This window comes from Acomys russatus, chromosome 9, assembly GCF_903995435.1.
Source record: "Acomys russatus chromosome 9, mAcoRus1.1, whole genome shotgun sequence".
Taxonomy (NCBI): Eukaryota; Metazoa; Chordata; class Mammalia; order Rodentia; family Muridae; genus Acomys; species Acomys russatus.
The window spans coordinates 53,619,955-53,758,427 of NC_067145.1; the positions used below are offsets into that span (position 1 = coordinate 53,619,955).

Genomic DNA, 138,473 nt, shown 5'->3' on the forward strand with positions numbered 1-138,473 from the left:
TGCGCATGCGCATCTCCAATTCAGGCGCTTTCCCTTTCCTGACGACCAATCCACTTCCCACCTCCGGTCCTTAGCACACTCCACCCCTCTGCTGGGGCCCTGATTGGAGGTGCTGGTAGCAGTTGTCCTTTTCGCTGCCTGTGTAAAAAAAAAAATCACCGATAGGTAAATTTGAACGATTCACTGAAGTGTATAGCACATCTTTGAGATTCGATATATATATATATAATTTATCACCTCAGAACCAAAATTAGGCACTAAACACGTAGCGAGGGCTGGCGACGAGGGTCATTTTGGATGGGCAGTGCTGCGGGCATCCTTTTCCTTTTCCTCCCTCCCTTAGCCCCGCCCCCCGGGCAGGCCGGCCGCGTTGGTGAGTGGCGGGCGGGAGGGCCGACGGGCGGAGGGAGGAGGGGGAGCGGAGGGAAGGCGGGCCCTCGGCTGCGAGCGCGGTGGGGGGAGGGGAGGGGAGAGCCCGAGCGCTGGAGTTGGTGCTGGGAAACCCGGGGCTAATGTTGACAACAGGCTTTAGGTGAGTCCCGGGGAACCTCCTTCCCCCTCCGCTCCAACCATAGGGAAGATCTGGCGCTGAGGGATACCGGCCTGAACGCTTTCTCCCCGGGGGACCCGAGAGGCGACTCCGCACTCCAGCTCTCCGGGGGCGGCAGGCAGTGGAGGGACGAGCGGGTCGCGGACGTCGTGCTCCCCAGACCCCTTTCCCGGAGGGTCTGGACAATCTGGAGGAATGTCTCGGCCGGGCCGAGGCTGACATGAGGGGCGGCAGAAGAGGTGCCTGCCCCACATGCCTGGGCCCGGCCTCGGGGTGTTGGAGGCGGGGGAGCCTGCTGTGGACGGGAGGGGGGGGCGAGGGGAGGTTTTCGGGGGCGTGGAGAGGCTGGGGCGAGCCCCGGGCGTCTGGAGGGAAGCGTGGAGGAGGAAGTGGGGCGATGTAGAGTAAGCGGACGAGCCCGAGAGGCTTGGGTGCTCAGGGAGCGTAGGGCGAGAAGTTAGGGTTGAGGCTTAGATAATGTCCCCAAGGAATGGGAGTTGTGGCCGGGAAGTGTGTCAGTCAGCGGTAGGATCCCGAACCACCTCGGAGGTTTGTGGGAGATGGCGTGTGCAGGTGGACCTGCGGATGGTGGGAAGGGGGCAGCTTGAGTTGACTTCCTTTTAGTCAGCTAGGCTGGTTGATTCTTCGCTTCTCTCCCAAGGCTCTCATTACTCCCCTACTAGTATTGTTGAACTGAGGAGTGATCACACGGTATTTGGTCTGGGGAGCCAAACAGAGGCTGCTTACAGGTTTGAGGGTACGCATGGTAGCAAGTAGCCCTACTCTTAAAAGAACTTACATGTAGTGATTGACACAGTAGACGAAAGTAACATTGTTACTGACCCTTCTCATTTGTCATAGTTTTTAGGTGTTCATAAAAGTCGTACACATCATCAGGAAGGCCACTTTTGAGCTGTGGTGAAATTTCTGAAAAATTTTGAATGAGTCTCATATATATATATATATAAGGAATTTGTAAAAGAATAAACTCAGAGGCTGGAAGATATCTCTGTGCTGTTCTACCTTTAGGACATTTTGAGTTCAAAATACAGACTTGAAAGGTAAACCATCATTCTCTTACTCTAGTATTTCCAGAGCAGTCTAATTGTGATTTCATACATAGACCATATGGTACTTAGCAAAACTTGTAGCTGTATTAGGGAAACAGCTCTGTTCTCTGTCCTCTCTCCAGGACACAGCTTTGGGACTTTTACTAGTAAAATAGTTTTTACTTTCTTTTGGAAGTTTAGAATGTATTTAGAAAGCCAAATAAACTAATACAGACCAAGTACCCAGAGCACTATTTTGGGAACTAGAAAGATGGCTTTGAACCATACTTTCCTTTTAAAGGCTGTCTGAATATAATTGTATTCAGCAGAGTAATTTGTAGGAGTAAATCATATCTCAAGACTACTCACTTTATATTCATTATTTTCATATAATATGTGGAAAAATTGGAGACATTTTAGGTAAATTATTTAGCTATTATTAAAGTTTGAGTTTTTAAAGTAAGAATTTAGTTTTATTAAATAGGAGCTCAGTTTAATTTTTTAAAAATTGACAGTATACAAATTACTTATTGGATTCATGTTTGTTTTCTAGTTTATTTGGTTTTCAAAAATCCTTTGAGTCTATGAACATAGTGGAAAAGAGCAATCTTGGGCTTGGGATGGGTAAAATCCGACAGTCCTTTTAATTCTAAAGATCTCTCATCTTGGACTGGCCTGTTCAGTGTTAAGTGTGAAAGAGAACTGACATTTATTTAATGGCTTTCTTTATGGTAGCTACTGTAACTCTTTAAGATCGGTAGCCGTTGGCAAGAGCTGCATTTTATTGACAAATAACTAGAATAAACAGAGAAGTTAAGTTGCCTGACTTTAGTATCTAGTAAGGTACAGAGTTGGGATGCAAACCTAAAATCTGACTTGAAAGCCTGCTCTCTTTTCTCAAGTTCCATTGCTGCCTGCACTTTTGTTTGTTTGAATTTTAAAGACAGGGTTTCTCTTGTAGCCTTGGCTGTCCTGGAACTCTCTTTGTAGTTTAGGCTGGCCTCAAATTCACATAGATGTGCCTGCCTCTGCCTCCTGAGTGCTGGGACTAAAGGTGTGTACCACCATTGTGCCCAGCCTGCTGCCTGCCCATTTTGTTACAGATTTGTTAGTTGAAATTTAGTTCTGACAGCAAGACTTACCAATGTTTTGGGGAGACTGTTTATCATCCTCTGAAGCAGGAGTTGTCTTAATTTGTTATTGTTTATTAGTGTAGTAATTATTTACATTTACCGAATAGGTAAATATTGGAGAGCCATGAAACTTTGGGACTCTGAGCTTATAAATGATGATCTTTCATGGATCTGTCAGATAAAAACTGAGAGTTTGTTGATTCTTTAGAAGAATTTAAGATTTAATTTGTAAGCAACACTGTAGTTACAAGTTCTGATGTTATTTTTGTTGTTGGAGAATTTTATGTTCTTGTAATCCTGAAATATCTTGATACTTCAAATCACAAGTTCCATAAAGTTTTGTTGTATATAATGATTAATACCCTTAAGTAAGATTGTGTTATTACCTTAAACATTATGTTGTCTCCGTCCTTCTAGCCAGAGTGTGGCAGTAAGTTAAGAGAATTATGTAGCAAGTGCTTCCCCATCAGCAGAGAGTCCTACTGAGGTCCATAGTTCTATGACTTGTCATAGTGAGGCGTCTGTGATCAAGTCTTCCATCTCACAGTTTGGTCCTCTCAGGATTCTTAACTTTGGTTAAGACTGTGGGTTCACATTCCAGTTCTATCACCAGCTGTGGAGACCTTGGTCAAGTTACTTGGTTAAGTCTCAGTTTACTCATTTATAAATAGGGAAAACAATACCCACCTCATAAAGATTTTAGTATTCAATGAGATAATGTACATAAAATGTTTAGTGTGGTACCCGACACTAGGTATTGGTATTGTACTGTTTGAAAGTTTGTTTTAGAGTCGGGTATTTTCACTTTAAAAGTGGATATGTACTGAGAAATAAGGAAGGTAGACATTGACTACCAAGTGACTCTGTACTTCAGAATTCTTCTGGTCTAAGTTGTCTTTCTGATAATATTTTAGAGTTATGTACATTTCTTATTTGTTTTTATTGGTTATTATCGCAAATGTTTTAGCTATTAACCTGGGATTTCTTGCTATAATTGTTGTAGTTGAAAATATTTAAGAATATGTGTATATTTTTAACTTTTACTAAGATACCAAGAAGTTTAAGTAATTTTATACTTCATAAATAAAATTGTGACTTTCTTGTATATAACTTGTAGACATAAAAGTACTGCCCGAAGCCAGGCCTGGTGGCAGACGTCTTTAATCCCAGCATGGGGGGGGGGGGGGCGCGGGAGAGGCAGGCAGGGAGTTAACACCTATAACATGGTGGGCTGAACTACAGGAACTGAAGTACAGGTTTTATTTAAGTTGAATTTGTGTTTAAATGGCTTAGTTCATCAGGTTTTCATCCAGGGACACTTTGGTTCCATAGGACCATTTATTAACATCTAGAGTTATTTTGTCATATCTGAGGAGGGACTGTTGGCTCTACTACATGGAGGGGTACAGAGGTGCTTAGCTGCTTCAGGTATGTAGGATAATGTTTTAGTTCCACAAAGAATGAATTATCTTATAGTCTGGGGATATAGCTCAGTGGTAGAGTACCTGAGTTTCATTTCTAGTACTGCTAAACCAATAAAACCCAAAAAATCCACCATGCTTGCTCAAAATAATAATAGTGCTGAAGTTTAGAAACTCCTGGGCTTCTGACTACCCTACTGACAGTTACAGAACAGAGTATACAGATTTTATTAAGCATTATATTTATAAATATTGTCCTGTACTGATGAAATTGAAGGCCTGGTCTAATTAAGATATTAGGTTCTTTAATTTTAAAAGTTTGATAAGATTATTGTAATGGGGTAAAGTTTATGACTCTTTTGTCCATTGATTTGTAGGTAGCATGAGATTTTGCATTGTACGTGTTCTTTTGTGTAAATACATCCCATGAATATTGTATAAAATAGTAAACCATTATCTCTCCCCTCCCTTGTTCTTGTGGTTGCTGAGGGTTGAACCAGGGCTTAGCCCATGCTAGATAGAGTTCTCCCACTGAACTATGATCACAGCAAAAGAGACAAACTTGCTTGCTTGTTTCACAGTGCTGAGGATTGAATTCAGGGCCTAAAACATGCTAAGCACTCATCCACTGAGCTACATCCTCAATGCTCAGTTTCTTATTCCCTATTTCTTTAGTGCATGCAGAGGTTAGATGACAGCTTGGTTCTCTTTTTCCACCCTGCAAGTTCCTGGGGGGTCAGACTTGGTAGCAAGCATCTTTACCCACTGAGCCACCTTGTGAGCCTGTTATTTCTTTTTCTTCCCTCCCTCCCTCCCTCCTTCCCTTCCTTCCTCTCTCCCTCTCTTTCTTTCAGTTAGGGACTTAACTGTATAGCCAAAACTGGTATGCAATTCACTATATAACACAGGCTGACCTCTTAACTTATGGCAATCTACTACTTAGCATTGCTTTTTTTTTTTTTTTAAGATTTTTTTTTTATTAATTTATTCTTGTTACATCTCAATGGTTATCCCATCCCTTGTATCCTCCCAGTCTTCCCTCCCTCCCATTTTCCCATTATTCCCCTCCCCTATGACTGTTCCTGAGGGGGATTACCTCCCCCTGTATACCTAGCATTGCTCTTAACACATGTAAAAAGCTTAGGTAAAAACTTACTCTTGAGAGCTGGAGAGATGTTAAGAGTACTGTCTGTTCTTCCAGAGGTCCTGAGTTCAATTCCCAGCAACGACATGGTGGCTCATAATTATCTATAATGAGATCTGGTGCCCTTTTCTGGTTTACAGGCACACATTACTGTACAAATAATAAATAAATCTTTAAAAATAAAAAACTTAGCTTTGAAGCTGGGCGTGGTGGCCCACTACTCAGGGAGGCAGAGACAGGTGGGTCTCTGAGTTCAAGGTCAGTCTGGTCTACAAAGCGAGTCCAGGACAGCCAAGGCTACACAGAGTAACCCTATCTTGAAAAAAAAGCAAAAGCAAAACAAAACAACCCCCCCACCCAAAAAAAAAAACCCAAATAAACCAAACCAAAGCAAAAAGAAACAGCTTACCCATGATGTTTTCAGTTACGATGATGAGTTGTTTTAGAGTTGATCATGGTTGGGGCTTATATGTGTCTAGAAGTTCCAAATGCTATACTACCACTCTTTGCTTTATTTTTGAGACAGGGTCTCTTGCGCCTTGGTTGTCCTGGTACTTACTATGTAGACCAGGCTAGCCTGGAACTCATGGAGGTCTGCTTGCCTCTGCCTCCCAAGTGTTGAGATAAAGGTGTGCACTACCATGCCCAACCAACATTTATGCTTGAATGTTTCCTTAATTAAAGAGAAAATAATTTAGGTACAAAAATAATAATAATAAAACCTAGGATGCAATTTTATTTTTGTGTGGTGCTGGGGATGGAATATTGTGCATGCTAGGCAAGCACTTTACCACAGACATGTCCCTAGCCTGTAGGGCATTGTTTTTCATCACAGCTGTACTACTTTGCATGTATTTTAAATTTTTATGGTTGCCAAGCTTTGTTAATGTTTTATTTTAAAAATAAGGTCATACTATTAAATAAAAACATTCTGCCCATAGTACTGACATCCTTTTACTCTTACAGATTGTCCTGGGTCACATAATGCCAGCTGAGCGTAAAAAGTCAGCAAGTATGGAAGAAAAAGAACCTTTACTAAACAACAAGGAAAAAGACTGCAGTGAGAGGCGGCCAGTGAGCAGCAAGGAGAAACCAAAAGACGACCTAAAGATCACTGCCAAGAAGGAGGTCAATAAGGTCCCAGAAGACAAAAAGAAGAAACTGGAAGAAGATAAGAGAAAAAAGGAAGACAAAGAACGCAAGAAAAAAGAGGAAGAAAAGGTGAAGGCAGAGGAAGAATTGAAGAAGAAGGAGGACGAAGAGAAGAAGAAACATGAAGAGGAAGAGAGAAAAAAGCAGGAAGAGCAGGCCAAACGGCAGCAGGAAGAAGCGGCTGCTCAGCTGAAGTAAGACACCATAGTTGGGGTGTAAAGGCCTGATTGACAGTGCGTGGACATCTGAAGAAGCGTTTGGGAAATGCTTGTTTCAGATAAAGTGCTGCCTGCAGCTTGAGGTTTGAGAGGATGTTAGCTTGTTTTACTAGTTCCCCTGCCTAGGGCCATGTTTGAGGTGCTTTAAATAGTGTAGTCTATAATGTTTTCTGAGGTCTACAGTGATCTAGGGTTGTGTTTATAAAAACCTTTTTCAAGGAGTGTCCCCCTCACCCCTCAGTGGTAGGGATTGAACCTTGGACCTTCTGAATGATAGGCAGATGTTCGTCAACTAAGATTTACTGTGCAACTAAATTTACAAAGCCTCAATCTCTCCTTTAAAAAGAAAAGATTTATATTTTTTATTTATGTGTTTGTGTGGCATGTGTGCAAGTGACCCAAGAGGCCAGAAGAGGGCATCAGATCCTGGAGCTATTGTTACAAATGGCTGTGAGTTATCTGATGTGGGTCCTGGGAACCAAGCTTGGGTGCTCTGGAAGAGCAGCAAGTCCTCTTAACCACTGAGAGAGTTCTCCAATCCCTGTCTCTCCCTTTCTAACAAGGAAGAAAGGTCTGGAAGCCAGTAGTAGTGGGCAATTTTAGAATATTCACAGCTGTAACTATTCAGAATTTCTTACTTATTTACTTTTCTTCCAAAATAAAAATTTTTAAATTCTCTCCACCTCTCTCCCCTCTCTCCGTGTGTGTGTGTGTGTGTGTGTGTGTGTGTGTGTATGTATGTACACACACACACATAGAATGGCTCTTGTGAAAAGGCCAGAGGACAACGTTCAGGAATATTTTATTTTTCATTGGTGTTGCATTTGAACCCAGAGCCTTAGTGCTTGAAAGGCAAGCACTCTACCATAGAACTATATCCTCACACCCTGTCCTCGACAAAGCGTTGTGTTATTTGCCCAGATGGACTTTATATTTTAAAATGTTTTCAGTACAGGATGTAATTGATTTGCTTAATTCAAATGTACAATGAGCTATGCTTTGGTTCTTTTCATTACAAGTCCTGTACTTGGTGTGTAACTTAAAGATTTCTGTATTCTAACACAGCCTCTCTGTTAGTACATCATAGCTCGCTGCAGTGCGAGGCATGGGGCCTAGAGTACACAATAGAGTATCCTAGAAATGATTATGCAAGGAAGAGGAAAATTACTTTTTTGCCATTTTATATTTTAAAATGTATATTCTAATATCTTAAAAGCAAATTGCCTCTTCTCTTCACCCCTGCCCCAAGTCATTTTAAATTTTACCTTCTGAGTGAAAAAAAGTTATGTCAGTTTTTAGCTGTTCTTTAAGGTTAAATTGAGTTAACGTGTATTCATTAAAGGATTTTAACCTGGCAGTTCTCTTTGAGTTCCTTTTCAAACTTCCTAAGTTATGAGGTTTGTTTGTTTATTTGTTTTCCGAGACAGGGTTTCTCTGCATAGCCATGGCTGTCCTGGACTCACCTTGTAGACCAGGCTGGCCTCCAATTGACAGAGGTCCGCCTGCCTCTGCCTCCCAAGTGCTGGGATTAAAGGTGTGTGCCGTGCTTGGCTGAGGTGGTTTTTTGTTTTGTTTTCTTGCTTTGTTTTTGGTTTTTGGTTTTTTTGAGACAGAATTTCTCTGTGTAACAGCCCTAGCTGGCCTGGACTTACTTTGTAGACCAGGGTGGCCTTGAAGTCACAGAAATCCAGTCTGTCTCTGTCTCCTGAGTGTTGGGATTAAAGGCATGCGCCACCATGTCTGGTGAGTTTTTGTTTTTTATTGATGCTCATGGAAAAAATTTTTTGGATTTTATTTTTATTTTATGTATATGAGTGCCAGCATGTTTGTCTGTGCACCACATGCATGCAGTACCTTTGGAGGCCTGAAGAGGGCAGCAGATCCTCTGGACTGGAGTCCTAGGTTGTGAGCTGCCATGTGGGTGCTGGGAATTGAACCTGGGTCCTCTGGAAGAACAGCCTGTGCTCCTAAGTTTGAGCTGTTTCTTCAGCCCAGGATCTTCTTTTTGGAGGAGGCGTGCAGTTTCTCATGTCACCCAGGCTGGCCTTTACTAATAGTTTGATAAATACTGAGTATGGAGAAACAATTCAGAACAATTTAAGTTTATTTTATAATGATTGTTCTCTGGCTGAAATGTTTCTTGTGTAAATGTTTTTCTATTTACCCAATGCTTCTGTTTAACCTTTTATGTCATTCCCAGACATATCATTTTATTTTTTACATATTGAACATTATGCCTTTAATCAATTGAACTTGCAAAGTGACTGAATGATTGTTTGGATTATTCAAAAATCATTCTATCACAGTAGGTTACTGTCCTATCATTATATTAAGTCACTAACAAGATACCTTTGAAAATAATGGAAGAGATGGTGAATGCAGCTCAGCGGCACAAGACAAAAAAAAAGGAACTGAATTTTGGTTTTTTTCACTCTGTCCCTCTTGGATTCTTATACTTAGATCATACTTTTTCATTGACTTTTACTTCATTGTTTTGTTTTTTGGTTTTTTGAGACAGAGTCTCTCTATGTAGCCTTGGCTGTCCTGGACTCACTTTGTAGCTCAGGCTGGCCTAGAGCTCACAGGATCCACCTGCCTCTGCCTCCCGAGTGCTAGGATTAAAGGCGTGTGCCACCACGCCCGGCTAGTTTTCATTGACTTTTAATCTTGAGTGATTTACAGTGATGCTTCAAAATGTGTATTTTTATTTGCGTTTTGTCTTTTACATAGAGAGAAAGAAGAATCCCTTCAGCTGCATCTGGAAGCTTGGGAGCGGCATCAGCTACGGAAGGAGCTCCGCAGCAAAAACCACAGTGCTCCAGACAGCCGGCCGGAGGAAAACTTCTTCAGCCGCCTGGATTCAAGCTTAAAGAAAAATACTGCTTTTGTCAAGAAACTAAAAACGATTACAGAACAACAGAGAGACTCCTTGTCTCATGATTTTAATGGCCTGAATTTAAGCAAATATATTGCAGAAGCTGTGGCTTCCATTGTGGAAGCAAAGTTAAAAATCTCCGATGTGAACTGTGCTGTGCACCTCTGCTCTCTGTTTCACCAGCGGTATGCTGACTTCGCACCCTCTCTTCTTCAGGTGTGGAAAAAACATTTTGAAGCGAGGAAAGAGGAAAAAACGCCTAACATTACCAAGCTAAGAACCGACTTGCGTTTCATTGCAGAATTGACCATAGTGGGAATTTTCACGGACAAGGAAGGTCTTTCCTTAATCTATGAACAGCTGAAAAGTATCATCAATGCTGACCGAGAGTCCCACACTCACGTCTCTGTAGTGATTAGTTTCTGTCGCCATTGTGGAGATGACATAGCTGGACTCATACCGAGGAAAGTAAAGAGTGCCTCGGAGAAGTTCAACTTGAACTTTCCTCCTAGTGAGATAATTAGTCCAGAGAAGCAGCAGCCTTTCCAGAATCTTTTAAAAGAGTACTTTACGTCTTTGACCAAACACCTGAAAAGGGACCACAGGGAGCTTCAGAATACTGAGAGGCAAAACAGGTGATTTTCAAATGTTTCTCAGAATTGAGAATTTATTGTGGAGCTCATACTTAACATGTTTAAAGTCTTCATGCCACTGAGCGAACTATGGAAAAGGGCTCCTTGCAGGTGATTTCTTAGCATTCCGGGAAAATGTCAACAGTATAATAGTCTTAATACTCATGTGTAAATGTGATTACAATAGATTTTATGTCTGCTTTTAAAAGAAATCTGGCAAGAAGGTGGTAATTTTTGCTTTGTTCACTATGTTTTCTTCCTGTGGTATAAAAAAAACCCTCATTAATATTGAGGAGTAAAATTTCCATTTCTGTCATTTTAACTCACCTGCCACTATTTTTCTGTTTCAGTGTTCCTCCTAACAGGTTTGCTTTCATTGTTTTTAATGTCACCTTCTCTACTTGTAAAGAAAATATATTACCAGTGGAGTTTCAGATCAAAATTTTGAGAAATAGCACAGAGTTAGCTATGAAAAGTGTTGTGGATAACTTGTACAGTGTATCACAGAGTCTTCATTCTGAAAGCTCCTGTTGACAATTTTAAAGGACTGTTGCTATGGTCACTGGTGAAGAGACCATATTAGGAATCAAATTCAGTTGTCAGAAGATACTGTAGTCACTGCACTGAGGAGACAACAGTGTGCTGTACAGTTTTTGGGAACTAGGCCATCTTTATTTTGTTTGTTTATTTGTTTATTTAGGTTTTTTGAGACAGGGTCTCTCTGTGTAGCCTTGGCTGTCTTGGACTCACTTTGTGGATCAGACTGGCCTCAGACTCAGAGATCCTCCTGCCTCTGCCTCCTCGAGTGCTGGGATTACAGGTGTGCACCACCATGCCCAGTTCAATGGGCCATCTTATTTTTGTTTTTTTTGGAGACAAGGTTTCTCTGTGTAACTCTATATCCTGGATTCTCTATAGCCCAGGCTGGCCACAAACTCACAGAGATCCGCCTACCTCTGCCTCCCAAGTGCTAGGATTAAAGGCGTGCACCACCACTGCCCAGCCATTGGGCCATCTTTAATGGGGATGTTGATTTGGTGGAGGTCTGGAGTATGCGGAAGGGAGTAATAGCAGTTTACTGTTTAGCTGAGTACTTTACCACTATCAAACTATATGCATAGGAGTCTAGAATATCTATTGATCAGCAGTTAATGAGATACATCTTTTTTTGTCCTCCTGAGCCTGCAGTGGGGGAGGACTGCAGTAAGCAGTTACCCCTGGGCGGTGATTGATAGAACCATAAAGACACTGACTGTGTGACAGCAATATATTTTCAGGTTGATGCTCAGACTCTGTGACCAGTTTTGGTCACTTAGGTGAAAATTTGACTCTCTGGGCAACATAATGAAATATCTCAAAGAAAAAGGTAAAATAGAAACAGAATTGTAATTTTTGTTTATGGTTTTGAATGCTACTTAAGAATCTTAATTATGCTTTGTGTAATGCTCTGTCATTTTCATCCTCCTTTCCCTTTTACAGCCTACCTAATACATCACAACTGACTTTGTTGTAAATATGATAACAATTGATGAGTTTTATTGACTTCTTCATGGTTTCATTGGCTACTTTAGAGTTTATGTATTTACTTTTAGCCTTGTAGCATCCTAGTAGAGAGACACTACAGTGATTTAATATCACTTTGAGACATGTGTCTCTTTGATTCCTGTGACTTCTCTTGCATATTTGCTGACTGCCAGATGCTTTTTCCGCCCCAGGATAACTGACTTCAATTCTGTACAGTTCCAATCCTCTCTAGACACCACACTCACTATCCCTAGGACATTTGTTTTTTGATTCCTTCTTTTCTGTGACCAAAATTGCTTTAGCTGTCTTGTCACACACACACCCCTCACCGCCCCCCCCTGCCCCCCCCCCGGTCTCTGTCGCTCTTATTTTATTCTATTTTTTTGAGACAGGGTTTCTCTGTGTAATGGCGCTGGCTGTCTTGGAACTCTCTTTGTAGACCAGGCTGGCCTCAAACTCACAGTCAGTTGCATGCCACTGCCTCTGGAGTGCTGGTGTTAAAGGTGTGCACCACTACACCGGGCTATCATTTCTTTGTTTTTTGTTTTTTGTTTTTTTTTTAAAGGCCTTTTTACGCTGAAGCCTGTCTCAAATGGACTGGTCTCTCCCCCCCCCCCCCCCCCCTTTCTTTCTTTTTTTCGAGACTGAGTCTCACTAGGTAGCCTTGTCTGCTGTGTAGATCAGACTGACTTTGAAAACATAAAGATTCGCTTACTTCATTGAGTGCTGGGACTAAAGGCATGCACTACTCCACACCTGGTTCAAATGAACTACTTCTAAGATAGCTCTTTACTTTGAACTAGTGCAGGAATTTTTGCCCTGAATACATACTTGCTGGACACTTTATATTTTGAGGTGGCATCTCACTCTGTTTGCTTAACTCTGACTTACTTAGATGATCTGAATATGCTATTTTAACTTAATGATTTTGCAGATGGTTTCATTTGTGTTTTTAAGTGCATAGATAAGTAAAATTTTTTTGTTGTTTGCTTTTGCTTTTGAATTTTTGAGACAGGATTTTTCTGTGTAACCCTGGCTGTCCTAAAACTTGCTTTGTAAACCAGGCTGGCCTTAAACTCACCGAAATCTGCCTGCCTCTGCCTCCCAAGTGCTGGGATTAAAGGTGTGTGCCACCATCAGCCAGCAATCACAGAACTGTTAATCTACACTTTTAGAATTTACAGTGTAGAGTGACATTAACATCATGGAAGTCCTTTGTCTCAGCATAATTTGTCTCCTTAACAGATGCAGTAATTCAGGGAGGTGAAAAATCTTAATAGAAAACATTTGACATCTGGTTTAGTAAGTTACTTAGGGCTCAAGACACTTTCAGTTACTAATCAGCTTTGATAGTTGGAGATGCAGATAACCCAACTGAGGGAAAACAAAATAAACTTGGGAAATGGATTAGCATGGAATATCCTTTCTTCTGAAAGGGTTTGTTATAATTCGTGGAATCACTGTGTAGTGGTCTGGCCTCCAACTTACAGAGATCACCTGCCTCTGCCTCCCAAGTGCTGGGATCAAAGACAAGTGTATGCCTCCATGCCCAGCCAAGGAATCAGTTTCTAAAGTTTTTCCTTTGAGCACATGACCCAGTAGTTGTTTTCATAGGAAAAAGTCAATCATAGGCAGTGGTTTTCTCTAATAAGATTTCTCTTAGGTGTGATATCCTAGAAAGTTGAGGAATCACATGTAATTAAAATTCTTTAAGCCTTTGATTCAGTGTCTTAGGAAAATCAAGTATACTTCTTAGTCTAGGAATCAAATGCTATTGGTCATTCTGCTTTTTAACATGTTAGAAAGCACTATTCTCTAGAGCTTGTGGAATCTTACTCTACATGCATTAAAGGTCTATACTTTAAACTTGATTCAACCAATTTTTGTTGTTGTTGGCTTTTAGAATCTTGTAGTGTGGCCAACATTGGCTTTTAGCTCAAGATCCTCTATTTTATCACCCCAGTATTGAAATCAGGTGTGTACCACCAAGCTTAGCTCTGTCCAACTAAATTTTTTAAAGATTATTTATTTACTTATTTATTTATTATATATACAGTGTTATGCCTGCATGTACACCAGAAGAGGAGATCAGATCTCATAGATGGTTGTAAGCCACCATGTGGTTGCTGCGAATTGAACTCAGTGACCTTTGAAAGAGCAGCCAGTATGCTGAACCTCTGAGCCATCTCTCCAGTCCTGTCAACTAATTTTTAAACATAGACTGACTCAAAACTTCAGGTGCTTTCTTGACTGGGCTCGATGGCACACACCTTTAATCCCACTCGGTAGGCAGAGCATGGCAGTCTCTTGAGTTCAAAGTCAGGCTATCCACAGAGCAAGTTCCATGACAGCCAGGGCTACACAGAAACCCTGTCTCAAAAACAAAACAAAAGTAGTAATATAATAAGTTGTGGTATTTTCTTAAAAACACTGGAACGAATGAATGTTCTCTAACTATTCTTTTCTAATACTTGGCCTTCTATAACATATGCTTTAGCATTGCTTCTAAGCCCCCGAAGAATTAGCAATATAGTTGACTTTAGTGTTAGGTGAATTTTGACAAGTTTGAATTAAGATTTTTTGTTTTTGTTTTTGTTTTTTGAGACAGAGTTTCTCTCTACATCCACTAAAGGTGTGCACCACCACGCCTGGCTAAGAATTTTTTTTAACCTTAAAAATACCTTGTTTTATTATACATTTTATGTAAGTGAATTTAAATAGCTCTGGGATGTTACAGCATGTATAGATTTCAAAATTAATTTTTGCTAGTTGGAGTTGATAGCTTTATATGCTTTGTATGTTGCTTTCTGTTTTATTTAGTGATCATTATGTTAATAGAGATACTAGCTTTTTGACATTTAATAAAATTAATTAGTAAATATAATAATGTCATAGTTAACGAGAAAATTTTCATTCAGTCGAGTGAAATAATGTATTCAAATACCAAGTAGTCAGTTCTCAGTACTCAAATGATTTATCTATTTGTTTGTTTATTTGTTTAGTTTTTGGTGCTGTGACAAAAGTGAAGACTTGTGCTTGTTAGGCAAACATTTCTACCACCAGCCCCTAAAACAGTGGTTCTCACCCTGTGTGGATAAACACTCTCAGAAAACACAGACATATACATTACAATTCATAACAGTAGCAAAGTTACTTTTATGAAGTAGCAACCAAAATAAATTCATGGTTGGGGATCATCACAGCATGAGGAATTGTATTAAGGGGTCACAGCATCAGGAAGTTTGAGACCCACTGTGCTAAACTGTCTTAATCCGTGGTAATTGATGAAAAGAGTAGCAAGTTTTGTTTTAAGACCTTTAGTCCTTTTCTGATTGCTTATATCATTGGCAATAAGTGATTTGATTTAAAGTTTAGTAAAAAGTATAAATGGAATGCAAACATCTCCCTCTCCCAATTATTGATAAAATCAGAAAAGTACTATTAGTTTGACTAGTGTTGAAACTTAAATATACTGTTTTCAAATTAAGTAATGCTTTTACTTCAATTTCCTTCTAGTGGGCTTTACCTATTCTTACAAGTTGGTCACTTGATAATATTTACACACTATTAAGACATTGCTTTGTTCCAGGCATGGTGGCACAAGCCTGTAATCCTAGCACTCGTAGAGGCAGGTGGATCTCTGTGAGTTCGAGGCCAGCCTGGTCTACAAAGTGAGCCCAGGACAGCCAAGGCTAAACAGAGAAACCCTGTCTCAACCCCCCCCCCCCCACAAAACAAAACAAAACAAAACAAAAAAACCATTGCTTCACGCTGGGTTTTGGTGGCAGCAGTGCCTGTCTTTAAATCTAGCACTTGGGGAGGCAGAGGCAAGCAAATCTCTGTGAGTTCGAGGCCAGCCTGGTCTACAGAGCTGCTTGCAGGACAGCCAGGCATACACAGAGAAACCTTGTCTTAGAAAAAAACCTTAAAACAAACAAACAAACAAAAAGATACTGCCTCACTGAAATCTCTCATCCAGCAAGCTCTGACAGAAGAACCCTTATGTTGTCGCTTAGTTTACTAACTTTGTTTAAGTGAACGTGACATAGTAGTTGAATAAATACTTAACTAAGTACAGTTATATTGTACACTCTAGTGTCTTTTCATGAAGTAAAGTAATCATAACCAAATTAAAATGAGACTGTAAGAATATTATAATTCTATGGCTTATTTTTGTGATGATTTGACAACCTAGAAGCAAAAGAGATGAAACCTAGTATTGTTTTTCTTTGGTTTAGTCATGACCATATTTTCAGGGTTTTATGTGTCCTATCTTATTTTCTGTGATTGCACAAGATCAAAAATTAAAAAGATGTTTGTATTTATGCTTAGCTTAAAAACAATTAACTAGTATACTTTACATCCTGACTGCAGTTTTGTAGATCAAAATAATATTTGACATTTGAAGCTTTTTACTTTTCAACGGTGGCTTTAGTAGTTTTTTCCTCATGAAAACACCATTTTCTACCAATATAATGCATCATATGTATAATCTTTTTCTTTTTTTTTTTTTTTTTTAAGATTTATTTATTATTATGTATACAGTAGTCTGTCTGCATGTACACCTGCAGGCCAGAAGAGGACATCAGATCATATTACAGATGGTTGTGAGCCACCATGTGGTTGCTGGGAATTGAACTCAGGACCTCTGGAAGAGCAGCCAGTGCCCTTAACCTCTGAGCCATCTCTCCAGCCCCCATATGTATAATCTTATGATATCTTCACAATATCCCTAAAAGAAATGTTTGTATTTTAAAGGTGACTGATGGAGGAATTTAAGGACTTGTCCAAGGTAATATATGAAGAGCCAATGACCAAATCAGGTTCCTTTTTTCAGTGCTGAATCTCTCATAATTACACAGTACCTTTTGTTGTCACTATTAGTACTGTTACTTACTGTAAAACTTCTGACTGGTCGCTTTGGCCATACCAACCCAAATGCCAACCAGAGAGAATCCTGGTTATAGTTTCAGTTAAAAAGAGAATTTAAAATAAATAGCTTATTTTGGTGGCTTGCTTTTGTTATACACATCCAAGAGATTGTAATTCCAATATAATGTACAAAACATTAATTTTAATTTTAGAGACAGTTTAGTCTACATTTTAATAATGCAGACTCTAGCACCAGGGCGCTTGAGTTCAAATTCTAGACCTCACATGTCTTTCCTTTAACATACCCATCCTTCCAGTGTAGATAACAGCAGTGCCCTACTTCTGACGTAAATGTGGGCCACGTAGTGAATTCACATGTGTACAGGTACTTTACCAGCATCTGGCACGACTTTAGTGCTTTTAAAAATGTTGGCTACTTAATATAGTGCCTATTTGATCTTTCTGAAATCTGAGTGAGTCATTGTTTTGAAAATTGATTAGTTAAACTTTTAAACATTGACAGCCAGCCTTGAGTTGTGATATTCCTACCTCAGCTTTGCTGAACTATGCTTATAAAGCTTGCTTTAAAATTTATTTATTTATTTTTTAAAGATTTATTTAAGTGTCTTGCCTGCACATACGCCTGCACACCAGAAGAGGGCACCAGATCTCATTATAGATAGTTGTGAGCCACTGTGTGGTTGCTGGGAATTGAACTCAGGACCTTTGGAAGAACAGGCAGTGTTCTTAACCTCTGAGCCATCTCTCCAGCCCCTTAAAATTTATTTTTAAAGCTGGGTGTGGTGACACACACCTTTAATCAGCATTCAGGAGGCAGAGGCAGGTGGATCTCTGTGAGTTCGAGGCCAGTCTGGTCTACAAAAGTGAGTCAAGGACAGCCAGGAAGGAATGTTACACAAAGAAACCTTGTCTCGAAAAACCAAAACCAACCAACCAACCAAACAACCAAGCAAAATTTATTTTTAAGACAATATAAAGCAAGTAAATAATCTTCACAAAATAAAAAGGAGTAACAAAAGTCAAATCATAAAAGTGAAAAAATGGAAAACAAAAAGGCCTTTTAAATGAGGCATTAATGGTTAATTTTTGATTCGAGAATGAATGTCTTATAATAGTAACCTAAAAAACCTTCCTCCAGTTTTTAATCCCAGCACTCCAGAGTCATAACTCTGTGAGTTTAAGAACCCATAGGGTCTTTCTAGATGGTGAGGTCTCATATTGAATAGAAGAAGGTTTTGTCTTTGTTTTGCCCTCCACCCCACCTCCATGGCTTCTCTGTGTAACCCTGACTGTCGTAGAACTCAGGCTGTAGACAGGGCTGGCCTTGAACGCAGAGAACTTCTCAAATACTGGGAGTAACGGCTTGCACTACCACTGCCTGGCAAATAAAAGTTTTACAGCCGGGCGTGGTGGTGCACACCTTTAATCCCAGCACTCGGGAGGCAGAGGCAGGCGGATCGCTATGAGATTGAGACCAGCCTGTCTACAAAGAGGGTCCAGGACAGCCAGGGCTACACTGAGAAACCCTTCCTCAAAAAACAAACACGTTTTACTTTCTGGTTTTTTGTTTGTTTGTTTTGGAGATAGGTTTCATGTAATAGCCTTGGATGGCCCTGAATTCATGGTGATCTGCCCTCCTCTGCCTCTTGAGTGTTGCGATTAAAGGCATGAGCAGCAAGAAATCTTTTTTAGACATATTTTTATTATAATAAGACTTCGGATTGATTTTGTTTTCATCACTTTTCACTACCTCACTGTTGTACAGTCACAGAGAGGACATGAGGTAGTTAATAAATGTTTAACAGTGATAATTACTTGATGTGGTTAATTCCTGTCATGACAAAAGATTGACGCACTGGCCCACTTGCCAGAGCAGATCATTGACCAGCTTTTAGTGCCTAGTGTGAGAATGACTTTTATCTTTTTCAGATAGGTAACAAAATTTAAAAGGTGAATGCTTTGTGAAATGTGAAAGCTACATGAAATTGACATTTCACTGCTCTTAAAAGTTTCATCCTAGCATAGTAAACTCTTTGATTTCCCTATTGCCTGACAGTTACTGTTGCACTACTGTAGCAGGCAACAGCTTCAGTGAAGACCCTATGCTCTAGAAAACTTAGAATGTTGACTTCTTAGTTCTTTCCAGAAACGCTTTCCTGACCTCTGGTTAACAGTGGCTTCCAAAGAAAGATTCCAGTTCAGCTTTGCGTTTCTAAAAAGATTTGAAATACTATATAATTATCATTAGCATTGGCTTTGCTTATATTTTCAGTGTTAACATTCTCACGCACTTGATACAAGAGCTTTTGGTTAGGGGTGGAGTAAGCCTCAAGGTATAGTGCTTGCCTCTAATGCATGAAACCCTGGGTTCTGTCCCCAGCACTCCTGTGCTTAAAGTTGTAATAGTCTTACTGCGTGCTGTGGATCCAGTGAGCTGCTTGGTAAGCTTGTGTCAGATAAGTAGTCACATTAGATATCACTTTGGGTTCTGTTTGTAACAGAACTCGTAATTCCACTCTTTGGTCTCCTGTCCTGTTTACCAAGTTCTTTATGTATGATGTAGTTAGAAAACAACCCAAAATACCAGTTTTTATTTTCCTAAGAGGTCTTTCCTGAATACTTAACCTAAATATGTATTTGTTAAGCAACTACATAAATTAGTTGTTAAAGAATTTGATCATGGTCCGGCTTTGGTGGTGTGTGCCTATAATCCGTAGCATTCAAGATACAGCACAGTGGCAGGAGGATTGCTAATTCCAGACCTTCTGGGTAATACATTGAGTTGAAGGCCAGTCTGTAAATGCACAAGGCCCACTGGCCTCTTCTTCCCTCCCTCCCTCCCTCGCTCCCTCCCTCCCTGCCTCCTTCCCTCCTTTCCTTCCTTCTGGATTAGGGGTTGAACCTAGGACCTTATAGGTGTTAAATAAGTGATCTACCACTGAACTGTAGCCCCATCACACCAAGACCCTGTCTTTAAAACAAAACAACAACATAGGGCAATGGTGACACACAGCTATGATTCCAGCGCTCTGGAGGCAGAGGCAAGTGGATCTCTTGAGTTCGAGGCCACTCTGGTCTACAGAGAGAGTTCCAGGACAGCCAGGGCTACACAGAGAAACAAATGCCTCAAAAAAAACAAATGAACAAATAAACCCACCACCACCAACAAAAAGCAGAATTAAGATTTGAAGAAGGGTTAAGGATTATCTCTGAAAGTTTAAAGCCTTTTAAAAATATATATAAACATCTTTTTATTTTATTTTTCCTGTCTATTTATTTTGTATGTCTGTTCACCACATAAATTCATGGTGCCCACAGGGGCCAGAAGGTGTTAAGATCTTTTGCATTGTAGTTATAGATATTTGTGAACCATCATGTGGGTGCTTGGAATCCAACTTAGGTCCTCCTGAAAAGCAGCAATTGCTCTTAGGCCATCTCTTCCAGCCCCAGTGTTTGTTTTATTTTCTGTGTATGGACATTTTGCTTATGTGTGTATCTGAACCACATGTGTGCTTGGTCAGTTCCAGTTTTTAAGATTTTAATTTGGTCCCAGAGGAGCTGGAGACGGACTAGAACCTATATGTATAGAAGTAAATTTAATCGTTGATTTGAATCATACTTAACTGATGAGTGCAAAGTTCCAGGCCAGTCCGTGAACATGAAGTTGATACTGAGGTAGCTCTGGTTTTAGTTGTGGTAAAATGGTTATCACTTCACTGCTTGGGTGCCAGGGATCCTCAGTCTTGTATTAGTGGACTGAACGTATGCTCCTCAGATAACCAACAGGCCAGAACGTTGTCGAGCAATACATTTCTAAGTTGTGTTCTCGGCTTCCCCCACCCTGCTTTGGTTTTGTTGTTGTTGCCAAATACAGTAATAATGTTACATCTTTTCTTTCTTAAAGTTGTATATACATGCACAGGTGTTCTATGGTGTGTGTGTGTGTGTGTGTGTGGTGTCAGAGGACAACTTGTGGAAGTTGATTCTCTTTCTTTCACCATGTGATTCCCAGGAACTGAACTTAGTCCATCAGGCTTTGTGGCAAGTACTTTACCCTTTGAGCAGCTTGCTAGCTCCAAAGTTGGATGGTAATTTTCATTAGCAGTATTGAAATGTCTAAAAACCATTATTACCCTTCTAACAGAATTTCCTTCCTTCCTTCCCTCCCTCCCTTCCTCCCTCCCTCCTTCTCCTCCTTATTTTTTGTTTTTTCGAGACAGGCTACCTTTGTGTAGCACTGGTTGTCCTGGAACTCACTCTGTAGACCAGGCTGGCCGTAAATTAAGAGATCTGCCTGCCTATGCCTCCTGAGTGCTGGGATTAAAGGTGTATACCACCACTGCCCAGCCCAGAATTTTCTTTAGAATAAACTCTTCAATTCAAATCACCTTGGATAATTTGCACATTATTCTTATTATTTAGAATGTAAAACTTTCATTTTGTATGTATTGTGTTTAAAAAAAAAAAAAATATATATATATATATATATATCAATCACAGTGTGCATCCACTTCTCTCTCTGACATTATGGGCCCCAGAGAGAGAAGGTGGATTGTCAGGCTTGATGGCAAGTGTATTGGCTAATCCATTTTGACAGCCCACTGTGAATATTTTAAAGCTAGAATCATTTTTGGGTAGTATTTCTTTGAATCATATACTTGTTTTAATTGAAAAATTTTCTAAATTTGTCTTAGAACTGATTAAGTATCCTAATAAACTCATGGTAATGTTAATAGTTTCTTTCTTACTTTTTAGAATACATGAACTTGCTAAAAGAAACTTCTGTTTGTTTATATATTTCATATATTGGTGTTATATCTGCATGTACATTAAAGTAACTTATTGTTTATATTATTTTGAAGTAAAAAACAAGGGAAAACAAGACAATAATTTTGGTCTTTATAGAGAAATACTTTTAGCCTAGATAAATATGGTTATACTGATCTGTCAGAAGTTGATAACATTTTTAAGTTGTAAGAAAATTAGTGAAAAATTTAAATTTATTTACGCATATCTGATATTTTTCCTCCTTCCCCCCCTCCCTTTCCTTTTTTGGCGTTCCTGTGGTTCGAATCCAGGGCCTTGTACATACCAGGGTAACATTCTCCTACAGAGTCACACCTCTGTTCCCACAATTTCTCATTGTAAACCCTGATAAGATTTGGGAAAGTAAGCTGGGCGTGGTGGCACACGCCTTCAAACCCAGCGCTGGTGGATCGCTCTGAGTTTGAGACCAGCCTGGTCTACAAAGTGAGTCTAGGACAGCCAAGGCTACACAGAGAGACTCTGTCTTGAGAAACAAAAACAAAAACAAAGGGAAAGTAAAGAAGTAATGATTGATTTAATGAATCCATACATTGATGTGCTTATAACGCAGCTGATAAAGTAGAACCAGTGTTTGTTACACATAGGTTTCTGTAGGTGAGTAATCTAGCATGTTTTTGAAGGCGGTTCTGAATAGGCAGGGAAAAGTGAGGGTAGGCATGGTTTTCACTTTATTTTCTGTAACACCTCAAGAAACATGAACTTACTTGGTTTATAAGAATGCTCAAATGAGCCGGGCGATTGTGGCACAGGCCTTTAATCCCAGCTCTCAGGAGGCAGAGCCAGGTGGATTGCTGTGAATTTGAGGTTAGCCTGGTCTACAGAGTGAGTCCAGGACAGCCAAGGCTACATGGAGAAACCCTGTCTCGGGGTGCGGGCTGGGGGAGGTGGGGAAGAATGCTCAAATGCCAAGCAATAAACTTCTAAATGTTAGTTTTGGAAATGCTTTAACTTTATAATTAATAGTTGGCTTTAAAAAAACTTATGTTAAAAGTTGGATGTGACAGCACATCCCAGTACTTGGGGTGGAGACAAGAGGATCATGGAGTTGAAGGCCAGCCTTGGCAACACAATGAGCTTGAGAGCAGATTGGGCTACATGAGACCCAATTTCAAGCATTCTACAAAACCTATTATATGTACAGCATTGTTTATAAATAGCAGTTATACTACCATGTAAGTCCTCAGTGTAGAACCAATCGGATCCTTCTGTGTAAAGTCTTAACTGCTTATACTAATACAGTTAGGGATCTAGACTTGATACATTTTGGTTATTAGTAATCAAGAGTGACTTACTGGTACTTATTTTGTGAAGTGGTAGGAAGAATTATATCCTTGGGCATCCCCATGAAAGCCTGGCCTTCAGTAAGTGGGGTGATCAGTTATATTTATCCATTGAGTAAGTAACCAGTACTGTAAATTGAAAATTGGCTATATTAGAGAAATGGATTTTTACAAAAGGTTATCTTGGTTTAAATCATACAAGCTTATGGATGACTGATTCTAGCTTTGAACCTGTTTAAAGCCTGTTATATTTAGAAACTGACTTTTGTGGATATGAGTGTTTTTGGCTAACAATATATCTTAGGAAAGCATAATATAAAAAAATAACAATTTTATAGTAAATTGTTAAATATATTTTCTTATCAAATCATTGAGATTTAAGGATAACTGATTTTTTTTCATAACCTGTTGCTTTTGAAAGCTAGTTAGTGATTTGGAATAAATAGTTCTGATTAACTTATGTGGAAGAGTTTTCTTGTAATAGAATACTAAATCTTTTCTTATTTAGTAAAGTTAACTATTTGGTGATTCTGAATGCATATTTTATAATCTTTGAGTAAACATAATTGCTTGGGTGATTTTGTTGTTGTTTTTATATATTTTAGTTTTAAGATAAATCCTAGAACATGAGATTAAAGAAATAAGTTAGAGAATATTATGTTAAATTTCTGTGGCAAAATAAAATTTTATGGACTATTTCTCATGGTCATGTCTGCTCTGACAGGCTTATCAGATTATTTCATCATTTGTTTATAGGCGCATTCTGCATTCTAAAGGTGAGCTAAGCGAAGATAGGCACAAACAGTATGAAGAATTTGCAATGTCATACCAGAAGCTGCTGGCAAATTCTCAGTCTTTAGCAGACCTTTTGGATGAAAATATGCCAGATCTTCCGCAGGACAAACCAACACCAGAAGGTAAGATATAAGCCAGTGTTCGTGTGTGAGTATATCATGCACTGGTGAGATAACTATTGGGCAAAGATGCTGCCAAGCTTGATGACTTGAGTTCAAACTCAAGAACCCATATGGGGGCTGGAGACACGGCTCAGCTGTTAAGAGCACTGACTGCTCTTTCAGAGGTCCTGAGTTCAATTCCCAGTAATTACGTCATGGCTCATAACCATCTATACCCTCTAATGCCATCTTCTGTCATGCAAGTGTACATGCAGATAGAGCACTGTATACATAAAATAAGTAAATCTTAAGAGAACCCATATGGTTAAATAATAAAATGGCTCCACCAAGTTTTACACACACACACACACACACACACACACACACACACACACACACACACACACAAAACCAAACATACATACTTGCTGCACAAGCCTCAGGACCCGAGTTCAAATACCCAGCACCACATCAGAGTGGAAAATAAGTCACCTGACCGTTATGTACGTGTACACACATGCACCACAAAAACATTGACTCACTCATACAAAAAAAAATATTAAAAACAAAACAAGCTGGGCGTGGTGGCTCATGCCTTTAATCCCAGCACTTGGGAGGCAGAGGCAGGCGGATTGCTGTGAGTTCAAGGCCAGCCTGGTCTACAATGTGAGTCCAGGACAGCCAAGGCTACACAGAGAAAAACCTGTATCGAAAAACCAACCAACCAACCAACCAACAAAACACCAGCACCTGGTTCCTAGAACCCACATGGTATTCACAACTGTCCTGACTTCAGTTCTACAAGATCCCTCCTCAGACACCACAAATGCATACATGCAGGCAAAACTTACATATATAATAAATTAAATAAATAAAAAAAACATTTATAGCCCTAGGTGGGCTCAGTATCACAGAAATCCACTTCCTCTGCCTCTCGAGCATTTAGGTTAAAGATGTGCTGCCATGCCTGGCCACTTAATTTTTAAAGATGGTTTCCTGTTGAGCCTAGAGCTTACGGATTTGGTCTGACATTTAGCCAGCGGGTCCTGGGGACCCACCTGTATTTATCCCTTAGTTTAGGGGTTATAGATGGATGTGCTGAGGCTTGTGCAGCAAGTACTGTCTTCTCAGCCAGCTCATTAAAAAAATTAAAGGAGCCCAGTGGTGGTGGTGGCACACGCCTTTACTCTCAGCACTCGGGAGACAGAGGCAGGTGGATCACTGTGAGTTCGAGGCCAGCCTGGTCTACAGAGTCCAGGACAGCCAAGGGTACACAGAGAAACCCTGTCTCAAAAAAAAAAAAAAAAAAAAGAAAAAGAAAGAAAGAAAGAAAAGAAAAAACACTTACTTTAAGGCCTGTTAAATTCACATTAATACAAATTTAAGCTTTATAAATAGCTTCAGATTTTTTAAAGTTAGGTATTGCAAACTAATAACCTTCCACTGCTATATGGAATGCATGCTTGAATAGAAAAGGGTCTGCACTTAGAGAATATACTATTTTCTGTTCATACAACAAGTTCATGTCCTCAGATTATGTCCAGTAGGGACTTGCCTTAAACAGTATTTGGGGTTAGAGAAAGATTTGTCAGTTGTGGAATAAGAGAGTTAATCCAGTATTGCAATTCAATGTTTCTGTACTTTTAAACATTTATTTACTAAAAGTATGTGTGTGTGTGTGTGTGTGTGTGTGTGTGTGTGTGTGTGTGTGTAGGTTGAGGGATAGCGTCTGCAGGTCAGTCCTTCTTGCCATGTGGGTTCTAAGACCAAACTCATATCATCAGGCTTGATGGCAAATACCTCTACTTAATTCTTGCTAGTCTATGTATTCTTATTTGTTCTAAAATATTTTATTTTTAAGTTTGTCTATATGTATATATATAGTATAGGTTTGTACACATGCTTGCAATCCCCACAGAGGCTGGGGTGGGGGTGTCAGAGCTCCTGGAGCTGAAGTTGCAGGTAGTTGTGAACCACCCACGCGTGCTGGGACGCAAACTCTCATCCTCTACAACAGCTGTACATAACCATCAATTGCTTAATTATCTCTACAGCCCCAAAGATGTATTTTTTATTATGTTGCTATTTTTTGTTTGGTGCCTTCAAAGGCTAGAAGAGGATGTTGTTGTCCCTGGGACTGGAATTACAGTTGTGAGCTGCCATGTGGGTGCTGAGGATTGAACCAGAGTCCTCTGGAAGAACAACCAGTGCTTTTTAACTGTTGCGCTACCTCTCTAGGCAAGAAGTTAAATTTTTAAAAAGTGATTTCTTGCTAGTCTAAAATTTTCATATGTGTGAAATACTTGCTCATATTTTAGGATAAAATAAATAAATAAAACAACCCCAAAACATGAGGCCAGACAGTGGTGGTGCTTACCTTTGGTCCAGCGCTTGGAAGGCAGAGGCAAGTGCATCTCTGAGTTCAAGGCCAATGTAGTTTATCCAGCAAGTTCCAGGAGAGCCAGGGCTATACAGAGAAATCTTGTATCAAAACAAAACAAAAATAAAATAAATAAATAGAAAAATGAAGGTTTCTTTATAAATGTATTTTATTCCTCAAAGTGACCAGGGCTGAAAGCTTGATAGTAATCTGTAATATATATGTGATCTAATAGTTATAAATGTAATTTAAAAACTAGAATATTCCGTGGGAGACAGAGGCAGGTGGATCTCTGTGAGTTTGAGACCAGCCTGGTCTAGAAAGTGAGTTCAGAACAGACAAGGATAAATACAGAGAAACCCTGTCTCGAAAAACAGACAAAAGAAAAGGAAAAGAAAACCTAGAATATTATTTTGCATGAATTTTTTGAGCACTTATTTTTGAGAACTTCTTGACTGTATTGTTCCTCACTTATTCAAATAATACCCTATTAATATTGCCTAATTGGAGGCTGAAGAGATGACCTACCAGCTAAGAGTACTTGCTGCTCTTACAGAGGAGTAGGGTCAATTCCCAGTACCCACATGGTGGCTCACATGTCTGTAACTCCACTTCTAGGGGACCTGCCACCTGCTTTTGGTGTTTGGGTAGCAGGTATACAAGTAGTGCAAGCAGAGTACCCATACACATAAAATGAAAACAATTCTCTTTTGAGAGGCAGGGCTGCCAGCTATGGTTTGGAGGCCCAGACTCTTTTCTTTCTTTCTTTTTTCTAAAAGGTTTATTTATGTGTATTAGTGCTCTGTTTGCATGTATGCCCGCGTGATAAGAGGCCATCAGATTTCATTAGAGATGGTTGAGATCCACCATGTGGTTGCTGGGAATTGAACTCAGGACCCCTGGGAGAGCAGCCAGTACTCTTTAACTACTGAGCCATCTCTCCAGCCCCATTAAATATTATTTAATTGTCCTAGTCTATTCTAGCTATTGGAATGAAGTATTATGGTTGGGATAATTTATAAACAATAAGTTTATTGGTCTAAGTTCTGAAAATTGGTAAGCCTAAGATCTTGGTATCAATATATCTAAGAATTGCTTGCTTACTGTTACTTCTGAGGTCTACATTCTTTGAAAGAATTTTGAGGCAACAAAATATTTCATAACAATAAAGGATCAAAGTGATAAATGTTTGTTTCATTTAGCTTTATTCTGATTAGTACTAAGATTAAGAGTTGTTTTGGGGGGTGGAGTCAGGATCTGGGCAATAGTGTAATTCCAGGACTCAGGAGGAAGAGGTGGATCTCTGAGTTTGAGGCCAGTCTGGTCTACAGAGTGAGTTCCAGGCCAGCAGGGTTTTTATTTTTTGTTATTTTCTTATTTATCTGCTTGGACACTATCAGTTTTTGTCTTCTATTAGTATATAGAACTTTTCTAAAACACACACACACACATGCACACACACACTTTTCTACAATCTCCCACAGAACATTACTCTTGAAAGAAATACCATACTAGCCAGTTCTCTGATATGATTTGTATATCTTAAACTTCATTTCTGACACACTCTAGAATTAGTGTTAACTATCACAAATAAAGAACTAGATTCTAGGTGGCTGTGGTGGCCCTTGCCTTTAATCTGAGCACTCAGGAGGCAGGGGCAGGTGTATCTTTGTGGGTTTGAGGCCAGCCTGGACTATGTAGTGATTTCCAGAACAGCCAGGACTGTGTATAAAGACCCACTTATTCTGATGAGCCATAGAAAGCAGAGTTTCTGTGGGTACCTCATGTGATTTGATAATTTCCTAAAATGGCTCATAGAGCTCAGGGAAATATTGTACTTTATCAGATTATAATGAAAAGCTGTAAAGGATACAGATATGCAATGAAGAGGATGAGCTCTTAGAACACTGTCCCTGTGAAGTGAGGGTGAGTAACCAACCCTTTCTGTATATAGAAGTGTTCTTTCTCCTAGCACTCGGGAGGCGGAGGCGGGTGGATCACTGTAAGTTTGAGGCCAACCGGGTCTACAAAGTGAATCCAGGACAGCTATGGCTACACACACAGACCCTGTTTTGAAAAGAAAAGAAAAGAAAAAAAAAAAAAAAAAAAAAAAGAAAAGAAAAAGAAAGAAAGAAAAAATGTTCTTTCACCAGCCTGAAAACTCATCAAATCTCCCTGTTCCAGAGGGTTTTGTTTTCAAGATAAGTTTTCACTATATAGGATTTGCCTTCCTGCTGCAGATTTTTTTAAAAAAAAAAAACTGTTTATTTTTACTTTATGTGCATTGGTGTTTTGCCTGCATGTATGTCTGTGTGAGGATGTCATATCTTGGAGTTACAAACAGCTGTGAGCTGCCATGTGGGTGCTAGGAATTGAACCTGAGTCTTCTGGAAGAGCAGTCAGTGTTCTTAACTGCGGAGCCATCTCTCCAGCACCGCAGAGTTTTTTTGTTTGTTTTTTTCCCCAAGACAGGGTTTCTCCGCCTTGGCTGTCCTGGACTTGATTTACAGATTAGGCTGGCCTGGAACTCACAGAGATCTGCCTGCCTCTGCCTCCCCAAGTGCTGGGATTACAAGTGTGTGCTACCATGCCAAGCTGCAGAATGTCTTAAAAGCTGATCTCTGTCCTAACTGTTTTTTGTTAAATAGAACTAGTGAATCTGTCAGTGTTTGTCTTTTTGGTATATGGGTTTAATGCCCTAGTAAGGCTCTGTCAGAATACATTATTTACAAGGAGTGCAAAGAATTACAAAGAGCCAGTGTTTTGTTCTTTTGCTGCTCTTTTTCTTTTTTTTTTTTTTTTTTTTTTTTTTTTTTTTTTTTTGGTTTTTCGAGACAGGGTTTCTCTTAGTAGAGATCTGTCTGCCTCTGCCTCCCGAGTCCTGGGCCCGGCTACTCTTTTTCTTTTTTTAAGATTTATTTATTTATTACTGTGTATACACTACTCTATCTTCATGTACACCTGCATGACAGAAGAGGGCATTAGAGGGTATAGTTGGTGATTAGCCACATGTTTTTGCTGAGAATTGAACTCAGGACCTCTGGAAGAGCAGTCAGTGCTCTTAACCTCTGAGCCATCTCTTCAGTCCCACTGTTCTTTTTATTAAATGATACTTAGTGAATAATTAACTTTCTGCAGGGTTAATTTTAATACACATGATTATTTGTAGTATTTATTTTGTGTGAGAGAGAGAGTGTGTGTGTGTGTGTGTGTGTGTGTGTGTGTGTGTGTGTGTGTGTGTGTGTGTGTGTAGAGCTTGCGTGTGCCACAGCACACGTGGGGACCAGAGGACAACTCTATGGAATTATTTGTTTTCTCTTCCCACCCTTACATACATTCTGAAGATCAGGCCTGTGCTGCAAATCTTTCTTTTCCCCTCGGACATGCTAAGTCAGCACTCTGTCAATAAGCTATATCTCTAGCCTCCCCTCCCAATATAATCTCTTGAGAATGAAAAACTATGTCTGTATTCATTTCCATTTCCCCCTCCTTGCTCTCCCTTTACATAGAACAACCATAGAGTAACAAGCTAAGAACATAAAAATAAATAAAATTCCTACTTCATAATCATGATTCCATCTGCAGGCTTTATTCTTTTTGTACTTATCTCCAAACTAAAGTCACAGGTAACTGGGCATGTGAGGTGGCTCAGTGGGTAAGCCCGACAACCTGAATTTCATCCCCCAAATCCGCATAAAGTTGGGAAGAGAGAGCTGACTCTCGAAAATTGTCTTCTGACCTCCAGCTCAAACTTTGCAGCACACATGTACACACACACACACACACACACACACACACACACACACACACACGCATGTTTTAATTATAATAATTAGAATAGGTGATCATTGACTGGAAAGATGGTTTAGTGGTTGAGTACAACTGCTCTTCCAAAGGACCCAGGTTGGGTGCCTAGCACTCACATTAGGCATCTGTAACTCCAGTTCCAGGGAATCAAATAAATTCATGCAGGTGCACATACATATACATAAATAAGAATAAATGAAATAAATCTTTTAAAAAAGCCAAGCATAGTGGCACTAGTCTTTAACCCAGCACTAGGGAGGCAGAGGCAGGCAGATTTCTTGAGTTCAAGACAAAGCTGGTCTACAGAGTGAGATCAGGGAAAGCCAGGGCTACACAGAGAAACCTTGTCTCAACAAAACAAAACAATAAAAAAGATTCATTTGTAGTCTCAAGTGCTTGTTGATTAAAGACTATCTAGTCACTTGAAACAATAGAGATTTATTAGCTACAAAATGGAAAATAAAAAGCATACTGCTATGTTTATCATGCTCTTTCTGAAATGCTGTTTTCTGCTCATGGTTTATTTTATTGTAGAACATGGACCTGGAATTGATATATTTACACCTGGTAAACCTGGAGAGTATGACTTAGAAGGCGGCATATGGGAAGATGAAGATGCTCGGAATTTCTATGAAAACCTCATTGATTTGAAAGCATTTGTTCCAGCCATCTTGTTTAAAGACAATGAAAAAAGTCAGAACAAAGATTCTAACAAAGATGATTCCAAAGGTAAACTATTTTTAAATGTTATTTATTATTACTATGCATATGTATTGTGTGCCAGGGGTTTGGGGTGGTGCACAGAGGTCAGAGGACAACTTTACAGAGTCAGTTCTTTTTTTCTATCTTTATTTGGGTTCCAGGGATTGAATGTGGTTGTCAGGCTTACAGGGCAAGTGTTTTACCAGCTGAGCCATGTTACCCACCTTCCAAAGGTAGATTCTCAAGGAAACAGTTGATATTCCATGCTGTAGAAATGAGCTTCAGATTGGTATGTGTTTGAAAGCACACACTGGTGCTATGAGCGTTAGATTAAGTGAATGATAATGAGGAACAAAGCATTAAAGGGCTGTGTTACCATGTTTGGTTGGTGTGCACACATGTGGAAGACTTTGTGTGTCCTCCTCTGTTACTTTACATGATATTCTCTTCAGGGTCTCTTATGAATCTGGAGCTAAGTTGGCAGTCAGAAAGCCTTCCTGTGTCTGCTCCATCATCATCCTGTGTCTCCCTGACACACCCATACGTAGTGCCAAATCTGTGTTTTTACATGGATGCTAGGGTTTAGAACCCATTCTTGTACAAGTGCTCCTACCCACTGGGCTATCTTCCTAACCAGTGAGTTTATCTTTACGGGAGCCAGTATATTTACATTAGTCTGAATTGATTTGAAGGTGTTTATATTTATTATCTTACAATGAAGTCATGTGAGATCTTACAACACAGGAGTTTTCCTCAGCAAGCATAGGTTTTGTGTACTTATCTTTCTACATACTTTTTTTAAGGCTTGATCTATTCAGGTCTCTGTGAGAGAGTTAGTTGAGAGAAATCTAAAAGTCTGAAACTATTAATAGAGTAGGAGGTGTTGATGCTGGCTAACCTTTGTTTTTCAAATTCATCTTTATGTTTTTTGGCGGGGGGGGGGCGGTACATTTCGAGACAGGGTTTCTCTGTGCAGCCTTGCCTATCTTGAACTTCTGGACTTGCTCTGTAGATCAGGCTGTCCTGGAACTCACAGAGACCCGCCTGCCTCTGCCTCTGCCTCCAGAGTGCTGGATTATAGGTGTGCATCACTGTGCCCAGTTTGTGCTCCTGTTCTGATCTAAGCTACTGTCCTGTCTGCTCCTGCTTGCTTGCTTTTTAGCTGTTACTCTTTTCTATGTCTTCTTTAAAATTATTTTTACCCTCCTTACCAATATATTTTTTAAAGATTTATTTTATGTGCGTGAACGTTGCCTGCATGTATTTAAATGTACCGTGTGTGTTCAGGTCCTGAGGAGGCCAAAAGAAGGAACTGGATCCCTGAAACTGGAGTTATAAGCAACTCTGGGCTGCCATGTGGGTTCTGGGAATGAACCTGAGGCCTCCATAAGGACGGCGGTGCTCTTAATTGCCGAGTCATCTCTCCAGCCCTTCTTACTATTGGTATTCTTTTTTTTTTTTTTTTTTTTTCCTTGTTTGTTTTGTTATTGGATTCTTTCTGAGAGACAGGGTCTCACTTTATATTCTTGGCAGTCCTTGAACTCTCTGTGTAAATCAGGCTGGCCTCAAACTTGAAGAAAACTGCTTGTCTCTACCTCTGGAGTGCTGGGATTAGAGGAAGTGCCACCTGCCCAGTATAGTCTCTCCACCCCACCACCTCCCACCCCCAGTTTAAAATTTATTGTTGTCTCTAAAACACTGCATAGTTGTCTCAGACTTACCACTTTGTGCATCTTATACCTTTACTTTTCTATCCTAAACATTTAGTCTCTGAAGTAAGCCAGTTTTGCCTTGGGCCTTTCAAACATTACTTACAATATGTCCTCCACTATACCCCACTTGACTTCCTCATGAACATTAGTTTAACTTGCTGTAAAGTACACATTTCTTAGATGTATAGGAGTCATATTTTAAGATTTTTCTTTCTTTTCAGCATTCAGCATCTTAGCATAGGTTGTGAATGTGTAGTAGCTCATTGGTAAATGGTTTCTTGTTGTTTGTTTTCTTAACCAGCGGCTGAGGCATGCTAGGTAAGCACTTAGCATTGAGCAGTCACCCTGTGCAGTAAATGTTTTTTGATAAAGGATATTGTTTGTTATTTTTTCGTATATGTGTACACCTGTGCCATGGCACACATGTGGAAGGCAGAGGGCTGCTTTGGGGAGTCAGTTCTCATTTTTTCCACTGTGTTGGCTCTTGGGAGCAAAATCAGATTGGCTTGGTAGCAAGTGCCTTTTCCTGCTGAGCCATCTTGCCAACCTGTAAATATTCTTTTGATAATAAGATTTTAGTAAACATTGAGGAGTAAATAACATGCTTCATATGGGAAGTGCTTTTTGGCTTATTATAGTCAAGTTATATCTCTGGTGTTTAGAACAGTATGTAGTTGAATACTAGGGATTCAGTAAATAATTGGGGAATGAGAGAATGAGTTAGTATGGTCTGTCTGCTTTTAGAGGTAGCTAAAGTTTTCTGTAGAGCTTCCTTTTTTACACCTGTAGTATGGCATTGAGTAACATGATGTAAAACATTCCTTCCTTTATTGCAGAAATTAGGATAGAAAATATGAAACTGATAATATTTTAGGTGGTTGAAATATACATTTAAAAGCAATTTTTATTTTGTGTGTGTGTGCTTGCTTTTGACCTTGAGTCCTTAAATTTATTTATGTATTTATTTTGAGACAGGATCGATCTCTCTCTCTCTCTCTCTCTCTCTCTCTCTCTCTCTCTCTCTCTCTCTCTGTTAGTCCAGGATGGCCTAGAACTTCTTATGTATCCCAGATTGGCCTTGCACTTGTATTAGCCTTTCTTCATTCTGAGTGCTGATATGACAGGGATGAGCCACAGAAGCACACATTACCATTCATTCTCTCATATCCATCCCCTCTCTCTCTCTCTCTCTCTCTCTCTCTCTCACACACACACACACTCTCTCTCTCTCTCTCTCTCTCTCTATATATATATATATATATATATATATATATTTTTTTTTTTTTTTTTTTTTTAAATCTCAAGGAGAAAATAAAAGCTAGTTTGATGAACCTCATATTTACCTGTCACTCAACCTCTACAGATATCAACATTTTGCCAAATTTTTTGAAGTAAAGTTTGCTTCTGTTTTGTTTATTTCTGGTCATTTTTCTTTGTTTGTTTGGGTCTTTCCATTGTTGTTTTTTTTTGGGGGGGTGGCTGTTTTTTGGTTTTTGCTTTTTGGTTTTTCAAGACAGGGTTTCTCTGTGTAGCCCTGGCTGCCCTGGGCTCACTTTGTAGACCAGGCTGGCCTCGAACTCAGAGAGATACGCCTGCCTCTGCCTCCCAAGTGCTGGGATTAAAGGTGTGTGCCGCCACGCCTGGCTATTTCATACCTTCAGTATAGAGCTGATAAAATGTAAGCCAGCTAGCTAGCATGCCTTCATCCCTCTCTTCCTCCTTTTTTTCCTTTCTTCTCTTCAGTGGACAAATGACGTAAGAACTGAAGAAGTTGGCCTCTCAATAAGCTCAATCTATTTCATAAAAATCTTTATTTAGTTTTCATTCATAATTGCCAGATATATACCTATATTTTAGACAAGTTATCTAGACTTGCTAATCTTTCTCTAATTTTTTTGTGGCAGGATTTAAAACAATTTAGAAAAGCTACATAGATTTTTTTTTTTTTGTAATATTTTCATAGCAGGATCTAAAAAGTTTGTTGTCTGTTTATGTGTGGATGTTTTGCCTGCATGTATGTCTGTGCACCACATGCATTCCTAGTGCCCTTGGAGGCCAGAAGACGTGTTGGATCCCCTGGGATTGTTGTTATAGACAGTTGTGAACTATCATGTGATGCTGGAAATCAAACTGAGGGCCTCTGGAAGGGCAGCCAGTATTCTCAGCTGCCAAGTCTTCGCCCCAGCTCCGTAGCAGGATTTTGAACTGACCTTGAATTCAGAAATTTTCGTAGTTTTCATATGTTTTTATTATTTTTTTGCTATATTGAATCCAAGGTCCCCTGCCTGCTAGGCAAATATTCTACCAATATACTCCAGTTTCCCATTCTTTTTTTAAAGCAGAGACAAGAGAACCAAAGGATAATAAGGAGGCTTCAAGTCCTGATGATTTGGAACTTGAATTGGAAAATCTAGAAATTAATGATGATACATTGGAATTAGAAGGTGGAGATGAAGCTGAAGACCTTACAAAGAAACTCCTTGATGAACAAGGTAATGGGCTGTTGCATCAGTTTTTATTGGTTATTTTTCACACATTTTGCCTTAAAATATGAATTTTTTCTTTTTAATTCTCTGTTGTTTTCTTACTTTTTTTGGTTTATTTTACCTGTACGGGTGTTTGGCTTGTATGTTCATATGTGTACCATTTGTGTTCCTGGTGCCCATGCCCATTCAGAAGAGAGCATCAGATCCCCTGAAATTGGAGTTAGGGATGGTTATGAGCCCTGTGGATGATGGGAACTGAACCCTGAGCCTCTGTAAAAGTAACAAGTGTACTTAACTACTGCCCCAATTTGGTTTTCTAATTATCTATTTTTCTGTTGTCTTTACTCAGTCACTAGGTAGAATTTGATTTAGGGTAAGATATTAATATTATGTGACTTTTAGCTTTACTGGTCATATTTATTACAAATATTTTAATTATAAGTATGTCAAAATATTTTATCAACAACTTAATTACATTGTGCTCAGTATTTTGTGTGTGTGTGTGTGTGTGTGTGTGTGTTGTGTGTTGGGGGAGGTGGCATGTATATGGAAATCAGGTGTCAGTACTTGATTTTCACCTTCTTTTAGACAGGACCTGTTTTTAGTTTTCTGCTTCCTAGGCCAGGCTGCCTGGCCTGTGAATTTGTAGAGATTCTCCTGTCTTCACCTCCCATCTTCCCATAGGAACAGTGAGGTTACAGAGGTGTGCTCAGTGCCTGACCTCTGAGGTTTCTGAGGAGTCAAACTCAGGCCCTTGCACTTACATCAGAAGTACTTTACCTGCACTAAATTATCTCCCCATCCCTGAATATTTTAAGTCTCTTACTGTCATTATTAAGATACTTATCATAAATGTGTTCGAAAGTTACTCTAAATTGTAGAGTTAAAAGTGACTAGGATTTCATTGTGTCAGTGGTTGTCCAGTCTCATCTTCCCTCCCCCCCCCCCCCCCCCCACACACTAAGCAGGGTTTCTCTGGAACTCGCTTTGTAGACCAGGCTGGCCTTGAACTCAGAGATCTACCTGCCTCTGCCTCTCCCCTCTGCCTCTGCCTCCTGAGTGCTCAGATCAGTGTTATTTATTTACCTATCTTTTAAACTGAGTTGTTTTCTGTTTATTAATAAGTACATTTATTGTTTTTCTAAATATTTTCTTTTGATTTTATTTTTAATATCTTATTTTTAAAAATATTTATTTATTTATTACATATAGAATGTTTTGCCTGCATGTACAACTGCAGGCCAGAAGAGAGCACCAGATCTCATTATAGATGGTTGTGAGCTACCATGTGGTTGCTGGGAGTTGAAGTTAGAACCTTTGGAAGAACAGCTAGTGCTCCCAACCTCTGAGGCATCTGTCCAGCCTTATATCTTATTTTATTTTATTGTATTTTTTACAGTGTGAGGGAATCAAATTCAAGGCTAAGCAAGTGCTATACCAATGAGCTTACATCTCCAGCAACAATTGAGTTTGTTAGGATTCTTTTGTTTGTTTGTTCTTTCTTTTTTTTGTTTTTGTTTTTGTTTTGTTTTTTGAGACAGGGTTTCTCTGTGCAGCCTTGGCTGTCCTGGACTTGCTTTATAGACCAGGCTGGCCTCGAACTCACAGCGATCTGCTTGCCTCTGTCTCCTGAGTGCTGGGATTAAAGGCGTGCGCCACCACACCCTGGCTTATTTTTATTTCTTAAACAAGGTTTCTCTGTAGAGCTGGCTGTACTGGAACTCGGTCTCTAGACCAGGTTGGCCTCAAAGTCACAGTGATCCCACCTGCCTCTGCCTCCCAAGTGCTGGGATTAAAGGTGTGCACCGCCAAACCCGGCTTGATTTTTTTAAAAAAAAGAGTTATTTTTACTTGTACATCTACGTATCCATATGAATGTATGCCATGCATGTGTGCAGGTGCCCACAGGGGCCAGAAGAAGAGCTGGAGTTACAGGTAGCTGTGGGCTGTCTAAGAGCAGCAGTGCTAAGTGCTTTCCACCCCTTGTTAGGATTTTTAAATAGAAGGGTACAATGTTTGTCTTTACTTTTTCACTGTTTGCTTCGTTGTTTTATACAGGAGATTTCTTCTATATCACAAGGAGAGGGGTAGACATGGTTGGTGAATTCCCCAGGCCCAAATCATACCAGTTAATGATATTAAAAGAACAGAGTTTCTTTCACCATCTGTGTATAAATATCACAGAAGGACTTTAATTGTATGCTGGGCTTATACAGTTGGCCCAGTGGATAATAGTGTGCTGTGCTTCAGCAGGGGCCATCCTCAAACTTACATAGAACAGGGAAGCTTAGTTCTTTAAAGGTAAGACTTGGTAGTGCTTTTAATTGGAGAACATGAGGATATAAATGTCAGGTAGATAAAAGTACTGGATTTACTGTAATCTATATTTCTATTATGAATAGACTGTGTGTGTGTGTGTGTGTGTGTGTGTATGTGTGTGTGTGTAAGGGTAAAAGTTATTTATAGCTGGTATCTGAATGAAGTGTTATAATGACTTGGTATTATGAATTTAGGGATGTCACCAATATCCCCAGCCCTCTAGAAGTACCTTACAAAGTGTTTTTCTCTGGGCTGCAGAGATGGCTTAGTGGTAAAGAACATTTGTTGCATAACTTTAAGGACTAGAGTTGGATCCCAGTACCCATATAACAAGGTGAACATTGCCTTTGTCATGCTTATCACTCCAGAATCTGGAGAGCAGAGATCAGAGTATCATTGGCACTTGCCAAAGGTTCAGTAAGAGACTGGACACCTGATTCCCCTCTGCCCCTTCTGGCTCCTGCAAAGGCATAGACATCAGCACACATACATGTGCACATACCGTACACACATATCCTCTAGATGGTTCATTTCTTAGATCACTTAACAGTTGGATGCTTGCTTTTTTTCTTTGTTTGTTTAACCTATCAAAAAACTAATTTTATATTAGAACAAGAAGATGAAGAAGCCAGCACTGGATCTCATCTCAAACTCATAGTAGATGCTTTCCTCCAGCAGTTGCCCAACTGTGTCAACCGAGATCTAATTGACAAGGTATTCTTTTTTTTTTAATGAATTTTTTTGTTTAATTAAATTTATTTTATTTTATTTTATTTATTAAAATTACATTATTTCTTTCCATTCCCTTTTCTTTCTCCAACTCCTCTTATGTTGTCATCTCTCATGCTCTCAAGTTCCTGGCCCTTTTAAAATTTTGTTACTGTTGAATATATGTATATGCATAGATGCAGAAATTTGGGAGGTTGCTTCTTTCTGGGGGAGGACCGCTTTGCCTACTCTCAGCATCCCTTAGTTGCCTGCAGTCCTTTGACAAGGTATTCTTATCCTTACATAATTTTACAAAAGCACATAGACCTTGAAGAGTCTTACATGTCAAGTATCAGTGGTTTCAGCTGTTGCAAACTATACAGTGAACCATTTTTTCAGAAGGAGTCTTTGTGAGAACCCATAGTAAATGAAGATGAAATTGGAGCTAGCTGTACATTCTTTCTTTGGAAGTGGAACTAGCTCTAGATTCCTATTGTCCTGATGCCTTTCCCCTTCACACAGGGACCTTTAGTTTTAAAAATGTGGTTTTAGATGACAGTTTCTTGAAATGTGCTGTGTGATTTCCGTTGGCACCCAAGGCCACCACTCTCTTCATAATATTCAGAGTGCTCCACCTTTTACTGTTTTGGTGTTGGCAAACATGATGGTAAGGGTTGTTGCTAGGATTGTACATGAATGAAAAAGCATTAGCATCATTTTATTCTTTCCTTCTATGAAATGTAATTTTTAAAAAGTTAACTTTCATGTAATAACCTTACTCATTCTGTAAAAATAAGTAATTTTATTACATTTCAACTTTAGATTATGCATCCATATATTTTTTTTCTTTTTTTTAATCATCAGATTTTTGTTCTGTTTTGTAAGACGGTCTTGATATTTAGTCCAATCTACCATGGAACTTGCCGTGTAGACTCAGGATTGCCTGGACTTTGCAACTCATTGTATTTGGACACATATTATTCTAGTTTGCTTCTCTGTTGCTGTGATAAACACTGATCAAAAGCAGCTTGGGGAGGAAAAGAATTCTTTTTCATCCTGTAGGCTCCAGTCATCCTTGAGGGAATGGTACTGAAATAGTGCAGGAGCGTGAAGCAGAAGCTATAGAGGACTGCTGCTTATTGGCTTGCTGCTGGGCTAATGCCCACCTGCCTAAGGACAATGAGGTTATAGGGGAGGACACTTCCCTTTAACAGGCTGGGGCCTCCTGCCTCAGGTAGCAATCAAGAAAATGCCCTATAGTTATGCCCACAGACAGTCTGATGGAGGCAGTGCCTCATTTGAAGTTTCTTCCCAGGTCTGTCTAGTTTATAACCAAGATTAGCTGTCATATGTATATATCTTTTTAATCTGACAAATTGTAAAGCCCTTCTGTATCAGAATTGTCTAAAGGGAAATACTGGTTTGGAGACTGGAGAGATGGCTCAGCAATTAAGAGCATTGACTGCTCTTCCAAAGGACCTGGGTTCAAATCCCAGCACCCACATGGCTGCTCACACCTGTCTGTAACTCCATGATCTGACACCCTCACACAGACATACATGCAGGCAGAATACCAATGTATATAAAAATAAAAATAAATAAATGATAAAGAAAAGAACTGGCTTGATTGAGTTGCATGTTCAAGTTGTTGTCATCATAGAATGCCATTCTATTAGGAGATAATGGGCTTCTGTGGGTATACTTATTTAACAGAAAGGCTTCTGAAACCGACAAATTACGGTGTTACTTCAAGAAAAGCTAAAAATACTGATTTTCAGTGACTCAATTAGAGTTTTTAAAGCTTAACAGTTTCTTAGTTCTTTTCTGAAGAAATTTTATTCACAGTATTTTTCTCTGGAAGATTTCTGTGATGTTAAATAGTGTAGTTTAAGAATACCATGTGTATGTTTATAAGTTATACATGGCTATAAGCCATTACTTTGTTACCTGTGTACACTGCTAAAAATCATGTAAACGAACATGAAATGCTGATTGATATAATAGATTCCACACGTGATGAGGGAATCTTATCACTCACGAGAGAGAGGTAGGATTGAGAATTTGAAGATAGTCTGGGCTGTATATGTACTACTATATTGTAAAGCCCTGTCTCAAAAGAAAAAAAAAATTGTGATCACTGAGAAGAATTTTATTTTTTCCCGGTGTTGGGGATTAAACCCAAGGCCTTGTACATGCTAGGCAGTACTCTATCAGTGAGCTACCTCCATGGCATAAGTTGGTTCTTAGTCAGAAATACTTTATTTCCGTACTTTTATTTTTTAGTTTTAGGTTTTTTTTGTTTTTGTTTGTGTGTGTGTGTGTGTGTGTGAGAGAGAGAGAGAGAGAGAGAAGAGAGAAGAGAGAGAGAGAGAGAGAAGAGAGAGAGAATATATGTGAGGTGGGTTGGTGCCCTTGGAAGCCAGAATAGGGAGTCAGGAGTTACAGGCAGCCGTTAATGATGCAAAATGTGTCCTGGGAGTGCAACCTGGGTACCCTGAATTTTCTTTTTTTTTTTTCTTCCTTTCTTGTTTTGTTTTGAGACAAGGTTTCTCTGTGTAGCTGTGGCTATCTTGGAACTCACTTTGTAGACCAGGCTGTCTTCAAACTCAGAGATCTGCTTGCCTCTGACTCTTGAGTATTGGTGTGTACCACCACAGCCCCACTTTTTGTTTGTTTGTTTGTTTTTGTTGGTTTTTTTTTTTTTTTTTTCCCCAGAAAGTGTTTCTCTATGAAGCCCTGGCTGTCCTGGACTAACTCACTTTGTGACTAGGCTGGATTTGAACTCATTTATTTTGTTTTGTTTTAGACATTTTCTTTATTGTGTATGTGTGAACACCTTTGCTACATACTTGCTTGGGGTTAGGTGTTGGTTTCTCCTATAGTGTGGATTCTGAGGCATGAGCTTAAGTAAGGCTTGTGGTGAGTGCCTTTACCCTCAGATCTGTTAACCAGTATATGTAATAATGAGAAAAAAAAATTAAGTTTCCTTGACTTAACATTGTAATCTTTTTCTTTAATTTTCTTTTCCACTTTTTAAAAAAAAAATATTTATTTTATGAGTGTGGTGTTTTGTCTGTGTATAATGTGCGTATCTGGTGCCCACAGAGGCCAGAAGAGGTTGTCAAATACCCAGAACTCAGTTATAGATAGTTGTTAAGCCTCCTTATGGGTGCTGGGAATTGAACCCACGTCCTCTGGAAGAGCAGCCAATGCGCTTAATTGCTGTGCCATCTCTCATCATTCTTAAGTAAATCAAAGACATGTTTGGCTTCTCTAGTTACTGTTATTGTTCTGAAATCTGCCGAAATTTACAATCTGAAATATAAGCACAAACAATACACATGGGTTACTCACTGTCCGTTCAAATGCGTCATGAGCCTACTTGGTTCTTACCTTGTTCCCATCACAGAAAGTGTTTACTTTTGTGGGTAAAACTCAGACAATTCACTTTTGACTTTTTCTTTTATTTATATATGTGTGTGTATATATATATATATGTTTATATATATAAGTATATATATAATCATCTACACCAAAGTAAAGAATTTTCGTAAGTGACTTCTGTGAGGAATGCCATTCATTTTTCCCCATGAATGTGATGACTAGAAAAACTTATCTTTGTTTAAAGTAAAACATTGATTATAGAGTTGTAGTTTATTTACTTGTACATTTGAAACAAGTTTTTTAAAAATCTTCTTAATGGGTTTCCCAACAAACAAATACGATCAACCTTACTTGCTTCCCTTTGTCCTTATATGGCAGACACTGACTGGCCTGGAAGTCACTGCTCTGCCTCTGTGTCTTGAGTACACAGGTGTGTGCCACCATGTCCTTATATATTTTTTGTTGTTTTGTTTTTCGAGACACGGTCTCTCTGTGTTAGCCTTGGCTGTCCTAGACTCGCTTTGTAGACCAGGCTGGCCTAGAACTCACAGTGATCCGCCTGCCTCTGCCTCCCAAGTGCTGGGATTAAAGACGTGCACCACCACGCCCAGCCCCAGATATCTTAAGATATCTTCAAATATATTAATTCTGGATTTTTTTTTTTTAATTCGAGTGGTTTTTTTGTTTTGTTTTGTTTTAATGTCACATCAGTTCTGTGTGTACTAATTTTGGCATTCTGTGCTTAGCTTCTGATATGTGGAACATTAAATTTTTGTGTACACTTAATTATTGTGTATATGAGAGAGGTAGGGGAGGGGAGGGAGGGCATTAGAGCACTGTTCCTGGGAGCTCAGAGGATAACTTAAGGAAGTTGACTTTCTTCTTCTACTGGGTATTAGGTCCAGGGGATTAAACTCACACTGTCAAGTTTGGCAGAAAGTGCCTTATCCTTGAGTCCTCTTGCCAGTATCCTATGTAGAACACTTCAACACAGCTTTCTCTTTGTGTGTCCAACTGGCCTTTGATAATTACGTTTAAAAAAAAGAAAGTCTTGTCTGGACCTTTAATCCCATGCACTCAGGAGGCAGAAGCAGGTGACATTCGAGGCCAGCCTGGTCTATAGAGTGAGTTCCTGCACAGCCAGGGCTACAGAAAAAAAGTAACTGCTTCGTGTATTTTTCTGAAATTCATTTAGATAGATAAAACAAAGTAAGTATAGGCATCCCTCCATATTTGCTGGTTCCCCTCTGTGGATTCAGCCAACCACAGATAGTAAATAGTTTTGAGGGAAAAACTGCATCTGTCCTAAACACATACACCTTTTTTTTTAAAAGTCATCATCATCTATCCCTGTTTATAAAGCATTTACATTGTGTTACTGTCATTAATCTAGAGATGATTTAAAGTATATGAGAATATGTACCTAAAAGTTACAGGCAAAAAAACAATGCTGTTTAACATAAACAACTTAAGCATCTGAAAATTTGCATATCTGGGGAGATTTCTGGAACCAGTCTCCACCCCTGGCCACTAGTAGCTTTCTTTATTTAAGCTAAATATTCTTAATGCAACCCAAGTTTTCTGTTACTGGATTGTAGCCCAAACTCCTTATCTTAGTGCTGATTTCCCTGTTTGTAGACCCAGATTGAACTTTAAAATTAACTTGCCACACAAAATAGGTTTTGAAGCTACCTTTAAGTTGTGTTCTCAACACGAAATTGCTATTTTTTTTTTTTTAAATAAGAAATGTATGTTTTAAACTTGTAGAGAGAGAGGGCTTATAGACTTAATGTTGTAGCTTGGCATGTGCTTATTGTTTATAATATTAGTGCCCTAAAACTGTTTTTTGGGGTGTTTAAGAATTAGAACATTGAGTTAGGGTTCTACTTTTAATGGCTGGGTTGAGGATTTCTTTTTTCTTTTCCTTTCTTTCTTTCTTCCTTTTTTTTTTTTTTTTTTTTAAGAAATGTTCTTTTTGCTTTAGGCAGCCATGGATTTTTGTATGAACATGAACACGAAGGCAAACAGGAAGAAGTTGGTACGAGCTCTCTTCATAGTTCCTAGACAAAGGTCAGTATTTGGAACAGTAATCTGTTGGTAGTGATGTAAGATCAACATTCTTATTGAGTTATTTCTTTAAAATGGTCACTTAAATTTTATAAGCTGAATAGGCATTATTATTAGCATATTGTCTGGGACTTTTATTTTTGTCTTGCTTTGCTCACATGGAAGTATTTTTTTCTAATATTTACATGCTATTTAGGTAAAATATTTAATAATATTTAAAGATAAAGTATTTAATAATAAAAGTAACTTGGTGCATGTGTGGTACTACATGCTGTAACCCCAGCACTCAGGAGGAGGCTGAAGCAGGTAGATTGAGCATGTAAGGACACCGTGGGCTGTCTATGCAGGTGAGACTCTTGCCTCAAAAAACCAAAACAGGTTGGGATCAGTGCCATATGCCTTCAATCTTAGCACACTAAGGCTCAGGCTGGTGAGTTTTTATGATTTCAAGACCAGCCTAGTCTATATAGCAAGCTCCAGGCCAGCCAAGGCTACATAGTGAGGCTGTTTCTGTAAAACAAACAAATAAACAAAACAAAAACAATAACAAAATGACCAGGTGTGGTGCTAAACACTGTTAATCTCAGCACTTGAGGCAGAGTCTGGCAGATGGAGACAGACGTGTAGTTCAGTCAAGGCTGGCCTGGTCTATGTAGTGAAATCCGGAGCAGCCAGAGCTAGAGAACCTGTCTCAAAAAGCAAACAAACAAAGCAAAACGGAACAAAATCTTTAGATAATAAACTTATTAATGACTAGAAGCAATTGGTTAATTGGTTTATATTTTTCTCCTTTGAGGGAAAAAACATAACTTATGTAGAATTTTTGGGAGTGTTTGTATTTTTGTATAGATATGATAATTTAGTATAATTCTTAAGCTTAAATTAAACATTTCATGTTGTTTGAGTTATAATGTTAGAGAGGAGATAACCACTTAGCGATTTCACTCAGTAAAATTGAAAGCTACATTAATGACGGTGTTGTTAGTAACTCAAGAAGACGCTTAGTTATATAATGCGAAGAGAATTGGATGCTCTGTTATGCTAACTGAAAATCTCCACGTGTATCTTTCAAAACTATTCAGACCATTTAATCACATCTGAAGGAGCACCATTTCTTTCTTTTTTCTTTTTCTTTTTTTTTTTTTTTTTTCTTTTGGTTTTTCGAGATAGGGTTTCTCTGTGTAGCCTTGGCCATCCTGGACTCACTTTGTAGACCAGGCTGGCCTTGAACTCATAGCAATCCGCCTGCCTCTGCCTCCCGAGTGCTGGGATTAAAGGCGTGCGCCACCACGCCCGGCTCTTTTTTTCTTAAAAAAAAAAAAAAAAATTTATTTGTTTGTTTAATGTGTGCTGGTATTTAGCCTGTATGTATACCATGTGAGGATGTCAGATCCCCTGGAACTGGAGGTACAGACAGTTGTAAGCTGCCACGTCAGTCCTGGGAATTGAACCCAGATAGATACTCTGGAAGAGCAGCCCATGCTCTTAACCACTGAGCTATCTCTCCAGCAGCCCCCTCCCTTTTTTTTTTAAATAGGACAAGATCTTAAATATTAAGACTGGCCTGGAACTCCTTATATGGCCCATTCTGCCTCAAATTTGAGTTTCTGCTGCTTCAAACTTCTGAAAAGTAGGGCCATGGGTGTGGCCACTGTGCCTGGCCATTTCTGTTCAATAAACAAATTATGTTTGTTGGGGTAGAGATGATTCAGTGGTTCGACAGACTTGTTCTCCAGAGGAGGACCCAGGTTTGAGTCCCAGTATCCACGTGGTGGCTTATAAACTTCTGTAACTCCAGTTTCATGGATCTCATGTAATGCCCTATTCCGCCATGATGTTCGCAGGCACTAGGTATACATGTGATACAAATACATGTAGGCAAAATACTCGTTCATGTTAAACAGAATAGATGAGTCTAAAAGGAAAAGAAGGGGCTGAAAAGATGACGCAGTAGTTGTGAACACTGGCTGTTCTTCTAGAGGACCTGGGTTCAATTCCCAGACTCCACGTGACAACTCACAGCTGTCTGTGTAACTCCAGTTCCAGGGGATCCAACATCCTCACACAGATACACATACAGGCAAAATACCATGGCGCATAAAACATAATTTTAAAAAAGGGGAGGGGGGAGCTGGAGAGATGGCTCAGAGGTTTAGAGCATTGACCGCTCTTCCAGAGGTCCTGAGTTCAATTCCCAGCAACCACGTGGTGGCTCATAACCATCTATAATGAAATCTGGTGCCCTCTTCTGGCCTGCTGGCTCACATGCAGGGAGAATATTGTGTAAATAATAAATAAATAAATATTAAAACAAACAAACAAAAACTTACTTGCTTTAATTATAGGTTATGGGTGTTTTGATTGTATCTATGTCTCTATCATATGTGCACCTGCTGCCCATACAGGCCAGAAGAGGGTATTGGACCTCTCTGAATTGGAGTTAGAGGTAGTGGTGAACTGCCGTGGATGGGTGCTAGGAGTCAAACCTAGGTCCTTAATGCTGCTCTTAACCTCTAAGCCATCTCTCTAGCCCCTCTTTATCTTTTAAAAATTTCTCAGCAGGGTTAATATAAGCATTATTTTTTCATTTTAATAGCTGGAGGGAGAAGGAATACTAATATAGTGAAATAGTAACTAATGATAAAATTTAGAAAGATGACTTTATGTTGTCTATGGCCATAAGATAGGAAATCATATACTTTATCAAATCGATAAGGTGCTATCGATTCATGCGTACCATTATCTTATGTACAAGTAAGAGAAAAATGTCAATATTAAGGCTTTACTGTGAGGCTCTGTTTTCATACAGATGAAAAATAGGGATAATATATATACCTTAATTTATGAAGACTCAACAGTTTTCCCCCAAAATTTTGGATTGCACACATATACACACGTACAACACACACACACTTTATTGATCTATTTTACATTTGGTTGTGTATGTGCACATTTGTGTTTTATATGTGTGTATATGTGCATACTTGGGAAGGCAGAGGTTGATATCCTCAGTCATTCTCTACCTTTTTTTTTTTTTTTTTTTTAAGTTAGGGCTTATCAGCTGGGCGTGGTGGCGCATGCCTTTAATCCCAGCACTCAGGAGGCAGAGGCAGGCGGATCGCTGTGAGTTCGAGGTTAGCCTGGTCTACAAAGTGAGTCCAGGATGGCCAAGGCTACACAGAGAGACCCTGTCTCGAAAAACAAAACAAAACAAACAAACAAAAAAAAAGTTAGGGTTTATCACTGAATCCTGATCTCTAGTTCTACTAGGCAGGCTGGCTAGTGAGTGCTAGAAATCCTTCTGTCTCCTTCCTGCCCAGTGCTGAGATTATAGGTGCATGCCAAAGCACTCACCTGTTTACATGAGTGCTGCGTAAAAGTTAGGCTCTCATGTTTGTGCAGTAGGCACTTTACCAAGTGAGCCAGCTCCCAGGTCCTGTTATTTGGTCTTCTAGAACTAAAGTTAAAGTTATCTGTGAAATTCCTGGGTGGACAGTTACAGTAGTTCTATTCTGCTAGAAACATAAACTTGAAAATAGTAGGAATTTATGAGTTTAGAGTAGCATTCTCAACCTGTGCGTCACAACTCCCTTGAGATTCTAATGACCTTTTCACAGGGGTCACCTAAGACTATTGGGAAGCAGATATTTACATTATGAATCATAACAGTAGCAAACTTACAGTTATGAAGTAGCAATGAAAATAATTTTATGGTTGAGGACCATTACAACATGACAAACTATATTAAAGGTTCACAGCATTAGGAAGGTTGAGAACCACTGGTTAGAGAAAAGGAAAAAAATGTGAAAGAAAGCAATGGGATGCATTTAAACTAGGTGTGGTGTACAAACCCTGGGGGAACAGAAGTTCAAAGCTATCCTCAAGTGTATAGAATGTTGCAAGCCAACCTGAAATAAATGAATTCCTTCCTGTCTTAAAATTTTTAAAAAAATTATGTAACATCTTAAAACCCTGAGAAATAGTCTTTGTAGTCTAGCATTACCTTAAATGCTTAACATAATAATTTAAACTGGTTGCTTAAATATAGAAAACCGAAAGTATGTTCTAAAATCTTATCATTAAACAATTAACATTCAGCTATATGCTGTGATTATTACAGAAGACACAATATAATAGTGAACAGACTGAGATTGTTTTGGAGGGCAGATGGATGAAAAATTAAGTTGCACTATCAAGGAGAAAAAAGCTTTTGAAATACAGAGCAAGTGGAATTTGAAGATTCGGTCTGAGTCAGCTAACTAGAGAAGGCTGTGTGAAACGAGCAGCTAAGAGGACTAGCAAGGAGTTAGGGAAACAAAGGAAGAGCAAGGAGAGCAGAGAGCAGTATGTGTAAGAGACGAAAAAGATCGGGGCCTCAAGCCATAGCAAAACCCCTTTCTTGGATTCCTGCCCATGCCTGCAGGACATTGTTTTGTATACTGTAAGTAAGCTACAGGAAGGAGGCCGTAGTCACTGCTTTATCTCTAGCACTAACACAGCGCCTGACATGCAGGGGCTGATAAAGCTCTGTGACGTGCTTAATATTAATACCCCTTAAATGTAGTTTGTGGTTGTTTTTAGATTCAGCCTTAACCCTTAATTCCTCTTGTAAAATCCTGATATGCATAGAGTGACGTCTATGGCGTTACCTCATGATTGCTCTTGTCTTCCCCATTCTCGGGAATGGAGTGCTTTCTACCGTGTGGGATTTCTTTGTTTTTTATTGGGAATGGTAACTCACCCTTTAAGCCTTAGCACAGTGGCTGTCTTGCTGAACATCTGTCTTTATTTCCCTTGTGTAAATATAGTACTCTTTAGGGTCCTTTTAGCATGTCTCCATGGAAGAAATCAGGTACGTTATATTCCAGTTGTTGGCTTGCTGCTTGTATTGTTACCAGCCTGTGAAAACAATCAGCTCTTCCTGCAGGAGACAGGATGGGAGCTTTGGATTTTGTACATCTCTAATGCCAAGAAGTGTTTTTGAGCTATACATACCTGGGCATTGTAATCTGTGCCTGTAAGCCTCGAACTTGAGAGGCTGAGACAGGTTTACTCCAAATTTGAGGCTAACCTGAGCTACACAGTAAGCTCAAGTCGATATTAGGCCATAGAGCAAGGTCCTGTCTCAAAATGAAAAAAAAAATACATGCTTTGTGTACAGATATTTGAATTAGTTTTAAATGGCATTTAAAAATATGTTATGGGCTAGGGAGATGGTTCAACAGTTAAAAGCAGAACTCTGAAGTCCTGAGTTCAATTCCCTGCAACCACATGGTGGTTCACCACCACCTGTAATGAAATCTGATGCCCTCTAATGTCTGATGTTCTCTTCTGTCATGCAGCCAGCCATACATGCAAATATACATAAATATACAAATGAAAAAATCTTAAAAAAATAAGGTTAAACATTCTCAAAATGCAGAAGTGTAAGACCTGTTTTAGTAAAAAAGTATCTCTTGTCACTCCATCTACTCAGTTTCCATGTCTGCTAGCGGAAAACCACTGTCTTGATTCTTACACATATCCTCAAGGTTCTTTTACATATATAAGAAAGTACACATTTAGGTTCTTCTTTTTTACACAGAATGCAACCTCTGCAGTGTTTCTCTTAGTGACTGTACCATATTTAACCATTTCGAGCTTTCCAGCTTTTTCCTGTTACCGACAAAGCTATATTTGTACTTCCTTTTCCTCTTCTTGATTATATTAGCAAGTGGTTTATTAGTCTTTTTCCTACCAAAACTTGCCCTAGATTTTAGACTTATCATTAATTCTATTGTCTTACTATTAATAATTTTGGCTTTTATTTTTATTCACGTAAGTCATTTGTTTTGTTTCTTTTCTGTTACTTCATTAATGTCTTGGCCTTTGAGTGAGCTGTTCTATATTTTTGGCATGTGGTGACTTAATGTTCTCTGATACTTGTACAATTTGGCTTCTCTCTGTAGGAGATAGTTTCGTCCTTAGTAATGCTAGAATTGTAAGTGCCCCATCTTTCTCCTGTAGTTGTATTTCTCAGTTTTCTCATTGTTATAAATTCAGAAACATTTTTTTTTTTTTTTTGAGACAGAGTTTCTCTGTGTAGCCGTGGCTGTCCTGCACTTACTTTGTAGACCAAGCTGGCCTCAAACTCACAGTGATCCATCTGCCTCTGCCTCCCAAGTGCTGGGATTAAAGGAGTGCGCTATCACATCCGGCCCAGAACCCTTTCTTTATCCCTTGAATAAGAGACATAACTGGTAGCCCTCAATGGTATGTGTATGTGTGTCTGTCTGTCTGTGTGACAGGAGGAACACAAGAGAGTAGGGTTTAGTGTAAACTGTATAAGCTGGTTAGTCTATTCTGGGCTAAGAAGTGTTAGGAGTAAAAAGTTACTCTTTGACCTATCGGACTATATAATGGCTTAAACTCATTTGAGAGAAAGAACAAGCAAATTCTTTTTATCATCTGTTTAGAATTCTGGCTTCCTTAGCCATCCATATCTTTTCTTTAAGCGTCCTGCCCTAAAATGTTCCTCCTTTTTGTGACACTTTGTTCATCATCCTCCCTTAAGAAGAAGCATCCTACAGAGTGTCTGTTTTTTTCTGTGCCTGAGATTCTTTTTATCTAACCTAACCTGGTCAAAAGTATGCTAGCAGAACCAGAATAGATAGATTAGTAGGTATGTTATTATGACTATAGGAGTCCATAGCTTATATGTAGATCTTAGTAGCGAGTTTAGCTGTTCTCTAGTCTGTACAGTTTGTTGAGGAAAATTATTTATTAAGAAAAACTCTTAAGGACGTTTATCCTCCCCCCCCCCCTTTGAGGAGACAGGGTTTCTCTGTATAGCCTTGGCTGTCCTAGACTCGCTTTGTAGACTAAGCTGGCCTCGAACTCAGAGAAGCACCTGCCTCTTCCTCCCAAGTGCTGAGATTAAAGGCATGTGCCACCACACCCAGCCAGGGGCTGGAAAGATGGCTCAGCAGTTAAGAGCATTGGCTGCTCTAGCATAGGACCCAGATTCAGTTCCCAGCACCCACATGGCAGTTCACAACTGTCTGTAACTCCAGTTCCAGGGCATTTGACACCCTCACAGAGATATATGCAGGCAAAACATCAACAAATACTCATAAAATAAAAATAAATCATTTAAAAATGTATTGGGGCTGGAGAGATGGCTCAGTGGTTAAGAGCACTGCCTGCTCTTCCAAAGGACCCGGGTTCAATTCCCAGCACCCACATGGCAGCTCACAACTGTCTGTAACTCCAAGGTCTGACACCCTCACACCAACACAGATAAATTAAAATTAAATAAAATATTTTTTAAAAATTAAAAAAAAATGTAAAGACATGGCTGACAACTATTAAAAAAACAGTCTTTGTAGAGATGTAATTCACTTAAGTATGCAGTTTGGGGCAGTAAGGATATGCAACCACTGAACTCTGTTTAAAACATTTTTGTATTCTAACTACTCTGACTATAGCAGTTTTCTCTCTGACCCCTTCTGCAGTTCTAAAGAACCACAAGTCTGTTCTTTTTGTATTGATCTGTCTACTGGACATTTCTCTTAAATAGACTCATGCAATACATGGCCCCCTATATACCTGATTTCTTACCTGTAGCATCATGTTTTCGAGATAACCCATTTCCTAGCTGGGACCTGCACTTCAGTCCTTTTTGGAAAGCAGTAGTGTCAACACTGTTTTTCAGCACCATATCTTGTCTGTTTATTAGTTGATGTATCTTTGGTTATTTGCACTGTTTTTTACTACTAGGAATAATGAGTTTTGGCTGTTCTATGGGATTGGTGTAGACATATGTTTAGATTCTTGGGTACATACATAGGAGTAGACTTGATGACTCATACAGCAACTCCATATTTATTAGTCATTTTGAATAACTGCCATGCATTTTCACAGTGGCTGTGCTATTTTACATCCCCACCTACGTGTGCAACAGACATAGAAATAGTTTTCCCTTCTTAAGTTTTTTAAAAATTACATTCATTTATTTATTTAACTTATTATTCGGGGGCGGAGGGATGTCTAGTCGCTGTGCTCATGTGGCTGTCAGAAGACAGTTTTTAAGAATTAGTTCTTTTCTACCATGTGGGCCTGGAAATGGAACTCAGGTTGTTAGGCTTGGTGGTGAGCTCCTTCACTCACTGAGCCGTCTCACTAGCTGCAACCTAGGTTCTCTACATTTTTGTCCACAGTCGTTATAGTCAGTTTTTAAATTGCAGCCAGCCTAGAGGCTGTAAAGTAGAACGTGTGTGTGTGTGTGTGTGTGTGTTTTAATATTTTGTTTCTTGAGATGAGGTCTTGCTATGTTGAACATGCTAGTCTTGAGCTCTTGGGGAGTCAAGAGATCTCCTCTACTTAACCTTCTAAATGCTAAGACCACAGATGCAGAAGAGCACCATACACTTATTGTAGGCTTGGTGATGTGTTGCCTAGTGGCTAGTAAGACTTTTTTTTTTTCCCCATAAGCTTATTAACCATTTGTTTACCTTTGGAACAATGTCAAGTCAAAGCACACACACACTTGGACTTTTGTCTTTTTGTTTTGTTTTTCCTTTGAGGCAAAGCCTTTTATAGCCCAGCCAAGCGTGACCTTGGTTTCTTACCTAGACATGTGCCACCATACCTGGTTTTAAGCAGAACTGTGCATTAAACCTTGGTCTTCATGCATGCTAGAATTATTTGTCTGTCTGTCTGTCTGTCTATCTACCTACCTATTCATTCTTCTCCCCTTTAGTTATATTCATTTTTTTTGTATTCATCTTTTTTTTTTTACAAGGATATTCATCTATAATAAGATCTGGTGCCCTCTTCTGGTGTGCAGTCACACATTCAGGCGGAATACTGTATAAATAATAAATAAATAAATCTTTTTAAAAAGATATTCAAAGTACCTGGTCACCAGATGCCTAATTTGCAAACTTGGAGTAGTTTTGTTGTTGTTATTGTTTTCTGAGTTGACTTTGTATTTTCTTGGTGTAATGTGCAGAACAAAAGATATTAAGTTTAACATAGTTCATTTTTTCACAGTTCTTAAAGGTGTGAGCTGAAACAGGATTTAACTTTCAGTTTTGTCTGTTAGATCATGGTGAAAGTGTCTCCAAAGCTGTTAGTATGTCTCTTAGCTTATGAATTTGAAGGACTCCTCAGAAACAAAGGGCTGTACATTTTCTTAGACTTTCACATATTTTATAATTTGTAATAGCCACACCATAGTCAGATAGAAATTTGAGATTTTTACATGAAATACTTAATCTTTACATATACATATGTGTCTACCACCCAGATCAAGTTATGCATCATTTTCATCATTCTGAAGGCCATGTACCAAAGCTAAATCTTGAGTTTAAAGTGAGAATCAGGGAAAGTACCTTAAAAATCCTTTTTCTTATTTTAATGTATATTATATGTTCTTTTAGTGACTTTGAATCCACATAGAGTTTGCTAGCCAAGTGTTTGAGAGGTAACTGTGCAGAATCTCCTTAGTGTGATGTAAACAACATTCTTCACACATAAAATTTACACTTGATTCTGGATTAGGTGTTTTGTTCGAGACAGGGTCTTTCTGTAACCTCAGCCATCCTGGCACTCACTAGGAAGACCAGGCTGGCTTCGAACTCACAGAGATCCATCTACCTCTTCCTACGAGTGTCTTGGGATTAAATGCTCTGTTGGTTTATTTATTTATTTATTTTATGTTTATTAGTGTGAGGATGTCAGGTCCCCTGGAACTGGAGTTACAGATGGTCGTGAGCTGCCATGTGGGTGCTGGGAATTGAACTCAGGTCCTCTGGAAGAACAGCCAATGCTCTTAACCACTGAGTTACCTCTCCTTTTATTTTATTTCATTTATTTTTTGTGAGACTTTCAAATTGGGTTTCCTCCCTAAATTGAGAGAATCAGAGATACTTGTTTTGTGCTCCCCTTTAACTCTATTAGTATGCTATACCACTTGGTGGCACTGTTTTATTTAGAATGTCAGGACTACAGAAAAAAATGAGCAGGTTACTTGGTTGTGGGTTTCAGAGAAAACGGCCCCAGTCTTTATTATATTTTGTCATTTTGTAATCATATTCCATTTTAGTATTATGTTCTAATTGTGTGCGGACACTGCATGTGTACGTGTTGTATGTGTGTGGCCCAGGCAGGCCATCACATCGGATGTGAAGGGTTAGCACAGCTATGAGAGTTGTCTTTCCTTCTGTGCTGGGGTCAGGCTTAAGTTATCAGACTCGTTGGCAAGTGCTTTTTCCCACTAAGCCATCTTGTTAGTCCCTATTGTAATATTTACTGTGATGAATTTTTAAGTTTTGTTTTATAGTATTGAGAATCAAATCAGGGATCTTACTCGTAAGGAAGCTGTAACTCAGAACGCCTCCAATTTTTAAATTGAGCTACAACGATGTTCTTCATATTCAGTTTTTTCCAAGACAATTTTGAGAAAAAATAAAACTAGTGTCTTTCCACAGTTTAAAAAAAAAAGGTGTTTTTTGGTTTTTTTTTTTTTTTTTCCCAATTTTTTTTTAAAGAAAAAAAGAGGTAGACTGAAGCAGGTTTGTGAGTTCAAGCCAACCAGTCCTATGGAGGTAGCAGGTTTAAAGCCACCTGTACAGAAGGGCTCTACTTGAAGGAAGGTAGAAGGGGCAGGAGTGTTTATTCAGTGCCTGGAAGGCTGTCTCTCTGGAACAAGCATAGGTGAGTTCTTGGTGGGGTTATTGTTGTTTTTCAAGACAGGGTTTCTCTGTGTGGCCTTTGCTGTCTTGGACTCTTTTGTAGACCAGGCTGACCTCGAACTCACAGTGATCACCTTGCCTCTGCCTCCCAAGTGCTGGGATTAAAAGTGTGCACCACCACCACCCAGCTTTGTCTTGTTTTTGAGACAGTCTCACTATGTGATCTTGCCTGGCCTGGAGCTTACTATGTAGACCAGCCTGGATTCAAATTCATGAGCAATCTTTCTGCCTCTGTCTCTCAATACTAGGATTATGGACATGTGCCACCACACTTGACTGTTAAATTTCATTTTAAAAATAGTTACAGGGTAAAGAGGTGAGGGAGGGGGCAGAGAGAAATGTGGATTTGCAAATTCAGTGTGATATTCAGAAAGGGTTTCATTGAAGTAATTTGGATGCAATGAAGGAATAGAGTGTGAGTGTTGGGGAAAGTATATTCTCAAAAGGAAGGAAAGATGCCAAGGTTTTGAGTGAGATAGATGAATGCCAGTGTGCAGAGAGAGAGCAGGAAAGTTGTCAGCTCGCCCCTGACGTCTTCACAGCAGTACTGTGTGCAGGGATTAGCCAGGCCCTTCTAATTTCCAGCTGATTGCTCTGCTGTTCTGTGGCTGCAGTTCTTGAATCTCTGATCTGTGCTTGTGACATCAGAAAAGTGGATGATCCACATTGCTTTAAATTCCTATATTTGAATTTATCATTTGATTTTATTTTTAGACTTTATGTGTATGAATAATTTTTGGCCATATGTGTTTTCGTACCATGTTTGTCTGGTGCCCTCAGAAGTGAGTGTTGGATTCCCTGGCACCAGAGTTACAGGTGATTGTAAGCTGAAACCCTGGTCCTCTAGAAGAGCAACCATCTCTCCAGCACCTATGACAATTATTTATTTAAAAAGACCATTTGCTATTACTGAGTGTAGAAAATTAAGGGTGGAAAACAAAGAACCTAATATTTTAAAGAAAATTTACAATTTGCAGGTTGGTATAAATCCATCCGTTAATACAAGAAAATTGAGTTTGTTTCAGGTTTTAAAAAATACAGTATTTTGAGCCGGGCGTGGTGGCGCACGCCTTTAATCCCAGCACTCGGGAGGCAGAGGCAGGCGGATCGCTGTGAGTTCGAGGCCAGCCTGGTCTACAAAGTGAGTCCAGGATGGCCAAGGCTACACAGAGAAACCCTGTCTCAAAAAACCAAAAAAAAACCAAAAAACCAAAAACAAAAACAGTATTTCATGTATATATGTCTGAGTGTGTGTGTGTGTGTGTGTGTATGTGTGTGTGTGTTTAAGTACTGCTTGTGTACATGAGCCATTGGAAGTCAGAAGAGGAAGTTATATCCTTTGGAACTGGAGTTACAGGTGATTGTGAGCCACTGTGTTGCTGCTGAGAATCAAACCTGGGTCCTTTGCAAGAGCAGTAAACACTGTTAACCACAGAGCTGCTTTTCCACTCCTCCAGGAGTTTTTGGGGTTTGTTTGTTTGTTTGTTTTGTTTTGTTTTAAACAGTAGCAACATCCAGGAAATCTTAAGAAATACCTTGGTTTTATAATATTAAGGAGTGATGTGGCCCACATCATGTCAATTTTGTTTGTTTGTTTTTTCATGTCCATTTAGTATATTAGATACTTAACTTTCAACAGATAAACCTTTTAAATACCTAAAGTTTGATGATAAATGTTTGGATTGAAAATACTTTAAAATCTTCTTAAAATATGATTTTCAATTTGTATTTAAGATATGAGTACATAGCTACTACAGTCTTGCATTTGTCTTGTTATTTCTGAAGTGTTAACTATAGTAGCCATCTCAGAGAGAGAATATTATTAACAAGTTGAGTAATATGTGCGTATGTATATTAGGATTAGGACTAGCCCTGCTACATTAAGGTTTTTTTTTAATTCTTAAGTTTTGTTTTTTAAATTTGCCACAGTATATGTGTGAATGTCAGAGAATAGTCTGAGGAACATGTTTCTTTCCTTCCACTCTGTGGGTCATGTGGGTTGAATTTTCTCTGATCTTCAAGTTTTGTTTGGTGTTTTTGTTCAAAAATTTTTTTTTGTCTAACTTAAGAATAGGCAATCCTCTTCCCTTTTTATAATAGTAGAAATTCTGATGTTAAGGGGCAGTCTTTCATCAGTCATGAAAAGATTTTGTTAAAAGACAAAATGTTAAAACACAAATGTTTTTATTTTGGTTTATTTGTTTATTTGTTTTTGTGTTAGTGTGTTAGCCACACACTGCTGTTGGCTAGAGTAAGCTCTTATATAAGACAGGGATTCTCTGTGTAGTCCTGGCTATCTTGGACTTGCTTTTGTAGACCAGGTTGGCCTCAAACTCACAGACATCCATTTGCCTCTGCCTCCCAAGTGCTGGGATTAGAGGCGTGTACCACAGCATTTTAAAGGAAGTTATAAGGGTCAAAGAAAAACTCCATGTTTTTTAATAGTTTAGCCATGAATTTACTTTTCCTTCCCTTAATACCGTATTTCCAGTGTTCCTTTACCCCATTTGTCTAAGGGTCAATCTGATTCTAATTCTAAATCTAATTTGTAGCTTGCTATGATGGGTAGGCCTTTAGTGATAATGACCTGTTTTCCTACATTAGTCAGTAATGCAGGGGTGCATTTGGGGATAGTTAAGAATTGTAGGATTACTTGTTTGTGTTCCAAGAACTTCCAGCTGTCATCGTTTCGACTGTTTGTATGGTGTTTACTTCCCCTTTCTCTGTACTGCTGTTCCTACTGCTGCCAGCACAGTTACTTTTGTTTCCGCTTAATGCTCTCATCTCCAGCCTGTGTGATGTGCTGGGTGTTGAGTAAATAAGTAATCAAGTTGTGTAAGGTACAAGCTGTGATATGAATGGAAAATAAATTGTAGTTTGTGTGTTGCTTCCAGTTAGCAGTGGCTGCCTGGAGTATTGGGTTAAGTAAGCAGGACCCTGGAGCTGCATCCATGTTTAATGGGAAAGAATGCTGTAAGTAGGATGAGGTGATAGCGTGACTGCCAGCCACACACTGCTGTTGGCTAGAGTAAGGCCTTATAGGAGGATCTGCACGGGTTTTGTGATGAACTCGCATCTTTTGATACGTTAATATCTTAAGTACTTCTTAGTTCTTCCTTACTTTCTTACTTCAGAAATTGAGATTTCCAAATGACTTACCCCTGGATAAATAAAGGAAGTAGTTTGAGAGGATTTTGATTTGCAGTATTTAAGTTGCCTTTAGGTTTGTAAATATTTTGCTATTGACTAATTATATAATTTGAAATTTAAGCCATGTCAGAATGCATTTTCTTCACATAGTATTTCATATATCAAAATTACGTACCTAGCCAGGCAGTGGTGGCACACACCTTTAATCCCAGTCCTTGGGAATCAAGCGGCTGGCAGATCTCTGTGAGTTCAAGGCCAGCCTGGTCTACAAAGTGAGTCCAGAACAGCCAAGGCTACACAGAGAAACGCTGTCTCAAAAACAAAGCAAAACAAAACCCTCAAACCAAAACCAGACCGAACCAAAAAAACCAAACCTAGTCAAAATACAGACTAGAAACTGCCAGGTTATTAATATACTTTTATAAGGCTTACTGAATTTTCAGAAACTTCATAGTGCAATAAGTTGGCATATCTGAATGATTATTAGCTTTTTAAAAAAATAATTTACTATATGAGTAAATATGAGTAAGTTTAAGTTTTTAAATGAATGATTTCTTGTGTGTTTTTCTTCTTACACAAATCACATATAACTTTTGCAGGTTGGACTTGCTACCATTTTATGCAAGATTGGTTGCTACATTGCATCCCTGCATGTCTGATGTAGCAGAGGATCTTTGTTCCATGCTGAGGGGGGATTTCAGATTTCATGTATGTATTTAAGCATTTATTTTGTAATATGTATATATTCTAATAAATTGAGTGAGGACTCTTTGTTTGGATATAGTTTTGTTGATAAAGCATACTTTGAAGTTGATAGTGGCACAACAGTTGAGAATTTATAGAATTCTAAATTTTTAAAATGTAGGTGTATTTAATAAAGCATAAAGTTGATAATGCTGCTCCACCTGGGAGGGAAGTTGTTACTCTCTTGTCTTCCCAGTATAGATACTGTACTTTTTGTTTTTATAAATTAAAAACCATTCTCTAAGGTTAAGACACATGCCTTGTTATTGATACCAGAAGAAAGAGAATTAGTCACAAAGAAAGTTGAGTATGCTTCCCCAGAAGTGCCTCTTTAGGTATTGAGTTCCAAAAATGGGAAGTATAGCAGCTTTCCATATATTCTAAGATGTCAGTGAATTCTGTTGTTACCTGTCTTTTATTGATTCTCGCATTAAGAAATTTTATCTTGGATAGTGTTTAGTTCTTTTTTTTTTTTTTTTTAAACACTCTGATAAATACCAGATCTTTTGCCAATTAGCTTCCCTTCTTTTCCAGTTTTACAAAGCGAACAGACTCTTAGTAGTTCGCCTGTCCTACTTATTCAGTCACCTTATGGAAGTAATACATTAGAACCTCAAATGCAGGGTAATGGGTGACAGTGACACTGATAGTGACTGAAAGTGGACATCGGTAGACTTTGAAACAACTTAAAGTTTAAATGTTACATTGCCTAATGAAAAGTTCTGTTTACCAACTGTACAGTAAGTTGTTTGGAATGCCAGTAGAACCATTTCCCCCAGCCCACTCCCCAGTGTTCAGTAAACACTATTGTACTCACTATTTACAAGTCAGTAGTATTTTTGAGCACTCAAAAGAGAGCAGCTATTTCCTGAGGTCAGGAAATATGATGTACATATAAAAGCCAGAGGGAAATAATAAATTATGATTGCACACTTGCAAAATGATGTGTTGGGGAGCGAGGACTTTAAGTTCAGAGCATGAAAATCTCATGAGGGACAGAATGATCTTATTATTTCTTGTACTATCTTTGTGATTAGGATTTTCCTGGGCCGTGTTTTGCTTAAGTGTGGTTTAGATTTTCATAGGCAGTAGTGAGCCAGGTAAGCTTTTAGAGAACTTGGGAAACACTGAGCTCATTAAAGCTTAACAGTTTTGTTTTTGTTTTATTATAAAACTTCTCAAAACTTTGTAGGGTGACTGTGCTCTGTGAGTGTCCTAGCGTATGAGTACATGTCTCATAAAGAACACACTTTGATAAATGCTGCTACTGCAGGGACAGATACAGCACAAGTCATATTCTCGGTGATGTCATCGGTCCCTTGTGCTAATGAGGAGCTATCAGACCAATGAACACTATGAAGGTGCTGTATTAATTATGTGCATCGATATTTCAACTAAGCTCCAAATTAAGTAAAACACAAATTGTTGGACTAAGTATGATTAGTGTATTTGGTGAAAAACTTAAAATTAAGAGCATTCTATACGTGCGTGCTTCTCTTACTCTTTTTTTGAAATGGAAGTTGAAGGAATTATCATAATTTATACTGCTGCAGTCTTTGGGGCTCACTGCTCTCAGAATAGGAAAGAAGCTAGTTGTGGTAACTGATTACTTTCCATCTCTCCAGGATCTCTCCTTCCTAATTTCCTAATCTGTAAACTTTCTTTCCTAATTTATATCTGTTTGGCTTTAAATGTATTTAATATACAAGTATTATCAAAGGAAAGCAAAGTAACAGCTACAAATCCCACATATGTCAGTCTGGTTAACACAGTACACCCTAGAACACCAATTTTTCATCTTCTCCTTATTTTGAGACAGAGAACCATGTATCCCAGGCTAGCCTCTAGTTCACTGTGTAGTGGAGGTGACCTTGAATTCATGGGGATGACCTTGAACTGGGATTATAGGCATGTGCCACCACATCCTGGGTTTTTTTTTTTAATTGGGATTTTATTTTTAGGTTATAATTTTTTTCCCTAAGACCCTCATAGCAATGCCATTGATAAAGACCACTAAGTTTTCCTGATTAACCATTAGTTGATGTCCCTACAGATTCTGAACCACTGGACTCAGCTGATTTTTTTAGAGGGAATCCTTCTGGCTTTACTATGCTAACATTGTGATGTAGGCTTAGTTACTGAGGTGCTGAACAGGTCTATTTAATGAGAATAATTTTGCTCCTTGAAGCAGTATTTGTTCTAAGAATTAAATGAGATAGTCTGTAAATAGCACAGTGACTAATAGAAATATTATTGATAGTTCTTCCTCTTATACTACCTATTTTCCTGACTTTTACTTATGTTTATTATCTTTAATCTTTTTTAAAGCTTAGCCTTTGTTTGCCCTACTTTTTTGTTTTTTAGAGGCAGGATGCCATATAGTTCAGGCCAGCTTTAAACTCAGAATTGTAGCAGAGGCTGACTTTGAATTTATCATCTTTATGCCACCTCCCAAGTGCTGGGGTTACAGGTGTGTACTACCACACCTCAGTCAATCGTGCTTCTTGACTGGGAACACAGTTATCTGCCTTCAATTGATGTCTGTTTTCCCAACAACTTCAAGTCACCAAATTAGTGTCTCTTGCTAGAGCCTCTCCAGTGCATAGTAGTTTCCTTGTCTTTTTAGAAAACAGTTGTGTCCACAGAACAGACGCATTACTCTCTACTAAACATCTTTATACTTTACTTCACTGATTGCACTTCTGTATTTCCCCATGAATTCAGTGTATTTTTATTTCACTGTTAAGATCCTCTCATATTTAGTATCTAATGTTCACCAAATTCTTGTTGTCACAACATTTGAAACACACCAATTCTAGCTACTTCTCATCTTACCCACTGCCACTGTCTTTCATAATTCACAGCTCGAGTTATGACAATGGCTCTTTAACCAGGTTTCCCTGTCTCTGTCTTCTATCTAGGTCCAATATATTGCCACAATATGATCATATTTGCCCCCTTAAGAATCTCAGCTGAGAAGTAAAGCTGATAAAAACTATATGTAGTCAAAGAAATTCTAGTTAAACAATGGATTTGCTAATTTGACAGATCAATAAAGCTAATAGAAGTGAGAAATCAACATTCTTACATACTTCAATCAGGTAAGAATTTAGATAAACACTTTGGCAATATGTTTCAAGATCGATAGAGACATTCATACATTGAACAGCTCTGAGGAAAAAAAAATTAAAGCTTTGTTTACATCATGAACTGTATTAGGAAAATCTGATTATCTCAAAGCACAACAGTAGGTTTTTTTTAAAGGGTCAGATAATCATGGTGCCAAAGTGACACAGAGTCACCAAAAATAGTTTTTCATAAAATTTTGTCTTTAGGTAGTGCAACTATGAGGAATACTTTTGTTTCTACTATTCTTTGTCTTCCAAACTTTATCAGAGTCTACTTCCTAAACGAAGGAGAGGGCAGCTTTGTTTACGTAAGTTATCCTCACTGACATTCTAAAAAATGGTCTTTCCACATTCTTTTAATTAAAATTCTTTATTGGTGTATTAGCTTTTCGTAACTGACCAAAATACTTGACATAAACAACCTAGGAGAGGAAGGATGTGCTTTGTTCATTGTTTTGAGAGTTGCATCAGTGATTGCCTGGCTCCATGTTTTTGGGCAGAGCATCACGATGGCGGGAATGTGTAGTAAGGGCCTTTCATGTTATAATGGATGGGAAGTAGAAAGTGAGGAGGAGGACAGGGAGTAGGTATAGTCTTCAGAGGCACCCCCCCTCCCCCCGTGGTCCACCTCTCCCTCCTAGGGCCTGCTTCCCAAAAGTTCACAGTGTTCATCAGATAAGCTTTTAGAAACGTTCATAGTCAAACTAAAACAAAGGGAATACAAATATATTTATATAGTATATTTATATTTTAATATATGTGATTTTTAAACTTACATTTGCAGTTGTAACACTTTATGTATAGTATAGAACATAAACTAAATGAAAACTGTGAGGAAAGTGTATGAATAAAAGTTTCAAATTTATCCTCAGCCCCCAGTTCCTGTCCCAGCAGATGACTGTACACTTTACTTTTGACCAGTGTTTTACCAAATTAAGAAATATATATGTAAATTAAGGCATATTACTTATGGCCTCAGAACAAATTACAACGTTAGCATAAAATAGATTTGTAGAAAAGTATGCTGAACTATTTAGTGGATAAAGTTCATGTAAAGTCAAAAGAACAAATTAAAGAGGGAAAGCGTGTCTTTTTGGACAAGTATCTTTTAGTCCTTCGAGAATGGCCAACAGTTTCTTTCTTATAGGGGAGTAGTAAATGATGGGCATAAAATAGTTTTAAAGATTTTTATGTGGGCATATCTGAAGAGATTATTTGGTATGCACACTAATTTAGTAATTAATTCAGTTTCATCTATCTTCAGTACTGACTTGGAAGCAGCATTTTCTTAAGGACAATTGATAATGCAAGTAGAATCCTACAATAGTAACCACTGAACATATAAACAAATATGTATTGCTGATTATACTTAGTTTTGCAGAAGTATTGCATCTCAGCCTTTTGGCAAAGATCAAGTGTAGTTTTGTGTAAAATCTTTGATATCTTTGATTATAAGTTTTAAAGAAATGATGGTGAAAAATTCTGAATGAGGAGTTAGAATAACTTCGTGGGGTCGTCTCCCCCAGGTACAGTCCTTTAAAGCAGTTACAGTCCTTTAAAGTCTTTTCAGCTTCTCTTTTGAACATCAGGAGTGGAGATAATTGGTTTCCATTTTAAAGTTTTCATAATTTTGAAGGGAAGGAAAAACAGGGAAAAAAAAAAAAAGATCTTATAGAATGGGGAGTAAAATAGTGATTACTAGGGCTGCGGAGATGGCTATGTGCTTAAGAGTACTTGCTCACAGCCAAGGCTACACAGAGAAATCCTGGCTGGAAGCCTCTCCCCTCACCCCGCAAAGAGTGCTTGCTCTTGCAGAGGACCTGAGTTTGGTTGCCAACACCTACATGTTGGCATATGTAACTCCACTTCCAAGGGATCCCACATGTTTCTCTGTCCTTCACAAGCACCAGGCACACACATGATGCAGTGATGCACTTGTCGGCATTTGCACACACACATAAATTAAAAATAAATCTTTTTAAAAAGTGATTACCAGTACCTGTGAAGGTGGGAACAATGCGAAGAGAGTAGCTAGTAGGTATATGGAACGCCACTGCGTGATAAGAGTAACTCTCAATGTCCCACAGTAGCGCAGCTTAACTGCAGTAGCTAACAAATTTCAAAGTAGCTAGTAGGGCTTGGTGGGAGCTCAGAGATAGAACACACTTGTTCTGCTCTGGCTGTAGTTTCTCTTTGTCTCTAATCACAGAGATCTTTTATCTGTCAATAATGTGACTAAAGTTTTCTGGAATGTTTGTGACTTTGCTTTTGCCTAATATACCTTTGTTGATACTTGAGCTTAGATTTAGTAATAGTAACCTCCAAGTTTGCTCTAGAGTTTTAATAAACGTGATTTTATTTTAAAGTCATCACTAAAGAGCCTGGATATACTGTCACACACCTGTAATCCTAGCACTCAAGGAGACAGAGACAGGATTGCTGCCAGTTTAAAACTACCCGGTCTATGTAGGAAGCTTCAAGTCAGCAGGGCTACATAAAGACCCATTCTCAACTATCAGTCAAACAAACAAACAAATAAAAAACCCCAAATTCTAAAAAGTCTAAATACCTATCTCTGTTTGCTATAGAAAGTAGACACCTAAAAGTCAACAAATTCCACAGAGTTCTTAGGTGTCTGGTTTATAAAAGCTCAATAAAATAATGATCATGAAGTATGGCTGCTCATGAGGTTATACGTTGGTTTTTGTTTTTGTTTTTGTTTTTAAACTGGGAAGTCCATCATATTATGGAAGAGTGAAGTAAATTTCAATTGACAGTTGGGAAATTTGAGTCCTGGTGTTGACCCTAGTCAAGTCTTTTGATGCTTACGGGATCTGTCTTCCCTTTCTCCTGTTCTCTCCCCCTTCTTCTCTCCCTGCTCCCCTTCCCCCGCTGCACGAGAACTTTTCTTTCCCTGAAGGCTAAAATATGGATAAAAATAAGTGGGCATTAATATTCTGGAAAGAGCACTGAATTAATTGGAGATGCTACAATCTCATGATCATTGTTTATATAATAGATTTCTAGACTGTAATCTGGATTTCTTATGAAAATATAATTTGTAGTTAAATCTAATTACATTTATCTCAGTATGTTCCTATTATGCTGGTTTAATGGAATTTTGCTACATTTGATTTTTTAAAAAATATATGTATCAGTGTAGACCTGAAACTTGACACATGGTCATTTCTGGTAATGAAAATAACAGTGAATATATTACATGTTTCATTGCAGTGAGTTATAATAAATATGTTCCTCATATAATAACATCTGAAAATAATTTTCACTTAGCTTTTAGCATTTATATTTTTTAAAGCAGCATTTCCTAAAGTGTGTTCTTAAAATACAAATCTGATGTGCTGTTAACTGGTAGTCATTAATATTATATTAAAAAAGGCATATACTACTAAATAACTTTGAGAAATACTGATTTAAATTAAACAGATTAGTTTGAGAGCTTCTTTAAGCCTGAAAAAAATAATGTATTGGCTCCCTAAATTTCTTGATCATGGAGTAGTTTTGCAGAGCACTTCTTAGAATTAGTGTGGACAACATGAACAAATTTTTCCTTAAAGTAACTTGAAAACAAGAAATCTTACTTAATTTATTTTAACCATTTGGAGTAAATTAAACCATATTAAGGTAGTTTTTAGTATAAGTATTCAATATGTTAGTTATCTAAGCAATGCCCGTTTAATTTATAGGTACGAAAAAAGGACCAGATCAACATTGAAACAAAGAATAAAACTGTTCGTTTTATTGGAGAACTAACCAAGTTTAAGATGTTCACCAAAAATGATACACTGCATTGTCTAAAGGTAAGTGCTGCAATGCTTTTAATAGAAAAAATGTAAGTTTAAATAAAAGTTGTAGGTGAAATGAATGATTAAATGTTTTAATTAAATAATTAAATATTGAATGATTAACTTAAATCAAAGTTAATTTGTGAAAGGAATATTATTAAATACATGACCAAAATAGAAAACAAATGGCAAGATGGTAGATACAAATGTGGGAATATCAGTAATGAAATAAAAGGGACAAAATCTATCAAGTAAAAGCCATATGAGTACAATACTGGGTCAAAAGAACTTTGTGCTCACCACAAGAGGGATGTTGTTAGAGATACAGACAAATGCATTATGTACAAAGCAGAGAAAATGTACTATGGATGCTAGTCAAGAAAACTGGTTTCATCAAACTGTTTTTAAAGTCTGAGACAGAAAGCAGATTGGGAGAGCTGCTCTCATTTATGGAGAGGCCATCTTAACAAGACAGCATTATGCATCTGACAGCATAGCTTAAAAGGAGAGAAAAACACTGGCCAGGGCTTCAGCTTTACAAACCTCATAGCCTGCTGCAGTGACTCACTTCCTCCAACCAGGCCACACTTACTCCAATAAGGCCTAATTCTTACACTGCCACTAGTGCCTGATGAGTTTTGGGGAGCCATTTTTACTCAGACTAACACTTTTAAAAGATTTGTATCCCTACCCATTTTAAAGTCTGTTTGACTAGCATACAAGAAATGGGTTTTTTTGCTGGCATTTTCATACACATATATTATGATACTGGGTCCTCTTCATCCCTCTCTACCCTTCCACTCCCCATTCTTGTTAGTCTCTGTCCTCCCTCCAGATACTTACCCCTCAGCGTTCATATGCTCAGTTACTTTACTGTTCCCTCCTTACTCCTCCTTAGACCTCTTCTTCCTCATGTTCCTCTTTCTGCATATATACACACATAAACACACAGTTCAACCTAGATTTCACATGATAGAACACATGCCTTCCTTATTTCACTTAACATAATTATCCATTTTCCTATAAAGACATAATCTCATTCTTTTTACAACTAAATAAAATTCTGCTGTATATCTTTACTACACTAGTTCTATATCTTGCCTTTGTGAATAGTTCAACAGTAACCATGGATGTGCAAGTATTTCTGTAGTATATCCAATTGCCATATGTTTAGGCGTGGTATACTTGGTCATTTGGCAGTTCTGTTTTTGGTATTTTGAAGAATTTACACACTGACCTCCATAGTGGCTACACAACGTTATATTTTCACCAGCTCTAAATAAGGGTTTCTCTCTGCACAGTTCCTCATCAGTATTTGTTGTCTTTTGTTTTCTTTGCATGTGTTTGTGCATGCATGGCCCCTACAGAGGTCAGAAAAGGTCATTGGTTCCTCTGGACCCACTTATAGATTGTTGTGAGCTACCATGTGAGTTGGGAACCAAACCCAGGTCCTCTGTTCTTAACTGCTGAGCCATCTCTCCAGCCCTTGATGTAGTTTTAATTTGTATTTTCCTAATGACTAAGGATTTTGAACACTTTTTCAAATATTTCTTAGTCACTTGTATTTCTTTAAGAATTGTCTTATCTATTTAGGTCATTAACATATTTGTTGATTGAATGGTTTTGGTATTTTAGTATTTAATTTTGGAGGGTTGTGTATATATTTATATTGTAGATATTGCTCCCTTGTCAGATTCTCACTTGTGTTGTATGCTGTCTGTTCATTCATGGTGTTTGCTTCCTTGGTTTAAGCTTTTAATGTCAGGTGATGCCATTTGTCAGTCGTGAAGGTTGGTCTCTGAACTATTGGAGTTCCTTTCAGTTATTTCCCATCCCCATATATTGAAGTGTTTTGCCCTCTAACACTAAGGTATTTATTTGATCTATTTTTGAATTGATTGATTTGTGTGTGTGTGTGTGTGTGTGTGTGTGTGTGTGTGTGTGTGTGTGTGTATGTGGTGTAGGCCAGAGATTGATGTTAGGTTTCTTCTGCTATCAGTCTCTACCTTATTTTTGTGACAATCTTTTCAGTAAACCTGAAGCTCATTCACTTGGTTAGACCGGCTAGATAGCAACCTCTAAGGATCTAAATTAAGACCCTTAAACATAGAGGTAAAGTATTTGACCCATTGAGCAATTTCGTAGGTCCCTTGTTTCATGATTTCACATATGTCTGTCCAGTTTTTCTAGCACCATTTGAAGAGGATTTGTTTTTCTAATTTATGTTGTTGACACGTCAAAGATCAGGTGATCTTATGTGAGGGTAGGAGGTGTTGCTTTGGGGTCTTCTGTTTTAACCCATTGGTCTAGTGTTTTTTTTTTATGGTTACTTGGTACCCTGGTGTTTCTTACTGTGTGTCTGTACCATAGTTTGAGGTCAGAGATTGTGATACCTATTGTTGTTCTTTCTGTTTATAATTGTTTTGACTATTTAAGGTGTTTTGTGCTTCCATATAATTTTAAGATTTTTTTTTTAATTTCATGAAGAACATCATTAGGATTTTGATGAGCATTGCATTGTCTCTGTAAATTGCTTTCAGTTATATAATCAATTTCTTTTTAGAAATTTATTCACTTTATATTATATATGAGTGTTGCCTGTGTGTATGTCTGTGCAGTGCTTGTGTGCCTTGTTCCTTGGAGGTCAGAAGAGGCTATCAGATCCCCTAGAACTGGAATTACTGATGGTTGTGAACTACCATGTGAGTGTTGGGAATTGAACCTGAGTCCTCTGGAAGAGGAACAAGTATTTCTTTTTTAAAATTAATTTTATTTATATGCTTTATATCCTGATCACAGCTTCCCCTCACTCCTTTCTTCCTAGTCCCTCTCTCCTACCCCCTCCCTTATCCACACCTCCTCCCTTTCTCAGAAAATGGGAGACCTCCCAAGGATATCAGTCTGCCTTGGCATATCAAGTTGCCTATGACAAGGCACATCTTCTATTGTGGCTAGACAAGGCAGCCAGTTAGGGGAAAGGGATCCAAGGGCAGGTAACAGAGTCAGAGACAGCCCCTGCTCCTGCTGCTAGGAGTCCCACATGAAGACCAAGTATTCTTAACAGCTGAGCCATCTTCTAGTTCCTTGATTATATCATCGTTTTCACAGTATTGATCTGCCAGTCCATGATTATGGGTGGTCTTCCCATCTTCCAGTGTCACCTTTAATTCTTTCTTTGATGTTTCAGATTTTAATTGTTAAAGTTTTTCACTGCATTGGAATTACCTCCTTCCCCCGGGTTGTTTTTTTATTAAGCAGTTGTGAAAAGAAATTTGTTTTAAACTCCACTGATTCCTTTCTTGGCAAGTGCCTTTACTAAACACACAGCCATCTTTTTATATCTATGTTCATCAAGAAAATTATATATATATATATATATATACACACACACACAAATATATACACACACACATATATATAATTTGTTATATATATGTATGTATGTGTGTGTATATATATATATATATACATATATATATATAAAATGAATATTTTGCCTGCATGATGTCTTCACCATGTGTGTCCCTGATCCCTGTGGAGATCAGAATAGGACATTAGATCCCCTGTGAGCCACTGTATGGGTGCTGGGAATCAAACCCAGGTCCTTTGCAAGAGCAGCCAGTGCTCTTAATCTCTAAGCCATCTCTTCACCTCAGTATTTGTTGTTGTTACATGTATGTATGTGTGTGTGTGTGTGTGTGTGTGTGTGTGTGTGTGTGTGTGTATTGTTCACTTTATTATTATGTAGTTGTCTAGTTGCCTGCTTTATCTCTTTTGACTTTTGGGTTGAAATGTTCTTTATCTTACAGTGAGTCTCCTTTCTTGCCATAACCTAGAGTCATCTGAGAAGAAAGTCTCAATTAAGGGATTTCCCAGATCAGATTGGCCTCTGGGCATGTCTATAGGGCGTTGTTTTGATTGGTAATTGATATAGCAGGTTCTAGCCCACCGTGGACAAACAGCATACCCTAGTCAAGTGGTCCTGGACTATATAGTATAAGAAAGCTAGTTAAGTATGAGCCTGTGAACAAGCTAGCAAGCAGTATCCTCCTTCCATGGCTTCCGCCTTGGGTTCCTTCTCTGCTTGAGTTCTTTCCTTTACCTCCCTTATTCGTGGTCTATAACTTGAAAACTGAAATAAACTCTTCGCTCCCCCAAATGTGGTCAGAGTGTTTTATTACAGCAACAGAAAGGAAACTACAGTGAGACATCAGAATAGCTATGGCAGCTTGTTTTCAGCTTTCATTTGCTTTATACATTGATTTCTATCCTTTAGCTTACTCTGTATCTTTGTTAGTGAGATGTGTTTCTTACAGACAACAGGTAGTTAGATCTTATTCTTGTTTGATTTAATAAACTAGACTATGTAAGCCATTCACATATGTTCACACACATATATAAACTACATACATAATAAATTAAAATACATATATAATATCTAATTATCTATATCTAATACATATAGAAAGGGCTTTAATACCAGTTTCATTTTCTGAAAGGAAAGATGTTAAATATATTTAATTTTTTTTAACAAAAATTTGATGGTGAACAAGATATTTGACAGTAAAACTTACTAAAGTCGACTTTAATTATCATCATTGACAATTTACGAGTTGTCAGACAGATGCATATATTGATTTCTTTCTCTCAGAATTGATGTGCTGTGTTTGTAGTTTTTCATCATTCTTATTATTTCAGATGCTTCTCTCAGACTTTTCTCATCATCATATTGAAATGGCATGTACTCTGCTGGAGACCTGCGGACGATTTCTTTTTAGATCTCCAGAATCACACCTGAGGACCAGTGTGCTTTTGGTAAGGGCTTGCAGATCCTGGTAAGCTGTTGAGGGTCTTGATTTACTTCAAGGATTAAAAGTATTTTTTTTTTAAAGTATTAATCATTATTGGCTGTCTTTCTCTGCCATCAGAGTACAAGCATTTCTGCCTAACCTAGAGAATCCTGCACAAATGAACTGTCATACTGGAGAGCCATAGGAATTTTTTTTTTACCTTCCCAGTTAGTTCAAAGAATTACTAATGAGCTGGCAACAAGCTCAGTGGGTGTGCAAGCCTGGCAACCTGAGCTTAATTCCAGAACCCACACAAAGGTGGACGAAGAGAACCAACTCCATAAAGTTGCCAGTGGCCAACACATGTACTGTGACACACATGCATACAAATACACATTTACATGTGTATATATATATGCATATACTAATAATACGTTTTTTTATTAAGGAAAAATGAAGTCGTCACTCTGAGACAGGTTTCTCTGTGTAGCCTTTGCTCTCCTAGACTTGGTTTGTAGACCAGGCTGGCCTTGAACTCACAGCGATCTGCCTGCCTCTGCCTCCCAAGTGCTGGGATTAAAGGCGTGCACCACCACTGCCTGGTCTTATGAGGTTATTCCTTAAAAACAGCCAACTTAGTCAAATGAGTAGGTACTTGGTACTCACAGGTGTGTATATCTTTGTTTTTGCTATGTCACTACCTATTTTTAATATGTACATAAAATATAATCTAAAAATTATAAAATCAAGTTTTATAATAAAAAGTTATAAAATGGGTTTAGGAAGATAGCATAGTGGTTAAGATCTTACACAGTGCTTGCTCGTGCGCTCTCTCTCTCTCTCTCTCTCTCTCTCTCTCTCTCTCTATTATGTATACAGTGTTCTGTCTGCATATAGACCTGCAGGCCAGAAGAGGGCACCAGATCTCATTATAGATGGTTGTGAGCCACCATGTAGTTGCTGGGAATTGAACTCATGACCTTTGGAAGAGTAGTCAGCGCTCTTAACCTCTGAACCACCTCTCCAGCCCTTGTACAGCTGTTAAAGAGAGCCTAAGTTTCGTTCCTGGTACATATTTTAGGTGACTCACAGCTCCTATAACTCCAGCTACAGGAGATTTGCCACCTTCTTCTGGCCTCCACAGGCACAGCACATATGCACATGTATATAAACCCATATACACATAATTTAAAAATAGATTTTTTAACTTAGAGAAAAATAATAAAATATAATCTTAAAATTTTAATTTGGAAGATAAATTATTTAGCTGATTAGGATATTGAAATGGCCATCATTGTTTCATTTATTGGTGATATCTAAGCATCTGCTTATAGACTTCTGTGTAAAGAGAAAGAGAACGTGTATAGAAGGAATTACTGAGTGAGAGACAGGTCTGTTTTATGAACCTCTGGGCACTATAATTGTGTCAGTGCCCCTTCTCCAGTTATTTAGAGAATACTAGTTAAATAGATTGTGCAATCAAACCCACTACCTATGTCTTGTTGTGAGGTTTTATCTATCTTATAGTCTAGTTTTGAGGCTGAATAGTTTGCTGGTGAGGTTTGAAATGAAGTCTGTGTTTGTTTGTTTGATTTCTGGGCAGAAACTTCTTGTGATGGTCATCAAATGAAACCAAAACACACTCATTCTAGGATTCTCTATCCCTAGCTTAACTTCTTTCCTCAGTGGTAAGATTCAAGGCTATCAATAAAATGGGGAAATCACTTAACTTCTGAGGATGTAAACTGCTGTGCTACTACAATTTTTTAGAACGTATTAGTTCGTGACTGCTTGACCTTAGGTTGTACCCCATAAAGTATTCAAAGAGTACTGCTACAAATGTGATTTGATTTATAACTATGCAAGCCTGTATTCACCCTAAGAAGCACAAGGCTCAAATGTGTAAGTGAAATTAAGGAATAAGAATCAAATAAAAGTGCAACTCTGAGCTGTTTTGTGCATAACGGATAATAATTCCTTCTCAGAGTTGATGCCATCCAGTATTACACCATTTAATCTGGAGTATCTTTACAGACAAGGAAACTGTTAGCCCTCAAGGCCTTAAAACTTACTGTTGCTCAGCTTCAGCTTAGAGTGTGACTGAAAAGGTCATCATCATCAGACTTTTTAGCCTCTACATTGTTGCTTTTCAGAGCAGGTAAGTGTTTTTACTGCATGAATTGTGGGATGTTTTGACTAATCTAGACATTTTCTTTTAGGAGCAAATGATGAGAAAGAAGCAGGCAATGCATCTTGATGCACGATATGTTACAATGGTAGAGAATGCGTATTATTACTGCAACCCACCTCCAGCTGAAAAGACAGTCAGAAAGAAGCGTCCTCCTCTTCAGGAGTATGTCCGCAAACTTTTGTACAAAGATCTCTCTAAGGTCACTACAGAGAAGGTAAAATCAGAATCAGGTCATCGAGTAATAGTTACCCTAGGTTTGTGATGGTGCTGCACCTCGTACATTGTAGGGCAGGTAGGGGTAGATCTGGGTTCTATTATGAATGATTTTGTTCAAGTCATCCTAAGAAGGAATTCATGGGATGGATGCTACAGAATATTTGAGACATGTATTTTGTATTTTTAAAAACTTTATCATTATAATGCTTCATTTTTAAATTTAATTGTTATGCTATACATTTATAAAACTTTAATATATAGTTCTTTTGTCTTTGGTGTTTGCAGGGGAATTGGAGATAGCCAGGGACTTGTGCATGCTAGGCAGGTAACAGGTTCATGATTGCTCTGAAATTTCATAATTTTAGATATCTTTCTATTTCTGGAGAGGATGACAACAGGATGACTTTTTTAGAAGGCTAGGAACCACTGACTTATCTTAATTATTGTGGTATCCTTGTTAAAACTTCATTTCACATATTGGACAGAATGTTTCCCTGTTAGCATTATAAGTTGCCCTTAGAGTACAGAGCTTCTTTGTGCTTATGAATAGTTCTGGATTGTTAAGGAGTGACATTGCACCTTTGAGAACTGGACCTGTTTTCAGAGATGTTTAAAGTAGTTTTAGAATGGGGTAGAAGTTTGGGAAGCACTGAAAGCTTCCATAGTGATGAAGTGATGACATTTCCAGTGAAAGTGATAAGGAGAGCATGCTTAGTACTTGAAAGATGGTTCTAGGGAGCAGGTAGACATAAAAGGACTGCTTCACAATCTACCAATGGTATATATTTTCTCCCATACCAAACGTGGAAAGAATCTGTCTTCAGGGAGAGCTTGTTTAACTTGTTTAACTGATTAACTTGTTTGCAAGAAATTTTGAATTAGTAAAACTTGCACAGAGCATTTTTTTTTCTGATCACTTCAATGTGGACTGCACATATTTTAACTGTTTGATCCTAAGTGTGAACTAGGAAATAAGTGTAAGTTTATTATTTCCATTTTATACACAAGGAAACTGAGGTTGTCCTTTCTCTTAAGTGACTTAAAACATTTGTGTACGTGTGTGTGTATACATGTTTGTGTGTGTGCATGTAGTACTATGCATGTAGAGGACAAAATGTTATTGTCAGTCAGGTGTTTTCTCTTGCTAAACCAAGAACTCACAAATTCAGCTTTTCTCGTTGGCCAGCAAACTTCAGAGAGCCTCCAGCATTGGAATTGCAGGAGTGGCTTTTTCATGTTGGCTTTAGGGTATCAAACTCAGGCCCTCGTTGCACATGAAGCACTCTGTAGCTAAGCCACATCCCCAACTTGATTTAAAAAATTTTTTTTAGTTACCATATAGTCTCATTATGGCTTTTTCATACATATTGTGTCATTATACGTATTCCTACTCCTACCCTTCCCCATACCCCCTCCTCTGGCTGCTCCTCTTCTGCCCTCCTCTGTTAGTCCTCTCTTCTGATTTCATAGCTCAAATATTCATTTGCCCTCTCTTTTTCTACCTTTCCCCTTCATCTATATCTCTTTGTTCCCCAAGTTTTCTCTATACTTTATATTCTATTAAGGTTTACACACATACATAAATTTACATTTAGAGACCACATGAGAGAAGAGAACATGTGATACATATCTGAGTATGATTTATCTTGCTTAACATAATGATCTGTAGCTCATACCTATTTTGATACAAATCTCATAATTTCATTTTTCTTTACAGCTGAATAAGATTCCATTGTTTACTACATTTTCTTTATCCATCCTCTGTTGGTGGATATCTTTATTGATTTCTATAAATTAACTACTTTAAAAAGTCTACCAGTAAACATGGATGTTCAGGTATCTTTGTGGTACAGTGATGAGAATACTTTAGATATATACCCAGAAGTGATATAGTTGGTCGTATGGTATGTTTTTTTTTTGTTTTTTTGTTTGTTTGTTTGTTTGTTTGAAGAATATCCACACTGACTTGCAAAGTAACTATACTACTTAATATTCTCACCAGTTGTGATAAGGTTTCTATCTTTCCATATCCTCCTCCTCCTCTATCACCTCCGCCTGTTCCTCCTCTTCTTTCCTCATCTTCTCTTTTTTCCTTTTCTTTTTGCCTCCTCCTCTTCTTCCTCATCCCGGCCCCCCTTCTCCTCCTTCTTCCTTCTTCTCTCTCCTTCTTTGCTTCTAGACAAGAGTCTCTCTCCATTGCCCTGGCTGTCCTGGAACTCATTACATAAGCCAGGCTTGCCTTGATTTCACAGATCCACCTGCTTCTGCCTTCTGAGTGGTATTAAAGGTATGTCACTACCTTTTCCTGCATTCTTTTTTTTAGTATTATCTATACAATGTTTTGCCTACATGTACACCTGCATACCAGAAGAGGGCATCGGATCTCATTATAGATTGTTGTGAGCCACTGTGTGGTTGCTGGGAATTGAACTCAGGACCTTTGGAAGGACAGGTGGTGCTCTTAACCTCTGAGCCATCTCTCCAGCCCCCTTCCTACAGTCTTACCGGAGTTTGGTGTTGTTTTCTTGATAATAGCTATTATGATTGTGGTGACATGAACTCTAGTTTTTCTTCAATGACTTAGGATTTTGGACAGTTCTTTTTTCTTTTCTTTTTTTAAATTATTATTATGTATACAGCACTCTGCCTGCATGTACACCTGCAGGCCAGAAGAGGGCATCAGATCGCATTATAGATGGTTGTGAGTCGCCATGTGGTTGCTGGGAATTGAACTCAGGACCTCTGGAGGAACAGTCATTGCTCTTAACCTCTGAGCCATCTCTCCAGCCCTTTGGATAGTTTTTCACATATTTATTACTATTTGCATTTCTCTGTTAATTCATTTACTCATTAGAAGATTGTTAGTATTTAACTGAACAATAATACTTTATTTCCATTCTCTATAGCTCTCTGGTGATTTTTTTTTTCTGTGAAGAAGCTTTTGGATTTCATATCAATGCCTTTATTAAGTTGGGAGATTATTTCTTAGGCAGATGTAGTTCTTTCAAGAGGCCTATCCTGTGACTATGTGTTGATGTGTTTCCTCTGTTGTCCTTTGGTATTTTCCGTATATTGGGTCTTTCATCAAGGCCTTTAATCCATTTTGAGTTGAATTTTTTTTTTTCTGAAGGGAGAGGGTAGGTCTAGTTTTATCCTTTCCCTTGTGAATATCCAGTTTTGTAGTACAACTTGCTTAAGAGGCTGTCTTGTTTGGTTTTGCTCTCTAATGTATGTTTTTGTCAAAGATTAGGTGGCTATGATTGTGCAGTTTATTTCTAGGACATCCATTTTGTTCCATTGGTCTGAATTTTGGTTTATTTGTTAGAAATTGATTTTTTTTTAAGTGTCAAATAATGTACACTAATTTTTTTCAGTCCTTGACTTTTCTTTCAGTGAGCTTAGTCTTTGACTATATACTGTTAGTTAATTTCTTATTACATTTTAAATATTTTTATGCGTATATGTGCCATGTAATTAATTGTCTACTGAACCATCTGATCATCTCTCTTCTTTAAGACTCAAATACTGTTAGGATTTTTTGAAAATTATAGAAAGGACTAGAGAATAATGATAATTAATTTTCATAATTAATAAATCTCATTTTACCTCTGTGAAACATGAAAACTGATAAATACCCACCAAAATATTTCAAATTTTAAAATTTCTATGCCTCTGTACAATAATAGGACTAAAGTACCTGAATTATTATATATGCGTCTCTTAATAATTTGAACAACATTTTCTTCATGTAGGTTTTGAGACAGATGCGGAAGTTGCCCTGGCAGGACCAAGAAGTAAAAGACTATGTTATTTGTTGTATGATAAATATCTGGAATGTGAAATACAACAGTATTCACTGTGTAGCCAATCTCCTAGCAGGACTCGTGCTCTACCAGGAGGATGTTGGGATCCACGTGGTGGATGGAGTACTCGAAGATATTCGATTGGGAATGGAGGTAACAGATTTCCTTTATCGTTATCCAGCTAGAGTTTATGGAGAACATAGTCTTTAAATCTTTCTATTGAATAAAAATAATTTTAGCTTGGCATGCCTTTAATCTTAGCACTCAGGAGGAAGAGGCAGGCAGATTTAAGTTTCAGACCAGCCTGATCTACAGAGCAAATTCCAGGATACCGAGAAACCCTGTCTCAAAACAACAACAACAACTACAATACTTCCTTTCTTGTATTATTAAATAATTTGCTGCTTCTTGGGAGTAAAGTAACTTGTGTATTTCCTGCTGCAACCTCAGACAACCACTAGTAATATTTTTTACTCTTTTTTTTTTAAGGTCTTTTAAGTTTATTTTATCAGATTATACTAAATTTTTATTATTTCTAGCTTATTATTCAGACTCAACTTAGAGGAATCTATAGCCTTATTAATTATAAAAGTTTGATAATTATAGAAATTTTTAAAGAACTTTTTTCCTAATGTAAGTCAACATAACTAGCTAGCTACTTTGTGTTTCTTGATTCTAGGTTACAATGAAAATAGGTTGAGTGGGCTGATACATTGTAACTTTTTAGGAAAAACTCATTTAAAGATAGTTTACTATTCAACTTAATAGCTAACATGTTCCTTTTATTAAGGCATTTTAAAGATAACGATTACCTAGAACATGACAGGACTCTTAGGTGTGGCCACATCATTAGAAAAGGAGTAAGGAAACTATCATTTCTCTGACAGATGTTCTTTGAATTGTTGGTCCTTTTTAGTTAGAATTAACACTTCCAGTTACATTGCTACTTTCACTGAAAACCTGCGGGGTGTTTTTTGTTTTGTTTTTCAGGTTAATCAACCTAAATTTAACCAGAGGCGTATCAGTAGTGCCAAGTTCTTAGGAGAACTTTATAATTACAGAATGGTGGAGTCCGCTGTTATTTTCAGAACTCTTTATTCTTTTACTTCATTTGGTGTCAACCCTGACGGCTCTCCAAGTTCCCTGGACCCTCCTGAGCATCTGTTCAGAATTAGACTAGTGTGCACTATTTTGGATACCTGTGGCCAGTACTTTGACAGAGGTTCCAGTAAACGAAAACTTGACTGCTTCCTTGTATATTTTCAGGTATGTAAGCACAATAAACAATTTGGTATCACTGAATTTATATACAACAGAATTTTAGCAAAGAAATGATGTATAGTTTATATATGTTTACACCTAGGTTGCATTTATTGTAGAGACCTTAAATTGTGTGGTAGATTCATACACAAACACACTCTAGTGTTTTGCAGCATTTGTCACTTAATAATTGGTTGCTAATTTTGAAAATTATATAGATTATGAGTTTGGCACAATAATTAATAGATTGTACTATTTGATACAGTAACTCTTTAATTAAAGTAACCTTTAAAAACCTTTGTTTTGGGTTTTTGTTTTTGTTTTTTGGGTGTGTCTCCAAGTAGCCCCAGCTGACCTTGAATTTATGACCCTCCTGCCCCAGCTTCCCAAGTGCTGGGATCATAGATACGCACACTGCCACACCAGCAACTCGCAACCTGATAACAAGTTGGTTTTGGATATGTCCAAATGCTTGTTTCTAAAAGATTCAATTTAATCTACGTAGTCTTCTGTTAACTTGCCTATTTAGAGAAATAACAGTACACATCAACATTTATAATGTAGAAAGCAAATGTATTTATTAGTAAACTCTTGGGTTGTGCTTTTCACATTTATTTTTATTTATTGCATAGTTTGTGATTTAGAATAGTTATGAGGTAAATTAAATTTAGTACACATATAGGGATAATCATAAAACTTCTATAAGATTTGTATCACAAAAGTTAACTTGCAGGTTGATTGCATGTACCTCAATCATTAATTATTCCCTGTAAAATACAACATAATAAATGCTAGTTAGAAAGACAGCGCATCACCAGGTACTTAAGATGTTGCTGATTAAAATAGCAATAGTATTTGATTCTACACACCCACAGTTGTTAGCAATTCACCTCTTGAGAAAAAAGTTTAGCGTCAGAAATGCATCCACTTGGTAGCCGGAATTGACCTGGGAGTAAATAATGTTGGGCATTTCATTTTAACTTTCTCATATTCCTATACCTACTGCCTTATTTTATAAATTTATGAGTAAGAAATGAGGAAAGGAGTTGGCAAGTTTGAGGGTCAAAGTCCCTGTTATATGTAAGGCCTGTCTTAAACTAGAGATATATGTTAAATACCTGAGTTTTGCTCCAAAGCGTATTAATATCCAAAATAGAATCTCTTTGAGAAGAAAATCCTATTTGATACCTGCTATTTCCAGCCTCAGAGAAAAGAGACACTCAGAAATACCCAAGACCAAAAATCGACAAAGGTGTTTCCCCAAGTTAGTTTGACAGAAAAGTGTGGCAGAAATATGTCTAGGGACTGGGGGTTTGAAATGAGTTAGGATTCAGCAGTGAGGTTACTGTGTTCTGCCGAGAATACAGAATGGCAGTCACTAGGATAGAGCACAGGCTAGGCTTTAGGAGGCAGTAAAAAGGATCAGCTGGAAAATGCTGAACTTCTGAGTGCATGTGTATTCCCTGGAGAACCTACACTTCTATAAAGTCTTTTGCTGAGGTCTATGTCACAAAGTGGAGAGGATAATTGAGGACCCTAGAAGAATGCATGTTTATGCTGGTAAATATATATTTAAATTTAAATATTTAAAATTATAATTAACATAGTACAATATATAAAAAAATATGTGCTTAGGTTGTGCTACTTGTTAGTATATACTGGGAATTAGAACAAGAGCAGAATAGAATGAGGGGACATACCAGTATAGAAGGAAAATATCTATATAGTACCATGTACATGGTAGCTGTTTAGTAAAAGTTCATAATTTTTGTATTTTTCAAAAAGTTTAATCCTTGCCAGGTGTGGTGGCACACTCCTTTAGTCCCAGCACCTGGGAGGCAGAGGTAGGCAGAGCTCTGTGAGTTTGAGGCTGGATAGCTAGGGCTGTTACACAGAGAAACCCTGTCTTGGAAAACACACACACACAGCTTCATCCTCAAATACTTTAATAGACAATTGTTTTTTTTTTTTTTTTTCATTGAAGCAACTAACATAGGAAAAATAATATCAATTTATCAAAACTGAGGCATCAAATCTGCTTTAGGTTAAATGTGCCTACTTTGTGTTAAGCTGAAAGTGTATTCAACATTTTGTTTATACTTTTTCCATTTTTTTAAACTTATGACAGCCAAAATAAAACATATTTAGACTAAAGTCAACAACTGGCTCAAAAATTATATAGATTAGAGGAAATAATTGGAATTAGGGTCATTGCTATTGGCAATTAATAAAGATTACATTTTTCTTGTTCAACCTTTTAACTTAGTTATTATATCTAGGTGACATCACAATATGACTTACTATTTTAAATTTTTGTTACTAATTTCTTAAAGCTAAATTTATTTTTCATTTGTTGTCAGCGTTATGTTTGGTGGAAGAAAAGTTTGGAGGTTTGGACAAAAGACCATCCATTTCCTATTGATATAGATTACATGATCAGTGATACACTAGAACTGCTAAGACCAAAGATCAAACTCTGTAATTCTCTGGAAGAATCCATCAGGCAGGTCCAAGACTTGGAACGAGAATTCTTAATAAAACTAGGTAAGCAATTCATTACAGAGAGAAAATGAAGGGGATTTGGTCAGATCGTCTCTAGAATCTGTTTTATAATGTTTGCAGTCAGAGTTTCACATTTGCATACTTTTGTGTCTTTGATGTTGAGACCTCTGTGCCCTGGGTGGTTTCACTAAGTGATCTCAAATGGAAATGCAGCAGTCAAGCATGATTTAAAGTGAGTGATAGTGAAGGAAAAGTACAGTCTTTTCAACTCCTTAATTTTAGATCTGGTTTCTGAGCAAACGTTTGGGTGAAAGTGTCTCATATAAATAGCATATTTTCAGTTGGTGTTATTCCTGAGAACACAGACTTTAGGCTGTAGAAATTTTTAGAAATTTGGAACAACTTTACTATTTTTCAGATCTTATTCATTAGTAGAGTTGGCTCTCCTGGGTCTAGAGAAAATATGGTGCTAGAAGATTATCTGTACATTTTCTTTATCCTTCTGAGATGCCTACAGAATACTTAACCTTTGAACGTCACTCCCTATGGAGCATAGCAGTTTACTTGTTTTGTCAACAGGTAACAAGTACAAGGTCTAGTCATACCAACCTAGTCTGTTTTACTATAGTGTTTTTTTTTTTTTCTTTTCTTTCTTTTTTGTTTTTATTTTTTGAGACAGAGTTTTCTTTGTGTAGCCTTGGCTGTCCTGGATTCGCTTTGTAGACCAGGCTGCCCAAGAACTCACACACATCCACCTGCCTCTGCCTCCCAAGTGCTGGGATTAAATGCATGCACCACCACACCTAGCCTTACTGTAGTATTTTCAGAGTTATCTTTTCAGAGTCAGTAAAGTTACTTAATCTCTCATGAACACCGTATTCATGCAAATCTTTACCTTCAGTTACACTCAGGCTATCACTCTATCGTGTTGCATGTCTGAAGAACTAGTTTAAAGTGAAAGCATAAGTGATAGTCCCCTCTCCACCTGGGCCTCCAGATACTGGTATGCTTTCTATCTCCAAGGTAAATCCTCATTTAGAAAATATGCTTGTGCTTGTCTGATTTTTCAAATCCCTACATTGATTGTGCAAGTACTGACTTGTCCTGCTACTTACCTCACAAAGACTTAGGGTGAGTCTTAGCTTTTCAACCTTGACCCAGGTTACCCAATGTCTTTTGCTTTTAAGATTTCTAATTAAATAATCGTTTCAAGAAAAGTATTATTATCTTAAGTATTCACTGTCTTTGTAAGTTTTGAAATTGTTAAAATGTAGGCTAGGGCCCAGAAATTTTCATAAATGGTACAACTTATATAGGGACATAAGGAAGGAGAAAGACTGCTTTGTCTTTTTGGAAATTAAAGGGGTAAAAGATGTTAACTTCTTAGGACGAACATGAAGAGGGAAAAAATAAGTCTGCATTATGGTTTGAAACTCTAAAGATGCTGACACTTAAGACCAGTCTCCGTTTTTCTCCTGCTTTTAGATGCAGTTGTGTGGGCAGAAGGTGTACTTTAAGTAAGCACTCTGTTGGTAAGCCATAGCATGATGAGGCATTTGCCTTCCTTTGTCTTCAGGCGCCTGGGAACATCTCATCTTAGTTTTATAGCATCCAGTGCAAGGAATGAAGCTACTGGGAAATACTAAAAATAGTTTTTAGTGTCTTAAACCGTTTACAGTATTAGCATAGATAATGTTTATGGCAGTAATTCTGAAGGAAGACAAAAATCACTTGTATTGCGGTCAGAAAGAGTGATGTGCTAAGATGATTTGTGTTCTTTTTTTAAAAAACTTTTTATGTTTTTGCAGTTTTAACTGAACTTTTAAATCTTTGAGATTTTTTTTTGTTTGGTTGGTTTGGTTAGCAGATTATATTCCTTTGTTTGGATGTCCCATACTTACTTAATTCTATTGTTTTACTCTAGGTTTTTTCAATTTTACACCATTAGGTTATTTTTTAAAGTGCCTTTCATTTTGTTTAGGTAGACAATATATAATATATGGGCTAAGATATTTTTCTTTACTATAAACAAAGCCAAAATGATATTATTTAATTTTTTTAAATTTCCAGCTAGTACTACAAAGAACAGAAATGAAAATAAGATATTCATATCAATATATATTTTAAAGCAAGAGTATATTCCTTAAATTCTAAACAAGGCCAAAAATGGTCCAAAAGTAGTTCTAACTAAATACAAGGCAATTTAACCTGTAATGAATAAGAGCTCTTTAAAAATAAAGAAAACCAGTGAACCAACTGGGTTGAATATTTTTAAAAGGCTTACAAATGATCTAGGCTGGGTGCAGTAGCACATGCCTGTAATCCCAGCACTTGGGAGGCAGAGGCAGGTGGATTGCTGTGAGTTTGAAGCCAGCCTGGTCTACAAAGTGAGTCCAAGACAGCCAAGGCTATACACAGAAGCCCTGTCAAAAAGGGGAAAAAAAAATCTAGTACTGCTATTTCCAAATTTTAGAGTTGCATAAGAATGTACCCCCAAAATGCAAATTTTGGGTATTTGAAATCCTCACATGTGGTTAAGTGGCACACACCTGTAATCTCAGCACTTGAAAAACGGAGGCAGAGTCAAAGGCCAGTATGAATATTAAGGGAGACTCTGTCTCAGAAAAACAAAACAACAAACTCACAGAAAATATGCACTTTATGTAATTTAAACTTAAAAGGAAAATTATTTCTTTGCCAGGTTATTACCACTTTTATATGAAGTGCATAGGCAAACTGATAGAAAAGTATCTGCACGGATAGGTAAATAAGCATGCTATATGTAAACTGAGAAAGTGTATTTTTATTGAGTATAGTGGAGGTGTTATTTATGTGTGACAAACAAAAGCTCAAATTAAACCAGCAGCTAATGTGTAAGACAGGGCAAGCAAATGCACGGCCTTAAGACTTCCAAGTATCTGGAAAACATGTTGAATTGTGCTGGAATGCCCGAAAAGAGGCAGCTAGTGCCACTTCTGATGAGCAGAGTAACTGAGTCACTAAGTAAGTCAAGTTGAAGGAGAAATGTGTTTGTTTTGTTCCCATTTACACTTCTAATATTTCACTATTCTGTATTTTGTCACCCATATGTCCTTTATATACATTGTTTACACTAACAGTGTCCTAGGTATTGGTAGTTTGATCTTTCTTACATAGTAGAGGAAATTGCAAAAGACAGTGCTTACAAATTGATTTTGAAGCTTTGTTGCAGTCCAAGTGAAATATGTTAGAAGTCATTATCTTAAAAAAAAAAAAAGTCATTATCTTCCTGATACTTTGGAAGCAATGCTATGCAAACAGTTACTTATGTAACTTGTAGAGAAGACAGTGGTGTGGTAATGTTTCATATCACATAAGTTGTCACTGTGTTTTGTTTACTGGATAACATTTAGGTTATAAACTCCTGGATGTTCTTGTTTGTTTGTTTGGTTGGTTGGGTTTTTGTTTGTTTGTTTTTGTTTTTTGTTTTGTTTTGTTTTGTTTTTGAAGACAAGGTTTCTCTGTGTAGCCTTGGCTGTCCTGGACTCGCTTTATAGACCAGTTCGAGGCTGGCCTCGAACTCACAGCGATCCACCTGCCTTTGCCTCCTGAGTGCTGGGATTAAAGGTGTGCGCCACCATGCCCAACAAACTCCTGGGTTTTTATTGTTTGCCTTTGATAACTATTAGTCAAATATTTTGTTTTTAAAATCCAGTTAGGGGTCTGTAAGATGCCTCAGCAGGTAAGGATGCTTGCTACCAAACCAGACTTTGATTCCTGGAACCACATGGTGGAAGAGAGCTGACTCCTGCATGTTGTTTTCTGACCTGCACACTCATGCCATACACACACACACAAGTCAATAAATAAATATTTAAAAATCTAATTAAACATATACATGCATAAAATCTTCTACTGTTATGTACGAAAGCTAGTAAGTAGTAAGTAATACTTACATTAATGAAACATAACCTGAGACAGAAATCTATTTTTCTTTGGTATCAATTTTGTTTTAAAAACAGATACTTCTGAGCCTCACTCATCTGTTTCCTTTTTCCCTCAAACTGAAAATAGGTACTTTAATCGCTCTGTGCTTCTATAATTTCACCAGTTGCTTAGAGCACTAGAATAAATTTTTGTTCTTATAGATTTGTTTGGTTATTCACGCTCTGACATTCAGTATTCATAAAATGAAAGGATTAATACAAAGTATCAGTAGTTCTTCCTTTATTTCACTATGGTTCTTGAATAACTAGCATTTACTAAGTAACTACTGTATGTTTATCAGTTTATACCCTCTGCTGAGTTTGAAGTAATGTTTGTCCCTAATGGTCTTATGCAACATTTATTAAATTATTTAAAAAATAAAGGAGATAGCATAGCATCAACTGTAAAGAGACCCATATGCTTCAGGAACAGGCAGTATGTAAACGCAGACCAGATTGGAAGGACAGGTGAGATTTCAATCAGCATATTCAAAGATGCTCCATGAGAAGGATATTGGATGAACAACATCTAAAGACAACATGTTATGTGCAAAGTGTAACAGAGTTAGGGAAGTAGGGCGAATTGGTTGAAATTCAAAGCAGTATGAAGAAGAGCTGCACAGTGAGATGTAGGACCACATGGGAAGTGAAAGTTCCCCAAGGAAGAAGATGCTGCTACTGCAGGAAGATTAAACTGTACAACAAATTTGTCATGTCCTCTTGCCTCTGTCCTCTTACTGTGCATCCAAATTGATAGCCAAATATAATTTCTCCATTAAAGTGACATGATTTTTATTTACTTCTTTTTGTGGTGTTAGAGATTGTTGAGATATTTTTTATAGAATATGGAACAGATCTGTTTTATATATGTCTGAGACTGAACTTTTTACATGTCTGTCTTGTCTGTACTCATCTGAAAACAAGTTTAAATAGGATAATCTTTTAAGTATTTGAAGCTGTAAGAAAAGGGAAAGACGTATGTACATGCATATATGTTTTTCTTTTTTCTAGTCTAATGGATAAGAAATGTGTACTTTTTTACAGTGTTTCTCACAATTTTCAATTATGATCATTTATTGTTCTTAGAAAATGGTTATTAAATTACTTTTAAAAGATACTTCTTAAGGGGCTGGAGAGATGACTCAGAGGTTAAGAACCCTGGCTGCTCTTCCAAAGATTCTGAGTTGACTTCCCAGCAACCACATGGTGGCTCACAACCATCTATAATGAGATCTGGTGCCCTCTTTTGGTGTGAAGACGTACATGCAGACAAAATACTGTGTATACTTAACAAATAAATCTTTTTAAAAATACTTTTAAAATGACATAGTATAAAAACCATAGTCTAATATTTATCTTTCTAAATGTATTTTTCCACTTTTGTCCTCTTTTTAAGGCCTAGTAAATGACAAAGACTCCAAAGACTCTATAACAGAAGGGGAAAATCTTGAAGAGGATGAAGAAGAAGAAGAAGGAGGAGTTGAAACAGAAGAACAATCCGGAAATGAAAGTGAAGTGAATGATCCAGAAGAAGAAGTAATTAATTTTATTTCTAACATAAATTTGTGATATTTGTGTAGAAAAATACTTTGATAGAGTAAATATTTTTAAAATTATTACATTTATTTATTTGTGTGTATGGGTACAGATACACACGCACACACACACACACACACACACACACACACACACACACACACACACACACACACACCCTTGTGCCATAGCACACGTAGTTCTTGGGGATTGTACTTAGGTCATTAGACTTGGAAGTAAGTGCTTTTTCATGTTGAGCCATCTCTCTAGCCTGAGTGAAGATTTTTTTAATTAATAAAGATCTTCTCCATAGTTTTATTACATAAAATGTGACTAAAAATATATTTCTATTATAACATCCCTTGATTAAGGGGTTTTATAGAGACACCAGAACTAGATCGATCATAACATTTTTATTTATTAGCAATTTGAGAAAACTACTTTTTTGATCTCCTATGTATTAATCTTATTGTTGAATATGGGCAATCTTTGGACTTTACAATCTTATAAACAGTTTTACTGTCAAAATATTCCTATACTTTGCTTTATTTTTACCAACTCTAGTAGTTCTGAAATCTGAAATTTATTGTGTACATGATAGTTTGCCCGTTTATTGTTTATGACTCTTAGGCCAAACTATGTTAAATTGCTTCTCTGCCATTTATAATCCACTGAAATGTTTTCTTAGGACCCGTGAAAATAGCTTACTTTGTGATATGCTTGCAGGCAAGCAGGAGGACCTGCATTCAATCCACAAAATTAAAATTAAAAAAAAAAAAAAATCAAACCAAACATGCCAGGTGTGGTGGCACATGCCTTTTATCTCAGCACTTGGGAGACAGAGGCAGATAGATTATTGTGATTTCAAGGCCAGCCTGGTATAGATAGTAAGCTCCAGGGCAGCTAGGCCTATATAAAGAGACCCTATCTTGAAATAACCAAAAAAGGCCAGGCCAGGTGATAACTTCTTAAAGTTACAAATCTGGAGAATGGAGACAAATGGCTCTTTGGGGCTCATTGCCCAGCCAGCCTTACCTGCTGGGTGAGCCCCCGGCTCAAATACACAGTGAAAGGTAGAGGAGTCTAGTAGTCAGAACACATCCTGCTTTGGCAGAGGACCTGAATTCGATTCTCAGCACCCACTTCAGGTGACTCAGAATTGCCTATAACTCCAGCTCCGTGTCCTACTCCTGGTCTCTGGTCACATGCACATACCTGTACACACAGCTAAATGCATGCATATAATTTAATATAAAGTAGGAGCTGAGAAATGGCTCAGTGATAAGAAAGTAGGATAAATGTCGGGTAGAATAACAATGTGGGTAACATTTAAACCAGAAATTGAACAATACTGGCCCTTTAATATATCCTGTTTATAAAATCATTATGATTGAGTGTATCTGACTTCTTGTGTTGAGTGCTTAAGGCAACTAAGACAGTGTGATAGCTTAGAAGTGTGATTGTCATTAAACACTGAAAAAAAAAAAACACTTATAATTAATACTTAAGTATTTGAGGAATTTAAGGTTTAAAGTTTTGGTTTGCATATATGGAGCGTAGATATTTAGAGACTGTGTAGTTTACTGTTTAAAAGAATATTAATTGTTCATATAGTCATAAAGTAGATGTTTTTAAAGCTCTATTTAAAATTAAAATGAAAAGACCCAGCAATTTAAGGTAATTAAGATTTTCTGCAGGTAGAAAGAAAAATTTGCAAGACCATGTTTTCCTTAATCCCATAAGTTCTCTAGCTGCTAACAAATATCTGATGTGATTTAGCTACACAAGTAGCTTTACTGTCAGTTAGAAATGAATGATTGGTTCAAAGCCAGCCTGGTCTACAAAGCTACTCCAGGACAGCCAAGGCTAACACAGAGAGACCTCATCTCAAAAAGCCAAAAGAAAAAGAAAGGAATGATTGTGAAAAGCAGAAGAGTCAATAATAAGCTTTCTATAACTGGCTAGTTTTTGGTTTGGTTTGGTTTGGTTTGGTTTGGTTTTTCAAGAAAGAGTTTCTCTGTGTAGCCTTGGCTGTCCTGTACTCACTTTGTAGACCAGGCTGGCCTCAAACTCATAGCAATCCACCTGGCTCTGCTTCCCGAGTGCTGGGATTAAAGGCGTGTGCCACCATGCCTTGCATAACTAGCTAGTATTTATAGACAGCAGGAAAGTACTTTAAATATTTATGTGCTACTGCTTTTGTTTTTATTTTTATTTTTTAATACCTTACAGCCCCCTTAAAAGTAGATAAAAATAAATTAACAATTGTGAGCTGCAATATGTGTCTATAATTGGTTTCAGCATAATAGATGGGCTTTATATTGATTTATTTTAAAAATGAAATTGCTGTGGAAAAAAATCTGTAATAAATTTTAATTGGCTTGTTAAGTACTTTATATAACAAAAGGAAATGAGATAGCATTTCCTTTTATATTTTGATACTAAGAATTGTCTTTGGGTTTCTCTGTGCTACTAAATAGACATACAAAGTCGAATGAATATAACATCCTCAGTAAATGTGAAATAACATTCTTTTTCATGTGAAGAAATGCATTTCTTTTTAAAAGCATTTTTTGTTGTTTTTGTTGAACTTTGTATTTTGGAAGGCTTTATCATTTTAAACTGGTACTTTGATATTATTTATATCAAAGAAGGAAGTATCGCACATAATATACCCCTACTAAGGAGAAACGCAAACAGAGTGTTAAGTTGGAGGAGTTGTGTGGTTGTCTGAGAAGATGTGTTGACTTTGAGAAGAGTGAGATGGGATGCCTCACTTCTTCATCCTGCAAGTTCCCCAAAGCCATCTTCCACACGGGAGCAGGGAAATGATTAAAGAAGAAGGTGTGGCCGGGTGCAGTGGAGGAGGGGGAGGAGGAAGAAGAGGAAGAAAGGTGTGGTGTGGAATAATGAGCACAGAGAGAGGTATTCTATGCCTGTTTTCTCCAGGGGAGAATGAAAAGGCAAGAATTCGACTTATTAGAAACAGTGGGGCATCAAAAGGGTTTAGCTTGGTGGTAGAGAATATGTTTAGTATACATTTAGCCTTGGATCCAGTTCTTCAGTACCCTTCCCCACAGAGCTAACAGTTCTGTTTTCATATTTTTTTAAAAATTATTTTTATGTGTATAGTGTTTTACTTACATGTGTGAATGTATACCATGTGTGTACAGTGCCCCCAAGAGGCCATATGACGTCACTAGACCTTTACAGCTGGAGCTACAGACCATTGTGAGCCACATGGGTTTTAGGAACTAAACCAGGATCTCTGCAGAAACAGCAGGTGCTCCTAACCACTGAGCCATCTCACCTGCCCCATCTTGGCTCTTTTATATGTCTTAGCAACTCCCATACAGGATATTTTCTCTTAAATAGTACTGTAACTCAAATGACTATTGAAGATAAAGTAGATGGTCTTTTAAAACATTATTTTCTGCAAATTTTATCAATAGAAAATATAAGACTTAGTGTTATAATAGCAGTAATATTACTGAACATTTGTTGTGCTGTTCACTATCATAGGTACTGTATATGATTGTTTCTTATGAACAGTTGATGTTATTGAGAAACTCAGGTACCAGTAGGTTAAGTAATTTGCCCACACTCTCAGAGTAATAGCAGAGCCAGTATACAACATGGGCATTTTGAGTTTTCTTACATTACCTCTCCAGCTTGTCTTAGCCAGCTCAGGTTTTATGGTGTATTAACGATCACTTTATGATTTTCCTGTTATTATGTTAATATGTAGGGAGATTAGGACAAATGTATTTCTATTCAATATTTTATTTTCAAAAATGAATACATTTTGTCCAGTTGGCCTTCTTTATCAGTGCATTCAACTGCTCACATATTAAAAAATACTCAAGGAAATAATACATTTATACTAAGCATATGTAGACCTTTTTAGTCATACCCTAAGCAGTGCTGTGTAGCACTTACATTGTGTTAGATCTTATAAGTGATCTGGAGATAGTTGTACCCTATAGGAGTCCTTGAACCCATTCTGGCGTGCAGCTTTATTTATACTGAGCAATAAAGGCTATGTGTCAATTCATTTAGCTTTTTATGTATTAATTGGTTTGTAGGGGAGAGGCTAGGAGGTGGCTCTTTTGTTAAAGTGCTTTTTGAACACTTGAATTTTATCTCTGTCACCCACCTAGAAGCCGGTAATCTATCTCTGTGGAGGCTAAGAGGACCCCTGGCCATCCAGGCAAACCAAATCAATGAGCTTAAGGTTCAGTGAGACACTTTGTCCCCCTAAAATATGTACACACACATACACACAGGGGCAAATTTAAGATTAGCTTTTTGTTTTGTGTGGTTTTGTTTGTTTGCTTGCTTGCTTTTGAGACAGGGTCTCATGTATCCTAGGCTGCTCTTGAATTTACTGTGCCCCTAAAGATAACCTTTGTCCTACTTTGATTTATTAATTTTTTCCTGTGATAAACACCATAGACAAAAGCACCTTGGGAAGGAAGAGGATGTAGCTCATGTTACAGGTTGCGGGATGTCATTGAGAAACCAAATGCAGAAAGTAAAGCAGAGACTATGGAGGAACACTACTTACTGGTTTACCTAGTTTCTTTCTTATGTAATCTTGGACCACCTGCTCAGAGTTGCCTGGCCCATCCCACATCAGTTGTTAATTAAGATCATGACCCATTACACATGCCCACAGGTCAGTCTGAAAGAGGCAATTACTTAATTGAAGTTCCCTCTTCCCAGATGACTCTAGCTTGGCTCAAAAGAAACCAATACAGCCTTGAACTGACCATCCTGCCTCAGGTATTAGCATTTATTAACAGTGCATCCCTGCTAAGAACATCATTTATGAATTCTAATTAGATAACTACCCTAAATAGTTACTGCATTTAGAAAATAAAGTTTATTTTTTTAGTATTCGTTTTTAGCATTATTTATTGCAGAGGGTGTGTAGGTATGGTGTACATGTGTACCACAGCGCGCACTCATTGGAGTTGGCTCTCTTAATCCACTGTGTGTATTCCAGTGACTAAGGCCCAGTCTGCAAGCATGGTGGAGAACACTCTGACTTGCTGGTCATTATATTCTTTGTGATATCTTTCCCTGTAGCACTCTAAAAACCTTTACAAATGTTAGTAAGAGTATACTTTTGGGACTTTGGAATTATCTTCCACATACACAAAACAGTAATACAGATTTAAGTAATTTGTTTTAGAGAATATATCTCACTTACCTTGACACAATTGAGAAGCAGCTAAGTTTAGCATAGTGGACTTAAAACTTTTTTTTTTTTTTTTTTTTTTTTTTTACTTTTATTGAATGTCTATGATTTACACGTCATGCACCAAAATCCCTCTCCTCTCCCCATCCCCTCATATCTGCCCTCTGCCCTTGCAACCTCCCACCAGTAAAATCAAACAAACAAAAATCTTGTCACAGAAGCTGTAGTATATCATGCAGTATAGCCTTTTGTCCATATATGTTTACTTTCAAATGTTCATTGCTACGAGTCATGGGTCCGGTTTGAGGCCTACACTATTGTGACTGGATCCTCACTGGGGCTGCTGTTGGATATCCTGTTGTTGCCGTGTGCCAAGGAGATTTTTAATCTTTGAATCTCCAGGGCCGGCCCTTTCATGTGTTTCAGCAGGTCATACATCGGGTAGATGTTGGGGTGAGGTGGACTCAGAGCCCTGGATTAGGGCCAGCTCCCTTGTCCTTAGGGCAGGGCCTGCTTTCCCACTCCCGAAAACTTTTATTGACTCCTAATTGACCATATTTATGGAGTATAGGGTTTGTGATACCTAGATACACTATGTAATGATCAGATTAGTAATTATCAATTCCACCTCCTCAAACAATGATTTGTATGATTTAGGTGTAAATATGGTATGCCTACATTATGAAATGTTAGTTCTCTCATATAAAAAAAAAATGCTATGTTGTCATTTGTGCCAGTGTGAATGGAACTGAAGGGCATTGTGTTAAGTGGGCCAAGCCAGGCACAGAAAGAATAGCATATGTTTTCACTCATTCATGGAAGCTAAATATAAAAAATGAACCTCATGTCTGAGAGTAGAGTAATGTGTTTGTTTAGTAGCAGTGAGTCCAAAGGCAAGTCACTTAACTTTTGTTTTGTTTGTTTGTTATGCTTTGTTTTGCTTGGCTTTCCCAGACAGTTTCTCTGTGTAGCCTTGGTTGTCCGCTTTGTAGACCAGCCTGGCCTTGAACTCACAGATGTCTACCTGCCTCTGCCTCCTGAGCGCTGGGATTACAGGCATATGCCACTGTGCCTACCTGTTACTTAACTTTTTTGAGCTGCAGATTGGATTTTTGGTTTGCTTTTAATGTTAAAAAAAAAAAAAAAAAAAAAAAGCCAACAATAAAGTTCAAGAGAACATTTCTAAACTAAAGCACCTTATAAAACAGTGCTATACTATGGCCTTTAATAGTGATATTAAACTTGAACTTTGTAGGATTAGATGAATATTTCTTAAAACTACAGTGAGGGATTTTCTTAGAGGAGATATATTAAAGGTTCAGGAAACGCCTTCCTCGTGTAACTCGAGTTTAGGCAACAGCTCTAGATGATGTTTGACATGTGATTAGTTTTTAGCTCCTAGCATGTAGGGAGTGTTGGCTTGTCCTGAACTCATGTTCAGCAGACTCCATGAGAGGAAGCTAGGAGTAAAGAAACAGCTGCACACCTTCGAAAGGCTTGTACAGGCCACTTGCAAATGGTTTGAATTGTCTGTTGATATTAATTTCAGGAGGGTTCCGAGGAGGAGGAGGAGGGAGAAGAAGAGGAAGAGGAGAATACAGATTACCTCACAGATTCCAACAAGGAGAATGAAACTGACGAGGAGAATGCTGTATGTATGGCTGGACTTTTTTTTTTAACTGTGTAGTGGTTTTGAGTATTTGAATTTTAGTCCTTGAATTTTTTTTGTGAAAAAATGGGTTTCTTAAGGAACTCACTTTCGGTTTTCCCTTGAGTGATAAGTTCTTGTAACTTTATTCTTTGGGTATGTTAACCACACTGAAAGTAAAGACGCCGCTAACCTATGAAACATTACAGTGAGAGTTTGTTCTGGTTATTTTCTGTGTTTTGCTAAGGAGGTGATGATTAAAGGAGGTGGATTGAAACATGTTCCTTGTGTAGAAGATGAGGACTTCATTCAAGCTCTGGACAAAATGATGCTGGAAAACCTTCAGGTATGAAATACTGCTGTATTTTGAATACTCTTTTAAACAAAAAACATCATAGCACACAAGATTCTGATTCATTTGAGAATCTCTTATTTAAACAGCCAACCTGTAGCATATTTCCCGAATGTACACAGATTGTGACTGACAGCATGTCCTGTGTCCCAAATCCTAATTGCAGTTCTTGAGAGTGAATGAGAATAAATGTGGTTAATGTAAGACTGGGAACAGAGCTCAGTTGCCTGCACCAGTGTTGAACAGCTAACAGCACCTGGAGATCGGAAACCACAGGCCTCTTGGGCACTTGTTCTCATGTGCATATACCCACACACGTGCACACACATGATGAGAAATAAAATAAATCTTTATGTCCACAACATTAATAAACTACATGGGGGGTTGGTGGGGGCAGTGCAGGAGACAGGATTTCTCTGTGTCGCCCTGGCTATTCTGGAATTCACTCTGTAGACCAGGCTGGACTCAAGCTCAGAGATCTGCCTGCCGCTGCCTCCCAAGTGCTGGGATTAAAGGCGTGTGCCACCACACCCAGCTAGTAAACAAGATTTTGTTGTTGTTTTGTTTTGTTTTTGTTTTTCAAGACAGGTTCTCTCTTGTGTAGCCTTGATAGTCCTGGACTCGCTTTGTAGACCAGGCTAGCCTCAAACTCACAGCGAGCCACCTGCCTCTGCCTCCTGGGATTAAAGACGTGCACCGCCACACCAGGCGATAAACAAGATTTTTATCAAAATGATTTAACAAGGCTACTTGTTTTGTTTTGGTATGTGGTGCTGGAGATCAAACCCAAGACCCTGGGCATATTACCTGGGCACTAAACTGCATGCCTCATCTTCCATATAGCAGTTATTAAACTATCACAGTAAATTGGAATAATTACATTTTTCTAAAATTGGAGAGAAAATGCTTTGGGCTGTTTAATTCTGCTTATTAAATTACTGAATAACCCTTTGGTGACTTCACAGTGCTTCTGTCTGAACATAGAGTCGGTGAGGAACAAGTACTGGGGTAGATGAGGTTGAAGGTTGAAGTGAAAATGCTCAGTGTAGATAATTACTGATCAGTTTTTACTAAAAAGGGAAGAGAAATAGTAAGTAGCAGCTAGGGTAGGCCATAGAGCAAGGTGGGTTTTCTTGTCTTGTTTTTGGCTTGCTTAAGATATTAGGCCATTACATGCTCATGGACTGGTTCTTTAGAGAAGAACCAGTTTTACTAATGACAATTATTCAATGGTCCAACATATCTTCTTCATCCCTTCCCAAAGTATTTATTATTCCTCCTGTAGTTATTACTGAGTTTTAAATATCACTATACGTATATTAGATCAATTTGCTTTTTCCTTCAGATAGTACTTTTTTATATATCTAGATATATATTTGTGAGGTTTTGTTTGTTTGTTTGTGTTTTTTTCCCTCTAACATAATATTTTTATTAATTATTTGGGAATTTCAGTAATATTTCAAGAACACCACTAGGGCCTGTGAGATGGCTTAGCAGGTAAAAGTACTTGCTGCCAAGCCTGATGACCTACGTGGTAGAAGGCGTTGTCTACCAATGAAAAAATCAAATAAGGAGATACAGATGGGTTTATATATCTGCTGCCCACTTCATGTGTATATGTTCAAATAGAAAGATGCCCAAGAATAAAATTAGGAAGAAAAATATGTGCCATACCTATAATCCCTATAATTCAGAAAGCTGGAGCAGGTGAATCACAATATAAGGCCTACATGCACTATAGAACGACTTCAAGGCTACCCTGGACAACTTAAGTGAGTTCAGTCTTGTTTCAAAAAGTAAAATAAGCTGGGTGTAGTGGTGCACACCTTTAATCCCAGCACTTGGGTGGCAAGCAGGTAGATCGCCTAGTCAACAAAGCAAGTCCAGGACAGCCAAGGCTACATGGCTGATAATGGTTGGAGACACAGCTCAATGGTAGGATGTTACCTAGATGTGTTTGAGGCCCTGAACTCAATCTCTGGCACTATAGATTAATTATAGATGTTTAGTGTAAGACAATTTGCTTGGAAATAGCTGTTTGATTATATATGTATGTTAGCATATATAAGAGAAACTCTGGAAGAACATAACCCATTGTTAATGGTGGTTGCATATTAGATGGACGGAGAGAAATAAAATAGAGGAATTAGTACAGACACTAATGCAGTTTTGTATTTTAAAACCTTACAAAGAAAATGTGTTAATTTTCTAATTGCTAATAATTTAAAAATACTTTACAGGTCAAGATTTGCCTAACATAACATTTTCTATTGTTTTAAGTAAAAGATCTTTATAAATCTAATGAATCTGAGATTATTCCAGGCCAGTCCTAGTAAATTGAAACTTAGAAAACAAAAACAAATAAAACTGTCATTTTACTAGATTGGCAGGTCTATTGGATATATGAAGCTTGTATCAAAAGATAATTTAAATGGTAGAAAAGTAATTCTGAGATTTTGAAAGAAGTAAGTCTGCTCTATCCACCAGGATGTAGACAGGAATTGTTAGCATGAATTTAGGATTCCCACTTAACATACATCATTTCATGTCCCTGCTTTTGTTCTTGTTCTTCTGCCTTAATTTTTTGTTTTCCCAAAACTGCTATTTTACCATCTTCTTAGAAAAAGTTACATTAAGTCTTTAATATTCTCAAATGTCCCGTTTCTGGTCAGTCTTTCATGAAGTTCCTGTACTTGCCTACTCCTAATTATACACAACTAGTCTACACAGGTGGTACCTCTAATGTATGATAGCTTATGTGTATGTGTCATTTAAAAGTTTATGAGCTTTCTAAAGGTACACTAAATCAACCTGGTGTGTGTGTGTACTGAAATTGACTGTATGTCTTCATCTATCACTTTTCGCATTATTTTTTAAACCTAGAGATTAGCTTATACTGCCTGGTCAGTGAGCCCCTGGGATCTTCCTGCGTCTGTCCCCAACCCCTAGACTAAGTCCTTTTAGTTTTACTACCTCCAAGCTTAACACAAAGTAAGCCGTTGGTGAAGTTTCATGTAGTTGATTGTTTGGAAGTTTTATTGTAAATGCTAAAATCAATTGATACTGCAACCAAGAAATTAATGTGAATTGCTATAGATTTCATTTGTTCTTGAGTATTTGTTAAGCACCTGTTGTATGTAAAATACTGCTTGTAAGTGCTGGAGAAGAGGGTCATAAGCCATGGAAGAGTCAGACTTCGCAGACTCTGCAAAGGCAAATGGGTGCTATGAGAGGGAAAAGGATGGGCTGTTTTTAAAGAGCTGTCAGTGGGGCCTGCAGTACTGTGCGCCTTTGGGAGGCTGGCGCAGTGAACAGAAGCCAAATCACATGACTCCTTGCAGGTCAGCTACAAAGGCTTTTTAGACATCCAGGAGAAGTATTTCTTGGTTTTATTTATGTTTCAGGGCCTCTGGATCATAGGATTGTGTTCTTTAAAATGTTAGTTGAATGAATTGTTTGCAGTTTATATTTCTCTGTATTTTAGAATATTTATATACTTTTAAAATTCTGTCTTGAAGCAGCGAAGTGGTGAATCTGTTAAAGTGCATCCACTTGATGTTGCTATTCCACTGCATCTGAAAAGCCAGCTGAGGAAAGGGCCCCCACTTGGTGGTGGGGAAGGAGAGGCAGAGCCTGCAGATACGATGCCGTTTGTCATGCTAACAAGAAGAGGCAATAAACAACAGGTAAGGACTGCCCCCTAAGCGACCTCTTTCCTACAAAGAGACAAACGTAGGCGGTAGACATTGTGTGTGCGGAAGATACATTGACTGACTTTCACAGAGTGAATGTGTGTTGATAGAAAGGACTTTTACATTCTAAGTGTGTATATATTGTAAGACTTCCTTGACTTAAGGAAGAGGAGGATAGTGACTAACATATTAAGAAACTGTCGAGCTGCCAGGCTTTCTTGAAATAGCTTATCTCGCCCCAGCCTTCTCTTACATTCTTACTGTTCCCTCTTCTTTGCGGTGTGTTACATATGGCCCCTCAAAATCATTTCCTGACTCCTAAGGCATTACTTTAGGGATCCCTGTGTTCATTTAGCAGATGTTTCCTGAGCATGTGTATGTGTCTAGGTCACATACAATGGAATACCTGTCATTGTCATGGGTCTTACATCCTACTGAGATGACAAGACACAGGATACAAGGATAAAGGCCAGCGGCTACATGCACATGTATCAGTTCTGTTTTATGTTTTATCATTTCTGATAATCAGGTTCATTTCTAAAGATGATTAATTCATGTAATAATTAACATTTTTCTGTTTTAATGATGAGTAAAATAAATGGTATTTATTAGAATGAAAGAGATTCTAGATTTTATGAAATAGGTAGCTGCCATAGGTAGACTAGTCTAATACTTGGTTTTCATGTTCTTCGCATACCCATTTGGCATATTTGTTTTCATGCTAGCCCTTTGTGAAGAGCATAAGTTAAGCAACTCTTCTCTCTTGGAGCTTTCATTCTGGCTTAGTAAAGAAATTCACAATGTCAGCTTGGGAAAATGTGAGGGGAATAAAGCCAGGTGAAAGGAGGCAGTAACAGGCTGAGGGACAGGCAGTGAAAGGGAGGGTGCTCTTTCAGACACAGTAAGAGGGACTTTCAGTAATTGCCATCTGTGATTCAAAGAAGAGCCTGTACTCAAAGTAATGAAACCAGCATAGTGAGATGGGTCAGTGGGTGCGGTGACAACCCAGACACACCTAGCAAAAGAGAACTGACTCCCAGAAATTTGTCCTCAGATATGCAGGCATGTGTGCATGCACACACACTCCTATACACACACACTCTTTCTCATACATAGACAAAGAGACAGACAGACAGACAGACAGACACACACACACACACACACACACACACACACACACACATTGAATGAATAAGTCTAATTTTAAAAAATAATCAAAAGTGTTCCTGGAGATGGAGGCTGAAAGACCCTAGGAAGAGGATAATGGTGAGCAGGAATCCCTAAAAGATTAGCAAGGCTAGCTCCTGTGAACACCACTGAGCCTTGGATGCCTGCTTCTCTGTCCCTGTCTCCTCCACAGTCCTAGGCTCAGCTGGCCTCCCTGATCTCCTTTCAGATTTAGCTGGGTAGCCACACCTATCCAGGTCCTCCAAGCCTAGCTTCAGCCCCAGACAAAGAATAGCTCTGTGGCACCATCCTTAAGTCACCAGCCACCTGCAGATGGAAGCCCAAGCAAAGATTCTGACTCCCTTCACACCTTGCTGAGCCCTGAGCCCAGAACTGGCCTCTTCTTGCACCTGGGGCCCTCAGCCTTGTTTAGTAAGAGCACCAGAACCTAAAACTCTGCCATCGCTGGGCGGTGGTGGCACATGCCTTTAATCCCCAAACTGAGAGGCAGAGGCAGGCAGATCTCTGTAAATTAAGGACAGCATGGTCTACAGAGTGATTCCAAGAGCTCCAGGGCTACACACACAGAAATCCTGTCTCGAAAAATGCTTGCTTGCTTATTTATTCATTCACTCATTCATTCATTCATTCATTCATTCATTCATTCATTCATTTATTTATTTTATCTTTTGGTTTTTTGAGACAGGGTTTCTCTGTGTAGGCTTAATTGTCCTAAACTAGCTTTTGTAGACCAGGCTCGCCTCGAACTCAGTGATCTGTGTGCCTCTGCCTCCCAAGTGCTGGCTGGGATTAAAGGTGCACCCCACCACCACCCTGCCTGTCTTGAAAAACTTAAAAAACAAAACAAAAACCAAAAACTCTGTCATCACCCTCTGTATCTTCCCAAGGAAGTGGAGTGGGTGGTGCCAGTACTCAGCCCTTGGGAGTAAGCAAGATGGGGAGTCATTAAAGTCCCAGGCAGTATGGGAACCCTGACTCCGGGTCTCCAGGAGATTAAGATAGTCATCAGCACCCTAGACCCACCGCTGAGGGCCAGAGCCTGTGAGGGGCCTTGCAGCCATGCTCGCCCATCTCGTTTGGGTTCTGTGAGTAGATGCAGTTCCCCTCTGCATTCTTTTTTTTTTTTTTTTTTTTTTTAATTTCAAAATGAGTATCTATGTTCTTGTTTAGATAAGAGATCATGGAAATCCTACTTTATACCATTATTTTGCTGGCTGGTGTATAAAGAAGTCTCCAGTAGTACAATAATAGGGCCAGCAAAGACTGTGCTCATGACTAACATAAAAGTTAACAAGTTAAAGTCAAACACTAACTTCTTACATCACCCCCCTCACCTTCTCCTTTGTACAGGCAGCCTCTGTGTGCATGTACACATACATATACACAGGGGTGGGATGAGTGCTAATCAGGCGTCAGTGTGCTGTCTGTAAATCAGGGCTGTGCTCTCTGTGCTCACTCTGTCTTTGAGAAGGAAAGTGAGAGCCAGTTTTGGTAAAAATCTAAAATTTGGGATTGTACCCACACCTTTGCCAAATCTGTTTTTTTGTTAGCTGGACTTGCTAAGCAGGATTCTCAAATCCCAGAGTTTTAACTCTTCCCTAGGCTTACTTAGCTCTTTGAGCTAGGCGTTTAAAAATTCCAGCCATCACGTTTTAGGTGTCTTTTATTCTCCTCTGTGCTCTTCTTTTGCACTTTTACCCGTGTCAACAGCTTTTTTTTTTTTTTTTTTTTTTTTTTTCCCCACAAAAAGAAAGCCTGAAAAGGTCATTTAATTCTAACAGTTTAAGGCATATACAATGCACAGAGCCTTTACATGTCATGGCGGGGCAGGGAAAGGGCAGTATTTAACAACTGTGATTAGGTCTTTCTTGGTTCCCATTACTGCATAGCTACTAATGTATTGGCATGCATATCGAATCCTGAGTTTAATTAACCAAAAAGAAACTTAGTAATATCTTCTCTGAAGAAAAGCTATGCAATAATAGTTTTCCTCTTTGTTAAATCCAGGTACATAAAGATTTGTTGTCATCAACTTGTACATGCTGTTTATTCTTATACAGCGTGTAGGCTTTGACAGTACATTAAAATGTACCTTAATGTCAGGTATGGTGGTACATACCTATAGTTCTGAGAGGCTGAAACAGGGTCATTAATTTGAAGGCCAGTTTCAGGAAAATTATTTGAAGAAACTTTGTGGTCTGAATAAGAACGTGTATTTTGTTCTGATTTTTATTTTTTTTAGCTTTTTGGTGTTGGCCTTCTGGTGCAATGGCTTTTCTACAAGTGTGAAATGTATTTGCTGTATAGGACTATTTGATTCTTTACTTCCCTGAAAGAGCTCTTTGCGTACTAGTTTTGTGTTTAGCAAAACCTTAGTATGACAGTCATGAGCAGAAAAATTGTATCAGTGAAGTGAGTAGGTGAAGAAAAGTAAAAGGAAAACAGTGTCGGTTAATTTTTTACATTTACATATTTATGAATTTGAACAATTAAAGTAAAACATTTGATCATTTGACATTTTTAATTAACATAATAGCTGTTATATAACTCAGCATGCTTTATTTTTAAAAATACAAGGTAGGGGTTAGAGAGGTAGCACAACAGTTCAGTGTTTGCAGTGTAATCAGGAGGACCAGAGTTTGGTCCCACGCACCTGTGTGACAAAGCAGGATCCCACAGATACCTGTAGCTCTAGCTCTGAGGGATCCAGCACATTTACAAGCAGTACTCAAAAGGATTTATGATTTGTTACATGTTTTGACTAGGATAATTAGTACTTGCTGTAACCTGAGACTTTATGTTACATATATGTATGTAGTTTTAAAATGCAGCTATGTCTATAATACAGTCTTTAGGCTTCATTCCCTGTCAGTCCCCTACTGTTACTCTTACTCACACCTGCTCCAGAAGCTCAGTTTGAGTGATGTTAGTCTTTCCATCCTATAACTTGCTGTGCAGTAAAGCCCTTCTTTCAAGCAGGTTTATACTACAAGCATTTGGTGGAGGTAAATATAAATTTATTCCTGATTTTTTTTTTTTTTTAAGGTTTACTTAAACACACAATACTTGAACTTTATTTCTTTCTTTTAGGTTTTTTTGTTTTTTTGTTTGTTTGTTTGTTTTTTAGGTTTTTTGAGTCACGTTTCTCCATGTAGCCCTGACTGTCCTGTACTGGACTCGATTTGTAAACTAGAGTGGCCTCAAACTCACAATGATCCACTTGCTTCTGCCTCCCTGAGTGCTGGGATTACAGCACTATGAGAACTTTGCTTTTTACTAAATTTCTTAGAGGTCATAAAATGTGCTAAAGGTGATTTTAGTTTTATAAATACTAAATAAATTTTGAGAACAAATTTCATTATAAAATTTTTAAATAATACTTCATACTACTTAAGTAGTGCACCGCCAGTATAATTAAGTTTATTACGACTGAACTTGAGAAGAAATTACAGGCTTGGGTTTTTTTTTTTTTTTTTTTTTGCTTTTGATTTATTATAATTTATTCAGATTACATCCTGAATGTTATCCCCTTGCTTGTATCTTCCTGTTCCCACTCTTCCTCCCTCTTCTGCCCTATTCCCCTCCCCTAGACCTCTGACAGAAGGGGACTTCCTCCCTACCATATGGCCAAAGCCTACAAGTCTCATCCAGATAGCTCACTAGGCATCCCCACCAAGGGGACGTGATCAAATCGGGGGGGGGGGCACAGCAGAGTTCATATCAGAGGCAGTTCCTGCTCTCCCCACAACTGTGGAGATAGAAATTTCAGGTTTCTTTATCTCAGGAACGTAATAACGAGAAAAATTGTACTATTTTACTGAATATTTAAATGTAACAGGAAAAATTATCTATGCGTATTTCTTACTGGTTACTTTTTTTTTTCTTACTGGTTACTTTTTCTAGTATTTTTTTGTAAGACTGTTATACAGTTTCCTTCTATAAAGTTCCATATATTTATACATGCTTGAGACCAGGAAGTGTAGTGACTGAGAAAACCAGCCTCCTAATTAACTAAGGATTGTGATGCTAGTGCCTGGATTTACATGTAGAAGGTTTAAAAAACAAAACAAAGCAAACAAACAAACAAAAAAAAACCCCAAACAACTAACTAAATAAATAAATTTTTAGAAATCATATGAAATCAGATTTTTGCCTCTTTCTTTACCCTTCCATCTCAACCTGGGTTAGAAAATTACTTAAAATTTAACTTACTTATGTTTTACTTTGATATGTGAGATATTATCTGATGTTATAAAAAACAAAATATAGGTGGTGGGGTGTGTATGTATGTCTGACCTGTATTTTTAGTGCTCATGATAATTCATTTTAAGAGGAACTTTGACGGACTGAGGTGCTTCATAACGGAAAATGCCAATCAGGAGCACTTGAGATAATATAAAGAACCATATTCTCAAGTCAGACTGAAATGAATCGGCCCTCATGTAATGTTAAACGTTACTAGTAACTGCGGTGATCTGAGCAGCTCAGAGGCGTGCTTCCAGTCTGGGGCCCTGAGCACCGCTCTCTGCACCCTGCCTGTCCTTCCCACTCAGGCCTTTGACCCAGTCATAGGTGAGTGTCCTATGTGAAGCATGCTCATTGTTGTGCCACAGATAATTTCTGTTATGAAGCACCTTGGTTTTATGCTTAGGTGGTTCTCAGAGCTTACTTAAAATTTCCCAGGGAGCCATGAGCCATAATTTTATATTTTTATGTAGGTTTGTTTGCCATATGCATTTTTAACCTACAAATATCCTGCTTAAAACAAGCATTCCAAGAAAGGGAACTGTGTCTCTGGGTCAGTAGCTTCCCTCTCCTTCCTTGGGGTCAAGTCCGTCTTCAGAACAAAGGTCAGGTTTGCACTGTATAGTTTGGGAAGCAGGTAGAAATATAAAAATGTGCTTTTCATCTTGCTGTATAAAAGCCTATTGAAAGTTGTTCATATATGACGGGTCTGCAGGATGAAAAGTTGCCCTCTCTCTAGCTTCCAGAGAACTGCCATACATGAAGTCAGTCAGACTCAGAGGCCTTCCAGGCCCATCCACCTCCCATAGGCCTTGTTTCTTCTTAGATGAATACAGTAGCTTTTTTGACAAATCGATTTACATTGAAGGATAGATAGTATTCCTTTCTAAACTAACTTACTTAATTTTATTCGCTATTTTTTCAAGCTATTTGTGATTCCAATGTATTTTTCCTCTAGTTTAAGATTCTTAATGTGCCCATGTCATCCCAACTTGCTGCAAATCATTGGAACCAGCAACAAGCAGAACAAGAGGAGAGGATGAGAATGAAAAAGCTCACATTAGATATCAATGAACGACAAGAACAAGAAGATTATCAAGGTATAAAATAATTTATAGTTTGGAATGGTGGCATAGGCCTAAAGTGCCATCACTCTAGAGACTAAGGCAGGATCAACATGTATTTGAGGAAAGCTTGGGCTACATATTAAGACTGTATCTCTAAAAAAGCAAAGAAAGGTCACTTGTTAACAATGTTGAGGGCTGGAAAGATGCTCTTCCAGAGGACCGGAGTATAATTTCCTTCAACTTTCATTGGGCAGCTCACGTACCTCCACCTGCAGGGGGCCTAACTCCTCTGGCTTCCCTCTGCATTCATGTGTACACTACCCCCATACAGTACATAATTACATTTAATAAAAATAAATCTTTGTTTTTCAAGATAGGGTTTTTCTATGTAGCCCTGTGTTGGAACTTACTTGCTCTGTAGAACAGGCTGGCCTCAAAGTCAGGGATCCACCTGCTTCTGCTTCCCTGAGTGCTGGGATTAAAGGCGTGCACCACCACAACCAGCTATAAAAACAAATCTTACCAACATAAATAAAAATTAAAATGTGGAAAATTGGAGCTTTGAAGTTCATTTTGTAAAGTGTTTACTATGCAAGCATGAGAAGTTGAGTTGGATTTCCCAGCACTCATATAAAAAGTCAGGTGTGGTGATTAACGTTTGTAACCCCAGTGTTGGGGGGCAGATCCCTGGGGCTTGCTGGCTAACCAAGGCCAAGAATAGGCAAGTCCCAGTGAGAGGCGCTGCTGAAAAAAAAGGACGGACAGTTCCTGAAGAGGAAGAACACCCCTAGGTGTCCTAGAGTGTTTTAAATGTAGCTGTCAAAGTTATTTCCTTTACTTTTTCATGCTTTCAATATTCCATAATCACTAGCCTATATAATGTTCTTTTTTGAAAGTCAGAAAAAAAAAAAAAAAGAAAGTCAGCTACCGACATGTAAAGACTAATAAACTTTATCTCCTTTGTGTTGTTCTGTGGGTTTGTAGAAGGTCTGTATTTACAAGAGCTGACAGCATTTTCCTCTTTGCTCCTAATCACAGAAATGTTGCAGTCTCTTGCACAGCGCCCAGCTCCAGCAAACACCAACCGTGAGCGGCGGCCTCGTTACCAGCATCCAAAGGGAGCACCTAATGCAGATCTAATCTTTAAGACTGGTGGGAGGTAAGCAGCCATCACTTGCTTCTTCCTGACGAGTGATTCTGTTGCTGATGGTTTTGTGAACAATTGAGAGTTTGGGATTAGACTCAGGGATACAGCTTCATTTTATTGAAGACTGTTATATCACTGCTAAAAATGCAAAGTAGCTTAAGAGGCAATGAAAAATATTAGTTTCCTGTCTGTTGACTTTTTAAAAGTAGCTTAAGTGTATGCTGTAATATTTTTGATAATATCTATCCCTTTTGTATCATCATCACAGGCCAGAAAACTATTAGAATGTTTTTATTTTAATATTTCCCATAATACTGACATTTCCATTTGGTAGGCTGACTTCTCAAGTATTTTTGTCAATACCCAAGACTTCTCAACTCAAAGTAAATAATTTTTATGTTAGACTGTCAAAAAGTAGAAAAGGATGTCAGTGCAGTGCCCTCAAGGCTAGAGTCTAGTTGTTCTTGGTTGGGGTTTTAAGTTTTATTGGTTTTTTTGTGGGAAGGGGTGTTTGTGGGGGAGGAAGGATGGAAGGTGGAGGGGTGCTCAAAACAGGGTTTCTCTGTTTAGCCCTTTGCTGCCCTGGAACCCATTCTGTAGACCAGGCTGTCCTTGAATTCAGATCTGCCTTCCTCTTCCTCTCAAGTGCTAGAACATAGGGTGTGTACCACCACTGCCCAGCCTAGTCGTTTATTTAAAAAACAAACAAACAAAAATTTTGACAGCCGGGCGTGGTGGCGCACGTCTTTAATCCCAGCACTCGGGAGGCAGAGGCAGGTGGATCGCTGTGAGTTTGAGGCCAGCCTGGTCTACAAAGTGAGTCCAGGATGGCCAAGGCTACACAGAGAAACCCTGCCTCGAAAACCCAAAAAAAAAAAAAAATTGAGAGACTTAATACAAAGAATTTCCTAGCAAGTAGGAACAATGATAAAGTGTGGGGAAATAGATTGGTAACTATATGAATGATAAGAAGCATATATAAACACACATGTACACCTTTCTTAGTCTTTCCAAAATTCTTTGTTAACATTGTCTCATTTCCCTTCCAATTTCCCATCCAAAGAAGTAGCCTTGTTTGTTTTTCAGTTTTTTCAAAGTAAGGCTGCCACTTTGCTGGAGTTTCACTGGGAACCCTTATTGCCTCTTGGATATTATCTTAGTCACCCTTGTAATAGAGGCTTGTTTTCCTGATTTTGGAGGGGTTTTATTTGTTTGGTTTGTACTTCTAATTTTATATGTATATACATGTATGTCTGTGTACCACATACATTTCTGGTATCTGAGGAGGTCAGAAGAGGCATTGAATTCTCTGGTTGTGAGCCAACATGTGGGTGCTAGGAATGAAATCTGAGTCCTTTGCAAAAGCAACAAGTGCTTCAAACCACTAAGCATATTTCCAACCCTTCCTCTTTGAGATGGGGTCTCACTATATAGCTCTGTGCCTTTGGACTCAGATCTGCTTCCCTTTTCTTTCTGAGTACTAGGATTAAAGGCATCTGTTATCATGCAGTGACCCACCATGACCAAAAAGCAATTTGGGAGAAAACGGTTTATTCAGCTTACACCTCCACATTGCTGTTCATAACAGAAAAATCCTGTCTCGAAAAAAGCGTTGATGGGAATGTAAATTAAAACTTCAGCCCTTTAGAACATTACAGGCATTTACCTTAAATGAGGTAAGATGCTTTAAGTCAAGCTGTTTTCTAAATCTTTCTGTAGTGCAGAACAAGTTGCTTTCTGTTCTATTAGTTTTGAAAAGCCGACCCTGGCGTCTTCAGCATTGTTGGTGCTGGTGTCTGGATGCTTGGGTTTCGTACGGATTATTCCAGTGCTCCTTAAACTTGCAGATGCGACTCAGTTATTTACTGAAATGCAGCTTACCTACCCCTGTGTTTGCTTTAAGGCAGGCTATTGAAATGTTGCGCATGTTGGCTTAAGCAATCCCTAGCCCTAGTTCTCCATCACATCTTTTTAAGCAACTACAATAGCTGACTTACAACTTTTATTATATTCCCCCCCCCACACACACACACATTGCTGGTTAATTAGCCAGTTAGGCATCTGTTCTACCACTGAGATGAATCTCCCAGCCCATGGTGTTTTGAGACAGACTATCCCTATGTGTAGCTTAGGCAGGCCTTCAGCTCTTGTAACTCCAGTACTGTACTAGAGTTACATGTTGTTCCACCACAGCCCATGTAGGAACTCTTTATGTCAGTATTTTAAGGTTAATTGATAGTTTTATTATGAGCAGCATAGTTCCTAGAATAGCATTAACCCAAGTGTGTATTACTTTTTTCAGCTCTTAGAATCACTTGGAATAATTCTTTGCCTATAAGCTAGTCAAGTAACTAGAAGTCTGTCTTACAAGGATTTTTAACATTTTCTCCTCTCATCCACAGCACTCTATTATTCTGTTTTAGACAGCTGCTTTGTATTTACTTCAGGAGAGACTTTTGTGTCTGAATTCTTTCTTGCAGCATATGATTGTATCAGTATTTTTTCTCCCTGTTCAGTTCAGTTATGCAAGAGTTTGTTTGTTTGTTTGTTTGTTTGTTTGTTTGTTTGTTTGTTATTCTGGGTAGATACAGCTCAGGATACATTTCATCATGCTTGCATCTTATTCATTGAAAGTTTCTTGCTACTTGAACCTGCTGTTTGTTACAATATAGTGTAGCAGCTCATTCAAGCTGTCATGAGGAAGTGTCACTGACTGTTGAGTGGCTACAGCAGCAGAAATTTGTTTTCTCGCTGTTGGAGGCAGGGAATTAGCAGTGAAGAACATGTTCAGGCATCCCAGCGCCCAGGAGTTGGCCAGCAGTCCATGTGGCTAACAAATGCATCACCCTCACCTGTGTCTCTATCTTCCTTCACAAAGCATTTTTCTGTGTTCACACTTTATTCTGTAAGAACATAATCATGTTGGGAACCCAGCCTATTCCAGCATTGCTACATCTTAACTGATTACAGCTGCCAACAGCTATTTCCAAATATGATTATAATCTGATACTTTAAAGGTAGACTTCACCAAATGTATTTTGGTGATACACAAGTCAGTGACTTAAAAACCGTGATTTTGGCCTGGAGTGATGGCTCAGAGGTTTAGAGCACTGTCTGCTCTTCCAGAGGTCCTGAGTTCAATTCCCAGCAACCACATGGTGGCTCACAACCATCTCTTATACTGGAATCTGATGCCCTCTTCTGGTGGGCAGGCATACACACAAGCAGAATGTTGTATACATAATAAATAAATAAATCTTTAGAAAACAAACAAAAACCCCGTGATGTCTTAGCATCTTAGAAATTAGTTATAGAGGGCCAGGTAAAGCAGCATATTCCTATTATAATCCTGACTTGGGAGCAGAAGACAGGACAATGGGGAATGCTTATCCTCAGCTACATAGTGAGTACAAAGCCAGGATGGGCTACATGTGACTGTATCAGAAGGATGGGAGAGGATGGGAGTGGGAGAGAGAAAAATTAGCAGCAGAAAATGTGTAGGAGACACACCTATGGAGACCATATGTGATCTTCAAAAAGCATTAACTTAGTTTATGCTGGTGGTTGCTGGTGCTTGACACTACATGGTAAAGTTCCTAACGTCACCCCGTTTGTACCTTTAGGAGACGTTGATCCAGCAGCACGTGTCATTTCATTAGGTCCTGTATCTGATGTTGTGGATAGTGGAGTCCTCCAGCAATTGAACGAGAGCAGCGGACACATCTCAGCATGTCGGTCTAGAGAGTTGCGAATCTAAACCTGGGACAGGCTGGGGCCATGAGGCAGAAACACCAGCCTCTGCCAACACCGGAACAAGCCGACGCTTCCAGACAAGGCAGAAAGGCCTTTTGTAATGGAAATCACGTGAGGGTTAATCTTCTCTTGGGAATGGCAGTCAAGAAATGAGAAGGTTCACTTGACTACTGAGCAGTTACACCAAGAAGAGCGGCAATGAGATGACTGAGCCAGAGAAGAAACGGTTGAGATGGGGATGGTGTGGGGGAAATGAACCTGAGTTTTAAACTTGATGTAAGCTACAGTGTCTCTGAATTGAACATCCCACGTTGGAAGAAGATACACTTGGGGGCTCCCGGACTACAGTAGAGAGTATAGAGCAAGCAGTAAAATCTTCTAGTAAAAACTTACATGCAGGACAACAAAATGATGAAAGATATCCAAATGCCAGATAAGCCACCAGGAAAGGGTTTGTTAAGGAGTTTGTTTCAAGAAGAACAAGGGATGAGGGAGAAAAACATGTCTTAACCATCAGAGTCAGTGATGTAAAATTGCCTATTAGAGTGAAAGAAAATGTGAGGACTGTTATATGCAAAGCATTAATTCAATTCAGATGGTTTAGAAAAGTCTGATACCAGCCTAAGAACGGGGATATAGTTGAGCCCATTGTAAGTATCATTGAAAACAAAACGTGCCAGTGAGCATGTCACAGAAGAACGAAGGACAGCAAGGAGGAGATCAGAGTATTTTGTTGACCTTCATGGGTTTACAGCCTGTGTCTAAACAAAATATGGAAACAAGTAGAGCTTTGACTTTGCTTTTGTTTTTGTTCCATTTTGTCCCGCCCCCTTCCCCCCAATAGAAATGAGGGTTCTTAGTCTGTTTCTGACAGTCTGTTAATTTATTAGGATAGGTATCTTTCATTTGCTTTCCAATAGGCATAGTAATTTAGTTAAAGAACACATCTGTATGCTACAACTTGATTACATCTTTTTTTCTATTTTGCATCTTTCTTTTACCACGTTTCAGTTTCTGCATGTAGATTTCAATAGGAAACAAAACTTGTAAAGTTGTAACATTTCACATGGAAATGCTGCCCAATCTTCACCAGCTTCAGAAATCTGACCTTTGCCGATGCTGCAATAAAGTGTTGTAATTTGGATTTGGTATGATTTGTCTTATTTGGTTTGGGAAACTTTTCAGTAGGTTAGTTAGTATCAACCGGGGTCGTTTTCATGTTTTATATATTTAAAAAAAAAAAAAATACTCTTTGCTAGATATGATGGCACACAACTGTAGTCGAAGGACTGAGGGAGAAGGATGACAAGTTGGAGGACTAGTCTGAGCTGTACAGTGATCTGGGTTATGTAGTGAGACTTTGTCCTTTTTAAAAACAAACACCAAACAGAGTCTCTCTATAGCTTTTGGCAAATGTATTCATTCTGTAGATCTTTGAACTCAGTATAAAGACCTGGGATTCTTAAAGACCCACCTGCCTCTGCCTCCCAAGTGCTGGCATTAAAGTATGCACCACCGTGCACAGAAGACATTGTCTTTAAAAAACCAGTACTAGAGTTCTTGCCTAACATGGCCCAGGCCCTTTGTTGCATCTCTAAGAAAAATGAATGAAACAAAAGAAAAAACTTCTTTCTAATGTTTCTAAGTTAGTCTCCCCTTTCCCCAAAGATAAAAAGATGTTCCCAAATCCAGCTGTCGGATTCCTCCCTGCGCCCCTCCCTTCCTTCCTGTGATCCACCTCTTAAAAACTAGTAAGGAGAAGAACCCACCTAAGACCCTTTTTCAAGTAAGCCCCTGCACTTTCCTAGCAGGGCCTCAGACACCCTTACATACTCTGCCTTGGCTAACAGGCATTGCAGAACTGACCCACTTAAAACCAAGCAGCCAGCCAGGGGAAAGGTCAAAGGTGGAAAGACCGAAGAAGGATAAGTGGAAGAGGAAAAGGAAACAAAAGAAATAATTATTCAAACCAACCCAAAGAGCCCAGTAGGGGCATTGGATTGAAACTCGTTTGTCAGGCCTAGTTTTGAACCCCAGTACCACAAATAACAACAAAAGTTAGGACTGCTCTAAGCCCCCTGCCCTGCCAGTAATAATAGCAGTCCAATAAGCAGTGGAGAATTACCCTAGGATATAAAGATCAGTATGGAGAGGAGCACTCATTCTGCATTGATGAGTCATCCTAAGAGGTAGCTTGTCACTCAGTGTCAGCAGTTGTTCGGAATCTAATTACTCAAGGTCAGTCATTGTGGGGATTTTTATTATTAGCAGCAAGTAATTCCACTATAGGAAGAGCTAGAATGTTGAGACAATTTTACCAGTAGTAAAGAGAAGCCACCAGGCTCTCTAACAACCCCAGCTATATATAAGATCTTTATCCATAATGAGAAACTTCAGGGAACAAGTGAAATTAAATGTGCCCTAGGTCCCCATTGGAAGTGATTTCAGTGTTTACACTTTGAGGGGATGGAGAGAGCATTTTCTTTTCTTTCAGAAGACCTAGGTTCAAGTCCCAGCACCTACATGGTGCCCAGCTATTGTCTGTGGCCCCAATTCCAGGGTATCTGTCACAACCCCTGGCCTGTGACAGCACTGGGAACACAAATGGGACAGTTACACATGCAGGCAAAACTCCCATATGCGTAAAGTAAAAATGAAGTCTTTACACTTCAGGGGTTAACTGAGCTATCTAGACTCCGGTGTGTTAGTCACTTAGTATGAAATATTTGAGTTTACTTAAAGCAAAGGTGATTATTATAAGGACTATTAAGTATAAAGCAGTGTTCAAGGGTCCAGCAGAAATGCTCTCTGTTCCTCGCCATTGTTCATGTTCCTGGTAGACTGCTCTAGTTACTGCAGCAAAACGTTACAGACTGGGCAGCTGGAGGCTGCATGTCCAAGGGTTGCAGGATTAGTTTCTCCTGAGACCTTGCTTTTCATTTTAGAGGCTTCTTCACTGTGTCCTCACAGGACCTTTTTATGTACTTTTTTTTTTTTTTTTTTTTTTAAACACATAGCCCAATCTATCTTGGAACTTTTTATGTAACAAAGATTGTCTTGAGCCATGTGTGGTAGCACATACCTTTAACCCCAGGACTCGGATCAGAGAGGCATATATCTGTGAGTTCAAGGCCAGCTACAAAGCTCCAGGACAGACAATGCTACACAGAGAAACCCTGTCTTGGGGGAGCACATCTTGAACTTGTGATCTTCCTGAATGTGTGTTTCATCACTCCTGGTTTCTGCAGTGCTGTTTGTTTGTTTGTTTGTTTGTTTGTGACAAGATTTTTCTGTGTATCCTTGGCTGACCTGGAACTAGCTCTGTACACCAGGCTGGCCAGATCTGCCTGCCTCTGTCTCCTGAGTGCTGGGATTAAAGGCGTGCACCACATCCATTTTAGATATGCATTGTACTACCAGTTAAGCTACTTTACTAATCCTGTCTGTAGCAACAGTCCTCAAACATCTGAGGATTTTGTTTTGTTTTGAAAAAGTTTCTATATAGCTCAGGCTGGCCTTGAGTTTGTGGTGTGTGCCACCACACCTGCCATTTCCACAGGTGAAGAGACAGACTTAAGAGACTACTGCCAAGTGTAACTATATGAGGAACTTCTGGCCTAGCTTGGACCTGTGGCCTGATTGAGGATCACTGTGAATTACCCAAAGGAAGAATGCTTCCTTGGGAGGCAGAGGCAGGCAGATCTCTGTGAGTTGGGAGCCAGCCTGGTCTACAAAGCAAGTCCGGGACAGCCAAGGATACATTCCTACATTCAGCTAATTCGAAACTTTAGACACAAAGCTTCCCACAAAGCTGTAAGTCTCATTTCTAACTTAGTTTTCCTAGAACTCCCAAATATTTTCGTAACAACTCTAAACATTCTTTCACTGTGCATAGCTTGTCCTGAAGCAATCAGACCAGTGTTCTAGACTTTAGGCTAATATAAAACACAGGTAAAATCAGTTCCAAGTTTAATAAATAATTCTGTAATGTACGATGCTTTTATATTCTGCTTTGTATATGACACAAAATTAGGTTGTGTAGTCAGCCGGGTGTTAAGATTCATGAATTTAAACATTTATATAAATACTTGGAGAAGATAGGAAGACGAATGTTTGTTGACTCTAATCTACATAGCAGACACTCTTGTAAGCAGTGGAGATACAGAAATAGGGGTTGAAGAGTGGTCCTGCTTACAAGGGATGAATTTCCTAGCAGGGACACAAGACAAGCAATGTAAACAAGTCAGTGAAATGAAGTTATGTTATCTCTATACTGCTGGGGACAGCATTTAGCCCTTAGGGAGTTTGTTTTGTGGTTGTTGTAGTTAGTTACTTTTGTGTGTGGTGTTTCCTCCATCAGAGTATCTAACTACCCTTTTTAGCTTGCTTATTCTACTTCTTCTCAAGGTCCAATTCAACACTAAGTATGGTAGTGCTTGCCTGGTCTCCCAGTACATGGGAGCCTCAGGAAGAATAAGAGTCTCAAGCTAGCCTGGTTTAGTCAGCAAGACTCTCTCTGTCTCTTTATTGATTGTTTTAGTTCAAGTACTACCTCTGTTTTGGTTTTTTTGTTGTTGTTGTTGTTGTTGTTTGTTTGTTTCTCTGTGTAGCCCTGGTTGTCTTGGAACTCAGTCTGTAGACCACAGCAGCCTCGAACTAAAAGAGATCCACCTGCCTCTGCCTCCTGAGTGCTGGGATTGTATACTGCCACCACTAGGCCAAGCTCTACCTCTTAGAGAAAACATAGCCATTCTCTCTCTTCGGTGTGATTTAAGGGGTACTCTGCCTGCCTGCCTGCCTGCCTGCCTGTCCACCCCTGGAGGAGACAGCACAGCCCATGTATATGCCAAATAAGGTGCCCAACAGATGCTCTCCTTCTTGGATTTGGGCATTTGAAGAAATGTGCTCAAGCCCGAGGGGTGGGTATGTCATGCCGAATCACTGCCTTCCTTGGTTTGGTAAGGGTTTTCTTCCCACCTTCCAGCTTTCTCAAGCTCCCTGTCTAGTTTACCTTGACTAGTTGAGTTCAAATATTGGAAAATAGAAGCAAGTGCCTGGGTTCACACTTGACTCTGGGTGGTGGCATGGCCACATGACATAGAGCCTACTGCAGTCAGTGCTGGCAGAGAGCAGCATTCTGGCGCCATGAGTTGTGGCAGACAGGCCTCAGAGATACTTGGTCTGAACTTGAACATTTCTTTAGGGAAGCCCAACAGCAAAAGAAATGTTTTCTGCATCCAGGGGATCAAAGGAAGATAGAGGGTGGCCAAGGTTACTCTTCATAGTGTGTATGGAGCAACAGCTCCAACGGGATGTGTTCACAACTTCCAAGAAGCTTTCTCATCTATAACATGAGGTTGACAGGGTTGTGTGATAAAGCAAAAGGATGATGGACTTGAGACTCAGCACAGTGTCTGAGTGCTCCAGAGACATCAGTGTGAACAGTTGTACCATTTCCTCTGCATCTATGTGCCTGATTTAAAAAAAAAAAAAAAGTGGACCTCATAAACTAAGTATAGAGTCCACATCAGGTTCAGACCTGGCAGCCAAAGTCACATGGGTAGATCCAACCAACTGTTCTTCATAGTCCATAGAAAAGTGCGAGCAGCAATGGATAAAGCTAGGCTTGGTCAAGTTGTAGTTCCTTTCCAAGTAAAGAAATAACATCCTGAGAGGAGGCCCATGAGACACTTGAGCAGCTTTGGGCTCAGATCTCTCTCTACCCTCTCCTTACCATCCTGGCTCATCTGGGACAGAGAGCAAACCAGCAGAGGGGAGTCGGGTGCTGGCCACAACCTACATTGTCCACCAGACCAAGGAGGCCTGAGGGGCACCCAAGCAGCTTTCAACCTGGAGCTCTCTTCACCTGCTCCCAACCTGCCTGGCCCACCTGGGACACAGACAGCAACCTTATTCGAAGAACCTCAAGGCCTGCTAACACAAGAGACAACCAGATGGCTAGAGGCCAGTGAAAGAACACAAGCAATAAAGTTCAGAGCCCTATGACACCACCAGAAACTAGTGGTCCTACAACAGCAAGCCCTGGAGATACTAACACCCCTAAAGTGCAAGAAGATTTTAAATCTGAGGTAATGAAAATGATAGAAGCCTTGAAGGAGGAAAATAAATCTCTCAAAGAAATACAGGAAAATACATTCAATCAAATGAAGAAATTGAATAAATCCTATAATGAATTATAGGAAAATACAATTGAATGGGAGAAAAAAATGAATAAAACTATTCCAGACCTAAAAATGGAATTAGAAGTAACAAAGCAAAGATAATTTGAGGCACTCTTAGAGGAGGAAAACCTAGGGAAGAGACCAATAGCCACAGACACAAGCAACATCAACAGAATACAAGAGATGGAAGAGAGAAATTCAAGTGCAGAAGATATGGTTGAAGTAATTGATATATCAGTCAAAGAAAATGTTAAAACTAAAAAGTTTCTTACACAAAACATCCAAGAAATTTGGGACACTATAAAAAGACCAAAGGTCCAGGAAACATTTTCAACAAAACCATAGAAGACTTCCCCAACCTAAAGAAAGAGATGCCCATAATCAGACCAGAAACCTACAGAACTCCAAATAGTTTGGACCAGAAAAGAAAATCCCCCTGTCACATAATAAAATACTAAATGTACTGAACTAAGAAAGAATATTAAAAGCTGCAAGAGAAAAAGCCAAGTCATATATAAAGGCAAACCTATCAGAATTACACCTGATTTCTCAGCAGAGACTATGAAAGCCAGAATGTCTTGGATAAATGTCATGCAGACACTGAGAGATCACAGATGCCAGACCAAACTACTAAACCCAGCAAAACTTTCAATCAGTACAGATGGAGAAAACAAGATATTCCATGACAAAACCAAGTTTAAATTACCTAGCCACAAATCCAGCCCTACAGAAGATACTAGAAGGAAAACTTCAACCTAAGGAAGCTAACTACACCCAGGAAAACACAGGAAATAAATAACCCCACATCTACAAAACCAAAAGAAAAGAAACACACGCACACACGCACGCACACACACACACTACCACCACCAACATAAAAAAAAAAAAAAAAAGAAAGAAAGAAAAACCAGGAACAACCAAGTACTGGTTATTAGTATCTCTCAATATCAATGGCCTCAACTCCCCAATAAAAAGACACAGACTAACAATGGATGCAAAAACAGGACCCATTTTATGCTGCATATAAGAAACACACCTCAGCAATAAAGATAGATGTTACCTCAGATTTAAGGGCTGGAAAAAAGGTATTTCAAGCAAATAGACCCAACAAACAAGCTAGAGTAGCCATTCTAATATTTAATAAAATAGGCTTTTGACCAAAACTCATCAAAAGAGAAGGGGAAGGACACTTCATATTCATCAAAAGAAAAATACACCAAGATGACTTCTCAATCCTGAACATCTATGCCTGAAATGCAAGAGCACCCACATTCATAAAAGAAGCATTACTAAAGCTTAAATCATACATCAAACACCATACATTAAGAGTGGGAGATTTCAACACCCCACTCTTACTAATAGACAGATCATCAAGACAGAAACTAAATGGTAAAATAATGAAACTAATAGATATCATGAATCAAATGGACCGACCAGATATCAACAGACCATTTCACTCAAACACAAAATAACATACCTTCTTTTCAGCACCTCATGGAACCTTCTCCAAAACTGACCATATACTTAGTCACAAAGCAAACCTCAACAGATGCAAGAAGATTAAAATAACCCCTTGCCAGCCAGGCATGGTGGCGCACACCTTTAATCCCAGCACTCGGGAGGCAGAGGCAGGAGGATTTCTGTGAGTTCGAGGCCAGCCTGGTCTACAAAGTGAGTCTAGGACAGCCAAGGCTACACAGAGAAACCCTGTCTCAAAAAACCAAAAAAAAAAAAAAAAAAAAAAAAAAAAAAATATATATATATATATAAGCCCTTGTCTCTTATCAGACCACCATGGATTAAAACTGGAATTCAACAATAGAAACAACAGAAAGCTTGCAAACTCAAGGAAACTGAACAACTCCCTACTCAATGACCTCTGGATCAGGAATGAAATAAAAAATAAATTAAAGACTTCCTAGAATTCAATGAAAATGAAGGTATGACATACCCAAGCTTATGGGATACAATGAAAGCAGTGCTAAGAGCTAAACACCTTCATAAAGAAATTGGAGAGATCCCATACTGGCAACTTAACAGCACACCTGAAAGCTCTAAAACAAAAAGAATCAGACACACCCAAGAGGTGTATATGGCTAGAAATAATCAAACTCAGGGCTGAAATCAATAAATTAGAAACAAAGAGAACAATTCAAAGAATCAATGAAACCAAGAGCTAGTTTTTTGAGAAAATTAACAAGATAGTTAGCCAAACTAACTAAAAGGCAGAGGGAGAGTATTCAAATCAACAAAATCAGAAATAAGAAGGGAGACTAATAACAGATATCAAGGAAATCCAAAGAATCATTAGGTCTTACCTCAAAAGCCTCTGTGCAGCAGGGTGTGTTGATGCATACCTTTAATCCCAGCACTTGGGAGGTAGAGGCAGATGAATCACTGTGAGTTCGAGGCCAGCCTGGTCTACAAAGCAAGTCCAGGACAGCCAGGGATACACGGAGAAACCCTGTCTCAAAAAACCAAAATAAATAAATAAATAAATAAATAAATAAATAAATAAGTAATAATAAAACCAAGGAAATCTTGAAATTTTCAGGCAAATGGATGGAACTAGAAAAGATCTTCCTGAGTGCGGTAACCCAGACCCAGAATGACATGTGTGGTATATACTCACATATAAGCAGATATTAGCCACATAATACAGGATAACCACACTACATACACACACCTAAAGAAGCTAAATCACAGGGAGGACCCTAGGGAGGATGCTTGATTATCATTCAGGAGGGCAAATAGAACAGACAGCGGAAGCTGTTGAAGAGAGGAACAGGATGGGAGCCTATCATAAAGGTCCTCTGAAAGCTCCACCCAGCGGGAGATCAAAGCAGTTGCTGCGACACACAGCCAAACTTTGGGGTATAGTGCAAAGGGTCTTATGGAAGAGTCGAGGGATAGAATGACCTGTAGGGGACAGGAGCTCCACAAGGAGAACAACAGAGTCAATAAAGCTGGGCCCAGGAGAGCCTGCAGAGACTGATGGACCAACCAAGGACCATGCATGGTGTGGACCTAGACCTCTGCTCAGATGTAGTCAATGGGCAGCTCAGTCTCCTTGTGGGTCCCACAATATGGGGAGTAGAGACTACTTCTCTCATGGACTCTGACCCCCACATGTTGATCACTTCCCTCTGGCAGAGCGGCCTTGCCAGGCTACAGAGGAAGAGGATGCAGGCAGAGGAGACTTGATAGGCTAAGGTTAGATGATAGAGGAGGAGGGATCCCCTTTCTGAGGACTAGGGGAGGGGGAACAAGGGAAGGAGGGGGCTACAATCAGAAATGTAAAGTGGGGAGAAAAAAAAGGAAAAAGAAAGAAAGAACATCTCTATTTTCCCCAGAGATTGTGGACATAAACCTCCCCCCCCCCCCCCCCCCCCCCCCCCCCCCGTGCACATCTCCCCTATGCAATAACAAAGGCTGATGGTTATGTGTCTATTATGGAGAAGTGTGTAGTGTTTCCAATTTATGATTTCCACATACAAAAAGATCATGGACTTTTTTTTTCCCCCCTGAGCCCTCCAAAGTACCAAGCAAGAATGGTCTGTTGTAGAGCTAGTTAGATGGCTCAGCAGGTAAAGGCACTTGCTGTAAGCCTAGCTAAGGACCAGAATTCAATCCCTGCGACCCAGATAGTGGAAGCAAAGAAACTACTTCTGCAAATTGTCTTCTGACCTCTGTACATGCATTGTGACACCTCCCACCCACCATCACATACAAAACATACAATAAATAAGTAAATGTAAATTTAAAAATAACAAAGAATAGGACTATTAGGCCAAATCACTTTGGGTGTTATTGTTGGAGTCAGAACTGTCATGATCCCAGGTATATCTAAAAGGCTGAAGATCCTCGAGCCTATAGGCTTGAGGCCTTTACATTTCTTTTTCTTTTTTTTTCTTTCTTTCCCTTTCTTCTTTCCTTCCTTCTTCTTTTTTTTTTTTTTTTTTTTTTTTTTTTTTTGACTAAACACGAGTTGTTATGGCCTCAGCTATTTGAGGGGGATGGAGAACACGCCCAGGCAGCAGTGGCTGATCATCTCCGGCTTGATCTCCACCTGTTGAAGGTCTTGCCGTTGTACACGCCCACCATCTGGGGCAGGATGATCATGTCTTTCAGGTGGGTCTTCACCATCCCCGGCTTCTCCATGGGTAGAGCCTCCTTCTTGGCCTTTCTCAAACACTTGAGAAGTGAGTGCTGCTTCCGCCGCAGGCCACGGGTCAGCTGCATCAGCTGCTCCTAGGACACGTCCTGCAGTTGGTGCAGGTCCACGCCACAGTAGGTGAACTTGCGGAAGGTCTGTTTCTTCTTCTGCTGCTGCTGCTCCACTTCAGCCATCTTGGCAACAGACCAGGAAAATGCTCGGCGTCATCTGGTAAGGGCTTTACCAGGCTTCCTTGAGAAGAGTCAACAAATAATTAGAAATAAAGAGCAAAACAGGACAGTTTTAATCCTTAGTCAGTTTTGACCACTTGTGTCTCCAGCACAAGGGGCCATAGTGGTCTCTATTCAGTGACTCCATGTTAATGACAATCTCTAAGGAACATTGGATAACGGTTGAGTCTGTGCAGGCTGCTATGTGTCTTTAGTGATTTGTAATCTGATTAGTACATCCAGAATCTTCAGCTTCATCTTTTGACATAGGACCAACTTTGCAACTGTCCTCTTCCCATTATTCCAAGTGTAGTAGAGGGACGCGGGCCAGGGTGTTACATGAGACTGCACTTGAATTTGGGCCCTTACTGCTCTTCCTGAATAAGTTTTGTAAGCTGAACCTCTTTTAACTCTTTTATTCATTTTGAGAGAGAGAGAGAGAGAGAGAGAGAGAGAGAGAGAGAGAGAGAGAGAGAGAGAGAGAGAGAGAGAGAGAGAGAAGTGCATGAGCAAGCAGCTTTTCCAGGGCATTGTGAAACTGAATGCAAAGTGTTCAACACTTCCTGAGTGCAAGGTAGAGAAAGCCCTGGCTCTGTGGAGACTCTGCTGGATGAGGGAGGAACACAAGAGCAAGCACGGAAGCCATCAAACAGGAAAGTTAGAGTGGCCATGGCCTCACTGCTACCCAGCCGGCTCTGTGTAAGCTGTTGTTTTGAGAGCTGCCAGGCGTGGTCTTGGCAGGTATTGTTTGCCTGACGGCCCCCGGGGATGGTCTCAGCTGCGCACGTGGCCAGGAGTGACCTGGAAAAAGGTTCTGTATAAAAACAGATCAGTGCAGGTTGACAAGGGTCTGGCCATCTGAGGCCTAAGTCAAAGCAACCCTGAAGGGCCAATCTAACTGCAAGGCTGCTGGCACGTCATGAGGCCCATGGTGGTGGTTACTCTCCTGTGAGACGGCCGAGTCCTGAGTAACAGGTAGTCAGCCCATGGACACTGGCATTTATTTACTCCTAGTGGCGTGATCAGAGAAAGGAACAAGAATGGCCATCAGAGAAGCCAGGGAGAAAGGGAAAGTGGAGGTGTAGGTCGGGAAAGGAGAGCAGGACCTTGTAAGCCAGAGGGAGAACGTCAGACTTCCGAGCTGGGGGCCTGGCTTAGAGCCTTCCTCAGGCTGTAGATTGCGAACGGGGTTAGAGAGAGACGCAGGTGCACATCAGCTGTGTCCCTCACTGGAGGCTCACTCACTGCTGTTCATGTAATTTGGATAACCTGGCACAGTGCCTCGTATTTTTAGATGTTTCCAGTGAAATGGCCTGGTTTCTAGAAACTTTTAAATCTGCAAGTGGGCAGGCCAAGTCTTCCAGATAGCAGACTACAGTGCTCCAGGAGAGGCATAGGAGGCACTGCGGTGGGGGATGAGGTTTCTCTCAAAACTGCTGTTGAACAGTGAGCTTTTTAGAGTTGGGCTCTGTCTGTCTTCCTGGCACCTATGGTTCTGGGCAAGGGGTCTGAGAGAGCAATGAGTATGCCCTTGACAGAGATACAAGCTTTGTGAAAAGGACACTGACTGTGAGCTGGTTCTTCTGTCTGTGCTGCCCGACCTGGGTTTGCCTTTCATTTGATTTGACTGGTACGTGTTTGCTCAGGATGGGTTTTGCATACTTTCTGAGGGAAGGCTCCTGAGACCTAAGCCTAAGTGGTCCACAGTGACAGCATCTGTGTATGTCAGACACCTGGATCAAGCAAGCCTCCCAGCCGCAGCCTGCTCTTGTCCCTCCTGGACACCTGAGCCTCACTTAGCAACCCTTGTTGCCTGCTCCTTGGTGAGGCAATGTTTTTATTCACACGCTGAGTTTGGGATTGCATAAGAACTCCGTCTCTATCTAGCCCTGGTCTCAGAAGCCCAGCTTTCCCTCTAAATTTTATATTTTGCATTGTGTATCTAAGCAATCAAACAAGTTAGTCTTTTGTTTGAGTTGTAAGATTTAGGTCTCTGTGTCACCCCTTCTCCCCTCCCTTGCTCTGAGGATCAAACCCAGAGCGTGCCTGGCAGTCTGTACCTGAGCCAGCCTAGGTTTAGAGCTATTTTTGCTCAAGAACGTCCAATTCCTGCAGTGCCATTTGGAGAGCTGTCCGCACACTGTTTAGCTCTTGCACCTTTGTCAGCCTGTTGGACATAGTTGTGTGGATTCATTTTTCTGCTCCTTTGATCTCTGAGCTTCCTTCCATAAACACTGTGCGGCCTTGATAACTGTAGCTTAACAGTCAGCCTTTGGGTGGAGTGACTCTTCGCACTTTGCTCTTTGTCAAGATTGTGTTAGCCATGATCCTGGCCATGCAAACTTTAGGCCAAGTTGCCCATGCCTGCTAAACACCTGGCTGGGATTTTGATAGGGATTGGGAAGACCGGCCCACCGAGGGCAGGAAGTTCTTTGTTGCAGTAGATGAACTGACCACAGAAAAAGGTGCTGCTGACTTAGCACGGTCTTGCTGCGGCTTCTGATGGAGAAGGGCTGTTTTCTCTTTATCATACCTTCAGGAGGAACAGTCACAACCCCCCCTCCCCGCCCCCAGAGCAACTGCCAACGTAGACTGTATCCCCACCCCTTCACTCTGGCCTGGAGCCAGCTGGGGAATAGACAAGAGGGCTTCCCACTGTTGAAGAAGAGGAATCCAAGACCAAGCCTGGGAGACATATTCTGAGGCAGCTGCTGCACCTTGCGGGTCCTGCACTAACCTGACCATCGCATGTTCCTTCCTTGTTAACCCACTCATTTGTTTTATGAACTTGAATAGCATGGGCCTCTCAGGGTATCTGGTGAGGCACTGAAATGCCCAACATAGACTAACAGGACATAGTCACCAGACATTTACCACTTACAGTAGAAGAACGGATCTCAAGTAAACTTTGTGGACAATATGGCATTGCTGTGAACACCCAAGAAACAGCATGTCTAGGCAAGGGTGGCTGTTGGTTCAGGTAGCTAGCGTAGACAGGAGCTTGCACACAGGGGGCGTAGTCAAACGCTGCTCTAGAAGATACATGTGACTTTTGCCTGTAGCACTTAAGAACCTGAGGCGAGAGGAACAAGAGTTTGAGGTCATCCTGGATTATATAGTGCGAGCCTGGTAAACAACAAACAAACAGATACAAACAAACCACAAGCTCCCCCACAGTTTTCTTAAAGGATGTATTCCTTGAAGGGTACCCATGTTCCAGTAGGTGGTCCTACACCTATGCACACACAGGCAGCATTGAGTGGATTCGGTGGACTTAAAATAACAACAACAATAATAATAATAGCAAATAATGGTGGAACGGAAAAGTGATGGTGAGGTAGGAGAGGAATTGGAAGAATGCATGGATGAATGGATGAAATTCTTATTTTAAAACAATGCAAAATTGGAGCCAGGCATGGTAACCCATGCCTTTAATCTCAGCACTCCGGAGGCAGAGGCAGGCATATCACTGTGAGTTCAAGGCTAACACGGTCTACAAAGTGAGTCCAGGCAGCCAGGGCTACACAGAGAAACCCTGTCCCAAAAAACAAACAAACAAAAACAAAAACAAAAACAAAAAACACCCAGGGGTTAGAGAGATGTCTCAGAAGTTAAGAGCACCAGCTGTTTTTCCAAAGGTCCTGAGTTCAATTCCCAGCAACCACATGGTGGCTCACCACCATCTATAATGAGATTTGGTGCCCTCTTCTGGTATACATGCAGGCATAACATTGTATACATAATAAATAAATAAATCTTGAAAAAAAAAAAAAAGACCCAAAACTGATAGGTGTGTGTGTGTGATGTGCATGCCAGTGTGCATTATTTCTGCAAGTGTAGAAGCGAGAGGTTGACATTAGGTGTCCTCAGTTACTTTCCATTTTTCTTTAAGATTTATTTATTTATTGTTATGTATACAGTGTTCTGCCTGCATGTACATCTGCATGCCAGAAGAGGGCACCAGATCTCATTATAGATGATTGTAAACCACCATGTGGTTGCTGGGAATTGAACTCAGAACCTCTGGAAGAGCAGTCCGTGCTCTAAACCTTTGAGCCATCACTCCAGCCCCCTCCATCTTATTTCTTAAGACGAGAACTCTCAGTAACCCTGCAGCTTGCTGATCAGCTAGACTAACCAGAAAACTCCAAATCCTCCTGTCTCCACCTCCCCAGTGCTGAGATTATAGAAGTATACTGTAACCCTTGGTGCCAAGGATTGAACTCAGGTCCTCCTGCTTGCAATGCAAACACTTTACCAGCTGGCTTACCTCCCTACCCCCTATATGGGACTTTGACAGACAACTGGCAAGGCTTTGGGAACACCCTCTGGCTGATGCTCCATGTGGACATGACTTGCCTGAGATCTTTTGAAGAGGTAGTCTACTTCAGTGGGCCTGGGATAGGGTTTGAATCGCAATTTCTGACAAGCAAAGATGATCCTGTGGACCCTAGGGTCACAGTGTGATTGGTAGCAAACATCTGATATGGATTGGCGAGGGACTAATGAGCAAGAAAGAAGAGCTGGGAAAGGGGTAGAGGCCAGATCCAAGCTGAGGAGTTTCAGCTGTATTTGGCAAGCAACACAAGTTCTAAAGGTATTTGGGTCATGAAGTGAGCCAGCGTAGGGAAGATTAGCCTGGAAATTACTCAAAGAATAGACTACGGCTAGGACAACTCAGAAATGTCAGCCCTCCACCCACCTATCCATCCGTACACCTGCATGCCATCCCTATCCACTGGTAGCATATTCTTGGGGAGAGCTGAAGAGGACCCAGGCTTTCCCTAAGGGATGCTAGGGCCTGGATCAGTGAGCAGCGTTGTTGGCACGGACACCCACCATGCAGCATTGTGAACTCTGGGACAAAGGAGGCATAAGCTAAGAGCTGTGGACATTCCAAGAAAGAAAACAGCACATCTAAGGGGGTGGGGAAAGAGGCCTTTTGAAGGAGGAGACTTGGAAGCCTGTCTTGGGAATGGCCAAGGAACAGTGAGAGGTGTTTGGGTGACGAAGAGTAGAATTGAAACATTTTGAGCAAAGGCCAGAGGGAGCCGCAGTCAATGAGGAAAGAGGTGCTTCTGGGAGCTTAGAGTTGATGGAGATGGAGAAAACAATCTATGGGGCCAGAGAAATATAGTACTCAGGGTGCCTGTTTGCAAATAACAAAACTGGCTCATCTGATGTTGGTGTGTTGGTAGCTCATCAAAGGGTTGGTGAGTCAGCTTAAACAGGTGCTCAAGGTCCTACCCGTCCCTCTGTCTCTGAGGATTGTCTCCAAGAGTGAAGGGTGGGATCAGTTGTCTCAGGGTTATTATTGCTGTGATTAAAACACCATAAGTTGGAGCTGGAGACATGGCTTAGAGGTTAAGAGCTCTGGCTGTTCTTCCAGAGGTCCTGAGTTCAACTCCCAGCAACCACATGGTGGCTCACAAACATCTATAATCGATCTGGTGCCTTCTTCTGATGGGCAGGCTGAACACTGTATCTGTAATAAATAAATCTTTAAAAAAAAAAAAAAAAACACCATAAGTCGGGGAGGAAAGGGTTAGGTTTGCTTACACCTCCATATCACTGATCATCATTGAAGGAAGTCAGGACAATAACTTAAGAGCAGGAACCTGAAGGCAGGAGCTGATACAGAGGCCACGGAGAGAAGATGCTCTTTCCTGGCATGCTCCCCATGGCTTGCTCAGCCTGCTTTCTTATAGAAGCCAGCACCACCAACCAGCCCAGGGATGGCACCATCCACAATGGGCTGTCCTGTCCCACATCAATCACTAGTTAAGAAAGTGTTCTACAGCCAGATCTATAGAGGCATTTTTTCTCAACTGAGGCTGCCTCCTCCTTTGATGACTTTTGTCAAGTTGGCATAACACTAACCAGGACATCAATGAAGCGGAGGCAGTAACAACACCTGGGGATCTGGAGCATTGCCCTGGCTCTGCGCAAAGTGCCTCACACAAGTCATCTCGTGGGTTGCTCCCTGTGACGTGATGAGTATTGGCCCTGCCTTTAGGATGAGGAAAGTTGGGCTTAAATTTGGTGGCTCGCCCAAGGTGACCCAGCTAGCTACAGCTTCAAGCAGAGCTGTTTATTGGAGTAAAAACCCAGTGACTGACCTAGAAGGAGACAGGCCCGGGCTACTAAAGAGAATTTGGGAAGGGCCAGGCCCACATCCAAGGAAGTCAAAGGGCTGGGAAGACACAGTGTGGTCACCCATGTTCTGATACTGATGAGACAGCTATCACCTCCATCAAGGAGAGGCAGATGCGAGGGTTGGGGAGACCAGGCATTGAAGGGACCAGGTAGAAAAACAGGACAGTGGGCAAGTAGCAGAGAATGTTACGGAGGCTTTGGAAACAGCAGACTCCCAGGATGTGGTATCAGGAGAGACCTCAGAATGCCCTAGCAAGGGAACTGGAGCTTAGAAACAGAAGAGCACAGAAACCAGACCCTTTATATCAGAACTGAAGGCTGCATACAGCCCGATGCCTTAGTGTGTGATCTGAGCCTAATGGTATACCCAAAAAAGTTTGGAGGAGACCCCAAAAGAGAGAGGGAAAGAGCACTTAGCATGGATAATAATGAGGAATTCCAGGACAGAACAGGAGATCCAAGGACAGACAAAACCTGCAGGAGGGGTAGCTCTCAGTGGCCCAACTGTACAAACACCTCTGTGTATACACTTGTTCTGTCTTTCTCACCATCCGCTGTGTTTTCTGTGTGTCCTCCATATGTTTATGTGTTGGAATCTTAGTTCTTTGATGGGATGGTGTTGAGAGGTTAGGCCTTGTGGGATTAGGGTAACGGCTTCCTTACCTGAAAGAGTTCAATTACCACCAAAAGCAAGTTTGTATAAGTCCTGTTTCTCTTTTGATTTATGCCATGTGAATAGACTTTCTAGACTCCAGAACTATGATCCTAAATATATTCTCCCTATAAACTACCCAGTTTCAGGTATTCTGTTATGGCAACAACAACACTAAATAAAACCAGGCACAGCAGTGCATACTTGCAGTCCTAGCTATGAGGGAGCTGAGACAGGAGAATAGCTTGAGCCACAAGTCTGAGACTAGCCTGGATAACAGAGCAAAACTACTTCTTGAAAAATGTAGGGGAGTCCGGTAGTGGTGGCACATGCCTTTAATCCCAGCACTTGGGAGGCAGAGGCAGGAGGATAGCTGTGAGGTCAAGTCCAGGCTGGTCTACAAAGAGAGTCCAGGACAGCCAAGGCTACACAGAGAAACCCTGTCTCGAGTTTAAAAAAAAAAAAAAAAAAAAGAGCAGGGTTGGGGAAATGGCTCACTTGGTAGAGGCCTTGCTATACAAGCCTGAGGACCTAAGTTCGGATCCCTAGCACCCACACAGAAGGTGTTTGTAAACTCTTAGCACTAGAGGTATGGGGTGGGGGTGGGGATGGGGGTACAGAGAGGCCCAGAGCTCACTGGCTAGCCTGGCTAGGCAATCTGTGAACTTCAGGCTCAGTGAGAGACCCTGTCTCAAAATGTAATGTGCAGAATGACTGAGGAAAATACCGGAAGCCTTCCTCTGGCCTTCTTGCATGCTTATTATACATATGCATGCATACACGCATGTGTGTACGCGTGTGCAGACACACACACACACACACACACACACACACACACACACACGCTTCAGTCAGAGAGGTGTTTGTGGAAGAGCAGATGGAGGTAATATATGGGGCTGGTGAGGAGTGGCAGACAACCTACAGAAGCAGAAACTAGCTGTCAAAGTTGGCCCAGTATCAGGGAGCCTCAGCTGACTAAGACTGTCTGAGGAGGCCAGCTGGGAGTGTGTGCTGCTTTCCTCACAAGGCTCAAGCCATTGCTAAGCTCCAGGGTGGGGCTGGGCAACAAACACACTGACCAGAGACAATGGGAGCCTGCCAGTCAGTCTGCAAGGCCCATCTGACAAAGGGCCACACACTGGGTGCTAAGAGCCACAAGATGCTTGCTCACAACTCTGAAGGCCGTCAGCAGGCCGAGGTCAAGGTGTCGGCAGGGCTGGTGTAAGCTGCCTTGGGTGCGAGCTGCCTTGCAGATGGCTGCCCCCCCACCCCTTGCTGAATCCTCATGGGTCTTTCTTCAGGGATTACTCAGCCTGGGGGGAAAAGGGAGGCCTCTGATGTATGGTTCGCTTCCTTTTTAATTTAATTAAGGTGTTGTCTGCGCACACCTTGTTTTAGAGGCAGCATCTCTCACAGAGCCTGGACTCACCAAGTGGCTAAGCAGTTGGCCAGTGCCCTCCAGGGATCCTCCTACCCCACCTCCCTCAACCAATGGGAGACGGGCTTTTATTTGGATGCTAGGGATTTGAACTCAGGCCCTCACGTTTGTACTGCAGGCACTTTACTGGCTGAGCCATCTCCCCAGTCCCCCATCCTCTTCCTCTGAAGACACCAGCTCTATCCAGTTATAGTCCCCTATTTATGACTTCTCTTAACCTTAATCACCCCTAAGGCCTCATCTTCGATACACTCACACTGGGAACAGAGACTTCAAAGGATACATTTATCCTATGTTAAGACCTAAGAGCCGTGTAGTTCAACCAGGGGGTAAAAAAGGCTTAGGGGGAGGTTAAGGGATTTGCACAAGGTCACACAGCTCATGGCACCCAGACCAAGCTGGAAGGGCAATCGATGCCTCCAACTCCTGTAGTGTGAATGGTGACCAACACCCACACCCCCCACACACCCAATAACCCCACATCCCACAACACGCCCACACCTCCACACTCATGGCACAGGCACACCCCTCAGGAGCCAGTCTCTTGACCTGAAACCACAGTAGAAGGGAGCAGGCCTACCCTGAAATCTAAAGTAACATTTGTCTGGACTTCCAGGAGAGTTCTCATTTGAAAAGGATGTGTCTATGGAGTGTATGGAGGATGGCAGTGGTGTGGTTTCTTTTGAAAAGGGCTGAGGGTTTGGCAGAATTTGACACCAGACGTCATAACTGCTCGGAGATTCTTCTAGACTTGGCTTTCTGTGGTGGTAATTAGGAAGCTCTTGAACACAGGAGCCTTGCCAGGAGGAAACAGGAGGGGAAAATCTACCCGGTGTTCTTGCTTTGGCTCAGCAGCTCGACCTTGGGGGTGTGGGGAGGGACCAGCAACAGCTGTTTACCTTGGTTGGGGAACACAGATAAGTGGCCCTTTCTGTTTGTATTTGCAGATAGGGGGCCAAGTTTTGGTGAGGAAGGTCAAGCCCAGAGCATGCAGGAGGAGTTAGGGAGCTGGCAACCATGTCAAGGTCTGTCACTGAGGGACAGAGGACACACATTCAGCTCAGGATCTGTCCTCACTGTGGGGAGCGCTGCCCTTTGCCTACTCACAAGAACTTCTCAACAGTGTACTCCTGACCTCCCTTTCAAAAGTTTAGGAAATGCTTATTTTTTAAAATTCTATAAAGATAAAGCAAGAAAAAATGCACATTGGGCGATGCCTTTCAGAGCCACAAGTGCTATTTTGTAGGAAAGTGAGGGCTTCTGAGACCCACCCTGTCTGTGTAATACTAGCTGTTGACCTCTTAGCCACTCCCAACAGAAACCAGGAGGCTGTGGTCTTGGGAGAAGCCGCCTCAAGATACAGCAATAACTAGAGCATTCTTTTTACAGCCTCCAGGTGACCTTTGTTGGCGGTTACAGTGATAAAGCCATGCCCACTTAGAGAGAAGGGAAAAGAAAGTTGAGAGTCGGGCAGACAGCTTCTACTTCCAGTATGCTGCTGGTCCTGCGCAGCTTAAGGAACACCCCAACACCCCTCCCCAACACACACACACACACACACACACACACACACACACACACACACACACACACACTCCTTAGCACCTTTTACAACACATAAATCAGGGCTGCGAGCCTGGCTTAGGTCTCTGCGACTCCTAGATTGGAGACTCCTTGCTGCAGCCCATTCACACCTGCACCAAAGCTTAGCCGCCTGTCTTGCTATAGACTGGAGGCGCAGCCCAGGGTAAGCTGGCACTGCCAGAGTATTGCTGTCTTTTGGGGGACCCAGAAGTAAGTGGAGGGGGAGGAAGGAGCGTTGTGTCCTGGGACCTGCGTTTGGTGCAGGCATGACATCTGCTCCCACTGTTTCCCTGGACAGCTTTTAGTCTCAGGCTGCCTGTTCACCTTGTGGTCAGTGGCTTGAGAGGCCCTTGCTCTGGCTTCTTCTAGAAATGAGAATGCAGTGGTTTTGCGGACGGGCCTTTCTTCCAAGCAGTGTGGAGTCTGTCCCTGCTCATCAGGTTGTGTTGTGAATGCGGGATCCGGCTGGGTGCCTCATGCTTATGTGGGTGAAGTGAATGTGAGGCTGCGAGGGGTGAGGGAAGACTGTAACCTTTTTAAGGCAATACCTTTGCTTTTTGGTTTTTGTTTCGGGTTTGTTTTTCTGAGATTGAGTCTCAGCCTTCAGCCCAAGCTGGCCTCAAACTCACAGCAATCCTTCTGCCTCAGTCTCCTGAGCCTGAGGATTAAAGGCCTGCTGCTACTTTTTCCTTTCTCTAATCAGCTCTTCGTCAGCATCCTACCCAGATGGAGACAGGAGATTGGATGCTGCCAACCACTTACCCAACTTTGGGTTGCACATGGCTTTCCCAGTGGCAGCCCAGGGCATTTCATTCCACTTGGCAGCTTTAAGGGTTTAGATGGTAGACAGGTGCAGTGGAATCCAGTGGCTAGATTGCGTCCTGTCTGTCATTCACTTGTCTCTGTGACCTTGGAAGACCTTAGGCTCACAAGTTCCACAGTGGAGAAAATTAAGGGCCCACCTCACCACCTGTCCTGAGAATGGGTTTAGAGGATCCACCCAGGACCATTAGCCGTGTCCCGGTGTACAGAGATTGCATGCTCACCCCCTTTGACTGTCAGTTCCACCCCTCACCTTCTGACCTGCCATTGCCCAGCCAAAGTGGGATCCTGCTGAAGCTGGCTTTTCCTGGCTTAGGAAGGCAGGGAGTCTGCACTGAACGGCCAGGCCATTGCATGAAGGTGCGGCATGGCCACTAAGTCATGGGGACCTGGTTTTAGTGCCATCTTCACTAAGGGGCTTCATTGCCCAAAATGATGACCACAACTTGAGTGGATTTGCGCAGTACATGGGGACCATGAGGCCACATGTGGGACCTTGCCACTTCCCTGCAGGCCTATAGACAACTTTGACGCAATGGTTCCTGAGGTCTCCAGGACTAAGGGAAAGGCGGCTCTTATCTCAGACACGCCTTTCTCTAAGATACCCAAACTCAGAGGAGACAGCAGCTGGAAACTGATGGAGCAGGTCGCAGTAAAGCCAGGGCAAATGAAAGAGATTCCCTCTACCATGGAGATAAAGTGAGTAGGGCTCCAAACTCACAAGGCAAGCACTAAGATACCGTTTCTGGCCTGACCTGTGTTGGGTGGGCCAGGTCACACTGTCCTGAGGGTGGCACCAGGCAGCCTCGAGGGCTGGGGCCTGATGGGGAGTGAGAGGTGCCTGAGGTGCAGCAGATGGGAGATGAAAGGCTTACAGAGGAGGCAGTGGAGGATAATAATTGCTGGTTTGAATTCCTAGGCAGCACCCAGTGGGGTCTCCCTGGGCCTTCAGCCCTTGCCAGAGAATGCACCGCTCCTGGCAAAGGGCCTCAGAATGGAATGTTCCGAGGCCAGCAGGTGTGGAGCAACTGCTACAAATGCTTGCTTGCGTAGTGATGTCAGAGATGAGCGCTGGCAGGAGGCCAGGCTCACACAGCGAAGGTTGAATGTGCCAACCTGGGTTTCTCTCCCTCCCTCCAATTCCTCTGCTGCTCTTTTTGTTGTTTGGTGGTGGTGTGTTTTGTTGTTTGGTGGTGGTGTTTTGTTGTTTGGTGGTGGTGTGTTTTGTTGTTTGGTGGTGGTGTTTTGTTGTTTGGTGGTGGTGTTTTGTTGCAGACAAGGTCTCGCTGTGTTGACCTCGAATCTCAGATTCTTGCCTCAGGCTTCCAAGTGGCTAAGGGGTACAGGCATGCGCTGTCATGCCCAGCTCTGTGCCCTCACTCTTCTCTCTCCTGTCCCCCACTTTAAACCATTCCCTTGAGAAATGAGAGTATGCAGACTGTAGTGCAAATGACTAACAGTGCGCTTCTCTCTCTAGCATGAGTGATACGCCCTTGATTTGATTTAGATCCTCGGGAACTACGAATCCTTGAGATGACCTGAAAGTGAGCCAGGAAGTAAACAAAGCCATGGGATGACTTGCTGTACCGTTTGATACGTCAGATTTATTAGATGACTAGAGAACAATTAACTATTACAACAAACATAAGCACAAAGCAAAAGCAAAAACAGAAAATAAGTGCACAGTGGAGAGGAAAGAAGGGGTTTCTTCCTAAAATGTATTTTTAGTTTATGTATATGAGGGTTTTGGCTGAGCTGGCTCATGTGCATGTGTGTATGTGTTCATGCGTGTGTAGGTCTGGGTACCATGTATGAGTAGTGCCTATGGGAGCCTGAAAAGGGCATCAGACCCCTTGGGCCTGGAGTTACAGATGGTCGTGAGATGCCATGTTGGTGCTTGGTGCTGGGAATTGAACCTGTGTTCTCTGTGTTTGGATTAGGCATTGAAAGGTAGCTTGGCAGCTATGCCAAGGTATTCTGCAAAGATCATGCCATGCAACAGATCTAACCCAAGAGGCTTTTTGGTGGAGGGGGTGGGGAGAGCAAAAGGCTGTCTCAGCATGAGGTGGTGACAGAGAGCTAGAGACAAACAGACAAAGAGAATGAGGAGACAGAGAGAACAAGAGAAAGACATGATATCCAGAGGGACCTTAAAAAAAACCTTTTATTGATTCTTTGTGAATTTCACATCATGCACCCCAATCCCACTCATCTCCCAATCCCTCCATATCTGCTCTCCACCCTTGCAACCTGCCCCCGCAAAGGAAACAAAAAATAAAATAAAAATTAAGTGAAACCAAAAAAACTTCACCATGAAAGCCTCGGTGTATCATGGTGCATCACTCTTTTTGGCCCTGCCCCTGGAGAGCTGCAGAGGGACCTTTTAAAAGGGCGCACATGTTACATAGGAAAATAAGCAACTTGTAGTAACAGCAGAGATGTGCCACATCTGGTGACAGTGGGTGATGATGTAAGCTGCTGGTGCGGAGCTGCTGAAAGGCAAGCTGGTGTAGTGCCTGATATAGAACACTCTGGAAGACCAGCTATCTCTCCAGCCCATGGTCAGCTCATTTAGCAACAACAGCCGCAGACTTTTACAGAAAAAGCTTGAAAATAGCATATATACCAGAACCATTTGGGAAAAACTTGTACATGTTTTCAGCAAGAACACCATCCTATGTCACCATGATACAGGTTGACTGACACTATCCTATGTCACCATGGTACAGGTTGATTGATCCCTACCATCCAGTCCTCATTCAAATTTCTCCCGTCTTCCTGTGATGTCTTTTGCATGAGAACCAGAGAATGTGGTACAGGCTAGAGGTGGTGCTGGTGCTGACGTGCTGGCTGCACAAACATGGGGCCTGAACTTAAATCTCCAGCACCATTTTTTAGCGAATAGAGCATGGTAGAATGCACAGCTTTGGCAGTGTGTACAGCTTTGGTAGCGTGCACAGCATGGTAATGTGCACAGCATGCTAGTGTGCACAGCATGGTAATGTGCACAGCATGCTAGTGTGCACAGTGTGGTAGTGTACACTGGTAATCCCAGTGTTGGAAAGGCAGAGGAGGCATCCTGGCCTTTGGTGGTCAGCCATGCACCCACCTTGTGAGCATTAATGACAGGCCCCATCTTAACAACAACAACAATCCCCAGGTGAGGCCAGAAAGATGCCTCAGTGGGTGACTCGCTTGCCATGCAAACCTGATGACGTGAGCTTGACCTCTGGAATCCACATAAAGGTAAAAGAGAAATGACTCTACAAAGTTGTCCTCTAGCCCCCAGACAGACATCAGACACCTTGTCCTCTGTCCCCACCCCTGGGCACTATATGCACATGGAAACACACACACACATGAGCACCCCCATGTCCACAAACATTTAAACATGCATGCATATACATGTGTTCATGTAGACATACATACAAAAACAACAGCAAAAGAGTAGTGGTGTTTACTAGGGACCATCTGAGCGTTACACCAGGGGCTATGTAATTACAGCATAGTCAAAGAGACTAAAGCCAGGGGGTGTTTGTAAACATAAAAATGGGGAGGATTACATCAGATGATCAGAATTTGTTATCCTTAGGGATTACCCACCAGAGTGCTGTCAGACAGTTCCTCCGCAAATCTTATACTAATAGAACTAGGTTTTAGAAATACCTTTGTTCATAAATCCACATTCTATGTGTGAGTGTGCATGTTTGTGTGTGTGTGTGCATGTGTGCGTGTGTGTGCATGTGTGCGTGTGCGTGTGCATGTGTGTGTGTGCATGTGTGTGTGTGTGCGCGCGCGCATGTGTGCATGTGTGTGTGTGTGTGTGTGTGTGTGTGTGTAGGTCCCAAGTCATGTCAGTTGTCCATCTCAATCACTGTCTATTTTTGGGACAGGTCACTGATTCAGGGAGGCTGACCATAAGCTCCAAGGTCTGCCTGTTTCTCCCTCCCTAGTGCTGGGACTGCAGTAGACCACCAAACCCCCCTTTCACAAGAGTGCTGAGGATTCTAGTGCAGGGCCTCACACGAGCATCACAGACACTTTAGCAGCTGAGACATCCTCCCAGCCCATAAACTTACAGCTTTCTTTTCTTCTGTTATTGTTAAGGTTGACACATACAACTCCATTTTGATTTTTTTGTTTGTTTGTTTGTTTTGGTTTTTTGAGACAGGGTTTCTCTGTGTAACAGCTCTGGCTGTCCTGGATGTGTTTTGTAGTCCAGGCTGGCCTGGGACTTCCAGAGATCCACCTGCCTCTGCCTCTGTCTCTGCTTCCCCGGGTGCCGGGATTAAAGGCATGAGCCACCACGGCCAGTGACAACTCCATTTTGTATCTGACAGCTTTGACATTTCTTTCACGTAAGCAGAAGGATCCAGAGCAGAAATGTGTAGTGTGTCACTGTCACATCTTTTATCCCCCTTCACTTTCAGAGTCTCTTATTAATTTACGACGATAGCATTTGAGTATTGCTGAGTCAGCTTGAGTTTTCTGTTATCTGAACTCTGGAAGGAACAGCGTGAGGTGACCCTGTGTTCCCATGGTGTGACTTCTGCCACTCCATCCCTGATCTACCTGCGTCACTTGAATGAGGTAGCGTCTCCCAGGCTTCTCCATATAAAGTTATTTTTTCTTTGTAATTAGTTAAGCATTTTGTGGAGTGGTACTTTGAAAATACATAGAAATCCTTTTACTCATCAAATAAATCATTATAGTTAATAATTAGTGATAACTCTGCTTGTGAACATAACTATGACTAATATAATTAATTAATGTATATTCAGCCTTACATGGATTACTCTTTTGTTTAATGGGTTGTAATGGGCTATAATCTATTATCACTATTTCATGCTCAAATGATGTCAGATTTAGTCAGTGGGAGGTGCTTCAAGCTGGCTTCTGTGTGTTGTATGTCACCATCACTCAAACACTTCTCCTCCTCTTCCTCCTCCTCCTCCTCCTCTTCTCCTCTCCTCTTTTCCTTCTACTAAGGTCTTACTGAATAGCCCTGGTTGATCTGGAACTCTCTGTATGGACCGGGCAGCAGACTGGCCTTGAGCTCACAGGGGTCTACCTGTCTCTGTCTCCCAAGTGCTGGGATTACAAGCATGCACCACCACCAATATTATTTCTGTTCTTTATCTTCCCTGTCTGAGCTCTGGAGTCACCCCTATCTCTGTAGCACTTCTGTGACCAGTGGAGAATGAATACTGTCAGAAGGTGGCCACTGTGTGTGCCTGTGGTGATCAGGCTGCGACTGTCCTGAGGCCCTCGGTGATTGAGCTGGGAGACGCAGGTCTGTCTGTGCACATGGACTTGCAGATGCACATGCTTGTGCATCTTACCGGACAGACAGACAGACAGACAGACAGACAGACAGACAGACAGACAGACCTGCGCCTTGCCCAGTTCTCCCTTTGCCCTATGAGTTGACGTCATATGGAGGAGGCAAGAGAAGAGCCCATGAGCTAGTCTGATGGCAGAGAATATTCTAGTCAGTGGTGCTGGTACTCTTTGAGATTTACAAACCTAGCTACGTGTGGTGGCACACGCCTTTAATCACAACACTCGGGAGGCAGGTGGATCTCTGCGAGTTTGAGGCCAGCCTGGTCTATATAGCAAGTTCCAGGACAGCCAGAATAAGTCCCTGACTCAAGCACACACCCCCATTAAAAAAAAAAAGAAAAAAGAAGAAGAAAGAAAGAAAGAAAGAAAAGAAACTTGCAAACCCAGAATGCAGAATATGACACGTCCCTCAGATAGATAGCCCTCAAGTTCCTTCTTCTTGCTTTCCAAAAGCTGGCCTGTGCCAACCCTTCCCCCCTGCGTTCCTCCCCAAACCGCCAGCAAGCTGCATCCCAGGCATGCCCGAGGGGCCATATCCCACTCTGCAGGGAGTGAGCGGGGGGGGGGGGGGGGCGCAGCTGTTTGGGGGATTTTCCTTCAGACCCTCTGAGCTGGCTTTCTGGGATGTTGCTCTCTTTTACAGAGAAGAGAGACACAGAAGAGAAAACAGTCTGGAGCCCCGGTTCAGGTAAGGTTTGTATTTTGTTTTTCTTGGTTGTTTTCTTCAGTCAGGGTCTCATTGGCTGGCCTGGAACTTTGTATGTAAATCAAGGTAGGCTTGAATTTACCTGCCTGTTCCGTCCAAATGCTGGGATTAAGGTCACGTGCTACCGTGCCTGGTTTCTATCTATCTAAAGTAAATATCTCCCAAGTTGTCTAAGCTGCTACCCCCACAAGCAAGGCTTGCCTTGGTTCATGTACCTCAAACAGCAGGAATCATAGGCTCAGGGCACCCCAGAATGGAGGAAAGTTTCTAGGATAAAAGACTCCTCTGAGGGTTCAGCAGTTCAGGGCTACAGCAAAGAGCGAGACTGCCTGGGTTCCCAGCTCAGCTCTGGCCCTGGCCAGCTAAGTGCTCCTTGCCTCAGTTTCCTCCATCAAACATCCCTCTCAGGGTTCACGCTGTCTCCCCAGGCAGCTCTCAGGTAGGGTCCCTTCCCTCCGCATTCTACCCATAAAGCTGGCGGAGTCTGTTCCCAAATTGCTCCGTTCAGCCAAGACCTGAGAGCCTGGTGATGTTCTTCAGGATGGAAGTCCTAGGCTGCTTTGCCAACTGAGTGGTCTGGCCTCGCCCACTGCATGCAAACATGCTCCTACCTCAGCAGTAGGAGGCAGAGCCTGAAGGCCTGGCCCTGAGCTCCCTCCTGGCCTGCACCTCAAGGGAAATACCACACCGTGGTTTGCTGCTGCACGCAAGCTTCTTCCCAACTCAGCTCAGTGATGTCACCCACCATAAATTGGCCCAGCTGCCTAGGAGTATTTAGCTCCCTGCAGTAGGCAGATACTGCAAATCAGGGCTTGATATGTTGCTTTGTGGGTGGGGTAACATGTGAGAAAGCGATGAAGGAGGAAAATGTTAGTGAGGCAGATTAAATGAGACCTGAGTTATACCTGAATGCAGTACCCTGTGAGCAACAACAACAAAAAGAACCCCACTTAATAATACAATTTTTAATAAATATAATTTGTGTAATGATCACACAGCAGGGTTAAGAACAATAGATATTTAAAAATATTTATGTATATGTATATGTATATTTATGTGTGTATGCATGTGTGTATGTGTGTGTGTGTCTGTCTGTCTGTCTGCATGAGTGTATGTCACATGTGTCCAAAGCGCCAGTAGAGGCCAGAAAAGCAAGTCTGGATCTGGAGTTCCCGGCAGCTGTGAGCCAGCTGATGTGGATGCCGGGAGCTGAATTCAGGTCCTCTTCAAAAGCCTTACAAGTTCCTAACCACGGACAACCTGGCTGACATCTCTCCCGCTACCTCTCTTCTAGACCTAACACACATCTGAACTCACACGAGTACAAATCCACACACCAACCCATGCACACATGCACACATTTTAAACATGTGTCTTTGCTTGAGAACAGGTTTCTTTATGTAGCCCTGGCTGTCCTGGAACTCACTCTGCAGATCAGGCTGGCCTAGAACTCACAGAGATCTGCCTGTCTCTGCCTCCTGAGTGCTGGGATTAAAGGTGCTTGCCACCACTACCTGGCTGGAAATGCATCTTTTAAAAAAGTTTTCAAAAATCAAATGTGAGGGAGGGGCTGGAGAGGTGGCTCAGAGGTTAAGAGCACTGACTGCTCTTCCAGAGGCCCTGAGTTCAATTCCCAGCAACCACATAGTAGCTTACAACCATCTATAATGTGATCTAACGCCCTCCTCTGGTGTGCAGGTGTACGTGCAGGCAGAACATTGTATACTTAATAAATAAATAAATCTTAAAAAAAAAATAGAAAATTAAATGTGAGCCGGGATCTCTATAAGTTCAAGGCCAGCCTGGTCTACAACAGTCCAGAGCAGCTAAGGCTACACAGAGAAACCCTATCTCAAAACAAAAGCAAAAACAAACAAAAGAACACCAATGAACAAACAAACAAATAAAATAAAATGTGAGTCCATGGTAGGTTTTGTTCATGGCTCTATTTCAGAGAGTATGGCCAGGATTCTCCTCTCCAGGCGGCCAACCCACACAGGATGCACACCCACCAGACATCCTCTGTCATTAGAGGATCAGCCAGTGCGGCTGCTGTCTGGATTTGAGACTCCATCTCCCATTAAGTGTTATTAGCCCAGCCCACAGGCCCCTCCCTGGATACAACCTGGGAAGTGGATAGACAGAGAACCAGTTTTAGAAAGGGCAGTCTCATAGCATGGGCCTGAGACCCCAAATGCCAAGCTGAACAAATGGGGCTCCCGTTCTCAGCTGCATACACCTGAGCTCGGCTCCCCAAACATTTGCTGCACAGTGTAACTGTGTGCTGGAGTATGAGAAGAATAACACGGAGGATTGGTGTAGCACGGCGCAGTGTAACTTGTATAGTACGCTTCACGTTTTGTTCCTTCCCAGGAAGGAACAGACGTTTTCTCCTTTCTTTGACTGCACGCCAGGATGTTGAAACCATGTGGTTGAGGTCGCAGAGCTCCAGTGTGGTGACACTTGAGAGTGCACCTGGCACATCCCCAATGCCTAATTGCCTGTGATGCCACTGCCCTTCCACTCTTGGGCCCCACCCACCTGCCCTTTCAGGAATTCCACCTATGTCTTGGCCACAGCTCTCTCCCCATAAAATTGTCACCTGTTTTCTGTCTTCATCACTAGAATAACAGGTTCAAGAACAGGGCCTTCCTTTTCTTTCTTTTTTTCACTTCCATGTCACCACGTCCCCGGTGTACAGAGGGTGCTGTTTGTTGAATGACTATTGCTTTGTAGGGCCTGAGTGGTGAGGAACCACGGCTCTTCCCATAGCCTGTACCTCACTCAAGGGCGCAGGCCACCACATTCCCTCACACGCCCTCCTCTGCCTGCCCCACTCTGGGTCTTTGCCAGTTTCGTTCCTTTTGCCTGAGCACACTCTGTCCACCTTTTGGCCTTAATAACTCTGGCTTGTCCTCCATGTACTAGTTTGAGCACTTCCCTTCCCCCTCACTTTTGTTAGTTCCCACATTTGCCCTTTTGCCATATGGTCACACCTCAAAACCAGCCTGCCTGCGCCCCCTCTCCCCCTGCCCCCTGGCCCACTCTTGCCCTTGGGCTGACGGTCTGGGGAGGATGCAATCTGAATGGCCCATTCACCATTATGTCATCAGCTCCCAGAACACCACATAGTAGGGGTGCAAACGCGAGTAGGGCGACTCCATGAAGGGCTGGCCCAGCTAACACCTAAGCTTTTGCCCCATTCAGGGGAAACCCAGAGGTCATGTGTGGGAGATGCAGGAATCATAGCCTGGCCCTTGTCAGAGTAGGGGGTCTCCACTGACCACATTTTCCTACGGGGTCGTGCCCGGCTCTTCAAAATGGCCTCAGCCTATTGTTTGCTCTGTGTATCTCTGAGTCTTTCCCTGTGTCTCTGTCCTCTGAGCCAGACTATTCCTGCTAAGGGAGTAACAGATGCTTGCTGTAAGCTCTGAGCTGCTCTAGCTATTTTTGAGCACCTACTGTGTGCCAGATGCCACATTAGGTACAACACCGGGGCTGCAAAGGTAAGGGTAATGGGGCCCTACCTCAAAGATAGTGTAGCCAGGGCCCACTCTGCATTGTAGGGTTCTTCTCCCACTGGGGGCCTTGGCAGAGGAATACTCTTAGTTTTCTGGCTGTACATTCGAATCTCACAAAGAGTCTCTGAGAATCTAGACTCTGCCGGCTATGTGGTGGCATGTACCTTGAATCCCAGAACTCAGGAGGCAGAGGCAGGTAGATCTCTGTATTCCAGACTAGCCTGGCCTATATGGTAAGAAAGTGGTGGGTGGGGGACACATCTGAGAGCCATTGCTGGCCACACAGTTCCCTAGTGTTCTGGCAGAGATGGACGGGTATAGCATCTCAGGAGGAGACTGGGAAGGGAGGCTTTAGGGAGAGTTCTATGTCCTCCACAGGCAGAGAAAGGAGGTAGAAAATATGAG

General features: G+C 40.1%; 1 protein-coding gene and 1 pseudogene across 1 annotated transcript; one reads left to right on the forward strand and one right to left on the reverse strand.

Annotated features, from left to right (window-relative positions):
• Positions 1–412: 412 nt before the first annotated feature.
• Upf2 (UPF2 regulator of nonsense mediated mRNA decay) lies at positions 413–103,541 on the forward strand. The gene is made up of 21 exons (XM_051151359.1): positions 413–532; positions 6,264–6,643; positions 9,398–10,177; positions 23,455–23,615; positions 30,316–30,510; positions 34,538–34,687; positions 37,611–37,714; positions 43,077–43,162; positions 57,645–57,753; positions 64,622–64,735; positions 69,419–69,535; positions 71,730–71,915; positions 75,670–75,873; positions 76,711–76,986; positions 79,341–79,524; positions 84,844–84,983; positions 91,736–91,837; positions 92,082–92,180; positions 95,705–95,872; positions 102,270–102,411; positions 103,417–103,541. Exons 2-21 carry the CDS (start codon positions 6,282–6,284, stop codon positions 103,539–103,541), a joined length of 3,804 nt encoding a protein of 1,267 aa, XP_051007316.1. The 5' UTR covers positions 413–532; positions 6,264–6,281.
• Positions 103,542–117,463: 13,922 nt separating this feature from the next.
• Positions 117,464–117,810, reverse strand: LOC127193643 (40S ribosomal protein S15-like; annotated as a pseudogene).
• Positions 117,811–138,473: the final 20,663 nt, after the last annotated feature.

Coding starts and splice junctions, on each gene's coding strand:
- Upf2 (XM_051151359.1), top strand. CDS start 6,282: ATGCCAGCTGAGCGTAAAAAGTCAGCAAGTATGGAAGAAAAAGAACCT. Junction 69,536..71,729: donor TGAGGACCAGTGTGCTTTTG/GTAAGGGCTTGC, acceptor ATTTTCTTTTAG/GAGCAAATGATGAGAAAGAA. Junction 102,412..103,416: donor AGAACAAGAAGATTATCAAG/GTATAAAATAAT, acceptor TCCTAATCACAG/AAATGTTGCAGTCTCTTGCA.